At 44.5% G+C, this 144,179-nt stretch overlaps 2 protein-coding genes across 2 annotated transcripts; both read right to left on the bottom strand.

The window, feature by feature from the left end:
* Window positions 1–11,671: 11,671 nt before the first annotated feature.
* On the bottom strand, window positions 11,672–12,277 carry LOC138265185 (snake venom metalloprotease inhibitor 02A10-like). Its single transcript, XM_069212728.1, has one exon. It carries the CDS (start codon window positions 12,275–12,277, stop codon window positions 11,672–11,674), a length of 606 nt encoding a protein of 201 aa, XP_069068829.1.
* A 19,588-nt stretch (window positions 12,278–31,865) lies between these two features.
* LOC138265353 (catechol O-methyltransferase-like) lies at window positions 31,866–115,812 on the bottom strand. Its single transcript, XM_069212989.1, has 4 exons — window positions 115,549–115,812; window positions 98,254–98,447; window positions 97,046–97,177; window positions 31,866–32,373 (listed from the first exon to the last, which is right to left on the bottom strand). The coding sequence occupies exons 1-4, from the start codon at window positions 115,685–115,687 to the stop codon at window positions 32,353–32,355; spliced, it is 486 nt and encodes a 161-aa protein (XP_069069090.1). The 5' UTR covers window positions 115,688–115,812; the 3' UTR covers window positions 31,866–32,352.
* Window positions 115,813–144,179: the final 28,367 nt, after the last annotated feature.

The following is a 144,179-nucleotide window of genomic DNA, read 5'->3' as shown; positions in this document are numbered from 1 at the left end:
GTACGGTCTTCTGGCAGCTCCCGCCGCCCGCCAAGATTAGAATGACCCCCATAATCTCCACTTCAGAGAAGCAAATAAGGAAACCCTACTCAGTCACATCTAGAAAAGCACCAACCACTCTAAGGAACTCTTCAAAATCATCAGAGTTCTCCTGCCCAGCAGCCACCAAAAACACAATCCAACCCTCCCAGCCCCTATGCAACAAACTAGGAGACTACTTCGATGACAAACTCACAGCCATCTGCAACAACTTCCACCCCCAACCCACCAGCATCGACCACCTTCTGACCGCATCAGACAACATCCCCAGCCACCTGATCTCGACCTGGAAGCCGCTATTGATTCAGGAAACAATATACTTCATGAGTTTGACCCTCTACGGTTCACCCAATGACCCATGCCACCATTACATCTTCAACCGGGGTCAGAGGGAGATCAGCAGCATCCTCGCACCCATCCTCAATGCCTCCATCACGACTGCCACCATCCCAAAGCATGGAAGCAAGCACCCTCGCATGCAAAGCCCTCTACTACATTGGCTCTCCTTCCACCGGCCCACCAAAGAACTCCGTTCAACCTACCTCGCATATGTCCCACGTGTTTGCCGCTGCAGAGGTCACTCCTCCTACCTCACCGCCAAAGCCTGAAGCAACCTGCCCCTCCAACTGTGCACCACTTACACCCTTCTCGAGTTCAGGAGGGAACTAAAAACCTGGCTTTTCGATGAGAGGCGACCAGCACCAGCATCAACCCTCAGAGCCTGGATACCCCCCGGGGACTGATTTTCTCCCAAGGATGGTTCCGGAGCCCAGGGTGATGCCTCCTGGATGGTTGCAGGATCCAGAGAATTATATCTCAGGATAGATGCGGGGTTCATATTGTTCCCTTGCACGATGAATGCAAGCCCCAGTGAGTGTTATTCCACATGGATGGGGCCTACAGAGTGTCATCACCCAGAAAGGATGCGGGCACCAAGGTGTTCTCTCTCCTGGGTGATGCGGGATCAGGATGCCCTCTCCCAAAATGGGTGCGGGTCTCAGGGTGTTCTCTCGCATGAAGGATACGGGACCAGGGCGCCCTCTCTCACCATGGATGCAGGGTCCAGGATGGATAGAAGGTACAAGATGTTCTTTCTCACGATAGATGCAGGCACTAGATTGTTGATGCAGGGTCGAGGGCAGGGGAGTTGCCAGAAAAAATACCCCCACACATACTTTGAATCACTTCCCGAATAGCTGTGAGCGAGTGAGTTTGAACCTTGCTGTGTGGGTTCTAGGAGTAGGGATTCTCCCCCACCACACACCACCCCGGGAATGTATTGAATTGGGCCACAGTGCATTTAACAATATAATCTTCAAAGAATTTAGCCCAAAAGCTACATCTTTCCAAGCATTTTCAAAGGGGCACTAGGCCTATGCTCCTTTTGGAATTAGCCACCAAAGAAATTATCTAAAAACTGTGATAGTAAAACTGATATATACTGGTCACAAACCAAGAGCATTTTAAGATACCCTGATGCACATATCTGTGAATCTAGCAAACCTCAGGGTTTGATACTGGCAAGATAGGTGAATGGATTAATGCCCTTGCTGCAGAGATCTGTGTATCATCTTGTCAATGGTTTAAATCATGATAAACTAGCTCAGACAGTTGATGGGCCTTCTACAGATCATTAATGTGTATTCTGCTTGCATCATGTTTGTGTTCCAATAAGATAACTTAGTGAGTTAATGCACTTGTTGCAGAGATTCATGTGTGAGGTGCATACCACTCTATTAAACTATATATGAATGAAGATGGTATATGGCTAATTATTTTGATTTCCTTACAGGTGTTCATAGATTTTATTAAAATTAAAAGCACTGATTTACAATGACATAAAGACGTTTGGCCACATACTCAATTTTGCCTGGTGTGTTAGCTGGGATTTCAGAACAGGTTTATGGCCACAGTCTGCAATTCAGCCATAGGCTTTACCTCTGCTCTAGGAATGATGAGTGTGACCTAATGCTGTAATTAAAGAGATATTTCATTTGTCTGTGTGTTATATTATGGTTAATATGATATTGATCCCATTATGCACAACAGTAGGTGAAATGATTGAGTGTGCTTGAATATTAGATGCTAGGATTATTAACCAGCTTAATGGTACACCCATCAGGGAGTTCTCTGGGCTGGTGTAAAACACACAAGAGGGTCTATTGTGGAAGATTTAACAGGGCTTGATTGGCATACGGTTCCGCAGATCAGAATTAGAAAGCACTGACTGGGGTGGGTATCTGCAAGGACTCAGTTTTGGAAATCTGGCAACACTTTGATGGATATGAGTATTAAAGTCCCTTTGATTATCATATTGAGGACTGAGGTGCCTAGGTGAAGCCATGTGTGGCCTCATTGTTGCCACAGGAGATGTTTGTGCCAGTGAAATTGAGGTTCGCTGGGCAGGTGTAGAGAATCCTCAGCCCTAGAAAGGCAGACATTCTACAGTTTCTTTTTAATGTGAATTTGCAGAGCTCTTTGAGGTTTCACTGGGGGTTCTATGATTTGTTGGAGTTATATGGGGCCAAGTGTTTAAATATCAACTTTGTGGAATTCCGTGGAGTTACATAGGAAATCCACGAGATTCCACGGAGTCCCTCAAGCAGGCTGAATTGGGCATGTCGCGCTGCTTGTGCTGCTTTTAGTGCTGGAAGCTTTTCTGCGCTGTAAAATCAGTGCGTACATCATCATGCGTCGTGCCGGATGGTACTGCTGCTTTCTGCCATTCTAGCAGATTTTCTATTCGAGCGGCAGTTTTATCTAAGCAAGTGGTTGCAACCTGCCGCGGCCGCCCCTGTTGAGAAATCTCGCTGCGAAGTGTTCTAGCGCTGAAAAGTTGCACTACGGGATGTAAATTCTTGCTCACACTCCCCAATTTAACATTGGCGAGCCACGCATGAGAACAAATTCAGCCACGCAGCAGTTGGTGGAGTGGCAATCATGTATAACTAGGGGAGAACTGAGGTGCTTTGGCAGAGCTTTTCACTGGGGCCTGCTTTACACTGTCACTGGGTGATCTGGCTTGTGAGGGCCTTTGGCTGAGCTCTGCATAAGTGTATGACCTAGCGCACGTGGCACCAGATTGTTGGACTGCCAAGTGAAAACAGCATTTCCTCTTCCTCTTCAATGATACCTTTCAAGTCTCCACACCACCCCTCCCCTCCCCTGGTCACGTTTCAAATTTCATAGCCCGAGTTGTTTTAAGACTTAACAACTGGATGGGGATAAAAAACATCTGGACGGCTCCGTTATTCTGATGAATAAAGCTGTTTTACTGATTATTTCTATTCAGGCACAAGCCAAAGATGTCTGAATACACAGTGAGAATGCCTGGAGGCAGTGGCAGCTCTCGGCTGTGGTGTGAGGTTGTGGACAGGTAGCAGTGAGCTCCTGCCCCACCGTGTGGTTCTCTGACCGCTGCTCTGCCCTTAGAAACTCACCTGGGCCCCCTCTAAGGTTTCAGCTGTTTGGGGGCACGCTTCCAACACTGTTACTGCTGCACCTCACAGCTAGTCTGTGACAAACGCTGTACAATTCACTGCTCTGTTCAGAAGTTGACACAGGGCCAAATGGGGCCCAGCAGCAGCGGGGGTTCATGACGCCACTGGTCCAGGGTCTTATCTCTCCCCAGCATCAGTCAACTCCCCTCAGGAGGCGCCACAATGCAGGCAGACAGTGCACAGATGAAAGAGATGGCCCATCAATCTTTGGCGGCCTTGAAGCTTCCATGCTGAAAGTGCAGCGCCTGCAATGCAAACACATGAGGTCAACGCACAGGCAGTTGGTGTCTCACAATGACAATATGGGAGTACTGCACAAGCAGTTGTATGCACTCAATTGTACATGGGATCTATGCACAAGCAGTTGTATGCACTCAATCAAAACATGGGACCCATGCACAAGCAGTTGAAGTCTCTGAACGAGGGACAGCAAACAGCAGCAGAAAACACAAAGAAGTTGACAAACGCCACTAGGGACCTCTGCACCGAGATTCAGCAGGAGCGTGTCAGCCACCGTAGGCGCCATCACCAATTCATGGGAAGGTTTGATGGGTTCTGCAGATCGGTCAATCGGCTCGTCAGCTCAACTGCCTTGATATCACGACGTGCTGTGGGCACACAGGTGGAGATGGCACATTACAGTCGGGCGTTGCACAGGGATTGCTGCAGATAACCAATGTTCTGGATGCACTGCAGACAGCATGCAGTGCTACAAATAGCGAACTTGGTGGTGGGGATAGTGAGGAGCTCTCTAGCCTCAGAAGTCTTACAGCTCCTGCGATGGATCCAAGGCATTGCAGTACCAGACACAGTACTGTGTTTGAACCCGCTACAAGAGGTGCCACTGAGGCCACTGAACACTCAAGTGGAGTGCGTGGACATAGGAAGTAATGTTGAGGGCTACAGGGGACTAGCTTAACATGCAGCAATACAGTTATACTATGATGCTCATAGTGTGACACTGTTACTCACACATGTTTTCCTATAGTGCATAGCTATGTCCTATTGACACATATGTTACCTGAAGTCAAGGTAAGAAAGGTGCTCACTACAGAAATACATAAAATTGGAGTGGTGTTGTCATTACTTATATCAGAAATGGTTGTGCGTGATGTCCGCACGTCTTAGCCTGCCCTCTGCTGCACTGGTCCTGTCTGCTTGTAGAAGGGGTGGTAAGGGTTCATCATCCTCATCTGAGTCCGGCTCCGTGAGTTCCACTGGTATGCCCCTTGCAATGTTGTGCAAGATGGCACATGTAGCCACAATTTTGCAGGTCGTCTCTGGGCTGTACTGTAGTGCACCTCCACTCCTATGGATGCACCTGAAGGGGCTCGTCAGCAGTCCGAAGGCCCTGTCCACCACACTGCGGGTTGCCCTGTGTGCAGCATTGTACCTCCTCTCGGCTGCATTGCAGGGCTCAGGTAGGGCATCAGTATAGAGGTCCGCACTGCGTAGGGACTGTCTCCTGCAATGAAAAGACAGTAAAATGAGTACTTGTGATATCTGATGTCACATTTACATTAATGCAACATTTTAAACTATCAATTTACCCAGTAGATATCCTTTGCCAAACTCCCCAGCTAGCAGTCTTGTGTGAATCACGCTGTTGCAAAAGATGTACGAGTCATGTGTGCTACCTGGGTATCTGGCCACAAGATCGGTGATGATGTTAGAGGCATTGCTAATCACTTGTATGTTCATTGTATGATGGTTCTTACGGTTCTGATAAACATACTCGGTGGCCGATGGTGGACAGATTGCTACATGTGTCCCATCAATGGCACCCAGTACATGTGGGAACTGAGCAATCTGGTAGAAATCGAATTTTGTCTGTAGTAATTCCTGTGGGGTGTTGGGGAATCTTATGTGCTGTTGAATTTTGCTCAGCATGGCATTTGGAAATGCTTTGAAGAATCGTGAGAGAGCACTCTGTGAGACCCCTCCAGCTGCTGCTATAACCCCTTGGTAGCTTCTGGAGGCTAATAGGTGCAGGGAGCATAATACCTGTACATGGGTGGGTATACTATTAGCCCTGTGTGTTGTGCGCTGCAGCATGGGTTGTAGATAAGCTATCAGGTCAAGTATCATGGCTGAGCTTAACCTGTGCTTCTCATATATCTCCTCCTCTGTCTGGTCAAAAAGGGTTATGCGCAATCTGAAAATGCGCTCCTGCCTCCTCCTCCCTCTCCTCAAACCTGCCAAGATCCTCATCCTCCTCGCCATCACGTAGAGTGTAGCCATTGAAAAGAGGCTGAGTCATTCTGGGGTTCTTTTTATAGTTTGCACCTGGTTACCACCTGATTTCAATTTGTGGTAAATTGCATATTCAAAAAGCCATTCTGCGAATGTTCGGTACTTGCGAATTTTTGATGCATCGCATTGCGAAATGGAATTTGCGTGTCGCAACCAGTGTATAGCAAATAGCATCATGATTTTGCGAATCGCTATCTGCGATTCGCACATCTAGGTCGCAATTTGCGTAACGCTGATAGCTATTCACGAAATCATGTCACTATTTGCGACACACAGATTACAACACACAAAATCATGTCGCAGTCACAAGGAATCGCTATTTTAGCGATTCCTTATTTTCGTACTGCGAATGTCTTTCATACATCGTATTTGCCATTTTTGCATTCGCAAACAGACGATTTTTGCCATTCGCACCATTTGCGAATGCAAAAAATGTTTATACCTGTGGCCCTTAGAGCCCACCGTTGCTGAGCCAGTCCCTTTCACTGTCCCCAACTGCGAATGCTATGAGACGGGTGTCCAGCTGACCAAGAAGTCTGTGCTTACTGATCCCATAAAGGAGAGGTAAATCTGAAACTGAAATGTACTTGCTATAGATTTTTGTTCCTTCTTTTCTAGGTACCAACCGCTATATTTTTGCTTAGAGCCATAGCTAGATGTTTTCCAAATTAACTTTGTCTGTGCTTTCTTTTGCATGAAAGCCCAATCATGCCATTCGAATTAGAGGTTAATTAGAAAGTCCTTTTCCCACAAATGTTGTTAACAAAGGATTGATTTTGTTCATCTGTGAATGTCTAAATGTATGCTGTATCTTTAATTCAGTTACTGCTGATATCAGTCTGTTTGATTATTCTTGAATGATTAGTATTAGATGCATTAGTTAAGTTGAGGTTTTTCCGTCCTTTCGGTCAGCCTGTGTTATTCATCTATGTTTATCATTTTTTTTTTTTTTAGATTTCTTTACATGACCTTAGCATTGTTAATCTAGGTAAATAAACATTTTAACTTTCACAAAAGTTGTGTTTATTCATAGTCACATGGGCCATGGTGCTGAAGGTTACTGACTTGAATTTGACAAATGTTTTATTGAATAGTTTGTAGTATTGCTATGCGGGTTATGTGCAGGTATTGTGATCCTGATAGATCACTCTTAACTGAGCCCAAAGGTCCATCAAACCACTAATGCGTCCCCTTATAAATAAAAATAAATAAAAGACAAATAAGGTCAGATGCGAATGCACGTACCATACATACATTATACGTGGCGCAGGTACAATGCGATGCAGGGCTTTACAAATGGACGCATTGGGCACAACCTGCCAGTTTGCAGATACGGAACAGTGTAGTGCACTGCTAGCGCGAGGGGCTTGTAAACGAGGCCCTCATTTTTGTGATCTGCATAGTACACGTTCTTTGCAACAGGCACATGACCCCTTGGAACTACTTTAGGATGAGTCAAAACTGCCACTAGAAACCAGCAGTAAGATTAATCACCAAAGTTATCTGGACATTTGTACTGCAGCCTGAAACACAAGGAACCTCACGTTTTTTATTAACCCATAAGTTATTTTTAAACACAGCGCCCCCTACCTCAGTCAGCGGCAGGTCCCGCAGCGCCTGCCCCGCGGCCCTAACGCCGGCCCTACATACCAGTACTGAAGTACCTGAGAGTACCCAGGTCAGCACTGAACTGCTGCTGCCGAGTAAGAGGGATTCCCCTGATGCAGCAAGTTGGGGTACTTAGGTCCTGGCGGAGACGCAGCAACAGAGCTGTGCTGCACCCCAGAAGCCTCAGCTCGGGCCTGGCAGGGTGGGGGGGCTCTCTGAAGAGCCGTGCCCGGGCCATCCTGTGCCACCCAGGGGAGAACCGAGGTGCTTTGGCGGAGCCTTCCGGGGCCTGCTTTACACTGTCACTGGGTGACCTGGTTGTGAGGGCCTCTGGCTGAGCTCTGCATGAGTGTACAACCTGGGGCACGAGGCACTAGATTGTTGGACTGCCAAGTGAAAACAGCATTTCCTCTTCCTCTCCAACGATACCTTTCAAATCTTCATCACCTCTCCCCCCCCCCTCAATTCACATGTTTCGAATTTCGTAGCCCGAGTTATTTTAAGACTTAACAACTGGATGTGGATTAAAAACATCTGGACTGCTCCGTTATTCCGATGAATAAAGCTGTTTTACTGATTATTTCTATTCGGCCACAAGCCAAAGAAGTCCGACTACACACTGAGACAGCTCTCGGCTGTGGTGTGAGGTGGTGGACAGGTAGCAGTGAGCTCCTGCCCCACTGTGTGGTTCTCTGCCCGCTGCTCTGCCCTTATAGATTAACCTTCACCTCCCCACCTCCCCCCAACGTTTCAGCTGTTTTGGGGCACCCGTCCAACACTGTTACTGCTGCACTTCACAGCTAGTCTGTGACAAACGCTGTACAATTCACTGCTCTGTTCAGAAGTTGACACAGGGCCAAGTGGGGCCCAGCAGCAGCGGGGGTTCATGACGCCACTGGTCCAGGGTCTTCGCTCTCACGATGGATGCAGGGTCCAGGGTGTTCTGTCTCACGGTGGATGTAGGATCTAGTGTGTTTTGTCTCACGATGGATGCAGGGTCCAGGGTGTACTCTCTCACGATGGATAGAGGATCCAGGGTGTTATCTTCCAAGATGGATGCAGGGTCCAGGGTGTTCTCTCTCACGATGGATGCAGGGTCCACGGTGTTCTCCCTCAAGATGGATGCAGGGTCCAGGGTGTTCTCTCTCACGATGGATGCAGGGTCCAGGGTGTTCTGTCTCACGATGGATGTAGGGTCTAGTGTGTTTTGTCTCACGATGGATGCATGGTCCAGGGTGTTCTGTCTCACGATGGATGCAGGGTCCAGGATGTACTCTTTCACGATGGATAGAGGATCCAGGGTGTTCTCCCTCATGATAGATGCAGGCTCCAGGGTGTTCTCCCTCACGATGGATGCAGGGTCCAGGGTGTTCTGTCTCATGATGGATGCAGGGTCCAGGGTGTTCTGTCTCACGGTGGATGCAGGGTCCAGGGTTTTCTGTCTCACGATGGATGCAGGGCCCAGGGTGTTCTGTCTCACGATGGATGCAGAGTCCAGGGTATATGTCTTGTGATGGATGCAGAGTCCAGGGTATCCTCTCTCACGATGGATGCATGGTCCAGGTCTTTTGTCTCAAGATGGATACAGGCTCCAGGGTGTTCTCCCTCACATTGGATGCAGGGTCCAGGGTGTTCTCCCTCACGATGGATGCCGGGTCCAGGGTGTTCTCTCTCACAATGGATGTAGGGTCCAGGGTGTTCTGTCTCACGACGGATGCAGGGCCCAGGGTGTTCTGTCTCATGATGGATGCAGGGTCCAGTATGTTCGCTCTCACGGTGGGTGCGGGGTCCAGGGTGTTCTGTCTCATTATGGATACAGAGTCCAGGGTGTTCTCTTTTACTATGGATACAGGTCCAGGGAGTTCGATCTCACCATGGATGCAGGGTCCAGGGTGTTCTCTCTCACGATGGAGACAGGGTCTTTTTTCATTTGTACTTTATTGAGCAGAAATTACATACGTTATACAATGCAGAACAAGATCCAATACCCTACACACTAAAGCAGCTTCTTCCCTGTCTTCTATCCACACTGTTACACTGATGTGATCAACAAGGTGCACAATCAAAATAACACCAACACAATATACACTTCACATCAGTTTCATAATGTACAGTACCTAAGTGCCACAGAGATCAGACAAAGTGATCCTGTCATAAAGTGCATGTGTGCAAAAAAAAGTGAACATATGCTAAAGTGCGGGATCTAAAGTGCAGACATGCTAGAAACCCCTATCAACAAGGCAAAAACCTTCTATAAGCGTCCACTATCTAAACAAGCATTTGCAATGCAAGGGGTGTCGCATTTCTCCAAGTTAGAGCTATTAGCAGTTGTAAGAATGGAAAAAAAACATCGCGATCGCGCTGCTACAGTTCACTCGTAATGAAACCTATCTGCAAAAGTGCAATTATCTGTGTAACCGGCAAAAGTGCAATTAACTATGTAACAGGGTCGATGTTATGCAAAGCGCTCGACTTCTGGCAAGCGAGACCGCGCTGCGAACAAAAGATAAAAAGTAGTCCACAAACCGGACGGGAAACAGCAGCCTCGCATGTTTTCAGTACTTGGTCGCTGCGCTCAAGGAGGGCTAGCCACCGGAAAAGGCATGGCGTATGCATGCCTTCCACTAATGAAAGCAAGCCGATTTTAACAGGCAATCCCACGAACCAATGGAAGACACTGACGTGACATGGACAGGGCTCCGAGCCCTTTTCTAACTCCTAAAGCGTCTCGCAAGCGAAACGCATGCACAAGCGCATGCGATGCAGGCTCGACCCTAAAAATAGGTCTCCTGGTTGATACTACAAACCGGAGTTACATACTTCGGTACAGGGACCATCAATACCACCATTATGAAATAAAGTACACTACATTAAACACTGAAGCAACTTCTACCCTGTATTGTATTGCTACTAATGCAGTAATGAAGTCGAAAAGATACCCACTTAGATTGCCAGACAGAAAATATAGACCTCACATCAATTACGTAATGTACGGTACCTAAAGAGCCTCAGAGATCAAATAAAGTGAACATGTGATAAAAGTGCACCTCTGCTGAAGTGCAAAATGTAAAGTGCAAACATGCTAAAAACGCCTATAAACGTCCCCTACCTTGAAAAAAACAAGTCTCCTGGTTGATGCTACATACCAGAGTAATTTACTCCGATACAGGGACTGTCAATACCTTGCGCCGAACTAATAAGATGAACTTAGGATAAAATAAAAACAAGAGTGGAAGCATAGAATAACACCAACATCCCAAACGTAGATATAGCTAATGTGCTGCTTCCCTGCATATTATTAGTGGGACAAGCCCACCCCATGTTGAATTAAATAAAATTTGCCATGAGGCCAGGAATTTCTTTAGGCTCCCCACCCTTTGGGCATAGGCTTCCTCCCCTAGTTCTAGACATTTTTACGAGCCAGTCTTCCTATGATGGGACCCTTTCTGTATGCCAGAATTGTAAAATCAGTGAACAAGTTATAGAAAGTGCAATTGACAAAAACATTTGTGCTGATTTGTTCAATACACCCTGAGCCAGTCTAGCAAAACCAAAAAGAATGAGTGATGGTTCCCGTTCTACACGAGCTCCAGGAGCCTGGCTCAGAACAGAGGAAAGATGGTGCCAGAAACACCTCAGTTTCAATCACAAACAGAAAATGTGAAGCCACGCCTCGGATTTCTACCGAGGGAAACATTCCATGAAGGCCACCCACCGGCCATCCATCGCGAAAGAAACAACATCCTTTTAAAAACAGCCACTCTCAAGGTCGTGTGGCCTAAAAGTGATAACCTTAACCAATCATCCTCAGGGTGTGATTAGCTGAAAAATAATCCAGTGCTTGCGCTAAAAACATGTGTTTGCTGCAATCAGCCAACCAGCCACAAAACCCATCTGTTCCTTATGGATCAAAACTTGAGCAAAAGGAGTATAGCCCACATTTTCATTAATGGCTTATAGGCCACCTTGAGTAAACTAATGGGCCGGTATGAACTTACGTCCCTGGGGATTTTGCATTTAAAAAAAAATAGCTCTGGTAGCTTCCTTCGATGAACCAGCTAACTCACTCCCCTCTTAAATTGAGTTGAACAAACCAGTCAAAAAAGGTACAACATCCTTAGCAAAAGTTTTGTAAAATTCAACTTTAAATCCATCATATCTACAAGAGCGTCACGTACCTCCCGAATGGAGATAGTGAAAAAAAGCTTTTCAGCCGGGAACTCGACAATTGCGGGAAGCAAACTGATTGAAAATAGTCCGATAAATAGGACTTAGTGGATGTGGTAACCAGGGTCCAGGGTGTTCTCTCTCATGATAGATGCAGGGTCCAGGGTGTTCTCTCTCATGATAGATGCAGGGTCCTGGGTGTTCTCTCTCATGATAGATGCAGGGTCCAGGGTGTTCTCTCTCAAGATGGATGCAGGGTCCAGGGTGTTCTCTCTCATGATAGATGCAGGGTCCAGGGTGTTCTGTCTCAAGATGGATGCAGGGTCCAGGGTGTTCTCTCTCATGATAGATGCAGGGTCGAGGGTGTTCTCTCTCAAGATGGATGCAGGGTCCAGGGTGTTCTCTCTCATGATAGATGCAGGGTCCAGGGTGTTCTCTCTCATGATAGATGCAGGGTCCAGGGTGTTCTGTCTCAAGATGGATGCAGGGTCCAGGGTGTTCTCTCTCATGATAGATGCAGGGTCGAGGGTGTTCTCTCTCAAGATGGATGCAGGGTCCAGGGTGTTCTCTCTCATGATAGATGCAGGGTCCAGGGTGTTCTCTCTCATGATAGATGCAGGGTCCAGGGTGTTCTGTCTCACGATGGATGTTGGGTCTAGTGTTTTCTGTCTCTCAATGGATACAGGGTCCAGGAGGTTTGCTGTCACCATGGATGCAGGGTCCAATGTGTTCTATCTCATGATGGTTGCAGGGTCCAGGGTTCTGTCTCTCTCCATGGATGCAGGTTCCATGGTGTTCTGTCACACGACGGATGCAGGGTCCAGGCTGTTCTCTCTAATGATGGATGCATGGTCAGGGGTGCCCTCTCAGGATGGATGCAGGGTCCAGAGTGTTCTGTCACACGATGGATGAAGGGTCCAGAGTATTCTCTCTCATGATGGATGTATGGTCCAGGGTGTTCTCTCTCATGATTGATGCAGGGTCCAGGGTGTTCTGTCTAACGATGGATGCAGGGTCTAGTGTGTTCTGTCTCTCCATGGATACAGGGTCCAGGAGGTTTGCTGTCACCATGGATGCAGGGTCCAATGTGTTCTATCTCATGATGGATGCAGGGTCCAGGGTGCTCTCTCTTTCTCCATGGATGCAGGGTCCATGGTGTTCTGTCACACGACGGATGCAGGGTCCAGGCTGTTCTCTCTAATGATGGATGCAGGGTCGGGGTGCCCTATCCAGGATGGATGCAGGGTCCAGAGTGTTCTGTCACACGATGGATGCAGGGTCCAGGGTATTCTCTCTCATGATGGATGTATGGTCCAGGGTGTTCTGTCTAATGATGGATGTAGGGTCTAGTGTGTTCTGTCTCTCAATGGATACAGGGTCCAGGAGGTTTGCTGTCACCATGGATGCAGGGTCCAATGTGTTCTATCTCATGATGGATGCAGGGTCCAGGGTGCTCTCTCTCTCTCCATGGATGCAGGGTCCATGGTGTTCTGTCACGTGACGGATGCAGGGTCCAGGCTGTTCTGTCTCACGATGGATGTAGGGTCTAGTGTGTTCTCTCTCTCAATGGATACAGGGTCCAGGAGGTTTGCTGTCCCCTTAGATGCAGGGTCCAATGTGTTCTATCTCATGATGGATGCAGGGACCAAGGTGCTCTCTCTCTCCATGGATGCAGGGTCCATGGTGTTCTGTCACACGACGGATGCAGGGTCCAGGCTGTTTTCTCTAATGATGGATGCAGGGTCGGTGTGCCCTCTCCATGATGGATGCATGGTCCAGAGTGTTCTGTCACACGATGGATGCAGGGTCCAGGGTATTCTCTCTCATGATGGGTGCACGGTCTGGGTGTCCTCTCCCAGGACGGATATGGGCCCCAGAGTGTGGTCTCCCACAATGGATGCGGGTCTATGGCAGCAGTTTCAGAGATGGGCACCTTGGGCCTTTAGGCATGTGACCCGCAGGTCAAGCGTACAGACAGTGCTTAGTTTGTAAAGAATGCTGCAGTTAACCGTGAGGCAGTGTTATCCTAAAGCCAGCTCGGGTCTCGTCATTCCATTTACAGCCACTCCATGCCCCTTCATCTCACTCTTGCAGCTTTCTGCTTTTCCCCTTTGTGACGCTTTTTCGTTGTTCTCTACCCCCGTCTTTCCCATATGTGTTTATTGCTTGTAGTAAATGCTTGAGGCAGAAACACCGCACTGGAAACAACAAGCGCAAATTAAGCACTGCGTACAGATCGCTGTTGCTTCAGCTAAACCCACTGACTTACCTTGCCAGCTTTGAGTTCGAGCGGCCTAGCAGGTGGCTGGACACATGTAAGATTAGATAAACACACACTCTAGCAGTGCTGGTGCGAGCAGAAGTCTCTCTTCACCTGTCACTCATCATCAAGTGCTTCACGCCAGGAAAGGTCTCTCCGGGTGTCCAAGGATGTAAGGATGACGTTGAAAGTTTCCCAAAGAATTTCCCCTTCAATGGGAATGGATAGTTCGAATCTTATGGAAAGAAACAAACGATTTGAATGAAAGTCCAAGTAAACATGGGGTTCGGGGTGCCCAATGGATGGTACGGATAAGCCCAGACGGAGTTCGCAAAGTTGCACTTCGCGGAACTCCGCGGAACTCCGCGAAGTGACAAAATAACTTTGCTTCGTTATGTGAGCAGCTGAGTTTCTTGCCATGCCCGTTCACGTGACGTTTTCCATCAATGGCAACGTGAAGTGCGTTCTCGTGCTGGAAATATCGCACAAACGGCACCACGCGGTCTCATGGGCGCGGCCATCTTTGCTCTGTTGGTGCTGGGGCCTACTTTGAAGACGGCTCCTAAGCTACAGGGATGAGAATACTTTTTGCAGACCCTCTCTTCCATGAGGCTTTCCTACAAAAAAGGATGTCCCCCCTCACCTACTCCCAGTAGCATGCTTTGTCATTGGATACCGCTTCACTACTATTATCCTCTAAATATATAGTGGGCTCTTCCTAAAGTGCGTTATTAAGTTCACAGTAATGCTCATGCTTGGAGTCAGTCGACGACTCAGGAACGAGGCTAACTGTGCACATAATAACGCACATTGTGAGTGACCATCTTATACGGTGGCAAAAACTACTCTACGACTCGTCAAGCGACCAGTTCCACCCTGATCATTCCGATGCATTAATTCTCTGCCCTCCTCCCCCTTTGGTTGGTCATGTCACAATACTGCTTAGTGTAAGACCGACACAGATTGTAGGAGGGACGGAGAGCAGTCCTGATGAAGGCCCATGGCCATGTCTATAGCTCCAAACAGGGCAGAAACATGTCAGCCATACTAAAGGCTTGCACTGCACAATCCGCTCAGGACATTACATTTACCCATGATGAAGAGGCCAATAATAAAGAAATCATCTTTGGATCCTCTTTTGTGTCTTTTTAACAAACAAGGTCCCACTACAATAACACCAGTATTAGTAATTAGAGTTTTTTGTGTGTGAAATTCACATAATTTGCTTTTGCATAATCACTTAAAAGTTCAGCAAACTTATGAAAAAATATGCAGAATTATGCAAAATTCAAATCTGTCACTTCTCACTGTATCTTAGCGTGAAATGTATCCTCTCATCAATTTTTGTCTCCAAGATGCATTCAAACAAAGCACCATGAACAACAGCTGCTCGTGTTCTGTTGTATGCATGTGTTCATGGTAAATTTCACACGAATTCCCACAAATGGCACAAATTTACACAAAGTGGCACAATGGCATAATTTCAGGAATATCGCAAAACATGCATAACGGGAAATCAAGAAATAACATTAAATAATCCACTGTAATTTAAATTTAATTTGAACTTGCAGTTGCAGCCCAAGTGGAGCATCTATTGTGATTCCCGCTTCTTGGGACCAAGTGGCAGGTACCCTGTACTTGGAAAAGGGCCCGTCCTCGGGTCTTCGCACCTACTTGGCTAGTTGCATATCTTTCGCCGTTTGTATAAACTCATAGAAACCCAAACAGGTTCCCTAGCTGAGTAATTTTACCTCTTCATCGCACATGGTGTGCCGTACACGAGGTGTGTACTAGATTATTTTCTGACTGTAGCGAAGGCTACTTAATAAGGATGTCTTGTTATCAATTGGTCCTGATGAAAGCCGCTATTCATGACAGGGTCGAAACGTTGTGAACAGGATACATACAAACAAACCTATTAAAGCATAATTTAGGAACAGGCTTGGGTGTATTTAAACCCTTGGACTGGCTTCTTTTACGTGATTGCTCGTAGTTAAAAGAGCACCCTTTCTTTCCTTGGTATTGTAGAAAACTGTTACTTCTGTTGTTATAGGTTGGGTGTTCCTTTACATAGGACACTGTGCACTTCATCGTTCTATTTTGATATGTATCTTGCAGAAAATGCCATAAAATATCACTAAACATATGATTTTAAGAGGTGGCCTTATCAGTCAGAGAGTACATTACTTGTTTACTTGTTTACAGCAATTGTTGCTATTTAAATTAAAATTATCCTATGATACCACGATGCCAATGTGAACCTCCACTGGGCACCTGATACCAATGTTTGCTTACACTTGTATGGAGGGTGGAGAGTCTCCCCACATTAAAAGGGTCTTCTATTCCCTTTCATTGTATTCAGAATTATAAAGTGACCCACCAGGCAGTGATGCTGCCAGGGCATTTCTTATTTGAACGCTGAGAATACCCATAATCAATGCACTGACAACTGAAAACATGAATTTCAACATTATTTGAAAACATCAGACTCAATTTTACCGTGCAATCGATTTATATCAGCGGCCACCATCTTCGGAGTTCACAGTGCAAAGTGGGAGATATTCATTTCACCAACACACACGTTGCTCATTTGTATAAACCACCAGTGATGTATGTTCAAATAGTACCAAAAACACACAGCAACAGTGAGTCTGGCCAAAGATGCGAGTAATTAACTAACAAGGCTAATGAACATGGGCGAGGATGCCACATGTGTCATTTGTGGATCTATTATTGAAAATAATGAGATTTCTGCATTTCATCTAATCCGGCTCTGAAATTTCGTAAGGAAGTAAATCAATCAAAATGTACTCATTAAAAAATCCCAAAAGATTAGATTTTCATGAACTGTACTAATTGCAGAGCACACTGCATGAAAGCAGATTATCGATACTGTTTCAAGCAACCATTGCTCACTTTGGAGTTGAACATTCTAATCTTAAAACCTTTGAAGTTTAAGAGCTGGAATTTCAACACATCTATTGCAAAGGAGATCACCCAAGAGTGAATTGGCTGGTAGAGAGGCCATAACCAAGCACTTTTAAGATTGCTTATAACTGACCTTGCAATAGCACATATCTGGTCTAATTTAGAAGGATGAAAGGCTGAATCAACTTTACTGGGGTTCAAACCTTCTACCTGCAAATTACACACACCGACAGGTCATCTGAGGCGTGCACATGAACCCACTGAGCTATACTACGCTGGGCAACAAAAGAAAAAAAGAGGGAGCTGTCAGTCATCCATTTAGAGACTACATCAACAAATGACTCATAATAATATCCAGGTCTGATCCCTTGGTGTCCTTGTCTAACAAACTCCAGGGATTGCTTTTATTTGAGATGGTGGGAAGGGTTTAATATGTTCCACACAGGCTCTAGTTCTACCACTTTCAGATGACTGTATGGAAGGATATTAAACGTGGGTTAGGGTTCACATATGGTTAGGTTTAACAATAGTGAGGAGTTTTTAGGGTTCAGGAATGGGTTGTGAATACTGTTATTAAGGTATTTTGGCACTCACATTCCAGAGATGGGTAGTGAATGCCAGTAGTATGAAATTTTTAGGGTTCAGGAACGGGTACTGTATAGGGGCAGTAAAGAGTTTATAGGGTTCAGGGATAGTAGTGCTAAGGTACAGTAAAGAGTTTTTAGGCCTCAGGGATAATATGAATTCCGGGGTAGTAAAAAGTGCTTAGTGTTTAGTCATAGGTGTCTATAGGTGTAGTACAAAGCTTTTAGTACAGGGTGAAATTCACATAATTTGCTTTTGTGTAATTATGCAAAATTGCAGAACAATTACGAACAATTACTCGCTACAACGCAGAGAGCAAAACTGGCATTTGCCACTATACTTTAGCGCAAAATACATCCTCTCACCCAATTTATATGTGAGGGCATATTTAAGAAGAAAAATGCAAAAAAAACACACAAATGACATCTGCCTGCATTCTGTTGTTTGTGCTGTTTCTATGTTTTTACAGTGAATTGTTACCACAAACAGCACATTATTACGCCATCTGGTGTAATGGTGTAATTTTGTGAATTGTGCATAAGACAAGTAACACAAAATTACTGAGATTTCACTAGATTTGACGGGCGTAATGAAAATTGTGCCCGGGTCTAGCTTTTAGACCTCAGCTGCTTTATTCTGTAGATGCAGGTAGTAGGGGTGGTAAGGGTGTTTAACTGCTCAGGGATGGGTGGTGTATAGGGTTTCAGGTTCCATGGTTGGGTACCGTAGAGAGGTAGTGAGAGAATTAGAATTTATAGTTATCTATGTTTTAAATTAATATAAGCAAATTAAAAATTGAATTTCACTGATTAAAGCTTAGAGTGCTGTTATAATTAGGTGATGAATTGAGATAAGAACTAAAGTTTAAAATCGTAAAACAAAACCTGAAATTTGCCAGTTCTAGTTTAGTGTACTAACTATAACTTGTGCCCTAGTCATGCACTGCTTATGGCCTCCCATATTAGTTCACTTATGACATGTTCAATGTTATCATTGATGACATCACTGATGACATCTCAGATGGCATAATCTCTGAAACTGCTATTTACATTGCTCCATAAAAAGACTCTTAGTAAAGGGCCCATGATCTAGGCCCACAGGAAATTGAAATGACACTAAAGTAATTTGTGTAATTTTGCGTAATGATTGTTACGTGAGATTCCCTGAATTACACCATTACGTCACTTCGTGTAATTACGTGCAATTCACTGTAATAATTTCCCACTAACTCTCCATTTGCTGTAAAAACTTTCTGCAAATGCATGGGAACAACAGAATCCGAGCGGTTATTATGTGCAATTTTTTGGATTTTGTGCACTTTTTTAGCATGAAATGTTTCCTTGCGTCTATAATTGATGCAAGATCATATTTCACACTAAAATATAGCGCTAAATGATAGATTTGCATTTTGCGTAGTTATGCATAATTTCACGTAAATTTGCAAATCTACTACAGTATGGATTTACTGAGTATTCCCCGATGGTTGCATAGAATGGAAATAGCATAAGCCGTAGGGGCGAGTGTGGCTGTGCATGCTGAAATATATGATGCGTTATTTACAAACCAGCAGCGATTGGGGTGCAAGTAGTACTCCACGTTAAACAAAATAAAGACTGAGCGCACCTGATGTGGGTTGTAGTGGCATATTTCAAATTAGGTTCTGACCTAAAGCCAAAGCCTGTTGCAGAACATCTGCTTGTATGGCAAATGGTCATGTTAAATAGTTTTAATTAAATGGAATAGACAAATTGTGTCTAGCAAGAACAATTATAAGGTAAGGATACTTATTTCCAGAACTTCTCTGAAAATTTTGAGGGCAATGGAGATTGTTGAATATTTAGAATGTAGGGTGACTCACTTAGTAGTTCCAAGGTTATGTGTAGGGGTGGGCGTAGCTCACATAATTCTGTGTCGTGTAATCACTCTGAATTACCTGAGAATTTCACAGTGTTACATGGAGTTACATGAGAAAAGTAATTCTGCATGTTGCTCTGCTTGTGAACACGAATGGATGCAAGAAAGTATTTTTGTGCTAAGAAATAGCGCTAAATGCAGCAGAACGTGATTGGCAAGCATGAGCGGCCACTCACTAAATTTGCTCTTGCTGTAGGATTTTTCCCTCCAAATTACGTGAGCAGGAGTAATCGCATAATTACGCGTGATTCCGTTTCAAAGAATAACGTGGAGTTATTAAAAAAACACTCTGATTACTCTAGCGTAATTGCAGTTCCACGCAGGCCTAGTTGTATGCTGTTGTTCTCATCTCAGGAATGTGTGTAGTGTGTTTTAGCAAACCACAGAGGATTGTCCACATGGCCTTGCAGAGGGTGTCTTATCAATGGCAATTGCATCCCTGTCAATCTCTTGACTTAAAATTGAAGATCATGTGAAGTCTTTAGGTGATCCTTTAAAGTGAAAGGAATATGTACTCTTTTTTGAAGGGAATTCAAAGTTTAAAAGTGGTGTGACCAAATTAAAGTCTATGGGGACATTTTTTTGTTAGGAGGGCGAATACCAGTAAAAAGATATCCAAATAAGGATGTTGGATATGCTACGTGTCCAGCAAGTGGTCAAGTGCTATGTCCATTATTACTTGACTGTGACAGAAAATTGGGCACAGCTGTAACTTGTTGAATTAAAAACCACAAACTCTCTGGGAGATTGTTGCAATGTCTGTATGATGCCTCCAGGCACTTTGGGAGAGGAGTGGAATTACTGCCCGGGATGCCAATTTTGGAACTGGGAAGCCAGGTTGGAGTACCAGCATCGGCTCAATATCCTGTGATTCAGGGCAAATCACTTAGGGCCTTATTACGACCTTGACAGAGGGGTTTCCTCCATCACAAATGTGACGGATATCCCGTCCGCTGTATTACGATCCCATTATATTCAATGGGGATCCTAATACTGCAGACGGGATATCCGTCACATTTGTGGTGGAGGCAACCCCTCCGTCAAGGTCGGACTAAGGCCCTTAATCTTCCTGTGCCTTAAAAATATAATAATAATGAATATGACCTTGTGTATGTAACTGGTGCTCATGTAAAGTGCTCTGATGCTCCTGGGCAGAGTTTGCGCTATAAAAGACTGCAAAAATAGATTAATGTCATGAGTGATACCATTAACAATGTCATTAGAGATGCCATCAATGATGTAATCTAGCATGTCATGAGTTATGTAATATGGAGGTCATATACAGCGCATAGCAGGGGTGTAAATTATATTTAGTTCATTAACTATAACATGAATTTCAGTTTTCTTTTAGTTTTTAAACATTAGTTCATATCTCATTTAAACACCTAGCTATAACATCTCTTTCACTTTTGTTTCAATCATTGTATTTCTGTGTTTTTTTAAAATCATATTCTAAATTGAGCATACGCCCAACCCCTCAGGCAACCAGCACCCAACCCCTGGGAAGTGACCGACCTCTGCTGCTTCTTGCGGGGGAGCGCAACCCTCGCATACATCACACCTGGCGCAGGTATATTGTGGCACAAGGGTTTACAAATGGTCCCACTGTGCCAGTTTGTAAATGCTGCGCTGTGTGGGGGACTGTTTGCACCGCCGTAACATAAAAAACATAACACTACAGCGGTGCAAAGAGGTTTGCAAATGAGCCCCTGAATGTGCTGGCCCATAGGAATGAGCCAACGCACATATTAGAATAATCTTGTGTTTGTTCTTGGAATGCATGGGAGAGCTACGGTCATTAAATACTCTTTCTTTTACAACTGAGAAATCCCTTCGTGAGGAGCGCTTGTTCCGCAGCCTTTTGAAGCACATCTTGGTTAAACAGCCGGGGGCTTGCGAATCAAGCATTCTTTCACATCTGCACGCGCCAGCCCCTGATCAATGCCGGCTCAATCAGGAGGCCTCTGACGAGAGAGGCGTCGACTGATGTGCTTTTATCCCTTTGGCAGGCTGGATCCAAAATGGCTGCAAAGTACAAGGAGATGCAATCCCCCCTCTGGACTCAGTCAGGAGCTCTCATGCCAGGGTAATGTGCTGAGGAGACCCCTGAAGATCGGGGGCCCTCCACACCACGGGAGCTGCAAGGGCCCATGTTACGCCACTGTTTGACGCAGTCAGTGCTTAATTTATAAATAAAGAGGTGCCGGTGCTCAAAGCCCTTCTCTTAAACACGAGGCTGCTGTAATTAAATCTGCCAGCATTGAATACTGAGGCAGCGTAATCCTAAAGCCATCTCTGGCCTCTTCAATCCATTTACGGCCACCCCTGCCCCTTCAGCTCATCCTGCAACTTTCTACTTTCTCCCTTTATGACGCTTTTGAGTTTTTCCTTCTTCCGTCTTTCTCATTTGTGTCTTTTGCTCGCAGCAAATGCTTGCGGCAGAAGAATAAACTCCGGCCCTCACAAATAAGTGCCGGTGCTCAGCACCGGAAACAACAAGCACAAATTAAGCACTGGACTCTGTGCTATAATTTGTGTTATACAATGTATCAATGCTGCTGAAAATGGAAAATAGGGCTCTGTGAATCAGCCGATGGCTTGCTGTTAAAAGTAATATTTTAACACACTCTAGGCCTGATTTAGAAATTGGCGGACGGGTTACACTGTCTCAAAGGTGACAGATATCCCAAACACTGAATTCTAAATCCTATAGGGCATAAAGGAATTTTGATTTTGGAAGATGGGATATCCGTCACCATTGTGATGGAGCGTCCTCCGAGTTCTAAATCAGTCCCTCTTCCTCTGAAATAATGACAAGGAAAAATTCTATTATTGAGTGAATTTGGCCAGCTTCATTGTACAAATAGACCATGTTAAGACAGCTTTGAGGTTTAGGCACATGTTGCTGATATCTCTGTGTGTCCGGCAAGTCTCAGGGTTTCATATTAGTTAGATAGATGAGGTGTTATATTGGTGGCATACCAAGTGTGCACCAAAGTTAGAGGCATTCTTTAACCCGTCCAGATCAGGATGCTGCCAGCACCCTGCACAAAATGAAACTCAGAAGTCTGTTTTCCACAGATGCATAGATGCACTCCCTTATCAATTGTTTTAAAGCAGAACATCTGCATCACCTGGCAAGGAGCAGATTCCTAGGGAGATGATGTGGGTTAGTGGCTTGAGCTCCCCACTTCAGAGTTGGAGAACCCAGTTAGAGTCCCAGCATCGACTGTGATTCTGAGCAAACCACTTAATGTCCAGTGCCCAATAAAACTCAGTGCCTTGAGACCTCCATGGGTGATTTGCTGAGCTTTACAAATCCTTGATTGAATTCCAGTTTATTCCTGCCACCAAGACGCCTCTTTCATGGAGGCCTTTGTCTTAAATGCCAGATAGGTTGTAAAGAAGAGAGAACGGATAGCTGACTCGATTGACTGTCAGTCCCTTCACATTATGAGGCTAACCTAAGCTTGATTTAAGATGACTCCTCTACCGTCAAGTCTCAACTGGTTTTGGGTGGGTTTAGGTTGCAGCTTTAGGACTGTCTAAGTTTAAATTGACCTGGAGAGGGTGTAAGTGAGATTGCTTAGAGAGCACAGAATATGCTCCTGGAATGGATTGCACATCCCTTGCACAGAGTGTGTAACATTTTAAAATCTTTGGATTGACCACTCATCTCACTGAGTTTTCACTGTACGTCAGGGACCGTAGTCATCTGGATGGAGGGGATCGGAATTGGTGTTCCCTTCCACATCTGCAGTTCTAGGTGCTTTATCTGATGGTGGTTGAGGCAGAAGGTTTACAGAGTCATATCCCTGCTGCCTTGCAAAAGTTGAACACAGACCTTCTGACTAGAAGAAGTAGTGGGAGATAATTTACTAAGCATAACTGAGGCTGTCCTAGAGAAACAGTTTGCCTGACTTGGCGCTACCTTTGTCTCATCGAGCAACCAAGCTTCCAACACTTGTCTTCTCCTGCGCTTTCCAAGTGTACCTTTTCGCCCGTGCTGTGTATCATTGTTCAAATTTGCCAGTATCTTGATGGAGAATCTGATCAACTTTCAGCTGGTTCTCACTTAGCTTCAGCTGGTAGTAGAATAAGGGGGTTTAGGCGTCTGGCTTCAATCTCAACCCAGAGCAGCTCTGACCATTGACGAAGATGCAGCATTTTCAAAGTTGACATGAGTTATCTGTTGACTCTCTCATAGAGCAGGACAGCTGCTTGGTTTAGTTTTCTTCAATTATTAGAATCTTGCACTGGATGGCTCCTTCCTTCTGGTTTGGTCTGATCACTGTGGGATCCATTTCAACTAAACATCTGAGGCAACATAGCCCTCCCATCGACAACTGGACAGTAGAGGAAACTTTCTGATTGTGACTCTTGGAAGACTGTCTTCCTGTGTTTCTGGAACAGGCTTGTGTGTCTAAAGACGCCGAAGAACCAACCTCCTGGCAGAGATCTCTGAAGGATGCTGTTGGACGAGCCCGGGGTAATATTATCCATGTGCAAATTGAAGGAAAATATTCATTTTCAATGGATAAAAATGATAGTTCTTGAGTCTCAGGGCAGAAACTCATAAACCCAAGAGATTCTGGAAAAAGGGTGACTTATTAAAGATGAAAGTTGTCAATATTGGAAAACTTTCTAACCACCATATTGCCACTAAGAAAACCTTTCACTGGCCACTTATCAAGGTGACAAATTGCTCTAAAAATTATTTAAGTGCATTACAAATCTAAACAGACCTCTTGCTTCACAATCCATGTTTAGGTTGAGGGCGCAAGCACTTTGACCTGTTGTAATATGAATGGGGCTTTTACCACGCCCACCGCATGCCCATCACTATCACTTGTTCACGGACTTGCCTTTCAAAAATTCTTTGTTATCATTGTTAAATGCTTTAGGTTTGTCCCGCCTTGGGGCGATTTTGTTACCGCCTTGGCCATGGACCCTGTTACATGGATAATTGCACGTTTGCCAATACATTTGACTGCGAGCGAACTTCTTTTTCCTTTTATGTCTCTCCTCTACGCTCATGCTCATGGCGGCCGTGGCGCTTTGAATCGGCTCGCTTATGTCAACTGTTTTACTTTTCATTTTGAATTTATGTTGCAAGAAAAGTCCATTTAGGAATTGACAACGCTAATAGCTCTAACGCAAGCAAAAGCGAGACCCACTGCATTGCAAATGCTTGTTTAACTCAAGTGATGTTCTAGCTGCCTTTGTTCTCAATCAAGTTGCTAAGATCCTACTGAATGCAGCACAGGAAGTGGTTTTCTGCCCAGATGATGTCTCCAATCTGCCTACCCTGTATCCAGTGTCATCCAGGGCCAATTTAAGCCAAGTACAGAGCTGTATCTTTTAGCCCCTGTTCATAGCCACCAACCCGCCCCTCCAATAATTCCCTATCCTGCCTGGTGTGTGAAGCAAGTTGCCAATTCTTGGTAAACATATCATTTAATTACCTGGCACCATAGCTCTTTCAAGACCAGGGTGTCCCGCAGGGTTGGAATTCTGCTCTTGCGATTTCTTTCCTGTGGATGCCCTCTTTAAATAATTGTCTCCGAGTCTCCCACTTACGTTATGTGGCCAAATTGTTTGAGAATGTCGTGGTCTCTGACCTTGAGCAGTTTGAGTAGCCAAAAGGTTTGCTGGGTTCCTTTAGGACTATTTTATTTCCACCTAGACTCAAACACCATATTGGGTGTTTTCCCTCTTTGGTATTATGGTATCTATGCTGCGAACCTCTCGCTGGCTGCCTGTGAAAAAAGGAATTTTATTAGTCACTCATAAAGCTATTTTCCAACATTCACCTAGGTGCGTGGCTGACAAGTTTAATGGAAATATGCCTTCATGAACAGTAAATTCAACCAGACTTAGGGGCATATTTACAAGCGTCTCCTTGCCCCACATTAGCGCCATTTTTTTAAGCGAATGTGGCGTTAAGGAGCCATTTTTGCCAAGCCATATTTACAAAGTGGGGCAATGGATGCCTTGCGCCACTATTTAACCCCTTGCACCACATTATGCCTGTTCCAGGCATAATGTATGCAAAGGGGGCGTTCCGGAGTCACGAGGCCCACAAAAATAGCGCAGTAAAATGTACAAAAATTTAACTACACCATATTGGGCATCATTTTTAATAAAAAAGACGGACCCATAGTAGGCACCGGTAGGGGGTACAAGAAAAGTGGCACATGATCTATGATATGCCACTTTCTTGTAAATATCCCGCTTAACCCGCTGATGGTACCTGCCAAAAAGAAGGGTGGAAGGGTTTCATTGGCTGTTGCTGCGAAGCTATGGTACTCCCTCTGACTCCTATTCTGCGCTGAACTGCATCTGTTGGGATTCCGAAAGCATCCCAAGGTCTGGCATCACATTTATCAATTCCCTGCGGAAACAAAATGTTAGTTGTAGTGCGGGTCATCCATCTCTGCTCCAGTGAACTTCAGCAGTTGCCCAGTTTACAAGCAGCTGGTTTAACATAATGCAGCACCCATACCCCAGTATATTGCTAGTCCCACATAAAGGAGAGTAAGTTCAGTGCTGGTCGCAGGATAATGGTGGTAATTCCTGATGTACTTCGGACATCCACGGCAAGGGGGTGCCCATTCGTTTTATAATGCTGCCCATCAACTTATAGTGGTAATTTGTGTTACCTGGCATGAGCTGGCGATACACAGGAAAATCTATTCACACGTGGCAGCAGTACATGTGAATACCTGACAAAAATGAGAAACTGATATTTGGCTACTAGCTATCAATTTACCAGAATGGAAAAGTATTTTAATGAAATTTATAACGCTTAGGTTTTCTGCAATTGAGTTTGTTTTCCCAAAGTAAAACAAGCATTAGCAATGCAATGGGTCGCGCGTTTTCCCGAGTTAGAGCTATTAGCGTTGTAAATGCCTAACTGGACTTTTCTTGCCACCTAAATTGAAAATGAAAAGTAAATCAGTTGACATAAGCAAGACGATTCAAAGCTCCATGGCTGCCAAGAGCATGAGCGTAGAGGAGAGACACACAAAGAAAAAGAAGTTCGCTCGCAGTCAAATATATCAACACTCGTGCAATCATTCATGTAAAGGGGGCAGTCTGCAAGGCGGTAACAAAACCGCCACAAGGAGGGACAAACGTTACGCATTTACCAATGATACCAAAGGATTTTTGAAAGGCAAGCCCAGGAGCGAGTGAAAGTGATGGGTGTGCGGTGGGCGTGGTTGAAAGCTGAGAATACTTACAACGGGTCAAAGTTCTTGCGCACTCGACCTAAAAAGGCTGTTAAGAATAGTAAATTATTTGTATTTATAGAAACTGACAAGCTGATGCTTGAGGACGAAATGTTTGTATTTCCAAATGGAGATGTGAACATGATATGTGAGTGATAGCCAGTGCTGCTGTCTGAAACAGAAGCATGCAGGATTGGTGTAAACCTGTAAGGCTATAGCCTTTCTCACTATTGCTAGAGATTGAGAGATATCATTGTTTTTGTTTCCTTTTCCACCTGGTTCCTCCCTATCACATTGTCAGTGATAGCAAAAGTGTTGGAGCATTTCCTTTGAGGGGAAAGATACAAAAACTGAATCAAAATGTAAAACTGAAGAAAGATGCTGTGCAAAAAAACTGGCATTGTCAAACATGTCACCTAGACTACCCCTATTGCCTATGGATATTAGAAATGTTTAGGGGAATTGCAAAATTCAGCAGCATTTTTTCAATAATTTCTTGGGGCATGGGACGTCCTAAAACGTTTGGGGAGGGCCAGCCTTGCTTGGCACCATATCAAGGTATTAGAAAGGTTCATAAATGCTCACCTGGGGCCTGATTAGGAGTATGATGGAGTTTTCTTACGCTAGCACATACCCAGTAGGTGTGAGTTTAAGGCACCCAGTAATAATCGTTGTGATAAAGATTTCACTCATCATTAAGTATTGGCAGTTCAAACCTGCTGGAATTTAACAGTGGAAAAGAGTATGGTATTTACAATAACATGCAATTTTGGTGTAGTAAGTGCCAAAATCTGCATGATATTTCCCTAAAACTCTGAGAGATGCATGTCAGTGACTGCCCAATTGCCGCGAGAATGAGTTCTCAATACGTCCCTCTTCTCCCCTGCAGGACAAATACCATCCCTTTAAGGGAAGTTTACATTCTAGAGGATAACTTCTGGGTACTGACCCTGTTGTCAAGAAGACAAGAGGAGGTCAGACTTGGAGACAGCGTCTTCGCAGGTCGACTGGAGTTGAAGAAGACAGTGGGAACTGCCCCCTTCGCTGTGACCCAGAGCAGGAGACGACAAAGGGAAGCAACCCGAAGCAGACCAGGAGACTGCCCAGGAGGCCGTTTGCCACGGAGCTGCATCTTCCCGCCATGCTTCTGGAGGATCCTGGCTCTGTCAGGTGTGTGGCCAGGTACTGGGACTGGGAAAGATGTTTGCGGCTATCCGACTGTCCCAGTAGTTCTAACAAAGAGAAATCACGTGGTGGGTGGGGGGCTCTGTCTTGCATGTCGGGGAAGGGGCTGAGTATAAGCCTTGCTACCCTATTGGGGCAATGTATACGTTTGTTTATATTCTTCTTTTTCCTTCCATACCTAAAAGGGAAAGAAACCTTTCTCTCCCCACCCCCCCATTCCACCTCCTTGAGTTTTCAGTGCGCCGTCATGGTGTTCATGGTGATGGTATCAAACTAAGAAGGAGAATCAAATACTCATTATTACTTACTGTGCTTCCCTCGAGGGAACAGCGGACAGACCTCCTCCTTGGAACCTAGAAGAGAGAAGAAACAGAGGAAGCATTAATCTTCATCTGATGCTTATGTTGAAATATCTTGAGACGAATAAATATAAAAAGTGCAATCCCTAATTAGAGTACAACTAATTCCTAAGACGCGCTGCCAAAACATCACAGTGCAATTTATTGCACCTGATTAACTTAGCACCTCAGGGAGTCAGATTTTATTGGGTGTGATAAACAGTATGTACCCACTCTGGGGCACTCATAATCAGGGTATTACAAGCTATGGCTCTTTGGAAAATGCATGTGAAAACAGTGATGTAAAATGCACTATTTGACCCAATGTTTTGAACATTTTCTATGCAGAATAACTCCAGTGAAACTCACTGGAATAAGCCAGAATTGCTTGCTTCGCTCAGTGCACTGAACTGCTGGTAGTTACACTTCAGCACTCACCAAGGTCACAAGCCATCACTGCTTCCGTTAATTCTCGGGCCTTGGAGTGTATAAGATACTGAGGTGTCAAATGGTCAACAGATATCGCTGCCAGTGCTTAATTTGAGGCGGTGGTCACTGGTGGATGCCACAAGCACTGATTTTTAGGCATTGGCACTCAACATTTACTGAGAGCAAAAGTGGGGAAAATGCTCAAAGGAGAAAGGGAGTCACAAAGGGAGAAAGCAGAAACCTACAAAGGTGAGATAAAGGGGACTTCATGTAGTGGATTAAAGATTCATGAGATAGATTGAAAATGACGCAGCCTTGGTATTCAGTTTGCTGATATTTAAGAACACCATCCGCAGGCTTCTTGCAGAGCTTTGGGCACTGGCACTTATTCTTTTACAAATTAAGCACCGGTCACTGTGCTTCTTCGGGAGTTCCTGGGGGGAGCAATAAGCAAAACAAGCATTTGCAATGCAACGGGCCTCACGTTTGCTCATGTTAGAGCTGATCACGTTGGAAACTCCTAACCCGACTTTTCATCTATCAACAAAAGTGCTTTTATGTACGTAAAAAAGTGAAATTAACTGTGTAAGCGCTCAACTTCTGCCAAGCGAAATCGCGCCATGAAAATAGAGAAAAAGTAGTCCACGATCCGACAGAAAACAGCGGGCCTCGCATGTTTTCTGTACTTGGTCGCTGCGCTTGAGGAGGGCTAACCACCAGAAAAGGCATGACGTATGCGTGCCTTCGACTAATGAAAGCAAGCAGATTTTACTAGGCAAGCCCACGAACCAATCAAACACACTGACGTGATGTCGACAGGGCTCCAAGCCCTTTTCTAATAACTAAAGCGTCTCGCTGCGATACGCATGCGCGAGCGCATGCAACGCAAGCTCGACCCTAAAAAGGGACAGTGCGACGTAGGAGGCAGAGAGCACAGGGTTCTGCTCCTGTGATATTTATGGTTTAGAACAGTGGTTCCCAACCTGTGGTCCGGGACCCCTGGGGGTCCGCGACTGCTTAGAAAACTAAATGATATTAATAGATTAGGTCCCCTGCTTTCAGGGTTGACTTAGTGGGGGGTCCCCGGATTCCAATAACGATTCAGTGGGGGTCCCCGGGTTCTAATAATAATAAAGTAGGGGTCCACAGAAGTTAAAAGGTTGGGAACCACTAGTTTAGAATGTCGTGGCTTATTAGACTTAGCAGATTTATACAGCATTAGCCATGGCTTATGGGAATTCTATAGATTTTCTATTTCTATTTCTGGGATTTACAGAGCCCATGGATACCCAGTTAGGGTTTCCCAGCATTAAAAGAACCTGCAGAAATAGTACTTTGGGGTCTCACCGAAAGCAACATATTAAGATAAAAGTCATGTTTTGCTTCACCAAAAGTAAACACCTTTTTTTTTTTTTTTTAGCTGTTTCTGAAATCCAGCCACAGAGGGGAGAACTGAAACTGAGGATTAAGAGAATTCCACATTTTTATGGCAAGAAACTTAAACAAACGTCCACCAGCCATGGCTCAAACTGAAAGAAATGAAGGCTTTTGTCAGGACAATGTGGAGAAATAGGGCAGCAAAGATAAACTGAACCACCGCCGTCAGGGTTCTTTAAACAGAGCAGAGAGTTTTAAACTGGATATGTTTGTCTACAGGGAGCCAAAGAAGATCAATAACCATGAGTTTACTTGGGCAAATGTCCCAGTAGGTAAGCGGTCGCGTTCTGGATGTTCTGTAGATGTTGAAGATGGACTTTATTTATCCCAGATATAAAACATTTCCATAATCCAAATAAGATAAAATTACAGGCTGGATGACAGTTTTCTGGGTCTTAGCAGGCAGAGACCACAGAAACCTCTTCAGACCAAAGCAAGAGGTTGTCACAGTATTGATTTGCTGATCCAACTTAAGGTAGTTACCCAGCCATACGCCCAGATTTTTTACCATTGATGTGGGCACGTGAACCGGGCCTAATTCAGTATGTCACCAATGCGGCCCCCTGAAAAGCGGGCTGAAATCCTATCAACATGATTTCCGTTTTACTGCCATTCAGCGTTAAGCCGTTAACGTTCATCCATTCTGCCACAAGTGTAGGCAGTACTGAAACTGGGATGAGCCCTCATCCTCATTGGATGTCCATCTAATGATCGTCTGTGTGTCATCTGTCTAAGAGATTATACAGATGCCAAAAGCTTTGCTATGTCTGCTAGGGGGCGTGTACATAAGTTGAAAAGCATGGGGCTCAAGGATGAGTTTTGAGGAACCCCATATCGAACCTGCCTCATCGATGAAGTGAAGGTTTAGATGACCGTGAAAACACAATATCAAAAGCCGCACTCAGGTCAACATATCAGGCGTGGCCTTAAACTCTTCAACACCAACAAAAGGGCAGAATCAGTATTGTAGCCTTGGCGAAAGCCTGATTGATAGCTCTAAAGATACTGATGTTGCTCTACATAGTCTGAGAATTGTGAATTAATATGTTTTTCCAAAATTTTTACTATAAAAGGAAGTAACGAGATAGAACTTGAACTCTCAGTTTAGATGGATCTAGGGTAGGTTTCTTCACCAGAGGAAGAACCATTGCATGCTTTCAAGGGCATGAGACTGTCACTGTCACTATCAATGCATTCAGTAGCTCAAGAAACGCAGGAAACAAAACAGAGATAGTCTGCTTTAATACCCATGGGGTGCCAGATAAAGTGGGGAGCCCAGTTTCACAGATGGAGCCAAAGCATTTAATTTTATTCTTTCAAGCAGCGTAGAAATTTAACAGCGATGTCCCTCACTAGACTGCTCACTTGCATCTGCTTATAAGAATCATCTCAAGTAATACCTGTGCTGCAACGCCAAGAAATCCTAGCTATTACTTCAAACTAAATAGTGGATTTTGTGCCTTAGGCCAACGGATCGACGCAACATTGGCTTGAGGGGATGTCAATAATGGAGGTCATAGTAATTAACAATAACCAAGATATTCAATAATCTAAAACAATATACAATAACCACACCAGTTTATTAAGAAAGATTATGAATTTATTTCCCTATATTAACAATGCTAATGTCACGAAAATAACTCTCAAACATAAATGACAAGCATATAGACTCAATGAAGGCTGATTAGAACGTCTTATACATCTGAGTTTAATCAAAGTAAGCAAGCAAATTATCTCAAGTATCATAACACTGATTAACAACACCAATATTTGCAACAGCGATATATTATACATTGGGGCAAAAGTTCAAAGAATGTCAATATAAATCATGAGCATGTAAAGACAAATTCCCTCACTAACCACAAATTAGCATTAACATGTTGGACTTCATGTAAAATGAATTTAGAAACACAAATTTAGAAAATCATACTAACTCGGGTTATTATTAAAAAATTGTTGTCATTATGCAGCAATTAATCTATAAGTTGCAGCTGGTACCCGTAAAGCAAGAGACACATATAACAATACAATTTCATACATTACCCATAAAATAACAACATGCAGTCTACTTCAGCAAGGGGACACCATCAGGTAAGTTTTCATAGGGTCTGGTCTACATCGACAACTAGCCCCACATCGCTAATATGACTCGAACCTCAACTAAGAACTCTCTCAGTCCGAAAACTCCGACAGAAGTACTCAGAATGAGATAATGGGAAGATCGCGAACGAGAACAAGACAAGACTCCCGAAGAATAGGTGACAGATCATTATATCATTTTGTAAAAAGCTCATGATTGGTCAGTACATGGGATGTTATACAATTCAGCCAATAAACTACAATTAGATAACCAAAAGTTTGCTGACGACATTATTAGCTAAATACAATTATAACAATTTCTTCTCCTCTTCCGTCTCGTCTGTGGCTCCATTGTTCCATCTCATCAAAACTTCTCTTCTCAGGAAGAAGCGTCTTCCTTAGTATCTTCTACTTCCATCCTTGAGGAAGAAACCACACGTTAGTGACAATTTGAAACAATAGAACAGTTAAACTTGTGTAATGACCTAATAAATCTGACCTTGTAAAACCTAACGCAGCAACCCACTAGGGGTAGCTGTTTACACATCTATGAGCTATTAATCACACTCTTTTAGGTAAGCATTGAGCAACGGAAAATAAATGCGATTTTAACTGAAGTTTTGCTTAAACAGAGAAAAAAATCAATTATGGTGACCATTTAGAAAAGTCACCCTTTTCCTCATGTTAGTTTCATCAATGATCAGTACATTATTGATTAAAAAGAAATCATAAAAAATTTCCACTCCTGCACCCGCGAAAGATACATAAATATCAGATATTTTTTTTGCAGAGAATTTCTCCTCCGGGGAGAGAAGGGCTCAGAGAAAAACCCACCTTATCCATCAAAGGTTTTACAATAAGAAAGATACCTTTGCTAGTCTGATGGAAGCTGTCAATTTTCTCAGCATAGTAACTGAGTCTTGTTGATCTAATAGATTTATGATACTCCCTAATAGCCTTTTTATAACTCAGTCTAGCACCCAATCCATAGGATCTGCACCAAATATGTTCCAGGATCTTGTAATTTTCCTTAAGCTCTAATAGATGTTGATTAAACCAGGGGCATGGGGAAATAATGTAGGTCTTTGCATATTAAACAGAGGTAAAGGCTTGTCCAGGGTGCATTGAATAGAAAAATTCATCTTCATATTACGTCCCTCTGTTGAATCTTTGGGTTCCATAAGCAAAGGATGCAGTGCCTTATCAGCGACCAGGAGAGCCTCCAGACTTTGAACCAGATACACCACTGAAGAACCTTTGGGAACATCAAAATAGAGATTAAAATCACCCACTATTATGAAATTGGCATATTCAAATTTCACTGCATCTAGAGAGATGTGGTACACCAACTGAGCACAGGAAAATAAAGTCCGAGCCAGGTGGGCAATAAATCAGCGCCCCTGAAACAGAGGAGGAGCCTGAAAGATATGCTAAAAACATAATACCTTTGCATCCCAGAACATCAAGGGGACTTAAGGTACAGGTGTAATGAGACATATATAATAGCAAAGACTCGCCTGTTAAGCCGGTCCTGTCTAACTATGGAGAAGTTAGCTGGAAGGGCCAATGCTATATCGGTTGTTGGGTCAGGGTTGAGCCGGATCTTGCTTAAAAGAAGCATATCCGGTTTAAGATCTAACATCAAATAAAAGATTTCCAACTTATGTTTAGGTAAAGAGTGACAATTTAAGCTAATGGAAACTATCAAAACCAAAGATTGTTAGGGGTTTACCTAGCCCCCATTCGCTTTCACAGGAGGAATAAACTGAAATTCACACACGGTGCAGACCTGAGAAGCATCCACAGATGTACAACTGTGGGGCTCATTGCTTCCTTAGTCAAGAGGCAGGATATAAGTTGCTCTTTACTGTACTGAAGATACTGGGCATTAAAAGGAATAGCGTTCCTAGCCCCTCGTCCCGTTTGGGCATGGACGGGCGCAGGCAGGTTGCCCTTTGGCGCACCAGCGACATGCCTGCTGGACGTGTCAACACCTGAGGTGTTTTTTTACAGCCAGTTGGGCAAGCGGGAACTGACATCCATCCAATCACTGTACCAAGCCCAAGAATCCCAACCCAAAATGGAGGATGAGCAGAATTAAACACTACTCCCTCCGGAAAAAGTTTGGTGGACCTAGGAGTAGGCACATATAGGAAGCAGACAGAAATTAAATCAAGTCCAGAAAGAAGTAGAAAATAGCCCCTTCAGGTAAGCGACTCAAAGGGTAAAAAACTGTGAGCCACCGACCAGGTAACACCTAACGAACACACTTAAAAACAATAGTGCCTGCTGTAAATTCAAATGCTAAAAAAACACAACCAAAGTAAATTGATTTAAGGTCACTAAACAGTAAAAACACTAAAAAACAACAGGCAATGATAAAAGTAATGCTGAAACGGTGAAACAAGGGGCCTCACCAAAAGACAAATATATAATTGTTGACAGCTTCCTGTTAGAAAAGATCATTATGACTGGGGCAGTCCACTGGGAGGGAGAAGAGAGAGAGAGAAAACATTTCAATGAGAATATGAAAGAATGGTGAAGGGAAAGTGACACAAAGAACTAGGGGTCATATTTTCAAGAAAGTAGAGCATCAGCTATGAGGCACCACTTTTCTTGTGCCCCCTAACGTCACCATGGTAGCACCGTATTTACAATATGACGCACCATGACGCACGTTAGCACAATAGCATCAAAAGTTTTGATGCTATTGCGCTTCATTGGTCGACTAGCACCAAAAATGATGACGCTAGTCCAGCCATGCGTGGGGAGGCCCATTGGAAAAAATGGGAGTGTCACTTTAATGCCTCCCTTGGGCAGGCGTTAAAAATTACAGGTGAATGGCATAGTGAAATCTCGTAAATTTCACTGTGCCATTTTTCTGGGCCTCCTGACAGGTGAATGCCCCCGTTGCATACATAATGGGCATAATGTGGCACAAGGGGTTACAAAGTGGTGCAATGCTTTCATTGCGCCATTTTGTTAATCTGGCACAGGGAAAAGGCCTCCATGGCGCTGCCGTAGCATAAAAATATGATGTTAGGGAGGAGCAAGAAAGTGCTTGGGGCTTGTAAATATGCCCCTGGATGTCATGCAGAAGGTGAGGGTGGAAAGATGGTGATGAAGAGCTGATATGTGGGATCAGCAGATGGAGGATTTCAGAAAACTGTGGATAGGAGTGAAGGGAATAAGTGTCCGACTGACTGATAGATTGTAGAGAAAAGTGAAACGAAAGGGGGAACAAGAGTGACTGTGATATGCAGAAGACTATCCTTTTCACAGATCTTTGTAGTGTTTAATCCACAGTAACTTAAATTCAGAAATGATGTATTTTCAATTATCATTATTCACAAAAAAAATCATTGTTGTTGCTCATTGATCTGAACCTGCTAAGAGGCCTGGCAAAGCCAATACTTCTGGCTTATTTCTTTCTTTCTATTCATTGATCTTTAATACTTCCAGATGCAGTGAAAGAAAACTCACAGAGGCACTCCGATACGCGTCAGATGTACTCTGCAGCACTGCCTAGTCCCCTAGGCTCATGCATGATGTGCTGCACTAGGCCAGGTTTTTGTTTCAATTCTGGCACTTGTAGTCTTGTTTATTCCATTATAAAACCCAACTACAATTCCCAGGATTCAAGGAAAGAAAACCTGCACTGGAGCAGCACATCACACATGGACCTTGGAAACTTGGCAACCATGACTCTGTGTCAAGCACTTGATTCTAGTGTACATGCCATAAACTATACCCTGTATTACAAAGGTTACACCTCTGAAAAATAATTACTAGTTGCACCTATTTGGCTGCGCCCCTTTTAGAGTTCCTCCACATTTATTTTATCTGCACTGCTCTGCAGGGTTGCCTGGGCCTACTCCTTCCATATAAGCCACCGTCCTCTGGGTGTACTTCCTGCTTGGGCTGCTGGATGAGAATAGATGCACTTCCTTGATAAACCACTACAGTGCATGACGCATATTATACGAATGAGTTGCACGCTCAATTTTGAAGCGTTTGTTTAGCGCCTTCATCTGTATCATTTGCACAAGCACCGCTGCATGCATGATGCACCATCAACCAAGCCAATTACATCCTTTAGAGACCCATGCAGCCTGCATAGGACGTTAAGACATGGAGGTACAGGTGTGACCTGCTGCTGGTGAGGTAACAAGCAGCTCAGGTGTTCAAGCATGCATTTCTCAAGGTGCAGTATGCACAGATGGGACCCTGCAGGAGCTCTAGCATGCAGGTGTATAGGTACAACTTACTATTCGGATGGACTGGTGCGGAAGAGATATGCAGTAATAAAGGCATGGCCTGCTGCAGGGTGAGTAGAGTGCAGTAGGTGGTGAAGGCTGCATGCCGACAGGGTCTGGTGCAAGAGGCAGAGCATGCAGGTGTGACCTGCTGCAGAAACAGGAGGCAGAGTCGTCAGGTGTAAGGTGAAACCCACTGCAAGAGGTACAGCATGAAGAACAAGTATTTGCAATGCAATGGGCCTTGCATATTTTGAATAAAATTAATTGTTATCTTTTGACAACAACGCCCAAAAGCAAAAACAAAAAAAAAGAACGAGTGGAAACTGAGAAAAAACGACATAAAATAAAATAAAGTTAGCTTAAAAAAATTGAAACTTTGCAATTTTGTTTGTCCTTCTGGGCACGTGTTTGCCAGTCACAAGCCCTCTGTTTGCGGGGCACTGGAAGTTAGAACAAAATAGTACCTCAATCACGTCGGGAGCAACGGACGGGCACTAATTAAGTTGAAATCAATTAGTGCTTGGTCCCTGCTCCACAAAGAGGAACATAAATTATGCCAGATATGCCTTGATGACTTACGAGGCTGTAAAGAAGAGCACCACGCAAGCCAACAAATGGTGATTGACAGGCGGGCTCCAAGCCCTTTACTGAACACAACAGTGTCTAACATGCGAGGTGCATGCGCTAGCTCATGCACTTGCAGGCTCGACCCTAAAAAGGAGGTATTACCTGCTGCTGGAGAAGTATTCTCCAGGCTCACAAGTGTGGTTTGCTGCAGGGGGCACAGCTTGCAGGCCTGCAGACATCAGCATCTGATTGGCCACCTGGGCAATTGGGTAACCCACCAGCCAGAGAAACAGACTAGGCATGTGCCTTTTTTGTTTCCTAACCAAGATCTTTAATTTGATCACTCAGCACCACATTCATGGATTAGGTAGTCACACTTTCCTGCCTGGGCTGCTCTGCACTTCACACATGTTAATAAGCCTTTGGGGAGGCATGAAATTAAATTAAAATATGATTGATAAAGCACACTGTCACCCCAGTGGAGCTTGTTGGTGCTAAGTTGTGACTGTCCCTAGAGGAAACTCGGGGAGAAAGATTAGGTCTGGAAGAGCCATGCTTTGAGTTACCACAGACCACAAGGAAAGAGTTCCAGAATTTGGGGAAAGAAGGAAGAATGACCTTCCTCCCATCCTCACCTTTCTAAATCTGGGAATGGCCAGTAGCTTACGGTTTGCATATCTCCCGTTCCGGACAGGAACATAGGGTTGCCTCCCGGAACCTAAGCATGTGGGTCCAATATTATTGATTAATCCGAAAATAATGCTCCCAGCTCTGAACAGGCATCTTTTCCGCACTAGATGGCAGTGCAGATGCCAGAGTTCAGTAGATAGGAATTTCCAGGGAGTGAGTTTCAGAACCAGGGGCATCCAAGAAGCCACCTCAGACAGACAGGTTTGGAGAGAGGTGAGTGTGGCACCAACATCGTCAAAGATGGAAATGATATATTGTGTATCAAGTGCATATGAGATGATTTGGCAGCCCAGGGACTTAACCAGGGATACCAAAGGTGTTATATACATATACATATACATATATATATCTATCTATATCTATCTATATATTCATATATAGATAGATATAGATATATATAAAATAATGTGGGTTTAGTGATGAGTTTGCTGATCCTCCCTGATAAAGGCTTTTGGGAGTCCAATTAAATGAAACGAGAGAGACTGACTTCATTCAATTTTCTATGCGGTATTGGGATGCGGTGTACTAGCGGGCGGTTGTTGGGGCATTAGACTTCGCGAGCAGTTGAGGCGTTGGACTTCGCGAGCAGTCTTTTAATGAATGCCCACTTGCACATGCTGTAATCAGGGATGACAATCAAGCCTCAGCAATGCTAGAGATTTTAAAAGAAGTGGCACGCATGCTGTAAACGGACCTGTACACGCGGTGTAGCAGCTTTGCATGGGCTGTAATTGGTGGCGACAGTAGAGCCTCAGCAGTGGTGGAGTTTGGAAAATAAGCAGCTCGTGTGCTGTAAACTCTGCACTGATCTGCAAACACAAGGTAGTGCCGTACTCAATAAAGTCTCAGAAGGCCTAAAGGAAGTGCACGCCCTTGTATTGTTAGCTGCTGGTCACGCTGGAATTGACGTAATAGTCTCAGCTCATCGTGTCATAAGAGAGTTGTGATTTGCTATCATGTTCCTGTGCCATTAGCTTCAACATGTAGGTTCAGGGATCTACATGAAGAGATCATAAGACATCAATTCATAAACAGGACCAGCAATACAAACATTCAAGAGAGATTGTTAAAGTTAAAGGACCCCTCTTTACAAAGAACTTAAACACAGCAAGAAAGATATAAAACACAATGAGATGTGTCAAGGAACCCAATGAGGAACAAATTTAAGGAAAAAGATGAACATGACCAAGTAAGTGTGGTACAAAAAGGGAAAAAAGGTTTTACAGGAATTAATAAGGCACCCGCACCAAAGAAGATGTGGATACATGCCCGGCTATTAAGGCAAAATGTTTCAAATGTAACAAAAACTGACATTTCTCACAGGTGTGCAAATCTGATAACCGCAGTGTAAACAAACGAGTTGTAAATGGAAGCATTGACGACTATTCAGAAGATGAGGGGAACAACAAGGTAGAAGTGTTAGTAATATGTGAAGGCTTGGACGGAGAGATCGAGGAAGGACATCATTCTCCAAAATGCATTCTGAAGATTAATGAAAACAGTGTCAAGGTGTGGGCTGATTCGTGTTCTCTATATACTATGATTTGCAAGGATGTTTGGGTGAGTATTAACTATTTCCGCTTGACATTGAACCCGAAGGCTATTGTGGTGTGAAGTTACCATTGATGGGTTACTTCAATTGCGAATTGTTTTATAAGGATAGACGTGTGAATGGAAGAGTATATGTAGTGAAGAAGGAAAAGCTCTATTAGGGTGGAAAGACCAAAAAGCATTAGGAATCGTTCTAGATCTCAATCATCCCAACCAAGTTTTACTTACGGAGGAGACACAGAAGGCTAATTGGCGATCAAAATATCCCAATTTGTTTGTTGACAAATTGGGGTATTTAGAAAAATGTGAACTTCGCATTGTATTGAAATCGGGAAGCACACCTAAGGTGCATAAAGTGAGAAATGTTCCTTTAGCCTTGAGAACATAACTTAAGGAGGAATTGGATCATCTGTGTGTCGCTGGTGTGATTGAGCACGTAGAATCAATCATCTGACTGGCTTAGTCCCATAGTGTTAGCACAGAAAGCAAATGGGAATTTTTGCATGTGCGTTGAATTAAGGGATTTCAATCAAGGCATATGGGTTCACTGTCATCCCCTGCCACACACAAATTAGATGATTTTCAGCATCAAGGGTGCAAGGTATTTTCTATCCATTAATTTGTCCAGTGCCTATCACCATATCCGTCTGTATCCTGAGTCGAAACATCCCACATCCTTCATAACACTGAAGGGTGCATTTCGATTCATACGCATGCTGTTCAGATTAGTGTCAGCATCGGATCACATGTAGCATCTTCAAAGGTATTCCAAATGTTCTGGTTTTCCAACATGATATTTTAGTTTGGGGTATGAATGTTGAGAATCATGATTTCACTGTGAATAAGGTTTTGGACAAATTACAAAAGGCAGGGTTAACTCTCAGTGAAGGGATATGTAAATTTGATGTATTGCAAGTAGATTATCTAAGACGTACATTGTCAAAGGAGAGAGTCAAACCTAAGGCAAAATTACTTGAGGTCATTGAATGTACACTTTCACCAGCTGACATAATTTCTCGGTCTGGCCAAATACTATTCGAAAATTGCACATAATTTTGCTGACAAGTCACATGTTTTGAGAAAGCTAATGATTAAGGGAGTAAAATTTTAGTGGACACGCAAGTGTCAGCTAGCATTCGAGATAATCAAAAATGAAATCATGAAGGCAGTTGCCTTAAAACCTTTTGATTCAATGGTCAAGACAATAGTTGTGGTTGACGCTAATCCTGCATATCGATTAGGTGCTGTATTGATGCAAAAGAAGACGGACAGGAGCGTGTGGTAGCGTTTGTTTCTCGAACATTAAAGGGTGCTGAAGCAACATACTCAGTAATCAAGAGGGAGACGTTAGCCTGCTGGTGGGGTATAAACTATTTCAAAACATATGTTTGGGGAATAGCCTTTGAGTTGCGCACCGACCACAAAGCCCTGGTCGAGATACTCACCACTAAAGGGGCTGGGAGGGCCACCCCAAGAACTGCCAAGTGGCTATACCATTCGCAAGAGTATGATTTTGAACTGAAATATTATTCAGGTAATAGGAACAAAAATGCAGATTGCTTGTCTTGTTTGCTGTTGCAATAGAAGGGTGAGGATAGAAAAGAGGACAAAAGTGAGAAGTGGTTGATATCCAGTGTGACCAAATCATGTGTAGGTGCGATGAATGAGGAAGAGTGGAAACAAGCAATTGAGGAAGATGATGTATTGAAACAACTCACAAGTGACCTGATTGTCCAGTAATTCTGGTCAAGTAGATAATATAAGGAAAGAATATGGGGACTATAGGATGATACGGTCAGAATTGTCCTCAATGGATGGCATTTTGAGAAAGAATGGAAGGCTAGTAGTGCCCTCGGGATTGAGGACCAGACTTTTAGAATTACTACATAGAGGCCACAGTGGCATGTCAGGTATGAAAAGAAGAGCCCACATTGATTTTTGGTGGCTAGGCATAGATAGAGAGATGGAAAGGTTTGTGCGTCATTGTGAAGCATGTGTGTGCAGTGACAAGTCCCACAAGTCAGAAGAGTCTTCCATCTCACCCAACAAATTTCCAGAGAAGCCATGGCTGGAGCTAGCCATGGACATATGTGATCCGTGCAGCAGTAGAGGTATAGAAGGGAAATATGTCCTAGTGTTGGTGGAATTTTTCTCCAAATGGCCCGAAGTCACCTTTGTGAGAGAAATAGCAGCATCCAGTATTATAGATTTTTGCGAAGAAGTGTTCAGAAGAGAGGAATACCCTGAGTGCATAGTCACTGACAACGAGCCACGATTTATTGTAGATGAATTTCAGCGTTATCTTGAAGAAAAAGGGAATATCACACCACAAAACAGCTGTGTATCACCCAAGAGAAAATGGTCTCGTCGAGAGATTTAACTGTGTGATAAAGGAGTGTGGAGCAAATTGTAAGAAGGCTGTTGAAGAAATGTTGTAGAGTAATCGTAACAGACTGCATTCGGCCACAAAGGAGACCTCTTTTCATTTATTAAAGGGTAGACAAGCATGTACCAAGGTGACACCAGCGTGAATGAATAAGTTGACCAAGAAGAACGTTAATAAAAAAAGAACTGGAACAGAGCATTAACATGTATCAGGAAAAATATGTGACAGGTTGAAAAACAGATCTTGGGAATGTGTAGAAGGTAATTCGTTGGAGGTCAAAAGTCAGGACTTTCAAAGTGGTCTAGACTAAAGGAAGTGAAGAGGGTGGTTGGAAATAGTGTGTGGTTAGACGACACCAAGAGATGGAATATCAGGAAGGTTACCCTGTGCAATGATCTCGAATGCAATAAATGGAGAGAAGCAGATGGCAAGGAAAATATGTCTAAATCTGAGATGGTTCCCCATGTTAGTAACAATGAGAGGAGTCGGATCAGGAGGAAGACAAGTTGGCATAGAGGCTATGTATGTGCTTGAAGGTTATTTTTTTACCACAATGTATGCACATAATTGTGTTTATGTTACTGTTAGTTATTTTATATTATATTTATATTTTTCTGTTGTTTATAAAGAAGGAAGATGTGTAGTATCTTAGCAACTGGATGCAGATTCCAGGGGTAGAAAGCAGGCAGTTGCTGAGAAAACAGGACATGTACTGGGGGTTGTTGTGCTGGCATAATTAAACTCTTCTACATTCATCCTCCGTGTCCTGGCGTCTTAAAAATGCCCACAGAAAGGAGGAGCAGTAGGATGGAGGAGGATTGGATGGTTTTCCTTTGATGGCTCAGGAATGTCCTACTTCTTGTTCCTGTATGTCATATCCTGTTTCATCACTGTAGACAGAGGAGTCTATCTCTATCACGGAAATCTCTTATTTTGCTATGGAATTCTTTGCCTAGAGGTAGACCATTTTGCTACAAAGAAAGATTATGTATCTAGTAAGAGAAAATTAAAGGGAAAACATATCTGGGGTTATTAAAGTCTCCCAAGTCGCACTTGAAATACAATGAGATGGTCTGGATTTAATACGATATAGAAGTAAATGCATGTGATTAGGAAGATTTGTAGAAATATTCATTTATGTTATATTTTAATGCCCGTGCACTATACACATGTGCTCATCTGGTGAAGGCTATTACAACATACTATGTGGGTGAATAAGTAAGTGATGCATATTATATTATGACTTACAAGTTTGGATGTGAGATTATGGTAGCGACAAAGTAAGTGATGTCTCGGGATATATTTGGATGGTGATGTAGTTCACCAGTCATCACTGACTGGTCACTTTCTAACAACTGTGATGCAGCAACCAAGCTAGCTCCTCTGATGAAAAGATAGACCACTAGTCAGTCATGTACTTGTTGACCATAACTTTTCTTTTGTGTCCCCCGGGAACCTGGGTGGGGCGATAGTTCATTAAAAATGTTACCTGTAAACCCAGTCACATGGTGATGTTGTGCAAAATGCAATAGACCAGTGGTTCCCAACCTTTTGACTTCTGTGGACCCCCACTTTATTATTACTGGAACCCGCCTCCCCCCAATGAATCATTATTGGAATCTGGGGACCCCCACTGACTCATTACTGAAAGTTGGGGATCTAATCTGTTAATATTATTTAATTTTCTAAGCAGTTGCGGACCCCCTGATGGGGCTTCACAGACCCCCAGGGGTCCCCGGACCACAGGTTGGGGACCACTGCAATAGGCTGCCTTGCACACTACCTCTAAAGAGTACTGGAGCAGCCTCCTTGTATATGTTCAAGACATCTGAAATTCACTTGAAGATACCAAAAGTGTGCTCAGTGATGTCTCACAAAAGCATCTTTGCCTGTGGTACCTCTTTTAATTCTGTAAGGGTGGACGTCGGAAGGGATGAAGAGATATGGAGAGAGCAGAGTCAGTTTTCCCTTAGGGGCTCCAGGGCTGTGCCCTCTTTGTTTTCTGACCTGTTTTTATTATACCAAGAGTGAAATATAGTCTATTAATCACTCTTGGAGTAATACAAATAATGCCGACCTACTTTGGGCCCAGCAGCAGCCTGAGGCAGCCACCGACACTGCCTGATGGAGGAGCAGGTGCTTGAAGGCACCATCCATCAGAGTGATTTCCAGGGCAGCCATCAGAGTGATTTCCAGGGCAGCCATCAGAGAGATTTGGAGGCTGGTGAAAACACCCAGCCTTGGTCTGAGGGCCCTGGCATGCCTCAGTGCCTCCCCCATCTCTGACCTGCTAAAGCATCACTGCAGAAGGTCGTCATGGGCTCTGCAGGCTTAGGCGGTGAGGTGCCCGGGGCTACACACCAATCAGTCCATCATTTCTCAACACATCACAGAGTTGGGAAAGGGAGGGGGGGAAGAGCTGAGACAGAGCCCTGGTACCTGGACTGTACAGGTCTGAGGTTGCAGTTTCATGTGCCAGTGCTGGAAGGAACAACTAGCTGCGTGGCTGCCAGGAGTCCCAACGGGACCTGCACAGTCAGCAAGGTAAGTAATACAAACGTTTTTAAATGGTCTGTGTCTGTGGGTGAGAGTGTGTGTGGGATTGAAAGTGAGAGAGAGTCAGCAAAGGACTGAGCCAATGTGAATGAGAATGAGTGATATGAAGAGTTGGTATCAGTGAGAATGAATCAGATTGAGGGAATATGGCAGTGAGTACCCAAGTGCTACTGTGTGTGAGACTGAATCCGAATGAGACTGAGTCATCATCTGAGTGAGACTAAGGCCCATACTTATACTTTTTTAGCGCCGCATTTGCACCATTTTTTGACGCAAAAGCGGCGCAAACTTACAACATATAACTGTATTTTGTACGCTTACGCCGCTTTTGCGTCAAAAAGTGACGCAAATGCGGCACAAAAAAAAGCATAAATATAGGCTAAGTAAGTCAGAGTGACTCACAGTAGGATTTTTGAGTGGGACTGAGTAAGTCAGCGTGAGTTGGAATGAGATTGGGTGAGACTGAATGGTTCACAGTCAGTCTGAGTGAGTGCGCCACAATGATTGGGAATGAGAAAGACTGAGTGAGAATGAGTGAGACTAAGTCTGAGTGAGTCAGTGTGAGATTGAGTGACTCAGAATGAACGAGTGGAACTGAGTGAGAGACTAAGTGAGCATAAGTGGGTCACAATGAGAATGAGTAAGACTGTGTGAATCAATTAAACTGAATAAAAATGAGTGAATCATAGTGCGCAAAAGTGATTTCAAATGTGAATGAGAGTAAATGAAAGTGAGTGAATGAGACTGAGTGAAAATGTTAAGAAAGTAAGACTGACTGTAAGTGTGTGTGAGTGAACTCCTTGAACCCTCGGAGAAGAAGTCAGCATTGCTCACTGGAATTTGAGCCAAGGATTACACTCCACCACTTTTAAAGGTCCTCCTCACCAGCTGCCAGTAGATGTTACTACCCAAGCAATGTAGCATGAAAATGTGTGATTCACAAATGTGCAGCGCTTTATTTTGTGTGCCAGGGGCTATGATGTGCCATGACAGCTGATGCTGGAGACACAGAGTATATGTAGACCTGTTGAAGGGGCAGAGCATGTAAGCATGATCATTGCTGAATACTTGGGTTCGACTATAGTCTCTTCAAACTCCCACTAGTTTTACTAAATAGATTATGATTTGAGTAAAATCATGCATTGAAAAATGGAAATGGCAGACTGTGAAGGCAGGCCTGGATATGAGAGAGAGTGACCGATTTTAGACCCTGCACGGTCATAAACCCAAATACCAGTGCCGCCAGTGACAGCATGTTTGATCTTGGGCAAAAAAAGCGTCTTTCTACCTTTCTAAACTGAGAGAAATATAATCCTGTTATGTTCTGCTCTCTTCCATAATTTAACCGATTTACTGACTTTTCTCCAGTTCTACCTCTCAAAGGGGTTTTCTGGCTACTCAGTACATGAGCAGTAGTTTAGAATATGTGTAATAAACATTTTTCCTTCCAGGAATAGACAAAGACAACTTTTGGCCTTATCATTTGGTGGACAGGGTACTTCACCAAAAGTGCCAGACTCATTTGTCCCCTCCTCTATGCAGAGGAGGGAAAATTACCGTATTTCCAAAGGAGGAGCGCACACTGGCTCTGCTAGCAGGAACCTTTGACTGACAGTCCGACTGACATTAGCCTGTCAGTCAAAGTACCTCAGACCTTCCACGCTTTGAAGGCTGATGTTGCTATGTAATTAGTTCTTGTTCAGGACCTCTTGGGATATTTTGTCAGTGGCCAATAAAGTTTTTAAAAAATGACCCCCACACGCTGGGAGAAAACTTTTAGGGCCATATTTAACAAAAGTGGCGTTGCACCCAGAGCTGTGCCACTTTTATTGTGCCCCTTAGCGCCCCCCTAACGCCACCATGTGTGTGCTGTATCTAAGATATGGCGCACCATGGCGGTAGTTAGGGAACTAGCGTCTACATTTTTTAAGCTAGTTTGGAGCTTTGCAGGATTAGCGTTAACAATTTTCACGCTAATCCAGCAAAGCCCATTGAGGCCCATTGCAAACAATGGTGTGCCTCCTTTTTACGGCTGCTCTGAGCCGAAGTGCTGAAAAATGACACAAAGAAATCTCCTAGATTTCTTTGCGCCATTTTTTCGCCCCCCACTAACGGAGGAACCTTGCGCAGGCATAATGTAGCGCAAAGGGTTACAAAGTGGCGCAATGCATGCATCGCACCACTTTGTAAATTTGGCGCAGCAATTTTGGCCTCATTGGGCCACATTATCTTAAAAACAAAATTACGCTAATGTGGCGCAAGGAGGAAGTAGGGGCTCCTAAATCCGCCCCCTGGCGTCTCAGGGTCATTTGCTTTTTGTTTTCCACAAATAAAGCACCGCTTTGGGAGTTTGTTTTTTAAAATAAATAACTGTGCCATGCAGGTTTTTGAATATGACTCTCGCACAGCAACGCTTTAGTGCCTGGTCCTGGTTTTGAAAGGAAACAGCAAAGCACAGAATCCTGTTCCAAGCAAACATGTCTCTGGGATACTCCTTTTTGCTGAAGACAGTAGCAGCATTTTGATAAATGTTTATCCAAATGTGGAAGAACTGAGAAGAAATAGGGCCAAAAAAAAGGGCTGCTACGAAGCATATGTTCTCTTCTGGCAAGAGGACAAGGATGTACAGTACACTAGTCAAATCTAGGGAAATGCAGAATTTGCATCATTTGTTTTTTTGCAATTACGAGAAATTTGAGCATAATGAATCACAAGCAATTATGCAAAATGCAAATCTGTCATTTCACGCTATATCTTGGTGCAAAATGCATCCTTGTGTCAATTTTTTGGTACAAAAATGCATTTATACCGAAGCAGTGTGAAAAACAGCCACACGTTTCGTTGTTCCCATACATTTGAGATAAAAAAGGGGCATTTGCTGTGCGTTTTTTAAACAAATGGCGTGTAATTATGCAAAGTTGTGTAATAGCGTAATAACAAGCATAATGGAAAATTTCCAAAATTACATGAATTAGGCTGTAACGTAAACTTCTCCCAGGCCTAGTCAAGTCCTTTGACAACCATGCATAGACCTATTACCATGCTCATTCTTCCAATGTCAATCTTTGAATTACTTCAGCAGTCAATTTGGGCATTCCATGAGCAAATAAAATTATCCTAAAGTCTCCTATATATTATTCCAAGGACATTTTAATGATATTCTTGTTCAATTAAGAAATCAATCACTGCACCCATAATTGTGCTTCCTAGCCCATGTTCTGCAAGTATCACTCGCTTCATCCGAGCAAAACAATGTATTTCTCGATCTCTTTCAGTTCACTCAGGGGTGTAACAGATGCTCTTGCAGCCCCTGTGGAGCGCGGGTGGGGGTCAGAGGGGTTCCCTGTTTTGGAGGGGGGCAGCTCACCCTCTAAGACTTGCCCTTGCATGACTTGCAAATGGTGAGCAATGGCATGGAATACAAAATAGTTGAGCCAATCTGCTTTCCCGGGCAGGCCCCCCCAGTGTAAGGAGTTGGGGGAACCTTTCAGGGGGCCCCGATTGAGCCCAAGACCAATGAATATCTGTGCAATCTAGGAAATTCTGGGGTCCCTCATCACATTCTGCAGGGGGCCCATCATTTTGCATCACTCCACTGAGTTCACGCCCTATTTCCTGCATCATAGTATAATCAAGTTTAGCACATAACAAGGGGTTAAGAGACTCATTTTCTTTCATGTTTTATTAAAGGTACGCACCGTTGCCCCTGTAGAGGTAGTTCCCGGGACATGCTTACCCTATTCACTAGCAGCCTCTACCAAGAACCGCCTCTACTGAGGCAGCCACTTGTATCTTTAACGAATCATGGAAGACAATGACTCACTTATTTCATGTTATATGGAGTCCTGGAACACATCAGAGGTCCTGCAGAAGTCCACCAGACACAGGATCTCTGAGGAAGGACTCCAAGGATGCAGCATGCAGATTCTCAACTCTAGGACAATGACCACCTGGAGGAAAACCAGACCTTGGTGCAGAATTCCCTGCATCCATCACGGTCCATCATTAGTCCTGCACCATCTCTACCAGGGGAAACATCGTTTACAATAATGCATTTACCACAAAATGCATTTACAACAATGCTATTACCACGAATATACCTTTACCACACATGCCTTTACCTTGCATGCCTTTACTACGAATATACCTTTACCACACATGCCTTTACAACACATTTCATTCTAAGGCCATGAATGGTTACATATATATATATATATATATATATATATATATATATATATATATATATATATATATATATATATATAAAGGGTTTTTGGTTTTAGGGTAGGTATGGGTTTTGGGGTGGTAAGGGCATTTTTAGGTTTTAGGTTGGATATGGGTTTGGGGTGAGAAGGGCGTTTTTTTAGGTTTTACGGTGGGTATGGGATTTAGGGTGGTAAGGTTATGTTTAGGTTTTAGGGTGGGTATGGGTTTTGGAGTGGTAAGGACATTTGTATGTTTTAGGGTGGGTACTGGATTACAGTGGTAAGGGCATTTTTAGGGTTTAGGTTGGTATGGGTTTTGGGGTAGTAAGGGCATTTTTGGTTCTTAGGGTGGGTATGGGATTTAGGGTGGTAAGGGTATGTTTAGGTTTTAGAAATATAGGGGTTATACTTACCATTTTATTTTCTACCACGCATATGCCTTTACCACAAACATTTAGTGGTAAAGCCACGCGTGGTAAAGGCATTTTCGTGGTAAAAAACTTTTGTTGTAAGTGCATTTGTTGTAATGATGGGTGCGTTGTAATTATCACGTTGTAAAAACAATCGTGGTAATTGCACTCGTGGTTCCGTCATACAACCCTATACCAGCAATGCAACAAATATAGACCATGTCCCCCTCACACATATACACACACACACGCACAGATAGTTACACAGATGCACACACACAGGAACATTATTAGGGCGGCTGATGAAATTTACAGGCTAGTGCCCGTGGTCACCTTCTTGCCAGCTGGTAGGGTTGACAGATCCCTGCCCTTTTACTTTTCGCAAAACAAGATTTTGTCTGAAAAATCTTTTGCATGCATAATTTTGCAAAGTTTACTGGAGATTGCAAAAATCAACAAATGCTGTGTTTATAAACTACGTAAAAACGCAGGAGAAATTTAAATCCTATCAACATTTGTAACAACTGTTTTAATTGGACTCCCATCAATGAATCCTAAAGCTTTACAAGCATACAACTTGTTGTACAATCTTCCCTGAATCATGTAGTTTGTGCTCCATCACAGCAGCTCCATGGTACTAAGTTGAAGACTTAGGGCTACCTTGAGGTTGGTAGGCAGGGTACTCCACAACAAACGTGATGAAGGAGTACCCTGTCCATCAAACCCTTGGTCTGCCTGCTGTATTAAGAGTTGGGCGGTCTGTCATCTTTCCAACGGCGGTGCCCCTGCTGGCTCCACTGGAAGATACCTTAATCCAACCGCCAAATCAGGTAGGGTCCCTTGGAATAAAGACATCAGACTGCCTGTCCAATTTAGGGATAACAATCTGAAGTTTTTTAATGTCCATCACCACCAGGAACAACATGTCAGTCTTCCACAGAAAAAAGAAAAATAACGTCCACACACTGGGAGAAAACTCCTAGGGTGTGGGATCATTAGTTTTTTGTTTGTTTTTCATTAATCAAGTCCTGCTTTGGTTTGGATTTGAAGAATAAAAATATTTGGTGCACCGCCATTTGAAAGACGATCACAGCTGGGCCGGCAGTGATGATTAGTTGTGATGTTTTTACCTCAACCACCCTGACAGATAGCCACCTGCCAAACAATAAATCAGGACTTTTGGCAACATATTTATGTTTTCTAATGAGTGCACCTCAGGCTCACCAATCTTTATCTGTCCTACCTTTTGTTAATTTTTGCTTTTAAGGTGAAATTACTTTGAGATAGAATTGTGCCCTTAGGGAAGCATGTGTAATATGTTTTAATAGAGATGCCACACTACACATTTAATGCAGCATAGTTATACAGTAATGCCTGGTTCTAAATGCCCATCAATGCTTGCATTCCAATGTAAATTTGCAACATGTTGGCTTGGAATAACAGCAATCTTGTGAAAGGTTTCTAAGGATCTGTGCTTCAGTTAAACTCCAGCATGTATCAGCCATTTGTTTGACATGAGTAGTTAATTTGGTAGGTGTTTTATGCATATTTTAAAATCAAGTACCTAAGAAACTGTAAATGTGGCATATGTCACTTTATGCCCCAAAAAAGGAGTGGCTAGATACAGATTTAATAGTTTTAGAGCAGTGGTTCCCAACCTTTTGACTTCTTTGGACCCCCACTTTAGCAAGACTGTAACCCAGGGACCCCCTCTGAATCATTATTGGAATGAGGGGACCCCACACTGAGTCTTTAGTCAAGCTGGGGACCTAATCTGTTAAAATTATTAAAGCTTCTAAGTAGTCGCGGACCCCCTGAGGAGGCTTTGCGGACCCCCAGGGGTTCCCGGACCATAGGTTGGGAACCATTGTTTTAGTGGAAGCTTTATCATCTATGCACAGCACACAGAGAGTGGGCCAATGGGTCAACCACCACGGCCACTGATTGTTGTAAGTGTTATAAATATTTTTATCAGCCCACATTCATCAGCCATTAGTGGTTGTGACAGCTGATCATGATATATGGAGCACTCAATTCAGCTGCAAAGATTCAGTAGTAATAGTGTGCCAGAGACCTTTTTTACTATCAAAATATTTGGGTTGTGGTAGAAGCATCACATTGATAGCTCCTGAGGCCATCAGAGTAATCTAAACCCACTCTATCTTAAATAAGGGGCCTGGTTCACAAAGGTAAATTTAGACCAAAAGTCTAAACTTAGACCAAAAGTCTAACTTTACTCGAAGTAAAGTTACACTTTTGGCCTAAGATTAGACTTTTGTCTAACTTTACTCGTAGTAAAGTTACAGCTTTGGTCTTACTTTAGACTTTTGGTCTACACTTAGACCAAAAGTTTAAACTTAGAATAAAAGTCTAACTTTACTCATAGTAAACTTTGACTTTTGGTCTGTATAGACTTGTGATCTAAACTTAGACTTTTGGTCTAAGTTTACCTTTGTGAATTGGGCCCGATGTTCACAGGCGGAATGTTTGAATCACAAAAGATTGCAAAACATTTCACAGGACATTGAACTGATAACAAATGGAATCTCCCACTGATTCAGGACAGGCATCTTACTAAGAAGAGGGCAAGGAGTAGCCTTAGAATACAATCTTTCAAAGGCACCAAATCAGGAGCGAATCATGGCGCGTGGCGTGGGTGGAGTGGCACAGGGGGAGGAGGGAAGATTTTTTTTTTTTATACGAACCCGAATCCACCGCCGCTACCACCGCACAGCTCCTATTTCCTTTGTCGCAGGCACAGGCCCCCAGCCTGCGCGGCGGCTAATCTGAACGCTGCTGTCATGCTGCTGGCATGACAACAGCGTTCGGATTGGTCAGAGCACCCAGTCAGGGCTCTCTCCAACCCGGCACTGTGTTGTCGGGTTGGACAGAGCTTAGTGAACATGTACGTTTGGCCGGCCTGAGACGGCAAGCCAAACATACATGCACACTGAGAGGGAGTGCTAAGCACTCCCCCTCTGTGCTCGTCACAGCCCGTGGCCTCACCCCTTCTACAATAAAACAATAATAAACACAGTTTATTATCATTTTAATGTAAAAGTTTGGCGGCTGCTGCTGCTAGTGGGGGCGGGGGGGTGGCGACGCTCCTCTGCCCTAACGGAGGAGCCGCCCCTGCACAAAATAACATTGAAAGACCTAAAAATGATTTTTTGTGGCCTCAGCTTCCTCTACTGCGGCAGTGGCCAGCTGTTTCTGGGTCCCACAGGATTAGGCAGGTGTGAGTCAGGAATATCGAAGTCAAAATTCTGTGACCAGAATATTGAGAGACAAAATATTAAAAGGTAAGTCTGTAGAGACTTTCTATGCTGCGCTCCACATACACGTAGCACAGTAATTAATATATCTTCAAGGTAAATAGATGTGTAGTTAAAAATAGTCAGTCCTTCACCCCCTCTGTGTGCTTAACTCTTTGATATTTTGTCCCTCACTATTCTGGTCATGATAATATGACCCTTCAGTATCTGGCCTTTCATAATGCCTATCGCAATCATCGTTACCACTGGTGATCATCCTTCATCAGCTAGCCACTCATGATGCTCTCTGATAGTGACTCAACCTTCAACACCCTTTTCCGTGATAATTCTCCTCTCCCTCCAGAGCAGAAGACAAGGGTGCCACAGCTGTTGCCTTTTACAGTCTACCCTTGAGCCTTGCTTTCACCTACTCTTCTTTGGTGTCTTATCTTTGTAGAGACCTCTGCCTCAATGGGAGGAAGACTTGTACCTGCACCTTGATGGGCATCCTGTGTATGGTCTATGCCATGCAGGCGTCTGGCTCTGGTACCAAGTCATTCCTGAGGAAGCAAGCACCACCCTGTTTCCCCTGAACTCTGAATTGCTGCCATTGGCTTACACCTTTACCCTAGCTTAGAGATAGCTGTGATTACTTTGCCAGGCAACAGGATCAAATGGTGTATACTCTGGTAAGTTTTCTACTAGAAGCAAAGCTTGCTCTCTGGCAGGTGCCTCCCTACTCTTGATGACTGTTCTGCTCATAATAACCATAGAATCCAAGGGGCTGTGTTTCAGTGCATCTGGCTGTCTATCTCATATGTCCCTTACCACTCGTTTCAGCAACACTAGACCCTCACTATGCCTTCCCCCACTGGTAACATGCTGACAAGCAGAAGAGACTCATTCTAGGAAATTTGCTGCAACCATTTTTGGTATGTTCTTCTCAGTGGCGTCTAAAACTGGTGACTTCTTTGGTGGTGGAGGAAACCTCCTCCGTACTATTCCCTTTGTGGTGATGATAAGAGGCCTCATTCCTCCTTGGGACAGTACTCAAATTCATGGGACCATCCTGGTTCTTCTTTCCTAGGGCCAAGTTGATGGGAATTCATCTACTTTTTTGGCTTTGACCTCAAAAGCTCCAGTCACTAGTTCACTCAGTTGTCCAAAATCTTGCAAGATTGTATTCCTTCAAATCAGACAAGTACTGTCTTTTTTAAGTCTTAAATAGATTTTATTCAAAGAAAAAACAAGTTATCACAAGAGCATCCGTACATATATAAAATTAATATAAAATGATGACCAAACAAGTACTGTCTGAGTATGGTGGAGCACACCTCCTAGCATCATTCTGCCACCATAAGCTGACAGTAAGATCTGTAACCCTTTGCTTGCCCCCCCTTTCATATACTCATCTCCATCAAGCTGGACACGATGCGCCCATGTCTTGTAGGGGACTCTGTGTGCTCTCTCTGAAACTGTGCCAGTACTGGACTGCTGCCAACTCGAACCACCTATCAAAGTTTCTTTCATACATGCATAGTTCAAGTGGTCACCTGCAGGCCTCTTGTTCATGGCTTCAGTCCCTGGGACAAAAGTTGACTCAGTAGAATCACTGTCTTAAGTTCATCTGGCACACTTTGAGCCTTGCATGCCAATTCAAAACTTGTAAACCATCACTGGACATTTGTGCCAAGCATATATTCCTGGAGACCTTGATGGAAGGCTCGTTGGATTTAGTATTTTTACTTGAAAGGACAACATAATTTAACCTAAACATTCATAGCTTAATACTATCTATAAAATGTGATGACGAAATTGACACAAAACAAACCCAGATACCTCTAGCCTTCTTTGCCTCCCTCACTCCTTCCAGCCAAAGATTTTCCATTAATGATACTTAAAGCTGTTCTCACCTGCTATGTATACAAGCACTTGTACTCACAGCATGTCTGGTGCACAAGATGGTCACAGTCATGAGTAGGACTGGTGTACCTCTCTGCATGAGCCTGTCATTGCACCCTACGTTTGAGAGGGAATATTCCTTAGACTATGGGCTTATGGCCCAAATACAATTTATGGACAGAAGGGTCCTCTCTCCCTGCAAGGCTGCAGCGGTCAAAGTTTAGGTGGCCAGGAGCAACTGTGCTCAGTACTTGGGAGTCCATGTTTGGAATAAAGTTTTATCAAGGGTGGCACTGGGGTTACCTTGGGTGAAAGTTCACAGACACAATGACTTCAACAACTATTGATTGTGCTGTTGTTACTTTGACACCAGAGTTGACACAGACACACAAAAATTAAAGTGCTGTTCGCATTTGACTTTTTCCTGAGCTGGCCCACACCTATGAGGGTGATCCCCAGATCAATCCTGGATCGAGGCCTAAGTTAACATGTTCGAGCATCCTCACCTATTTTTGCAGGAGGGGGGTCCCTCTCCTTATACCACCCTTTCCCTGCGCCTCTCCCACAGTCCTGTTTATTATTTTTTTCCCAGACAGTTCTGTGTCATCTGATGCCTAGTAAGAGCAATGCCCGGTGTAATGATTGCTTCCTTGGACCCAAGAGTTTTGTGTCAGGCAGGGATATTATTTCACGCAGGTTCATATGGGGCATTGCTATTTTTATGTTGAGTAAAAAGCCTTTTTCCATATTAACATTCATTAAACAACGACACAGTAGCAGTACACGTTTTCCATACTCTGTTTTTGCCTTGGTTCTGGGTTGCATCAAGTCTGGAGGGGATGAGGGTACAGATCTGAGTGGAGAAACATGTGCCACAGTGCGAGGGCAGTGAAGCTTTCCTCATGTAACTGCCTGTCACATCTTCAAATGTCATTAAGTATTTGCTCCCTCGGCTTGCATTCTTTTCAAAACATGTTAAGCGCACCGCACCGCTGATTCACAAATGAACTGATTTTCTTGTAGCACACAATTGAAAGTAAATCGCCTCTAGGCGCTTCTATTTGCTGTCAGAGAGCCCCTGATGTAGAGCTGCAAAAGAAGCTTTATTTCCCAATGTACCAATAACTGATTCTCGCATCCCTCAGTTGTTGTGAATTTGCTGCAAATGGCGCGGCTGCAGCTAAGAGGCAAAACATTTCCCCAACATTGGAAATCTGGAGTATTTTGAAAACTCTCAGATCCACGTTCGGCCTCGTGAAAAGAGTGATTGGCGGTGCTGGAACAACTTTCATGGTGGTGGTTTTGGCAAGCAGCACCAGCTCTCGAGAATGAAAGAGCTGTTATCGCGCAAGCGAGTGTAATATAAAAGTGGGTCCTTTGATACATAAAGAAATACATATTTTATATGTACGTAGCTATTGTGTGTCCTACATGTGGTGTAGCATTGCGTAGCCATTTAAAGTGAGCACAGTGTCTACTGACAATAAATTACCATAGACAACCTCACTATGGGGGGATATTTGTGTAGCTTTCAAGCATCACAGCGTAGGGCAGCAGGGCACCTATCTGCGCTGTGTGACACTGAGAGGGCAGGAATGCACCATATTTAACATAATACAACATATTACTGTCCTTTCCATGTTCCTACGCCGGGGCTGCTTTCTCCATTTGTTCAGAGATGTGATCGTAACAATTGTAACTCTAAACAAATCGATGCATTTAAGTCTGTCCCAGGCTGCCTGGCCCACCTCGCCTTGAAGCAGGAGGCAGAAGTCAGGCAGTAATTCAGTTTTCTACACTGTGAGGCAAGAAGCAGGGCTGACAGCTGTAAAGCCCTTCATTTCCATTGTGGTCTATGGCAGGCGCCACTATAGGCCAGTGATGCTTTTGGCATCATGATTTGGGTTATCAGAGTCTTCATCCCTGTGTGAGGGCAGCCGTCTTTCATTCACAGGCATAAATCCCACCCTTTCCCCACTCATCACCAGTAGGAGTGGATGCAAGCACGTGTTATTTAGTGCCTTGACTTCAGTAAAGGTAAGTGTTATAATGCTAATATTGTGCTATTTTATTGTACTGAGCCCCCTTGTCATGCTAAAGTCCTCCATTGTGACACTCCAGGCCCTGGCTGCAGATCACTTTAGAAGCTGAGCTGCTGTATTTGTTCTCTCACAAAATTGATCCAAACCACCAGCAGGGTTCTTGCTCCCTTGCGAAATTGATCCAGATATGGGACTCAAGCACAAGGGGAGAAATACCTGCTTACAGTAAAGGCGGTTATCTGCTGTATAGGATGAAAACTGGCCCAATCTCCATGCCCTTGACATTAATGCCCAAAAATGGATTGATATGCAAACTATGAATGTTAAAACGTGTGTAATGTGTGTCAGCCATTTAGTTCCTCTTATTTCACATGTTATACTTAATGTTTTTTTCCCCAGGAGAGTTAGCTGTTTCATCAAGCTCTGTTTCTGTGCACTGTGCTGCTCTTGCATAGTGCATACCTTGACTCCTGTCAGGTGTTTATGAGGGGCTTTCAGAGCTCTGACGCTGAGGCTGAAGCAAAGTGCCTGTCAGTGTGTTGGAGCTTCTGCACAGCACACAGAACAATGGTCATGTATTCCAGCTACAATTGTAATTCAGTGTAAGTGTGTGTGAAGGGGTGCACAGAGCTCAAAATATTTGGAGGGCAAAAGCAAATGTTTAAATGTGAATGAGTGCAATGTATGTTTGGGGTGGTAAACTGAGGAAGATGTGAGGGAGTGCATTCAGGAGAGGTAAAAAGAGGGTGATGAAGAGGAAGGAGAGGACGTTGAAAATGTGCAGATGGATGAGATGTGTAGAGAAAAAGGGCAAACATATTTAACATGAAGCAGACCTAAAGGAAGGCCCTACTTCTTCCACAGGCCTCAATAATATTTAATTCACAGTCTCACAATTTTGTTAAATATTTATAACTAATTGTTGTTGTTATTCATTTATCTTAAAGAGCTAACAACCATTGACAAAGCCAACAGTACTGACAGGTTTTAGGTGTATGTCAGTTGTTGTGTTATATTTCTCAATGCAATAACATCTCAGAGAGAAACCAAAATACAGGCTGGGTGGCACAATATAGAAATCACAAAAAATGTATTTTACATGTCCCTTTTACAGAGCCTACAATTTTTCATCCCACTTAAAGACCTGTCTGCACAAATCTCTGAATGACTGATTGCAGTCAGCATCTGTGGGTGCTTCCTGATGCCTGGTTGGAGCATCTTCTTCTAAAGTTGATGTTGCATGAAGTGCAAGACACTGGGCAAGCACGCACTTTAAAGGGCCTGAAGTTGTCCCGCTGTACAATTTGCACATTAAAGTAACTGTTGAACGTATTAACGCAGTACGATATGGGGCTGTTTTTAAGTTGTTTAGTATTTCAAGACTATGGGGGTCATTCTGACTTTGACGGGCGGTGGAGGCCGCCTGCCAAAGTCCCGCCGGCAGAATACCGCTACGCGGTCAGAAGACCGCCGCGGTAATTCTGAGTTTCCCGCTGGGCTGGCGGGCGACCGCCAGAAGGCCGCCCGCCAGCCCAGCGGGAAACCCCCTTCCATGAGGATGCCGGCTCCGAATGGAGCCGGCGGAGTGGAAGGGGTGCGACGGGTGCTGTTGCACCCGTCGCGATTTTCAGTGTCTGCTTGGCAGACACTGAAAATCTTGTTAGGGCCCTGTTAGGGGGCCCCTTCAGTGCCCATGCCATTGGCATGGGCACTGCAGGGGCCCCCAGGGGCCCCACGACACCCGTTACCGCCAGCCAGGTTCTGGCGGTCAAAACCGCCAGAACCAGGCTGGCGGTAAGGGGGTCGGAATCCCCATGGCGGTGCTGCTTGCAGCGCCGCCATGGAGGATTCCCCTGGGCAGCGGGAAACTGGCGTGACACCGCCGGTTTCCCGTATCTGACCGCGGCGGTCAGAATGCCCATGGGAGCACGGCCAGCCTGTTGGCGGTGCTCCCGCGGTCGTTGGCCCTGGCGGTAGTCTACCGCCAGGGTCAGAATGACCCCCTATATGTTCCCACCGCTTTATAAACCTTGCTTTCTCTCTAAATTTATTTCATTTCAAATGCACCATTTGTTAATCTTTTCTTATTTTTTTCTTGGGAGGAGAGCCCACCCTGGACCCTAGGTTTGTCCATTGAGCTTGCTTGCTTCACTCGCTAGATAAAAGTCATATCCAGACTTTTACGCCCCACTACTTTCAAATGTCACCAGCCGCCACGCCCTTTTGGCTGCCTAGACATGATTGGTTCTGTGCAGGAAGGGGCAGCTTCCTGCACAAAAACAATCCACAGAGACAGTTTCCTCTTGCTATGTGCGCTGCAGCATGCATGCAGCGCACATAAAAAATAGGAAACAAACGTGGAGAAATAAAGGTATTTCTTCTCGTTACGCCTCACCAGGGGTGGCCTAGCATTTTACACATTCCCGGATTTATAAATGTTGGTAATTCTAGGAATGCGCCAAAATCAATCAGTGGATGCTAGAGAACACCCACTCTCCATCCATGGAACGCCTCCCTGGGGCAGAGTAACACAACGCAGCAATTTGCACCGTGTTGCGTTACTCTGGATTTATCAAGCCATGCAGGGCCATGCAAGCTGGCGTGGCGTGGCTTGGTAAATCTGACGTAGGTTTTGCATCACTCTCATGCCCTTTTGCGTGTTTCAAGGATGATGCAAAACCTACATAAATATGCCCCATAAGCTTTATCCTTGGGGCAACCATCTCTTAAATGCAACAACTTACAATGGTCTGTGTTAGATGTCTATCCCAGAGGGACTTTATGAATTCATCCAATAGTCACAATTTTCAACAGTGCCTTAAATAAATGACTCCACTGCTGCTCAAAGCAAATACATATTCAAAAGCATGTGTTTCAAGATGGAAGTACAAAAACACAGCAGACCAACACCATTCTAAATATATGGTCGGAGAAACACTTGGTTTTGGTTAGAAAATGGCAAACACCACTAAGGACAGAATACACCGAATAAGATGGGTAGTGTGACATCTTATAACAGTACTATGAGGCCTTGGTATTAGAAATATATTTTAAGTATTGGTCAGATTATGTTGGTTGATGCCTACTGAACAAACCGCAAAACTTAAATTTTTATGATTTTTAACCGACTATTTATTTTTTGTATACTTTTATGGTTTTTGATAAGCTGAATAAAGTTATTTTGACTACGCTGACAGTACTATGAGGTTGGGGAAATCTGCCACACACTGCTGGAGATCAGTGCTCCTCAAGGTGTGGGTTAAAGAGAATTCCCATAGACAAATGTCCTAAATAAACTGACCTTGGAATATGGGGGGGAAGAAAAAAGTCCTTATCATAGTTTTCTGCAAAAATCGATCCTTAACTCTTACACACAACTATGAGAGTAATAAAAAAGAATGGCAAAACTTGACAAAGTGTATTGATTACGTAATAGGATGGCCTGGATGGCCTCATTATGAGCAGAAGCTCCCATTGACATAGGAGTCAAGCATGCAACCATTTCAGGCAAAATTATGATATCTGCAGCACATGTGCTTACGTGTTACCTCTGAAACGCGGAATATGCAGTAAAGACTGCAGAGAGATATAGACTGATAGTGGTTGCGCCCTGCCTCCTTGCTGTGCAGCTTGCAGAGAAAGCACAGCGTTGGCACAGTAAGGCATTTGCTACAAACAGGGCTATTTCATTATAAAATGGATTCCACCCCTTTCACCTGTGTCCGCGTACTCTTGTGCGTACGTCGATGACACTGCCCCAGCAATGCATTCATAATTAGCATCTGAATGCCAAAAATGTTACAGTGTACAGTAGAGGAGGGCCAAACTCGTGGAGTTTCACTCCAAGGAACTCCATGCAGTTAAATAAAAACCCCATGAGATTCCGTGGAGCTCCGTGAACGGGCGGGATCGGGCACATTGCGCTGCTTGCACTAACTTTTAGTGCCGTGAGCTTCTTCCATGTTGTAAAATCAGCTCAAATGGCACCACGTGACACGCTGGAGGGGGCTACTTCTTTCTGCTGTTGTAGATTTTGTACTCGAGTGGCAGCTTCCTCAGCATGAATGGTCGTGACCTGCTGTATCCACCCACGTTAGGAAATCCCACCTGGAGGCATTTTAGCGCCTGAAAATCATGAGAGGGGATGCAAATTCTCGCTCACCAACTTGATGTTAGGGAGCAGTGCATGAGGAAAAAACCCACCACTTGGCGGCTGGCGGAGTTTTGCCAGAACTCTGCGCTCTGAGCGTGGAAGCGGAGTGGGCGAAACACCACAAACTCCGCCTGCAGAGCAGAACTTTTCGCCCCCTGTTGGCAGAAAGATGTTCAATCCAGATTACCAGTTTTTTGCCATTTGCTTTCTCATGTTCCATAACAGACAATGCCTTCTCCTAAATTGCCCTATTGAACAGGTTCATCGCTGAGGAATTTTAGACTAACTGAAAGATCGCTAGAACACAGTCTTCTTTGTAAGAAACAGGATCTTTAATATAAGATATCGTTATACAAGAAACACCTCAGCCTACAGCTAATCCTTCCTTCGTTCTCCTTCTGCCTCTCCTCTCCTCCCACTGTCGCTGTCTCCAAGGAGACTCCAGCATTCTGTGTCAATACATTCTAGGCCTAGAATACCACACATCTTCCCCTTATTAACCAAAACTAAACATTTATATATTTTTGTTAACACAATACAATAAGAAATAAATAACTAATACAACTATACCATTCACACACATTGTTACACCATTACTCACATTGTTACATAGATTTATACAAAGTCCACTAACGATTTAGGACGTCTAATGATCCTAGAGCTCTTTCTCATTTTGACATTGTCATCTCTTTGTTCACTCTTTTTCCCATAACTTTTCACAGATACATCTTCCCCCACCCCAGTGATTTTTACCACTCTCCCAACATTCCATATCCTATGATCTTCAGTTTTTACAGCATTCTTCATGACTTTTATCACTTTGAGGGGAGAAGAGAATTTAGAATGACTATTAGACAGACCAAAACGAGGATTTCTTACTTTGACAATATCACCTACAGAAATCTCAATTTTCTTTACTGCCTTCCTTCTGTCAAAATTGGCCTTTCTCTCAAAAGCTTTTCTAACCTCTCTGTCCATTTTACTTTCTTTTTTAAGCCCAAAGTCTGGTTCTAAAGCTACTTTGTCATTCACCCAAGATGGACACATCTGTGTGTTAGGTTTTCTGCGCCTGAACAACTCAAACGGTGTGAGACCTGTGCTTGTATGAGGAGTCAATCTGTAATTCCTGATTTTATGCAAAATCTCCTCCTTCCAACACTTGTTATTAACAAGAGCCATTTGTATAGTTTATTTTAGTACCCTATTTAATCTCTCCACCATACCATTAGTCTCGGGATGATAAAGAGAGGCCCTCTTATGTGTAATTCCCTTGTCACTAAGAAATCTCTCCATGTCTCGAGAGACAAGCTGTACACCATTGTCCGTGAGGATGGAAAATGGGAACCCTTCTCTATCAAAGATTTGATTAAGGAAGTCTATGACAACTTGCGTTTCTAACGAAGATGTGATCCCAATTTCAGGCCATCTCGAATACATGTCTATTAAAACTAAGACATACTTGTCAGTGCTGGAATACCTAATAGGTCCTAAGATGTCCAATGAAACATCCTGCCACGGTTCCCTAGGCAGTTCCCTCACCTCCATAGGTTGGACTCTGCACATCAAGGTCTTATCAGCTCTAGAACACTCCAAACACTCCCTAACTCTCCGCTCAATTTGTACATCCATTCCCGGCCACCAATATGAGAGTCTCAATCTTTCCTTAGTTTTAGAGATACCAGGATGACTCTCATGCGCTATAGAAATTAGTTCTTCCCTTAGTTGCACTGGAGGAACAAGTTTGGTCCCCCTCAATAATAGATCCCCTTGAGAGGACAATTCATCCCTGACCCTCCAGAAACCACAAAAGCATTCATCTTGTTTCTCGGTGCCATCCCATCCATATTTGACTTTTTTTAGAACATCTTGTACCACTTTATCATTACTAAGACCAGTCATCCACTCATCCTCTTTGATTATACCTTCCCTAATCATGCATACATCAAAATCATCAAGACTCTCAGTAAGTTGATCTTCAAGGTCAGAAACTTCATTCACAAGTCTGGAAAAACAATCCGCAACAAGATTCTGAGCCCCAGGTACATAATGCACATCAAAACAAAATTCCTGTAAGGTTACTACCCATTTTCTAATCCTTCCTGAAATCGAATCCAACCCCTTTTTTTCAAAAACCTCTTTCAGTGGTTTGTGGTCAGTTCTCACACCGAACTTACTACCCCAAACAAATTTTCTTAGTTTGTTTATCGCCCAAAATACAGCTAGTGCCTCCCTCTTGATGACAGAATAATTTAATTCTGCTCCCTTTAAACACCTCGAGATGAAAAGTATAGTCTTTTCCACCCCGTTGTGAACTTGAAGTAGAACAGCACCAAGACCTTTGGCACTAGCATCAGCCATAATGATAGATTGTTGACTTGGATCAAAGCTTTGCAAGCACGGAGCACATTTCAGGTCATGTTTTATCTTCTCAAATTCATCTTCACAAGCTTTGTCCCATCGAAATGTAACTCCCTTTCTAACCAACCCTCTAATGGCTTTGGTTTTCTCCGCAAAGTTGACTACATATTTACTATAAAATTCTGCCATCCCTAAAAACTTCATCACTTCTTCCTTTGAAGTTGGGCTCGCAAGATTATCAATCGCACTCACTAGATTTCTTTTTGGCTCGATACCATGAGAGGAGATCCTATGCCCCAAATAATCAATTTCACTAAGATTGAACTTGCATTTTTCTGCTTTCAACGTTAGGCCACTTTCCCTTAGTCTCTGGAGAACTTGCCGTACCCTTGTATTATGTTCGGATGCATCTTTGCCATGCACTAGAATATCATCTTGGTATATCTTGATGCCATGAATCCCCACAAGGACCCTCTCTATGGCACGTTGAAATACAGCAGCCGCTGAGACCAAACCAAAAGGCATACAGACAAACCTGTAAGTACCAAAGGGCGTTATGAAAGCTGTCAAGTCCTGAGAATTTTTGTGAAGCTTAACCTGGTGGTATGCAGAGGTCAAGTCAATAGATGAAAAACATTTAGCATCACTGAGAAGCGCTAACATTTCATTAATGTTGGGCAATGGATAGTGATCCACTATCACACATCTATTAAGCTCTCTCAAGTCCACACATAATCTCGGATCGCCATTAGATTTTACCACCATCACCACTGGAGCCAACCACTCAGTGGCTTCAACTTTCTCAATTATTTCATCCCGTTCCAGCCTCTCTAATTCTGTTCTCATTTTCTCCTTCACCATCAAAGGAACCCCTCTAACTTTACTGACTACAGGTGTAACACCTTTTCTTAACCTGATCTCATGAACATAGCCCTTCAAACATCCAAGTTCAGCCTGAAAAAGATCAGAAAATTCCTGCTCATAGGAGGGTCTACCATTATCTACCGTATTAACACAGTCTAAACTCTTCAGCCTAACAGACGGGGACTTGTTAGGATCAAGGTAAACCCTTAAATCTTTCTGATGAGACCAACTGATGAGCAATCACCTCTAATAGAGACATATACCTTGCCAGCTGTGAGTCTATCCACATATTGAATGGAACCTATAAAATACCCCAACAGCTTAATAGGTTCACCGCCATATCCTTTAGGAGAAATATCTGGTTTGAATAATTTTACAGAGGATTTCAAATGCTTATCAAATATTCCCATAGGAATTAATGTGATCTTTGCTCCTGAATCAAACATCATAGGGACACATACACCTTCAATACGTACAACCTCCACTGGGCCACTTATTCCATTTTTTATTTGTAACACAAATTCTTTTGGGGAATCTTCATCCTCCAATGTTATTTCTTGGACCCCTTTCTTTTGTGAACTAGAATTTTTGCAGCATGAAGTGACATGTCCCTTCTTACCACAATTTTTACAAAAAACCTTCCAACCTATGCAACCTTTGAAATTAGCATAGTGGCCAAACTCACCACATCTGTAACATCTTCCCTGTACCCCCTTCTTAACTTTGGAGCTATTGAAATTATCTTTCACTGATTTCTGAGGATTTGTCTTATCTTGTACATACCCTCCTTGACTGACAAGATGAACTTCATCCCCCTTTCCCTGTGAACTTGTCTTCCTGATCACATCAAGACAAGCTGAGCTATGTTCATGTGTTTTAGCAATAGATATCACCTCATAAAGTGACGGATTGTCTTTAATCCAAAAAGATTCTTTCGCTTTATCAACGTTGCAGCCCAACATGAATTGATCTCTCAATCTTTCATCTTTACTGCTACCAAAACCACATGTGGAAGCTAGTTTCCCAAGTACAGTAATGTATTCCTCTACAGATTCTCCAGATCTTTGAAATCTTTTTCCAAAATGATACCTCTCCAAGACTGTGGAAATTTTCGGTAAGTAATGTAAGTCTAGTTTTTTAATACAGATTTCAAAGTCATTGAGATCTCCTGCATCTTCAACCGTAAGTTCAGGTAGATTTTCAAAGACTTCCTGTCCTTCAGAACCTAAACAATGCATCAGAAGAGACATTTTCCTTTCCGCATTTAGAGAGGTGCCACAAACTCGAGCATAGTGCGCAAAAACACTTTTCCATTTTTTCCACGGAATTAGTGGTTCACCAGGAGAAGGCAAAAAAAATGGTGGACAAGTAACATTCTGCATATTGTAAATTTCTGACAGTATCTTGTGCCTGTGTTATATTAAAAAAAAAAACTTACAATTAAATACACAATACAAATTAAGATGGCCGCCAGGAACTTCGACTCATATGATTCTTAATGTGCAAGATGGCAACCAAGATGTGAGAATGAGTCTTGACACACAGAAACACGAAGTAACTTAAAATGGCTACCAGAAATTTCAACTCAAATGCCTCTTGATGTAGTAAGATGGCCGCCAAAACGTGAGAACGAGGCTTGACACGCTCAACAATGAGCGTATGTGGATGACGCGACCAGGAGAGAAGAAAGCTGTTCCGGTTCGCTGTAATTACATTACTGTAAGTTAACGCTGTGCCGGTTTTGCCGTATTGATAGTCTCTTGAGTGAGCACGTGTCCGAGATAGTCGAGCTGTTGCTGTAAGTTAGCGCTGTGCCGGTTTCGCCATGTTGATACTCTCTTGAGTGAGCGCGTGTCTGAGATAGGCGAGCTGCGCGTGGCAAGGCAGCGCGTGGTTAACAATTAGCGCGAGCCTAAGCACCCGCTGAGCGTAGCGCGAGCAACAGTGTGTATAAGTCTGGCCAGTCGACAATATACACTAGACACACAGCACAGCCCCTCCCAAAAAAATAACAGACTGCTCCAGAGAACAGCCTGGCCACAAAAAAAAAACTTGAGATCGCACAATTACCAGGATAGGTAGTTGAGGTGTTCCGACTTCATAAGGGGTTTCAGCATCCCATCCTCGTCGCCAGTGAAAGATCGCTAGAACACAGTCTTCTTTGTAAGAAACAGGATCTTTAATATAAGATATCGTTATACAAGAAACACCTCAGCCTACAGCTAATCCTTCCTTCGTTCTCCTTCTGCCTCTCCTCTCCTCCAACTGTCGCTGTCTCCAAGGAGACTCCAGCTTTCTGTGTCAATACATTCTAGGCCTAGAATACCACACTAACCCATAATACTAACTAGTGCACAGATTCAAAGATACCTCAAACTGATTGTAAAACAACTGTGAAATTCTACAGCTAAAACACTGAACAAAATAACACAATATATTGTAGCCTAGTGTGGCATAAAACAACATAGGCTGCAAAGCGTCTGGAAGTGCTAAGATCAAAAATGCAAATGATACACAAATGATGCACGTGCAGTGATTGACACAATACGCTACTATTATGTCAAGTTTAACTCAAAAGAAATACTTCAGAACAGATCAACAGTGTTTGTGCGTAGCATTAGAAGTGTGTAATTCGATTTCCTGAATTTCGTAAAAGCAATGTTCCCAGGGCAGTACGAGGTCATAGGTGCCTCTTTTCGTGTTTGTAAACTAAATTAAAGGGAACATGTTACTTTACTTTTATGTGCTACAGCATCCTTCACAGGCCATCTCTCTTCACTCTCCAGGGCCACAATAAAAGTGCCTCTAAAGTTCACAAGACGAAAATGTCATGGTTATGCCTATAGAAAAGTGTCAACAAAGACATAAGTAAGACAGCGCCTTGAGACCCTATGGGTGAGTAGTGCGCTCTAGAAAAGATTGATTGATTGATTGATGTAATAAAAAAAAAGATTTCTCTCCAATGTTTGTCTTTACAAAGACAACAAATGCTGTAAAGCCAGAGCACTTAAAATGGCTCTTTATTTTCCATTTGGCACCTTAACTCCTTCTTGTCGTCTGGGGCGGCGGTTCCCGACCTTTTCATTTCTGTGGACCCCCACTTTGTCATTACTGGAACCCGGGGACCCCCACTGAATCTTTATTGGACTCCAAGGACCCCCTCTACTGGGTCATTACATAAACATGGGGACCTAATCTGTTAAGATTATTTAATTTTATAAGCAGTCGCGGACCCCCTGGGGAGGCTTCACGGACCCCAGGGGTCCCCGGACCACAGGTTGGGAACCACTGGTCTGGGGTATTGCAGCACCTGCTGAATCCCTAGTTACATAATACAAAAACATCTGCCATGCGCTGATCTGGCCGCACATCCCTCTGTTACAAATGTGGTCCAGGGAGCTGGGGATAGGAAGAATTGTGCCATCTTCTATGGCTATTTATAATGGGAGCCAATCCAATTTCTATTCTTTCAGCAATGTGATTGGCCTCACTTTCAACCAATCAGAATGGTGCTCTTTGTTAAGAGCTGTCAAGAATAGATGTAGTGTAACTGCCTGAAACTCATGTGCACTTGGCAATCTCACAACATGGATTTTACCTGTTTGTGTGTGTGTGTGTTTTCCTGGTCAGTGGTTCACATGAACAAAAAATTGCGGCTTTGACCTTGGGTTCTCTTTCGCTTAATTGGGACTGAAAATAAATATCTCACCCCTAGTTGCCTTCTGTCCCTTGCCCAGTAGCACCTTCAAATTCCATCCATCTCACTGACATAACACAAAACAACCACTGGCAAAGCCAATAGGTCTCTCCTATACAAAAGTGATTGGCTTTGGCAATGTGTATTTGCCATGATGTACACCAATGTTACTGCAGGTCAGCGTGGTTAAAAGGTAGTGGCATGGAGTGTTGTAGAGTGGAGTGGGGGGGTAGAGTGTCATAGAGTGGATTTGTTGGAATAGGGTGTCATAGAGTGGAGTATTAGGAGATGAGCGTTGTAGAGATGAGTACAGTTGAGTAGAGTTCAGTGGTTCAGTGGCAGAGAATGTAATTGAGTGCAGTGTCATTGAGTGCTGTGTCGTAGAGTGCAGTGTCAAAAAGTGGAGTGGCCTAGAGTGTGGTGGAATGTGGTGTAATAGGGTGGAGCGGGCTGGAGTGGATTGAGGTAGTGGGGGTGGATTGTATTGGAGTGGAGTGGGGTGAATTGGAGTGGGTGGACTGGATGGTGTTAGATGGATTGAAATGGGGTGAGGTGGATTGAATTGAGGTGAAGTGGATTTGTGTAGTGTAGATTAGAGTGGGTTGGATTAGATTGTATAGGGGTGGGTAGATTGTATTGGAGTGGGTAAACTGGATTGAAGTGATTTGACTAGGGTGGGGTGGACTAGATTGGGGTACAGTGGATTGGAATGGAGTGGTTTGAAGTGGGGTGGTTTGGTGTGGGGTGACGTTGTGAAAAGTGGGGCAGATTAGATTGGATTGGAGTGGGGAAGATTGTCGTGGATTGGATTCAAGTGGGGTGGGTTGGTTTGGAGTGGGGTGGATTGGATTGTGGTGAGTTGGATTGGGTCGGGTGGATTTGAGTGGGGTGGATTAGATTGGGGTGGGTAGATTGATTGCAGTGGGTGGACTGGATTAGAGTAATAGAATTGTGGTGGAGGTGGATTGGTTTGGGGTGGGATGGATTGTGTTGAGGTGGATTGGATTGGAGTGGGGTGGATTGAATTGGAGTGGGGTGGTTTGGAGTTGGTGAACTGGAGTGGATGGAGGTGTGTTGGGTGGGGTGGATTAGATTGGGTTGGCGTTGATTGGAGGGGGTGGATTGGATTGGGGTAGAGTGAATTGGAGTGGGTTGGGTTGGATTGGAGTAGGGTAGATTGGATTGGGCTGCACCGAGGGGGGAATGGGGGAGTGGAGTGGAGTGGGGTGGATTGTGGTGGATTGGCGTGGTGTGGATTGGGATGGAGTGGGGGTGGATTGGATTGGGAAGGAGTGGGATGGATTGGATTGGAGTGATGTGGACTGGATTGGATTGGGCTGGATTGGAGTGGATAGGATTCAGTGGCGGCTGGTGACCTTTAAAAGTGGTGGGGCGTACTCCTTGGCTCGAATTCCAAAGAGCTTTTTCTTGAAGGGTTCTCTCACACTTTCTTGAACTAAGTTTACTGTCTCACTCATTCTACTCTGGTCCACTTTGTCTCACTCAGTCCCACTCATTCTTACTCATTATTACTCATTCCGAATTATTCAGTCTTACTGTGACTCAGTCTCACACACAGTAACACTCACTGTCATTCTCCATCCCTCACTCACTCTCACATTCATTCTCACACATACTTATTACTCTCACTCACTCTCACTCCTTCACTGCCTGTCTCTCACTTTAACTCACGCACATAGTCACGCAGACATGCTCACAGTGCTGGGATGTCACAAGCTCTGAACAGCATCTCTGATGACTGACGCGGGCACCTTCATGCACCTGTGTCAGTAACAAACAATGTCACTAGCTGCCTCTGTTTGTTGCTGGACCAGAAGCGGGTCTGCATTTTATTTTTATTATATCAAGAATGAATAATTATTTACTCTTGATACAATAAAAATGGACCACAAAACAAGGAGGGTGCAGTGTATCTGTTGGGCCAATAAAGGAGAGCGCCTCTGGTCCAGGAACACTCATCCATCAAACCAATCCATCCAATCAATCATCCATCCTTTAACTTATCCATCCCACTTTAATTCATCCATTCTTTAAATCATCCATTCTTTCACTTATCCATCCACCCTTTTGCTCCATCTATCCATCCGTTCACTCCATTCATCATTCTCCCTTTGGGTCATCCATCTATCCACCCTTTCACTCAGCCATACATCCTTTCACTCATCCATCCATAAATTGACCCTTTCACCCATCCTTTCATCCAGACATCCATCTACCCTGCATTTCACTCATCCATCCATTGTTTTACTCATGCATCTTTACATACATCCTTTCACTCATCCAACCTTTCGCTCATCCGTCCATACTTTCACCCCATCACTCCATCCATCCATTTATCCTTCACTCATCCATCCTTTCACTCATTCTACCATCCATCCATCCTTTCTCTCTCTCATCATCCCATCCTTTCACTCACTCCATCCATCCATCCTCCATTTCACTCATACACCCTCTCTCCCTTTCCTTCTCGCATTCTTAAGTCCACCCTTTCACTCATTCATCCATGCATCTATCCATCCACCATTTCATCCATCCACCCATCTTTCCTTTCAGTCACTTAACCTACCAAGTTAATAATGAACCTTTGTCTGCCGAGATGCAGACAGAAGAGGCCGATCAAGGACCCCACCCTGCTGTAGCTGCTAAAGCGGGTGGGGTGTTGACTATGCCCCTGAAACAGAAGGTTAACTGCATGCCTACCTTTTAGTCCACTAGTGCAATTGTTGTTCGATACTGGTTCCTTCCTTCTCTTGGGCCTCTATGAGGAGCACTCTGTGTGCTCAGCTCCATAATGTTTTTTTTCAAAGGGAAAGCAAATGCAGTACTAAACATGTGTTACTGCACGGAGAGCAGCCCCCTCACCCCCTCCTACAGCTTGCCCCTCTGCGATGATTGTTGCCACCCACTCCCCCCTTGTCTTCATAGGCATGCCCCACCCCCAGCCATTGAAGTGAATGGAGTTTTGTAACTCCTCCCGGGGCCACTGTTTATGCGCCCCAAAAGCAACCAGTTTCATGGCATCCTAAATCAACACTCCATCTCCTATGATGTCACTGCTGACGCTTGTGCCTGCAGGTAGAAGAAAACCTTGCCCAGCTGGCACTTACGCAGTAGGACATCTACAAAGTTCACTGGAGTTCACCCAGGAGATTCAGCACACTGTCCTGGAGCAGTAATTTCTTTTCAGCTGCTCTGTGTTTATTTCCCTGTTCTTGCCTCTCCCCCCGAGGGTGGCAGGGCAACACCCCTTTTGCCCATTACCACCAGTCACCCCTGCTGAGGATAGGGAAGTTCCCCTGGTTGAAATTTGCAGAGCAGCCACCTGGGCTTCTTCCAACACCTTTATCCACCTGTTAGAAATGGGGTTTTTGGTTGGCAGTCAGGTTGCCCTCTGTCCAAGCAAGAACCCTCACTCTAGTCAGGGTAAGTCACACACAATCCAAAATCAGCCTGTGCCCACTCTCTGGTAGCTTGGCACGAGCAGTCAGGCTTAACTTAGAAGGCAATGTGTAAAGCATTTGTGAAATAACTCACACAACACCATAATATGACACCACAAAAATACACCACACAGTGTTTAGAAAAATATATAATATTTATCTGGGTATTTGCAGGTCAAAACGATCAAAGATGCAATATGTATTTGTAAAGATATCACTGAAAAGTGATTTAAAGTGTCTTATGTCTTTAAAAAGCAAACAAAGTCTCTTTCAAGCACAAAGTACCTGGTTTCTGGTGGAAAATCTCCGCAGAGGGCCGCAGAAGAAGAGATACGTGGGAAAATGGTGTGTGCGTCGATTTTTCCCCAGCACACACGGACTTGCGTCGTTATTTTTCACGTGGGGAAGTCGTGCGTCGTTTTCCGGCGCGCGGACAGTCTCTTTCTGTGGATCGCGGGGATTACCAGATGTCCCGGGTCTGTGCGTTTATTCTCCTGCTTGTTTTCCAGCTGCGCGTCGTTTTCCGCGGGGCTGTGCGTCGAAATTTCACTCTCACGGCAGGCGTTGCGTCGATTTCTCCTTGGAAGTCGGGCGGCGCTGTCCTTGCGAGGCCGTGCGTCGAAGTTCCGGTCGTCCCGAAGGCGTCGCGTTGATCAGCGTCGGTGTGTGGCGTTTTTCTCGCCGCGGAACAAGCTGTGCGTCGAAAATTTCAGCGCACGAAGCGTCCAAGTGAAAAAGAGAAGCCTTTTTGGTCCTGAGACTTCAGGGAACAGGAGGCACGCTCTATCCAAGCCCTTGGAGAGCACTTTTACAGCCAGACAAGATTTCAGCAAGGCAGCAGGCCAACAGCAAGGCAGCAGTCCTTCTTAGAAAAGCAGACAGGTGAGTCCTTTAAGCAGCCAGGCAGTTCAGCAAGGCAGCAGGCCAACAGCAATGCAGCAGTCCTTTGTAGAAAAGCAGACAGGTGAGTCCTTTGAACAGCCAGGCAGTTCTTCTTGGCAGGATGTAGTTTCTGGTTCAGGTTTCTTCTCCAGCAAGTGTCTGATGAGGTAGGGCAGTGGCCCTGTTTTAAACTAAGTTGTGCCTTTGAAGTCGGGGCGACTTCAAAGAGTGTCTAAGAAATGCACCAAGCCCCCTTTCAGTTCAATCCTGTCTGCCAGAGTCCCAGTAGGGGGTGTGGCAGTCCTTTGTGTGAGGGCAGGCCCTCCAACCTCCCAGCCCAGGAAGACCCATTCAAAATGCAGATGTATGCAAGTGAGGCTGAGTACCCTGTGTTTGGGGTGTGTCTGAGTGAATGCACAAGGAGCTGTCAACTAAACCTAGCCAGACGTGGATTGAAGGGCACAGAAAGATTTAAGTGCAAAGAAATGCTCACTTTCTAAAAGTGGCATTTCTAGAATAGTAATATTAAATCCGACTTCCCCAGTCAGCAGGATTTTATATTACCATTCTGGCCATACTAAATATGACCCTCCTGCTCCTTTCAGATCAGCAGCTGCCACTTCAACAATGTATGAGGGCAGCCCCAATGTTAGCCTATGAAGGGAGCAGGCCTCACAGTAGTGTAAAAACGAATTTAGGAGTTTTACACTACCAGGACATATAACTACACAGGTACATGTCCTGCCTTTTACCCACACAGCACCCTGCCCTAGGGGTTACCTAGGGCACACATTAGGGGTGACTTATATGTAGAAAAAGGGGAGTTCTAGGCTTGGCAAGTACTTTTAAATGCCAAGTCGAAGTGGCAGTGAAACTGCACACACAGGCCTTGCAATGGCAGGCCTGAGACAAGGTTAAGGGGCTACTGAAGTGGGTGGCACAACCAGTGCTGCAGGCCCACTAGTAGCATTTAATCTACAGGCCCTAGGCAGATATAGTGCACTCTACTAGGGACTTATAAGTAAATTAAATAGCCAAACATGGATAAACCAATCAATAGTACAATTTACACAGAGAGCATATGCACTTTAGCACTGCTTAGCAGTGGTAAAGTGCCCAGGGGTCAAAAGCCAACAACAACAGGTCAGAAAAAATAGGAGGAAGGAGGCAAAAAGTTTGGGGATGTCCCCGTCAAAAAGCCAGGTCCAACACCACCATTATAGAGTTCGGCCAGATTTATGAAGGGTTTGTGGCATTCTTGAACCATGCACGTGGTACATGCGTGGCTCAGACCCCCATCATATTTTAGAAGTCATGCAAAGTCACTTTGTGAGGCTTTCAATGGCTTCAAAAATATGGAGTAAGGCAATGCAGCGCAAATCGCTGTGCTGCGTTGTGTTGCTGTGTGTAAGGGAAGTGTTCCATAGAAATTGCATGTATGTTCCCATGCAACTCCTGTGTTTTTTTACGCATTCCCAGATTTACCACCCCTAGTAAACCTGGGAATGTGCCAAAATCCTATGCCTCCCCAGGTGAGGCGTAACAAAGAGAAATATAGTTATTTTGCCTTGTTTGTTCCTCTTTCTATGTGTGCTGCAGAATGCAGCACACTTAAAAAGAGGAAAAAGACTCTCAGGATTGTTTTTTGTGCAGGAACGTGTCCCTTCCTGCAGAGAAACAATCTTGCATGCAACGCAAACACCCTTGCACCACGGTGCAAGGGTGCCTGCGTTGGCGCTAGGCAGCCAAAAGGGCACCCGTGCATGGGGAAAGGACAGGAATGTACCGTATTGGATAAATATGACACATTCCAGCCCTTTCCCTGCGATGCAAGGCAGCGCTGCAAAGTGACTCCCTGCACTGCCTTGCGCCATAAAGCCACTAAATATGGGCCTTGGTGAATGATCGGAAGACTCTTAATGTTAGTATTCTAAATTCCATCCTATCAAGAATTATTTCTTTGATCTGTTAGATCAATAAAGTTGAGGTATTGAATTAATTACCTTGCTCCAAAGTAAGGTAAGTCTCAAGCTGATTTTTGATGGGTTGCAAAAGTCAGAGCAATAATTAAAGTTGTCTTTAAATTCTGTGTTTAAATTGTCACATTTGCCGATGAGTCACAGACCGAGGACAATTGTCAGGCTGCTTCATTCTTGTAACATGGGGATTGGTGTTTACATTTCTTTCTCTGAGTGCAAAGTGAGAGGAGTTTCTAAAGTGTTTTGAATGGCAATACAGGATAGTGTTTTTGCAATACACAATGAAATGTAAACACCTGTAAGTTAACTGCATGCATCCAGCAGTTAGGAAAGCAAAAACGAAGCACTTTTTAAAAATTATGGGGTGTGCTGGATTGTAATAGTATCAAGACAAATCAAGACACCTACATGGTGATGCACAAATAATATCAACAGAAACCCAATTTCCACACATTAGCGCTTGTATGCTATATCGTTTTATCAGTAAAAATGTATGTGCAATTTTAGTGGTCATTTCAATAGAAAATATGCTGCCTGTAAATGACAGTGCACTACAACAAAATGCTTAAGTTACATTAAAAAATCCCATGCCTCATGTCCATTACAAGTAGGTAGGCTGCAAAAGTTTGTTGTTTTAAAAAGTGGGTCGGTGTTCTATGTTACATGTATCTTATGTGTAAAAAATAAATAAACACTTGTCTATACATTAAAAGTACCATACATCTTCCTTTTCCTTCTCCAAAGTAGCTCAATAGAAACTTGCGAAAGTACTTTGATGTCATCTCCAAAGCAGCTCATTTGAAACTTAAGACAGGATTTTGATGACACCTCTAAAGCAACTCAATACAAACTTGAGGCAACATTTTGATGGCAAATGCATCATTTTAAAAATGTAAACTGCAGATTAAAAACCCACTGCCACTATTCTGAAAAATAGGGTTTCCTTTCCACTTTCTTTCTGAATATGTAGACCTTAAACATGCCGGACCCCCTGAGGAGCCAAAGGGATACAATTGTGGACTAGACTGAAATTGACCCATATTTACTAACTGGCTTTTTCTTGATGTAATAAGGAAGAACCCCACATTAAGATGGTACTCCTGATTCCTGCTAGATCTTTTAAGCAGTGATTCAGAAATCGTGGACTGCCACGTAGAGGCCCGCAGAGATGTCGAGAAGGACCACAAAGCCAACACTGTCTTCACCAAACGTTTGAAACAGGTTTGCAATCGTGCCTACCAGTACAGTTTCTGTCCCATGCCTTGGCCGTAAACCTTATTCAAGGAGGAATAGATAATGGTGTGTTTTACGCTTGCTGGTGGCCATCTTTTCTGGTGTCTTACTAATGGATGAAGACCAGCAATAAGTCAGTAGTTGTAGGAGTACAACAAGTATGGGTTGAGGTTTTACAATAGCACAACACCTTATGCTTTTTTTTCTGCTTCCAGTCTAGGTGCCTTAACAATGATATAGGTAAAAATTGAGACAAAACCATAAACAAGGTGTAAGAACCAGCCTGAGCCAAATCATGTTATAGGGTAATACCCTTAGACCTCCCAGAAAGGCACAAAAGTCTTCCTTCATAATTATGTGGAATATGAATAGATAGGGTTTGCGCGATTTGAGAGCTTTGAACTGGAAGCCCCGGCAGTAGGGGGACAGGTCTGTGATTGTGCCACATTTGAGGGAGCAGTTCGTTCATCAGTTTCCTTGATGTCTCCTCTTAGTTGTTGGAAAAAAAAATGAAGTAATTGTGTTATAGAAATATTGATAAGATGTTGCATGAGCTCATTAAATGAGTGCTGAAAAGTGTTCTATTTAAAGGAGCTATAAAGTTTCTTGCTGTAATTGTGCATAGTATTATCTTAGTATTAGTATCTGCAGTATTTGTGACTGCATTGTTTTAAGACAGAGACAGGTATTTAAAGGCTCACGGCCCTATTATGAGTTTGGGGGACGGGAAACCGTCTGCCAAACTCCTGACAGGGTGGCCCCCCCCACGTGGCGTCCTCCCTGCGAGTTATTATGAGTTTTCCACTAGGTCGGCATTTGAAAACCTGAGTTTCTGACCACCAGCCTAACGGGAAACAGTCTACGGCATTGTCTCTGGCTTGATATTGAGCCGTCGGCAATGCTGTAGCCAGCAGGGTGCACCTGCACCCCCGCAATATTCACGGTCTGCAAAGCAGAAAGTGAATATTGCTAGTGTGCTTGTCAGAGGGGCCTCTGCACTGCTCATGCCAAGTACATGGGCAGTGCAAGGGCCCCCCTGTGGTCCCCTGCACCTGTTCTACAACAGCCGCTGGCGGAGAACGAGGTCATAATTTGCAGGGAAACGTTGCATGCAGCACTGCTCTGAGGGATTACGATCTCCACCACCGCCGCCAGGCTGCCGGGATCATGGATGCTGGAGGAGCTGGCGGTCAGACCACCAGGGTTGTAATGTGGCGGTCGGGCCACCATGAGTGTAGCGGTCTTAAAACCGCCAGCCTCGTAATGGCCCTCAGTGTCTTTAGCCTAAGAGAGAACAAAGACCACATAATCTTCAGGGAAAATTGGGTCCAGCTGCACTTTCCACCTTTTTGCATTTTTTTTTATTTCTTGTTTTATCCATGTATGTTTTTGTGTAGTGCAACCCACATTATCTGATGTCATAGCAGTTAACATTGGAATGAGGCTGGATAATGTTTGTCACGGAGAATAGTTGTGCATTTAAGGTAGCAAGATTTCTATACAACTGTTAACAGTAATCAGTGTTGAGATAGGAGTTTTGTATTTTTCTGTTGAACACTGTGCACTAAGGGGACTTCTTCAGTTTTGAAGGAATGTTATTCCAGCTCGTGGTTGCTGCCCCAGAGAATGGATGTTGCAAAGTTTTTTTGCTTTATGACTTTTGAAATTTCTAGTACCAGTTCATATTAGTTTCTGGAATTTATGTTTCCCCTTAATATATAGTTTTTGCATTAAGTACCTTGGGTTGTTCAATGTTAGAATTATTTTCTAAAAGTGTATAGGCGCTGGTAAGATGTGCTCGGTTTTGTGTTAATGATTAACCCCACTGCAGAATTAAGCGGGAAAAAAAATTAAGCAGCAGTCTTGCTTTAGGAAGGCCTTTGAGTAAGGCTGTTCCATGGTCCAGTTTCGGGAAAATTAATAATTGGACTATCACTAGCAGTTCCTGTTCAGAGATTAAAATACTTGAAAGTTGCAAATGGTGCACAGTTGTCAGTGAATATTTTTTGCAATGTTTTTGACATGACCTTTTTTGAGAGTTTGTTGTCAAGTATGAAACCCAAGGACTTGACTTTTTTTTTTAACTAACATTTATCTAGGGGCTCTTTGTGAACAGGGCGGGAAACCCCGCCATATTCATGCTGGCGGTCTTTCCATAGACCCCCAGCCCCCTTGAGACCTCGTCGGCCGCATTATGAACATTCTGCTGGGCCGGCGGATGGAAACAATGTTTCTGCCAGCCGACCCAGCAGAATGCAGGGCCGGGACATTGCCGGTGGCTCCACATGGAGCCGCCGTCAATGTTGGTGTGCAGCGGGTGTAGCAGCACCCCTCGCGCAGATCGCTTCCCGTAAATCGGGCAGTGACCTGCGCGACGGGGCACTGCACAGGGCCCCTGCACTGCCCATGCCAAGTGCATGGGCAGTTCAGGGGCCTCCAGGGGGGGGCCAAATCACCCCAAGACACCCATTCCACCAGTCTTTCCCTGGCGGTGTAAACCATCAGGAAAAGGCTGGCGGAATGGGTATCATTATCCGGAGGGCAGCGGAGGGTTACCACTGGCGGTGGTGGTGTTTTTCGGCCGTGGGGTTTAGGCTGCATCATTATATGGTGGCCAGACCACCATATTCATAAGGACCCCCTTAGTTCTTAAAGGGTTCACATTTAGTATCCATTCTTGTGCAGGTTTCAGTTTGCCGTTGTCACATTGAGGAGGAACTCCACAAAAAGCTGCTCAAACATTTCAATAATTACAATTGAAGCAGTAAGCCTTAGAGGTTAAGATACCTTAATATAAATTGTGTAGACCTGCTACAGACTCTCCATAGGTATTGAGTTATTCACTTAGAAAATTCTAGTACTCCAGCAAATATTAAAGTAAGAAAAATGATTTGTCATAGCCCGAGTGCACTTTAGCCAAAATGGTGTAATAGTGATCCTTGCAAATACTTATCTTTTCCACACTTCCTCACATGCCTTTCCCAAATATAGGAAATATAGCTTTCATCCTAATTGACCTAGGAGGTCTAGAATAATCTTAAGAGCAACCTCTGAGTACAGACAGGCCATTTAAAGATTGCTTGGCCAGCCTCCATACATTCAGAGGCATCCTACTTTCTAAAAATCTCAAGAATTGTACAGAACAGCCCATTTTATTAATTTAAATTTCCAGCATACTGTTTGGGAAAACAGTATTTGAAGAAAGCTCTGTTTTGAGGAATCCCTTGTAGCTTAGACAACAGATAGGCCCCAGATTTAAGAAGCTCTAGCGTCACATTAGCATAATTTGTTGGCACTAATGTGGCGTTAGGCTTCAAAAATCACTGGGCCATATTTACAAAGTGGCACAATGCATGTATTGCGCCACTTTGTAAACCTTTGCGCCACATTATGCATGCGCCATGCATAATGTATGCAAAGGGGGCGTTCCCCCGTTAGGGGGACCGCAAAAATGGCGCAGTGTAATCTAAGAGATTATACTGTGTCATTTTTGGCAGCTACTTTTAATGCCTGCTCAGAGCGGGCGTTAAAAGGGGGCACACCATTGTTTTCAATGGGCCCCTATGTACTGCTTCAGGGTTAGCGCCAAAATTTTGGCGCTAACCCTGAACAGTAAATCAATAGCGTCAAAAATGTTCACGCTGTGGCCCCTACCCTGCGCCATGGTGCACCATATTTGAAATACGGCGCACACATGGTGGCGGTAGGGGGGGCGCTAAGGGGATCAAGAAAAGTGGCGTTGCACAGGGTGCAGCCCCACTTTTCTTAAATCTGCCCCACAGTCTTTTACAATCTTAGAGAGGCCATATGCCACAGCCACCAGTTTATGTACCTCCTTAGGAAGAAACTGTAGCGTTTTCCTCGAACTTTTAAGACTGTTATAGGTGGAGGCCTTAAGTAGATGGCCTGCTGTTTCAGGAGTATTCCAAGAGATTTTACATAGCTGGGACTGGGGGAAAAGCCCATGCACTCTGCCCAAAGCTGTATAGCCAGTGACTCAGATGTTTGTCTATGTGGAGGACTTCTTTATTCATTTGCATTCCGCCTCAGGTGGTAAAGGCTCATCGATTTTACATAGGGCCATGGGTTGGATAATTATTAGAGAAATTAAACAATGCCTCCTAGGCCTCGTTCCCACCAGAAAAAAGAACAAGCATTTACAATGCAACGGGTCTCGCGTTTGCTCATGTTAGAGCTCATCTCGTTGTAAACTCCTAACCCGACTTTTCACCTATCGGGCAAAAGTGCATTTATGTACCTAACCCGAAAAAGTTAAATTAACTATGTAAAGCGCTCGACTTCTGCCAAGCGAGATCGCGCTCGTAAATTAGAGAAAAAGAAGTCCACGAGCCCGATGGAAAACAGCGAGCCTCGCATGTTTTCTGTACTTGGTCGCTGCGCTCGAGGAGGGCTAGTCACCGGAAAAGGCATGACGTATGCGTGCCTTCCACTAATGAAAGCAAGCAGATTTTATTAGGCAAGCCCACGAACCAATAAAAAACACTGACGTGAAGTTGACAGGGCTCCGAGCCCTTTTCTAAATACTAAAGCGTCTCGCTGCGATACGCATGCGCGAGCGCATGCAATGCAGGCTCGATCCTAAAAAACTGAGTAGACAATTAGTCATACTTGGGCTGATGCTAGCCAAATAACATATTGCCATTAGGTGGATGAACCCTAGACCCCTGCAGATGATTGAAGGGCTCAGGGGTGTAACCGAATGGGCTTGAGTAGAGGGACCCCGTATAAAAAAGCGTGAAAGATCGGCAGATGACTTACTTGCCTGGGGAGTCATGGTTCAGGGCCTGAATGCCAACACTGCAAGAACCTCCTATGATACCTGGGACCCATCGGACACTGAGACGGCTAAAACTATTGCCACTCTGTCGTGTTAGGGGGCACGTGGCACCTATGGGGGGGTTGATGCTGTATGAAATGACTACCACCGGACTGTGATGCTGTGGATCAACGGAAGGGCACTAAGCAGAGCACATGAGGGGTGATAGAGCGTTCCGTGCTAATAATTTACCTGTATTTGGACGCTCTTTAGGCCGATGAATCTTTTGGCTAAGTGGGACCCTCTCTACCCTTAGTCAGTCAATTTAATCTAATCAATAATCAATAACGAACATAAGCAATGCCCTGATCAACATAACACTTGACAATTAATCCAGAATACATTTCGGCGAACCCTGACCTTTCAGCCAGGAATAACCACACCAGTTTATTCAAAGTTAGTGAATTTATTTCCCTATATTAACAAAGCTAGCACAATATAGATGTGTCTCAACACCAAATGATAGACATATATGAACATTAATAGCTGTCCATAACGGCGAAACAGGTGCAATCTATGCAGCATTTGAATAACAAGGCATTCGATAATAGCAATGCAAATCACTAAAACTATAATCTGTAATGAACTAATTGCATACATTTAGTCAGCATAACAAGGTCTCAAATTGCATCGTGCAACAAAAGGAATCCTCATCTAACCTCAAATTAGCATCGGCATGTGGGACTTCATGCAAAACAATTTAGCAACATTAATTTAGAAAAACTCCTAACTAGGGATCTTACCAAAATCAGCAGTTGGTTACCTAAAAGAAACACAATGCAATTGTACAGTTTCCTTTCATATTTACCAATTACGATCAGCATTCAAGGAAGTCTTCGTCTCACAGGTACCGTTTCTCGATCAGCATGGGACGGGGCAAAGGGGCAAGGTGGACGGGGCAATTTGCCTCACGGCGGCAAGAAAAAACTACTACTTCATGCAAAGGGACAAATCAAAGTTAAAGTCTCTAGGGTAAGAATCATTTAAAGTCTCTTTCTCTCGATTAGAGAAAGCATCAAAGTCTCTCAAAATGGCGTCGCAGCAAGGTGGGCCATAATAGCTGCAATGTCCTGCAAAATGGCGGGATGTCCAATAATGGCTGTAATGTCCGGGTAATGGCTACTTTCTTCTCGTGCACCTGGTTTAAATAGACAACAGTTCAAATCCAGTAGGGTCTTCCATTGGAGGGTTCATAGGTTAGCTTCAAATTGTCCAATCAAAAACAACAGTTCTCAAGCTTTTACTTAAGCATACATTATCCTTGGAGACGGGTACGCAAGTTGCAACATTTTATACCAATTAACTCACTTTCAGAGCTTCCATTGTCCGCACCTGCAGATTGACCTTGGAGCAAAGAGAAAAATGCCGGGCTGGCACGAAACCTTAAGATAAGCATGTGAACGATCTCAGTGGAAAAGTACAGCTTCAAGCAAAAAATACACGTTTAATAGCACATTGGAAAAATACGAGCATCTAAACCGTGAGACCAGGCAACTAGGCCGAAGCCTGCACTAAAGTTATGCTAAGCTAAAACATTGCAAACAAGCAAATCATAGCACACGTTTACGATTATGTCGGATTAGTGCAATTCTAATACATCACGTTATATAAAGCACGCTTATAAATGTTGGCAAACTACTCTGAGGGCACATTTTGTCCCCGTACAATCTTTATTAGTTCGGTTAAAGTCACACATGATTATTTCACACTACGTTTATACGTCAAATAAATGTAAAACCTTCATTTCAGCTTCATCAATCCCTCCTCTGATGACTATTTGTCATCACACCAAATCATGCCCACAAATTTTATTCCATTAAAATTCTGTCAGTTCTCTTTTCCTTTTAATTCCCCTATTTTTCGCTTTGTATTCTTCTGCCATTCTTTTCATCATTTTCTCTTCCTTCCGTCTTTTAATTCTTTCCATCATCATTATTATTCCCCTTTTTATTCCCCAAATTCCAAATATGCAAATTAGTACTATTAGTATTCCCTGTATTATTTTTAGTAATATCCCATTCCAAATTCCCCCAATCCAATTTCCCACTGAAGCAAGTCCTTTTCCAACCTTCTCCCACACTCCTGGTTCTTTCAATTCCTTCAAGTCTGCACTCTCTTTTGTTAGATTAGCAAGCATAGTTTTAATTTTCACACTGTTATCTGGAATATACGTGCAACAGTGTTGTGCACCAAGCATTTTGCAAACGCCGCCATCCTTTGCTAAAAGAATGTCTAAAGCAAGCCTATTTTGAAGAGTCATAGCTCTTTCCGCTGCAAGTTCAGCATCTATCAGGATTATAGCACCTGAAAACTTTGTCAACATGTTATCCACTATAGTAGACAACTTTCTTATTTTGATGGAGTTCAACACAACTCCCAATGAAGGAATCATGGCTCCAAATATATCTCCTACCACAGCAGCTGCGGTCTCTCTTTTCTGGATACGATGGGATCCAGATGTCTTTTGAATCATCGATAGGTCATCCAGTTGATAAACCTTTTTGAACACTATACCCAAATAACATCTCCCCCACCATCCCTTTGGAAGACGATAATAGGCATTATACCCACAAATGTAATATACACCTGGAATGACAGGGTCAAGTCCGTTCATCATGAATGTCCATTTGGCCTTAAAGATAAACGTATGTTTACACTCACTCGCTCCTACGAAAATGTTATCATAATAAGATTCACCTCGATATATACAAAATTTCCCTACATGCCAAGAATCTAAAGCTATTCTCCCTTGTGTTTTTATTGCAGCAAAATCATAATTATCTACTGAAGTCCTCTTATGCAGCTCTTTTTCTAATTTTGCATTCATTTGTGCCCTTCTATCATCTGTGCGATCTAAAAAGCTTATTTCTACTGCAGAGAGCGAGCAGGTAAGGTTTTCCCTATGAGCGTGAGCCGTTTCAAAAGGTTGCATTGGCTCGAAAAATTCTCTCATTATTTTAGCATCCCAATCCTTAGCAATCTGGCTTAGCTGCGCTATTATAGGAACATATGCAAAGGTAACATCATAATTCGAGTAAAAATACTGTATGTTAGTTTGACCGTAAAACCTAGACATTACTATACTACATGTAATCCCGTATGTAAGAGGCATGTGGTGATAAGTCACCCCTTCCTTTACCGATGTCGGTATCTGTGTACACACATAACAATCCTTCGCATCCATAGTCTCAACATATTCTGTTAGCAAGCGATAGAAAACATTATACGAAAGTTCTTTCTTATCATGCAAGAGTCTCTCATCTAATTCTAGCCTTTTTAATGCAGTTAGTTCAGTGACAGTAACAGGAGCAAAAGTAGAAGCGTCAATTTTCTCATTCTCACCCTTTCCATGCATTCCAAGCACAATTGCCATTATTATTAGTACACATGCAATTACCAAGCCTATACACACATATTTACAATATTTCTTTCTACTGTTTTGCGTCATGATCTGTATACAATCAGAGAGCTAGAAGCACCTGTAAAAGAAACTATTTAGCAATTCAGTTACAAAGCTGAACGAGCGCAATGTTCACACAGTCTTCTTCAAGAGGCCAGTCACTTATCGGTTAGCAGCATTTGTCTCAATTCGGCAATAACTCAGTCTTTTATCAGTTCAGCAAGTGTCTCATCCGGTTTAGCAATGTCTCAGCTGGTTGTTTGTATCACGTTAGATTGTAGCAAGCAATGTCATTTATCACCCTTTCAATCAACAGAGTCCATAAAACTTTTCTTTTCTATTGGTATCTCTTCTTCTTCGTTCTCGAGGCTTAGAGATACAAATTCGTCAGTCCAATCGTCATTGACTACATGTGCCCATTCTGGACCGGAATATCTCCTGTTTGGTATCCTTTTCCTTTTCAATTTTGCCTCTCTTTTCGATTCTGCCTCACTGGTACTTTCCTCTTTGGCCAAGTCTTTTCCTTCACTTGAGGATGGTACCACGACAGTCACTTCCTTTCTTTTCTCTTTCACTTTTGGCCTTTCTCCGTCGTTTAAACTTTCCTTAGTCCTTTCTTTTATGGGTGATATACTTAGTCTTCTCTTTGCACCGTGTCCATTTGATGGACCTGCGATCTTTTCTGTGGAAGCTTGAACTTTTTCGTTCTGTTCTGCCTTGTCCCCTCCTTCTGGGGAATCAATCACGTTCTCTTTTTCTTTTTCTGTATCGTTTGTTTCTGGGAAAGCCCTCCTCTGATCAGGCTCTCCTGCTTTTTCGCCTTTTTCGAGCCCTTCGTCACTGTTACTTTCGTCAGGCTCTTTATCACTTTCAGCTGCTTCAGGTTCTTTGTCACCTTCAGCTGCTTCAGGCTCTTTGCTACCCTCAGCTGCTTCAGGTTCTTTGTCACCTTCAGCTGCTTCGTCGCTGTCTGAGCATTCTCCTTGGTCTTCCCCAAGTGAGTCTGTTGCTTCGTCCTCAGAGAATGTTTCCCTCTCTTCTGTTCCTGCCTGTTCGCTTTCAGTTCGGTTTTGCTCTGTCTCAGCACTCAGCACTGTTTTATCAGGCACTGGCAGTTTCAGCGCTTCAACTTCCTCATCTGTGGGACACAACACTTTCTTTGTGTGACTGGCGTGAATCCAGTTGGGAACTCCCGCACACTTCACAGCGGTAGTGGTCGTCAGGATCACTTGGAAAGGGCCTTTCCAACGGGGTTCCAGACACGACTTTCTCACGTGCTTCTTTACCACGACCCAGTCACCTGCTTTCAGTGTGTGTCCTGGACCTTGGATCGGTGGCAAGGTGGTTGCTTCCACCTGGTGAGAGAAAGAGCGAACCACGTCAGCCAGACCTTTGCAGTAGTCTAACACCATATCATCTGTAATATTCAAAAGCGCGTTTGCGGGAACTGCAGGAAGTCTCATGGCCCTGCCCATAAGAATTTCGTGCGGAGACAATCCAGTCTTTCTATCAGGGGTGTTTCTCATTGACATTAGCACCAAGGGCAATGCGTCAGGCCATTTCAAATTTGTCGATGCACATATTTTCGCCATTCTTGATTTCAGTGTACCATTCATTTGCTCCACCAGTCCTGATGCTTCAGGGCGATAGCTACAATGCAGTTTTTGCTCAATGTTCAGCGCTTCGCAAAGTAACTCTATCACCTCGTTATTGAAGTGACTTCCCCTATCTGATTCTAAAGAGATCGGGAATCCGAACCGTGGTATCAACTCTCTCAACAATAGCTTTGCAACTGTAAGGCTGTCATTTCTACGTGTGGGGTATGCCTCAATCCAGTGACTAAAAATGCACACAATCACCAACACATACTTTAGACCTCCATGCACAGGCATCTCAATGAAGTCCATCTGCATTCTACTAAATGGGCCACTGGCCCTGCCAATGTGGCTCGCGTTCACAACTGTTCCCTTTCCTGGGTTCATCTGCTGGCAAGTGACACATCAATGGCAAACTGCTTCTGCAGCTTGACGGAATCTGGGGTTAAACCAATCAGTTTTGAACAATCTTATCATGGCATCTCTCCCTAGGTGAGCCTGCCCATGATAGAACCGCGCAAGCTGTGATAAGAGACTATTTGGCAAAACAAATTTTCCCTCATTTGAAACCCATAACTCATCTGGTCTCTTTATACATTGTGATTTAATCCAGGACTCTCTTTCATCCTCCCTGACGTTATTCTGTAATGCTTTAAATTCATCTATTGTATCTACAACCTTCAAGGCAAATGCTTCAGCTGGTTCGAGTTCTGGTTCACTTATCGAATTCCATTCATCTCTGAGTAATATACAGTTCAAGGCACAAAATCTTGCAACTTGATCCGCATATGCATTTCCCAGAGAAACATAGTCCTGTCCTTTTGTATGAGCACTACACTTTACCACTGCAACTTCGGCTGGCATTTGAATGGCGTGTAACAATTCCCTTATTCTCTCCCCGTTTTTCACTGGGGATCCTGAAGAAGTCAGGAAACCTCTCTGTGACCATAGTTGTCCAAAGTCGTGCACAATCCCAAACCCGTACTGACTATCAGTGTAAATGGTGACTTTCATCAATGCAGACAGTTGACATGCTCTTGTAAGGGCTACAAGTTCTGCTACTTGTGCAGAATAGACTCCTTGAAGCCAGGCCGCTTCCAAGACACCTGTTACAGTACATACAGCATATCCTGCTTTCAAAATTCCCATCCCATCTCTTAGACATGAACCATCAACGAAAACAATTTGGTCATTTTCATCAAGCTTAGTATCCTTAATGTCAGGTCGAGGTTTTGTGCAAAATTCAGTCACCTGAAGGCAGTCATGCTCGATGTCTTCAGCGTTCTCAATTTCAGCGTTTTCACCAGGAAGCAAGGTTGCTGGATTCAACGTAGTGCACCTTTTCAGCTGCACGTTCGGTGAGCCCAGAATTATCGTTTCATACCTTGTGAGTCTTGCTCCAGTCATGTGTTGCGTTCGGGAGCGGGTCAAAAGTATCTCAACTGAGTGAGGGACCATGACTATTACTGGGTGTCCCATCACTATTCCTTCACTCTGAGTGAGGCTGATACCAACTGCTGCTACGGCGCGCAAACACCCTGGGAGTGCTGCTGCGACCGGATCCAAAGTAGCTGAAAAATACGCTACTGGTCTGTTTATGCCACCGTGGGCTTGAGTCAAGACAGACAAAGAACATGCATCACGTTCATGACAAAACAATGTGAAAGGCTTTGTGTAATCAGGCATACCTAAAGCTGGAGCCCTACACATGCATTCTTTCAATTCAATAAAAGCATCCATCTCATCTCCTTTCAGCTCAATTTGATCCAAGGCATCCTTCTGGGTCAGCTTCAGTAAAGGCTTTGCTAGAGTTGAGAAGTTGGGAATCCACTGACGACAGTAGCCCACCATTCCCAAAAACTTCCTCACTTCCCTCCTTGTCTTTGGTGGACTCATTTGAAGTACACTCGTTATTCTTTCCTTCATTATTCTCCATGACCCTTTCTCTATCTGATGGCCCAAGTATTTCACTTTCTTCTGACAGAACTGCAATTTGGAAGGAGACACCTTGTGTCCATTCCTTCCCAAATGGTTCAACAGAGCAATGGTATCAGCTGTGCAGCCACATTCTGTCTTTGATGCAATCAGTAAGTCATCGATGTACTGTACTAGGGTTGACTCGAATGGCAATTCTAATGCTTCCAAGTCTTTCTTTAGAATCTGATTAAATATTGACGGTGATTCAGAAAACCCTTGAGGAATTCGACACCAACTGTACACTCTGTCTAAGAATTTGAAACAAAAGAGAAATTGGCTGTCCTCATGAAGAGGCACCGAAAAGAATGCTTGTGACAAATCGATGACTGAGAACCACTCGGCATCGCAAGGGACTTGAAACATTATCACAGCTGGATTTGGTACTACAGGGCAGCATTTGACTATGATGTCATTTATTTTCCTCAAGTCCTGCACTAGTCGGACCTTTCCACTTGGCTTTATTAGTCCCATGATTGGTGAATTACATGGACTGCTTAACACTTCTTTCAGTACTCCCTGCTTCACAAATTCGTCAATGAGTTGGGCAACTTTCATGAGGGTGTCTTGTGCCATGTGGTATTGTGGGGTCTGGGGAAAGGTTGCATTGGGCTTTACAGTCACTTTCACCGGTTCCATTCCTTTCATCAATCCCACCTCTTTCCCTGTCATGTCCCACACTTCCTTTCCGACTGTTTCCCGTAATTCAGCTGGAATATCTTCTTCAGTTATCATCGGGAAGAGACAAATCAGAGGATACTCTTCATCGACAGTTTCCATCTCATCCCCCTCTGCACTGTCCTCTTCCTCCCCATCACTGCTCGTCTGTATTTTTATTCCCTCGTTCGAACACATAATCGAACAACCCAATTTGCACAATAGGTCTCTCACTAGCAGTGCTATCGGGCTTGAGTCACATACCACAAATTGGTGTAACCCTTGATAGTTACCAATGCTGACTGGTACCGGGTCTGTAATTGGGTTTGTCAGGTGCCTGTTTGCTACTCCCACCACTTGAACTGTCCTTCCTGAGAGTGGCAAATTTGGTACTTCAATGCTCTTAACAGTTGAACGTGTGGCTCCTGTGTCAACCAAGAATGAGACACGATGACCCATTACTCTTCCCTCCACGTACGGACCCTTTTGATCAACTTCCAAGGATGCTGCAAGCACACAATCTCCTTCCTCCCCTGAACTTTCACTCTCCCATACATTGTTTATTCCACTCTCACTGTGTAATGGGAACTGTTGTACGGTGCCATTTGTATTCATTACCTGACCCGAGACCTGTGGAGGAACCATCACTTGCTGCTGACTCATTGGTGCCAAAGGTATTTGCATTTGCTGATTAGGTACCATGGGTAACTGCTGTTGCATTGGCTGCACTTGCGTCATCTGCATACGGGGCATCTGCATCTGCTGCGGCTGCATAGGTTGTAATCCCTGCAACTGATTTACGGTTTGAAAATTTGGGTTTGGACCTCTCATTTTCGGTCCCCTCATTGTCTGAAATGCATTGACATCATTGTTTTGCTGACCAACACCTGCACCTTCCTGCACCACCATCGGGCACTCGCGTTTCCAATGACCGACGATTCCGAACACGTGACACGGCATCACCTTCTTCATTGCCTGCACACCATTCACAACAGTGTTCAAATCCGGACCATTATTCACAAAACCTCCTCTGCCTCTGCCTCTTGCCTGTGGCTGAAACGCCATATTCCCCTGCAACTGCGGCTGCGGTTGCCGTACCTGCTGTTGGAACCCTTGCAACCCTTGCAGACCTTGCAAACCTGTCTGAGCTGCCTTAAGCTGCATCATCATCACTTTCTCTTTCAACCTTTTCTGTTTCACTTCAATTTCGTCGCTACAGTATTTCGCATAATTCAATACTTCATCAATAGGTTTCGACTGCCAACAAATCAAATGCGACTTTATCATCTGACTTATCTCTGGTCTCAGCCCTTCCACAAATCTAAACACAAAATGAAGCATGTCCTTCGCCTCTATTGTCTCCGTGCCACTGTAATTCTTGAACGCCTTCAACAACCTCTCATAGTAACTATGAATCGACTCTTTAGCCTCTTGGGCAGTTCGATCGATCTTCTGCCAATCCACATTTTTCGCAGGAACCTTCGTCTTCAAATGCTCAATCACCTTATAGTACAAGCTCATCACCATAGGTGATGGTGCACCCGTATCCCTGTCCCTCTCTGGTTCACTTGTCGGCCAACCTACAGCTCTTTTGCAATCCTCCCACAAATCTGCCGGAACTACAATCTCAAAGAGAGTGTTCAGGTCTTCCCAGAGACATTTTGCAAGCTTCACAAACCTGTCAGTCTGTTGATACCATTCAATCGGTTTCTCTCTCAGTTTGGGAAAATCATCCGTAAAAGACTGAATTTCGCTTCTATGCCATGGTACATGTATTAACTTTCCCCCTGCTGTCTCCCTCATTGGTAACATGGTTACTGCATCACTACTCTGTGGTCTTTTCTCGTTGAGCTCTGGGACACTGTCTTTCCTCTTTTCCTTTCTCTTTACCCATCTGCTTTCCCATTTGTCTAAGCACCTCCACACTTGTGCACTCTGCAACAATTCTCCAAGGTGCGCCTTCATGCCTGCTGACCTCATGTGTTCAAAGTCTGTAGTCCCAAAATCCAACCTGTAGCTCCTGCTCAAGTATTTTGTCTTATGTATGTCAACCCCGTTTTTGTCAGCTATTTCCTGCAAGCTTTTATGTACCTTGTTCACTTCTCTCGTAATCCTGGGACATAGATACCTCAACTCTTCTTCCGAGTAGGACTCTAACCTATTCACACCCATAGTCCCTTCCACCAATTCTTGTGCTTCCATGTTCAACCTCATCCTATTCATATAATCTTCTCCCTTCCCACTGTCTGAGCTTTGTGTGGAATTCAGACTGTTGAACCACTGTGTCAGCTGTTGTGCATTCAACCCCATCAGTGTAGCATTCACATCGACTGCCATTGATGGTTGCGGCAACTTTTCAGTGTTCGATGTTAGAGGTATTATCAGTGGGGGGCTCGACCTCACCACTGTCGACTGAGCACATATGGGACTAAACTCCATCAAGGACCCAGATCCAGTTGGCTGAGCCACTATCGGAGTTATCCCTGGAGTGTTTTCTATGCACCTCCTTTCTGTCCCACTCTGCAGCATTGATCCCTGACCGCTCATTCCTAAGTTAGGCTGACTGTACAAAGGTACCGGTGGACCTACAGTAATGGGTAGCGATATCGCGTCTGGGTTTTGTCCATTTCCCATGTTCTGAGACATGTTCATTCCCACACTATGGGTCATCATTGCCGGCATGCCCATCTGACTCCCCGTCATCTGAGCATGTGCTGTCCCCCCCTGCATCTGCTTTTGAGGCATCAAAAACTGGGTTGATTCAGCTTGTGCCATTGTTAGGTTGGGACCATTCTGTCCTCCCATTGCGGTTGGATCTAGAATCATTCCCGTACTATTGTCACTGCTGTAGTACCTTGGGGCCTGCGGCTGATAATTTTCTGCCGGTTTCAACATGGGCACATCTGGATATATTCTCCTAACCTGCGGTATCTGCGGGGTGAACAGTAAACTCGGGTCCTTAGATCCCGATGATGCTCCCGAACTCTGACTTTCACTGTTCTGTACCGATGCCAGAGGGGCAGAACTGGTACTTGGACCTTGTCCACTCTCTGCGTAAGGTGGTGGACGGTCGTTCAGCAATTGCATTATTAACTCCTCATCCTCTAATTCCTCTTCTCTTCTCAACTTTTCCTCATCCTCTCTATCCTTGGAACACCTCCTGTTTGTCTTACAGGTAGCTTTCTTACCTGTCTCCTCTTCTTCCTTAGTAATTGCGGGAAACAATTTTATCCCCTGCAATACATCTGACCTCCACACCTTCTGTGCATTATCCCACCTAGCGTCCGCTAGTGTCTTTTCTACCTTTCTTATCCTGGTCTCGAACTTATTTTGCTGTTGCTGTCTAGCCATCAGTTCCCAAATTGCTAGAGCCTCAAACTGTGCTGGCCTTGGAGGTACCTTCATGTCGTACATCGCGAATCTCAAATTCTCTAGGATCCTTATATTGAATGTCCCATGGATCGGGAACGCTACGCTCCCATGTTTCTCTGTCAGCTTGTGCCATTGCTTTAGCCAAAGGCACGGAGCTACCCCTTTTTCCTCCATTACAATGTAAGCTGGTGTACCTTCGGGCGGCGTCTCCTCTCCTACGCTCGCTTTAATGTAAGACGCTCCCTTCATCGCACTCCTTAATGCTTTAAAAAATTTCATTTTTCTCGTCTTTTGTTTTCACAGAATTTGTAATTAACAGGTGACTTTATTCCCGGAATACTCTTCACTTGCCTTTCCCCTTCCAATCGAGCCCCACGGACTGCGTCCAATCCGTGCGCGACCCTTCTCTACAACCAACCTATCCCAGCGCGGCTCCTAGTGACGTCACACACACTGCGGCTGACAAAGCCTCGCGGCTAGTTCTCCTTCACTCAGCTCTTCTCGTAACAACTTCTTGCATGTATCGCGAGCTACCAAAAATATAAAACAGATCTGTCGGTTTACTACAGGAGGGGTAACACAATCGCTTCAGGACCTTAGGGATTTTTCACTAGCCTCGGCAGTTATTCCATCTTTCTCGGTCCCCACGTTCGCAAGCAAATCTGACCCGCAGACTGCTCTCAACTTGTCAGTGATCTATTCTAGTGCACTTAGAATTTTGTCAAAGTCCGAAGTCGAAGTTTCTTTCACTCCCTTAACACACGTACCGACTCGTTGACCACGCCTGATCAACCTACTAAACCGACCAGACCACAACATAAAACAACATACTCCGGAGTCTCTTGACCTCGCAGGGCCCGTCTCAACAACAACAACCACGTGGACCTTTTTATGCACAAAGCGCCACACACACATGAAGTTCGACGACTTCCCTACTCTCACACTCGGAGTCGCACCTCCGCTATTTCTATGAAGTTCGACGACTTCCCTACTTCTACACTCGGAGTCGCACCTCCGCTATTCTCTAAAATCCTCGCAGCCTTTTCACACACTCTGCGGCAATAAGCTGTGCAAGCGCAAAACCCTAACTTCACTCATACCATCACCAGTACCGCCAACGCTGATCTCACACCTCCATTCTCTTCATTCGCAAGCTCCGAGATCCCGGGAAAGTCGCGGTGGACCTAGCCCATCATCATTTTCCCAATCAGTTTTATCCAAGAAAATCTAATTCAACTTCTCGAGTGGGGTCTCAGAGGGCGTAACCGTTAATTCAACACCATGTACTTTAAGAGTACGGGGTCCCAAAAGGTGAAACCGTCCTCTGCTACCATCTACTGATAGAGCGTTCCGTGCTAATAATTTACCTGTATTTGGACGCTCTTTAGGCCGATGAATCTTTTGGCTAAGTGGGACCCTCTCTACCCTTAGTCAGTCAATTTAATCTAATCAATAATCAATAACGAACATAAGCAATGCCCTGATCAACATAACACTTGACAATTAATCCAGAATACATTTCGGCGAACCCTGACCTTTCAGCCAGGAATAACCACACCAGTTTATTCAAAGTTAGTGAATTTATTTCCCTATATTAACAAAGCTAGCACAATATAGATGTGTCTCAACACCAAATGATAGACATATATGAACATTAATAGCTGTCCATAACGGCGAAACAGGTGCAATCTATGCAGCATTTGAATAACAAGGCATTCGATAATAGCAATGCAAATCACTAAAACTATAATCTGTAATGAACTAATTGCATACATTTAGTCAGCATAACAAGGTCTCAAATTGCATCGTGCAACAAAAGGAATCCTCATCTAACCTCAAATTAGCATCGGCATGTGGGACTTCATGCAAAACAATTTAGCAACATTAATTTAGAAAAACTCCTAACTAGGGATCTTACCAAAATCAGCAGTTGGTTACCTAAAAGAAACCCAATGCAATTGTACAGTTTCCTTTCATATTTACCAATTACGATCAGCATTCAAGGAAGTCTTCGTCTCACAGGTACCGTTTCTCGATCAGCATGGGACGGGGCAAAGGGGCAAGGTGGACGGGGCAATTTGCCTCACGGCGGCAAGATAAACTACTACTTCATGCAAAGGGACAAATCAAAGTTAAAGTCTCTAGGGTAAGAATCATTTAAAGTCTCTTTCTCTCGATTAGAGAAAGCATCAAAGTCTCTCAAAATGGCGTCGCAGCAAGGTGGGCCATAATAGCTGCAATGTCCTGCAAAATGGCGGGATGTCCAATAATGGCTGTAATGTCCGGGTAATGGCTACTTTCTTCTTGTGCACCTGGTTTAAATAGACAACAGTTCAAATCCAGTAGGGTCTTCCATTGGAGGGTTCATAGGTTAGCTTCAAATTGTCCAATCAAAAACAACAGTTCTCAAGCTTTTACTTAAGCATACATTATCCTTGGAGACGGGTACGCAAGTTGCAACATTTTATACCAATTAACTCACTTTCAGAGCTTCCATTGTCCGCACCTGCAGATTGACCTTGGAGCAAAGAGAAAAATGCCGGGCTGGCACGAAACCTTAAGATAAGCATGTGAACGATCTCAGTGGAAAAGTACAGCTTCAAGCAAAAAATACACGTTTAATAGCACATTGGAAAAATACGAGCATCTAAACCGTGAGACCAGGCAACTAGGCCGAAGCCTGCACTAAAGTTATGCTAAGCTAAAACATTGCAAACAAGCAAATCATAGCACACGTTTACGATTATGTCGGATTAGTGCAATTCTAATACATCACGTTATATAAAGCACGCTTATAAATGTTGGCAAACTACTCTGAGGGCACATTTTGTCCCCGTACAATCTTTATTAGTTCGGTTAAAGTCACACATGATTATTTCACACTACGTTTATACGTCAAATAAATGTAAAACCTTCATTTCAGCTTCATCAGGGGGAAGAGGGTATGTTTCTCTTTAACTGAGAAAAATGAATTTTGTGTATTTGTTGAGTACGTTATTGAGTTTTACTGGCATTCACATTACGGTTATCGCCCTGTGGGGCCACAAATGTGATGTTTGCTTAATTTAGATTTTTACTTTTGTTGAATTAGTGTGCCCACCGGAAAAACTTCAGTTCCAGTCTGCAGCGCAAACCCAAAGATCACATGCACCAGGGGCTGATGCAGGGAACTTATGGCAGTGGTATGTGAGAAAAAATCCTAAACCTTCACTGAAAAAACACAAAGGTCGACGTTAAGTCAGAGTCAGCTTTGTATGCTTTGCAATGTAGGTTTGTAAAACGCAGAAAATCACTTAAAAAAAGTTAAAGTGCAGTTTGTAATGAAGTAAAACGAAAAAAAAGATAAAAATGTCCAAGTTATGGTTAGAAGCGCAATCCATAACTTGCACAACAGCCATACAACCCATAACTCACACAACAAATGTAATACTTACAAGCTTATGATATTTATACCAGGAAATAACAACACCTACAAGTGAAATGTTACAACATGTAAGCAAAACAGTTACTGAGACTACATTCATAGTTGTCTTGGTCATTTGACATGTAATCTTCTCTGTAAGGTTATCTACCACATTTGTGTTTGCGTCGTCTCTTTAAAGGAGAGGTCAGGAGCATTGCATTTGGTGTGTAAGATGCTTTGCATGGCTGTTGTACGAATTATGGATTGTGCTCCTACCCATAACTTCTGAAATATTTTTTTATTTTTTTATTTGCACAGTGGTGGTTGCCACTCCATAGTTATTAATCAGCTATGCTTTCCATTGAAAGGACATTTTTTGATTTGCCTATAGCTTTTGACTCCATGGTTGGATTTGACAGTCAACTGGTGTAGTCAGCTAAGCTTTGGCTTGTCAAGTTTTCCAAAGATACGTATGTAGGAAAAAAAGTTAAGGACCATAAAAAGAGATGTGTTAGCCCCCACAGGAAACTTTGCTCATGCCTACAGCCCGAACCAATGGACAGGTTTACACCAAATTTGACACAAAGTCGAACATTCATCAGAAAAGGATGCTTTTGTTTGTTTCGTGTAAATCCATTGAGACAAGTGTTTAGAAAAATTGTCAAGCTGGCTTTAAATGGTTAACAGTGTTAGATATATCTACTGTTTAAAATGACGAGCCATGACTCCTGTCAATCAGATTTCGAATTTTTTTAGAAATGTGATTGGCTGAAGAAGCGTTTGGAAATGTTTTTGCTGCCATCCTGAAACTGGCTAAATGATTCTTATTTTTCGCTCTGTAGAAAACAATTTTCCACAGTCGTGGAGGAATATCTTCTGTTGTCCATCCAAAGGGGAGTGCAGGATGGAGCTCAGAGGTGTAGAAAGCACCCAGCAAAAAAACCAGCAAAAAACCCAGAAAAAAGCGCGCGACTCGCAAGTCAAAACAAGAATGCAAACATACATGCAGCCAGTTTAAGTAATTGATTGGTCTGTTAATTTGTGAAATTGTGAGCCACATTCGACTCACAGGTGTAACAAAAGATACAAAAAGAAAGAAAGGCCTTGTTTAATGCAAAGTCAGGCATGAGCACAGTGGGGGATGACCACCCAGAGCGGGCTGTGCACACTGGACCTGTGCCCAACACTTGGGCTCTCATTTTGACTTTGGTGGGCGGAGTCCCGCGTCAGGATGACCGTATATGTGACCGTCCCTCCACGATACCTATTAAGAGTTTCCTTTTGGGCCGGTGGGCAGAAACAGCATTTCCACCTGCCGGCCCAGCGGGAAACACACCACAACGTTGATGACGGCTTGCAATCGAGCTGGCGGCAATGTTGAGGAGCGTCAAAACCAGTCACGCTTTTCACTTCCCGTAAATCGGTCAGTAAAAAGTGCAACGGGGCTGCCCATGCTGGCCCGTGGCACCCCCTTTCTGCCAGCCTTTGCATGGTGGTGGGACCGCCATGCAAAAGCTGGCATAAAGGAGATTTATAATCCGGAAGATATCACTGCTTGCAGCGCTGCCCTGGCGGATTGAGATCGCCGGCACTGCCGAGCTGTCGACTGGCGGCAACCCTACAGTGCCAGTGGCAGACCGTGGCAGCCCAGCCATGGTCATAATGTGGAGGCTGGACAGCTCCTTTGGCGGCGGTCCAACCTCCACCGCGGCCCTGGCAGTCTCATGACCGCCAGGGTCATAATGAGGGCCTTGGTGCGTATAACCAAAATTTATGTTGTAGAGATTGGCTGATGGCAGGGCAGTGGGAGGAGGGCGTGGCAGCAACGTGGGACATTTTTCTAATCCCACTGCTTCAGGGGTTGGGCACCCGTGGAGGGTTGGTTGAAGGGCCTGGGCACAGGAAAAGGCCAGGCACATAACCGCCATTTTGCAGAGCTGAAAGCAGTGAGCTGCAGGAACTGGCCACCTGCAAGAGCTTGACTGTGGCCCCAGACCAGACTCTATGGCCAAACTCCTGTGCACAGACAACTGCTGTGTGCTTCAGGGTTTAACTGATAGCAGGGGGTTTGGTGCAATGCATGTCCAGAGGTCAGGCCCTGCACCCAGTTCCTGCTGTGCATGGCCAAAAGATGTGCTCTGTACTGATAGAAATTAAGGACAACAAGAAAAAAAACACAATGAAATTGACTGCAATAGAAAAGTTAAAACCGAGTTATAGTTCTGGCTGAATCGTAACAAACCACTGAAAGTCACCATTGTGGCTACAAGTGCACAGAACACGTCATGATACGGCTGCCTGCCATGTTGTTCTATTGATAGCAGTTTTTGTGTTTCCTTGCCGTTGACTGATTGGTATTTTGAGCCTAGCGGGCATGTTTGTTGTACTGCTAACCATAACTGGCAAATGTCAGTGGTTTGTTGAGTTTGAGCCGGAATTGTTCCTCAGTTTGTAACTGTATATTTTTGAGTGAATACAATTATTTTATGTGGATGTTATTATAAATGGTTTATGTATTAAATTATTATATAAAGTGCCCTCCTACCCCTGTGGCTAGGATCACGCTCTATAAATAAATATTACGCACCTCTCCTTGGTGTTAGTTGATGGCCTGAAGGTGCCAAAGACAAAAGGTCAACAAGAGAATGAGTCTTTCTGACTCTTATTTCATATCTTTTCATATATCCTAATCCCTTGACTTTCTTGCCATGAACCTCCAACCTCACACTGTTGAGGAGCCCAAATCTCCGCACACTGAGCCAGGTTAAGAGTCGCGTGGTGTAGGGGTGACAACATTATCAGAGCCAGAATTACTGATTTAGGCAGGTAACTGAACCCCTGCGATTATGAGTTTCAGGCCCTGGATGGATGAGTAATACCAATGAGTACCTGGAATTACTGAGCCATTTTTATGTAGTTATCCTGGATATGGGGACATTAATGCTCCCATGTACCAATCAGCAGTAAATGGGAGTTGAACAGGTAGCCAATGGGGTTTTACAGATGTAAGGGCAAGAGATGGTCAGATGGGATTTTATGGGGTCCATTTTCCTATTTTTGGTAAAAATTGGGCACGGAGTTCAAGCACTCCGTAAACACGTGGGAAGGAACTTGGACCAACTGGATTGGTACCCCACTCCAGCCAATTTTTAATCTGTCCCACTGTCACTCCAGGGGCCAGAGGCTTGTCTCACAATCTGTCCACATGAAAGCAAGAAAAACTAAACACATCACACTGCCTTTTTGACTCCAAAGCCATGAATTTCTTGTTTTTTTTTAATCCTTCCCAATCAGGACACAGGAAACCTCAAATGACGCAGAATCTGAAAACCAGAACATGTTCAACTTTGTTTATCACATGTGAAACACCATTTCTTCAGGATATTTAAAATGGCCCTTACTTCCAGCAGTTTTGTGTCTGGTGTATACGCATCCTTAATGTGTTTAAGAAACACAAAATGAAAAGTGTCCACTTCATACTTCTTCTTGAGTTGTGGGATCACCTCATTTGATGGACCTTCAACAAACTGGACCTGAGAAGATGGAAGATCTCCGATTAGAAGGCTTGTATTTCACCTCACAAGTACCAGCCTCCTACACGCGCACCCCACAGCTCTCGTGAAAGGTACCTTTAGGGGTATGAACCGAAGGGGTGAATTAGCGACTGGTGCAAGTGGACATATTGTAACTAACCTCAAGGTGTTCATGGTGAAAGAGGGACCCATGTCTTCTAGTCTCTGGCCTCTAAGGCGATTTCCTTCAATTAGTTCATAGGGCAGGAGGGTGGCGTCTGAGACAGGAGGCCCATTGTGGGGCCACAACCATCCATGAGGAGGAGTTCAAATTTCAGAGAGGTGGCAATAACTTGTCATGCATTGTAAGGAGAGCTTTTCCTGGTTGCATCGTGTAAACGCCTTATCTAACAAGTCAGTGGTGAGGAAATGATGTTACATCATTTGTACCTTCCATCGTTGCCCTCAGACTTGGACTGTAGGCTAACTACAGAGGCCCTGGTGCCACCAAGCTGGGAGAGGAATTATTACAATAGATCTTCACTTCTCTCAGTCCATCAAGTCGGCTGTTGCCTGCAGGTGAGGACTGTGGGCTAACTACCACAGAACCCCTGGTGTCCCCGGGCTTGGGCAGGGCTCATGCTCCAGATTGGCACTTTGTGTGGAAGGCTGTATCCACGAGACCCACTGTTACCCACAGACTAGGACAAGGGGCTACTGGCTCATTCCCTTGAGTGCCCTTTCGCATTGAGACACCCACTGTTGACACATTCCACCAGGCCGCCCCAGCTGACCTCAGACTTAGACAGAGGGGCATAGACTCATTCCACCCAGTCCCCTTTTCTCTGCAGGCTGGCACAGAGCACACCTTTCACCAGGTTAACTGTTGCCTCCCTCGAGTGACACAGCGCATGGTGGGCTCATCCCACCAAGCGCCTCTTTGCCTCAAGGATGGGCCCATGCACAGTGGGTTGAATAAATCAGCCCCACCTTCGCCCCCAACATGGAGCTCCCCCCTCCCTCGGCCTGTACATGATGTCACTCCATCCTATCCCCTCTTGCACCCCCCCCGAACAGAATTAACTGAAATACTGTACCTTATTCTGCAGTCCAGAATGTTCAACCATCTGCTTGGCTATCGCGAGATTCGCAGGATTTTTTTCGATGCTGAGAAGTCGCGACCCTGGTTTTAGCAGCCGGGCCATCCTCACAGCCGAATACCCGCAGTAGGCACCCACCTCGAGGCACATTGAGGGGTTTGTGTCCAACACGATCTTATCCAAGATGGAGCCTAGAAAGCAAAGGAGAGCGACAGTAATTTTGTGGTATTTCTGAGCGTTCAGGAGGTGTAAAGGGGACCGTATTACAATGAAGTGCTTTTTAGAATGGACCTGCCCTCTGCAAGACCACAGAGGGGACCATTTCACACGTGGCTTCATGCTACTGCTCTGAGCTAAACGTTCAGGACAAAAAAACAGAGGAGCAGATTCATCCAAACATTGCACCACTGTAAAGCGGCAAAAGTCTTGGAAGGATATTTACTTTTCAGCGCAAAACTTTAGCTGAAATGTAAAAATGCCCTTTTCTCAGCACAAATAGGGCCTGATTACAACTTTGGCGGATGGGGTTAATCCGTCCCAAATGTGAGGGATATCCCGCCCACCATATTACGAGTTCCATAGGATATAATGGGCTCGTAATACGGCGGGTGGGATATCCATCACATTTGGAACGGATTAACCCCCTCCGCCAAAGTTGAAATCAGGCCCAAAGTGTTTTGCACTACTCCGAGTTAAGGGGGAGATGCAAGGGTGGTATTTGGGTGTACAACAGCCAGCACCCATGTTTTTGTCTACTAAAACTGTACGAAAAGGTTTGAATCAAAATATAATACCTCCTTGAGGCAGATGCAAGGAACAGATCGCACACTGCATGTTTGCTGCATTGTACAGTACACATCCAATGTGTGGAAAGTTTACAAATTCTCCAGGCATAGAGGTTTGCACTGGATTGATATACGTCCAGTAGACAACCTGCTCTAGACATCACACCATGGTGTAAAGGTGTGTGCTTGGTGCAAGGTGGCCTGCTTGGGCACCAGTGAATCCTAGTGACCTCTGGGCTCTTCCCAGACTCTGTTTCCCTGCTATGTGACTACATCAGGGATGATACCAGCAGGTGCTGAGATGCTTTTGTAATGGATTGGGCTGGACCCGTTAGTTGCAGGCGGCCCCCACCCGCACTCCTTTGAGGGAACCAACTCTTACTTTTCCTCAAAAACTTTGAACCAGAGCACAAGAGAGGAAAACTCAAAGGGGGGAAGGAGCAGGAAGAGATCTATAAAACAGAACAGTTCACAAAGGGAGAAAGCAGGGATAATAAAGAAGCTGCAAGAGTGAGATAAGAGGCAAGGAGTGGCTGGTGGTGGACCAAAGAGGCTTGGGGGGGGGGGGGGGGAATCAAGACTAAGCAGCCTTGGGATTCAGGACCCCAACCTTGGATCAGCCGTAGGCTTCTGAACAAAACGTGGACCCCTGGCACTTATTCTTTTACAAATTAAGCACTACCATGACTGCTTGTCGAGCGGTGGAGCTGGGACGCGATGTGAGGTCCAACTAAAGATATTGTGGTACGGCTGATTTCACCGACTTGCTATTCAAGGAGGTCTACTCTGCCTAAAGTTGCTGAAGTTGGGGACACAATTGGGAGTGTTAGACTACAGAGTGAATTAACTAGTTTAGGATTGGGGAGAGTACTAGGGTGACCACCTGGCACTGAGGCAAATTCTGGACAGGACTTTAAAAAATTCAGGACAAAGGGTCAAAATTCAGGACAAAAATTCAGGACAAAGGGTCAAAATTCAGGACAAAAATTCAAGAACAAACGTCAGTTTTACAGACACGCGCAAGAGAGGCCATGCCTCACTATGTTGTCAGTGCATTTATTTACTCTTTTTTAACATAGCACTATTTATTCACTGTGGACCTTTTGTGATTGCCTCCTGGTGTGCTACATTCAGGTGTCACATTACGTCCTTGTTCAGTAGTAAATTAATGCCCTTCACAGCAAGGCCATCACCCCTACCCAAATCTACCTGATCTTTCCTGAAGAGAAAGTAACAGCAAAATTTTGATTATGTTTCTGAACATTTCAAAACCCCTGGCAAACAGTTTGGGAAACATTAAGGTAATTAACCTTATGCTAGTTTAAACAAATTGAACAAAAACATCTGGCTTACCCCAACCGCCCATGGACTTTCAACCTAATTTTTTTTAAAGAGGCAGGGCAGATGGTGTGGGTGACAGTCTTGCAGCTAATGACAGGATGTGATGTACCCATAACTTGTCTGTAGTCTCACTGCACTAGAGTGTATGTTTGGGATTCTACATTTATCTCAGAAATGGGAGCCCGGACTACCAAGCAAAGATAATAAAAGAGTAGGATGAAATTGAGATCAAATGGGAGATCCACGGCAAGTAATTCAAAGGGTTGTTGCCAACAACTGGATAAATAAAGAAGAGAAGAACAAGGTGGGACAATTCCTAAAATCAGACAAGATGGGTCCACCAAGACTATTTGAAGGTTTTGGGTACCTGGGGAGTTGTCTGCACACAGGAGCGAAACAGAAGGGGCACTGTCAAGTGGTTGAACAATCAACACCTATCCACCTTGGCAAACTCTTCTGGTGCAATGGTTCGCTGTTAGTGCTTGTGAAGGGTGAGCAGGGGCCAGACCCCTTGCAAGGTTGTGCAAGGCAATTGCCCGCTTTGTCCATGTCTTTATATGGTTTTGAAATTGAGCAAAAGCCAAACTAGAGATCTGGGTTATCCCTAAGTGTCAAGTACACATAGAATCTTCAAAATATTTGGGATGTAAATTGCACAAACAAAATGTACAAATTTTAAAATGTAATTAGTGTTTCTTTAACATATGGCACTGTTTTAGCCTTCATACACAATTAGATCTCAGATTGAACTGGGAACCAGTTACCTTTTGATACCTCGTGATTAATATCTACCATTCTTACACTGATTTCCAGGATGAAAATCTCGGCAGAGCGAATGGTCCCTCCAAGCCCAGTTTGCTTTTTGGTCTTCTCTTCTCTGTAGAGGCCATGTGGCACTAGCGAAGATGGTGTGCTACCCCAATGATAGTATTATTTTGCAAACCTTCCCCTGCTCGTCCTTCATTCCTTTTTCAGACAGGCCACACATCTGATTTGTCGCTGCGCCGCCATCGGGAGCTCTTTCCACTCTAAAGCTAACTGTGACTGCGGGTGGATTAGATCTTCTGGACTTAGAATGCTTTTATTCAGCTGCAGATGTCCAATGGGTGTCTCACTGTCTTTCTGCCCACCTCCCTGCATGAGATGGGGTTTACCAGTAAAGACTTTTAAGGAAGGCTTAATGCACTGCTCATCGTTTCCTACTGACCATTCTATGGATCACCATCCGGGGTTATCATGCATGGCTTTCTCTTGCCTTGCCAGAACCTGTAAACTCACTGACACGAAGAAACCTTATGCTCCTGCACTACCTTTGCTAAGCCTTCCCACTCGCACAAGATGGCTTTGCTCAGAGCAACTCCATCAGTGGCATGTTGCAGGTGTCTTAAAATTGGGGACTTTGTTTCTGAACAGTGAGCTACTAAATTTCCAAACCCTTGTGGCAGACTACCATCTTCACCCCGGTCAACTCCTTACTTACAACCACCTTAAATAATCATTAAATGCCCTATTTCATGTCTGCTACCTAGCACTAACCCTACAAGAGGTGTTCCAGAAGCTCTGTACCATAGGAAATGGTGGCAAACTGATGGAATAGGTGTACAGACCTATCCTGCAACATGGAAACCACTCCAGGTCTTCTTGTCATACTACCTGGGTGATTGATATAGCCAAACCTCTGCAAGATATGGACTAAAATACTGGACTTTCCCCACAATGTATCCCACAGCAGTCACTTTAAGTAAATTCATAGTGCTTCCTTGTGAATGCATTCTGCCCGTTGCTTGCCATTGGCCTTGTGGTTTGTAACTCACAATTTGTTGCTTTCAATTTGCTGGCTTTATTTGTTTTAGGCTATGCAGCTTGAATTCGTCCCTTCCCTTGCCAAAACCTTATTTACAGTATCCTGCCGAGTGCTCCCTTTCTGTAAACAGGCCTGTAAATCTTGTTCCTATCATATTTGCTGTGCATTCAAAGAACAAAGTCAAATGTCAGGCTCTGTCTTCGGTGGGAACTTGGGGCCAGATGTAGCAACCGTTTTGCATGTCGCAAACTGTGAAAAACGCAGTTTGCGACATGCAAAACGGCCATCGCAATGCAGAGTCACAAATGTGATTCCGACTCGCAAATAGGAAGGGGTGTTCCCTTCCTATTTGCGACCGCATCGCGATGCTGAGTTGCTTTTTGACCGCGAAAGTGGTCGCAAACCAACTCGCAGTTACCATCCACTTGAAGTGGGTGGTGACGCATTCGCAAACGGGAAGGGGTCCCCATGGGACCCCTTCCCCTTTGTGAATGTCGCTGAAAATATTTTTTCAGAGCAGGCAGTGGTCCAATGGACCACTGCCTACTCTGAAAAAATGAAACCAAATGGTTTCATTATTTTTTTTGAATTGCAACTCGTTTTCCTTTAAGGAAAACGGGCTGCAATTCAACAAAAAAAAAACTGCTTTATTAAAAAAAGCAGTCACAGACATGGAGGTCTGCTGTCTCTAGCAGGCCACCATCCCTGTGAGTGCATGGACTCGCTATGGGGTCGCAATTTGCGACCCACCTCATTAATATTCATGACGTGGGTCTTTGCGACCCCATAGCGAGTCGCAGAAGGTGTCTGAGACACCTTTCTGCATACTATTTTGCGAGTTGCAATTTGCGAGTCGGAATGACTCGCAGTTTGCAATTCTCAAAATATTTTCTTGCTACATCTGGCCCTTAGTGTTTACTTTCCTTTCTCTGACTTCAAAATGAGAGGATTTATGCGACAATCTTGCTGGATACTGGGGTTAGGAAAGAGTTTTTTCTATCACAGGATAACATTTAAATAGACTTCAGAATATATCAGAATTAGAACTACAAATCAAGCACATTTTTGTTAATTCTGAACTGTGCTGGAAACAAATACCTTTACATGATTAAAACAAATCATTGCATTAGGTGATGCAATTTCCACACAAAATAGTTTGATTTGAAAAACTGTATATCTGTGCAAATTTAATGGTCATTTCGTTGTCTGTAATGGCAGTGTGTTACCACACCATGCATGCTCCACTCTACACCACACCACACCACACCACTGCACCCTGCTCTGTATCACTCCACTTTACGCCACTCCATGCCACTGCACTCTTCTCCATTCTGAACCACTCCACATTATGCCACTGCTCTCCATGCTACTTCACTCTATGCCTCTATACTCTACTCTGTACTACTCTACTCCAAGCCACTGCACTTTACGCTTCTCTACACCACTGCGCTCTGCTCGTCTGCACGCCATAGCACTCCAGTCTAGGCAACACCAATCTAATCCGCACAACTCCACTCTCTGCCACTCTGCAACGCTGCACTGTATGCCACTGCACTCTAAGCTAATACACTCTATGCTAATGCACTTTACTCTGTAACACTCAACTCTATGCCCTGCACTCTACATCAATACACTGTACATCATTCTAATCTACTCTGCACCTCTGCACTCTATGGCACGGCACTCTACACTACTTTACTCTATGCCATCACACTCTATGCCACTTTATGCAACTCCACTCTAACCAGCACTTCTCCACTCTAAGCCAACTCACTCTACTGTGAAATAATCTACTTTATGCCACTGCATTCTGTGCCACTGCATTCTATGCCACTGCACTCTACCCTGCACCTCTCCACTCTATGCAACTGCACTCTACTCTGAAACAATCTATTCTACGCCACTGTACTCTATACCACTCTGACCACTGCACTCTTGTTCAATGCACTCTACACCACTGCAAGCTGACACACTGCTCTGGCCGCCACTATACTCTACACCACTCTGCTCTGTACTACTGCATTTTGCACCAATATACTCTATTCCACTGCATTCTATGCCACTCTACTCTGACCAATGCCACTCTATGCAACTGCACTCTACACCAGGGCACTCTAAACAACTGCACTGCCCTTTACTCTGCACTACTGTACTCTATGCCACTGTTCTCTGTACCACTCTACACCACTGCACTGACACTCTACTCTGCAACTCAGCACTCTACACCACTCTACTCTATGCCACTGCACTCTAGGCACTATACTCTACTCTACACCACTCTACAATACTCCACTATGCACCACTCTACACCACTACACTCTATGCCACATGAGTCTACTCTGCACTCTATGACACTGCACCACTCTGCATTACTGCACTCTCTGCTACTCTATTGTATGCCACTCTACTCCACTGCACTCTATGTAACTCTACCCAGTGCCACTCTATGCCACTGCACTCTACGCTAACGCACTCTAAACAACTGCACTGTACCCCACCGCACTGTACTTTGCACCACTGGGCTCTACGCCACTGCTGCTATGCCACTCTACTCCACTCCACACAACTATGCCACTAGCTTTAAGCCATGCTGAACAGCAGCTACTCTGGTGTATAACCTGGCTAATGGCTAAAACACATTGTCAAAGCCAATAACTCTTTCGTAGATGAGACCTATTGCTTTGCCAATGTTTGTTAGTACTATGAGGTACCGAAGTACCTGAAAGAACTGTAAAAAATACAATTACATCATAATAAAGGCTGCTACAAAATGCACAAATACATTTCGGTTAAATAAAAAAAAAGTGCTTCTCAAATACAGATTTGAATAATATACAGTTTATACCTAGTGCTAAAAAATGTATAACACTACATTAAAACCACACACTCCACAGCTCACCTTGGAACACCATTACAATACCTCTCTGAAAGAAATATCTTTGCCACCAGAAAACTTCAAGTGACTCATTTTAGTAAAGTCAATGCAGGTTTTCAAGCCCCTTTGTATTTGCAGATTTACCAGTTGCCCACATTTGCATGTCTTTAGGGAAGGAGACCCCCTGGCAAGAAGGCCTTTTCTTATCTGTCTGCCCCTCCCTCAGAGCACAGGAGACCCCCTGCCTTCCAGCCCAGCTGGGAAAACTCCTCTGCCCATAATTTCGCCCTGCCTCCGTTTCCCTTTAGGTGAAAGGCTAAAATTACGGACAAATGCCGTCCGTTAAAGCTTTACGGACGGGTGGTCACCCTAGAGTACCCTTCATGACCCAATGTTCAGCCTACTAGTCCTTTAGAAAAAGTCCGGAAGGCAGATATCTTTAAGAAAAAAGTGGAAATGTTGGGACACTCCTGTGGGGGGCAGCAAAAATACCTTTGGTACCATTGCCTGTGCCATCTTCTCCACAAGTCATCTGATGGAGTACTGGGGAGACTTGCCGGCGTTGCGCCAAGTTGTTGGAAGCCCTCTCTGCAATATTTTTGTAGAAGTGACTGGGATCACTCAAACAAGATGCATGCACAAAATGTTACTAGAAAACAAATCTTACGCATGCACAATCACCACAAAGAAGCAGTGTCCATACAACAAGGTAACTGACTTCCTCCTAGCCTATCGCTGCATGTGAGGACTGATCGCAGATAATGACTATTCGTGGTGCACTGCCTCCTTACCATGAAGATCTTCGAACCTGTTGCTTTTCACACTTTTCTAGTATCACAATATGACTATATTCTTCCACTTTTCATTCCCTCTGTATTTCATTTTCGTGAAATCTTGCTCATTGGAATAGTATCTTTTTAAATTATATAATACTCTAACTGTATTATTGTTTGGTAGTTTTTTAACACACAACTGCCCCCCCCCCGCCCCACATATTTTCTGTAAAGAGGGCCTCTCTGCTCCGGCCTGGCTCCCAGAGGTAAGCCAAGAATGAGCCCTGGTGAAACCTCTTTAGTCCTGTCAAGGTTGTGACCCATCTTCCCTACAGCCTGTTAGTTAGTTGTATTATCTCAAAGTTCCTTGAAACAGTTCAAGGACATTATATTGGTGCTACACAAAAGATGTAAAATGCTTATAGAAAGGAAGTGATGAGGCTCAGATCTGTTTTATGTTCTCTCCCAGGTGCCCCGTCCACAGCACCTATGAAAAGGCATGCCATGTCACATTCTATATCATATAGGGTGTATACCTCCATCTTCCATCCTGGATGTGCCGTCACTATAATGTTTACCATGTATGGGTTATAGCAATGACCGGCTCACAAACCTAGAAACCCTCAGTCCGAGGAGGTGTTTCTTACAGGGACTACAACTATGATGCACTCTAAGACAGATTCCAAAAACACACTCACTGGATGTGCATTTCAAGAAGTGCATTTGTTCTAGTGCAACACACTCACAACAGGGCCACTAAATGAATACAGTGGACTTTTAATCCACTTCCATTTAAATCACCGACGCTCCACAAAGCCAACGTGCCACCTCAGTAGGACTATATAAGCAAAAGGATAAACTACCGGGATCATGAGGCGTACACCTTCATGAGCGAACAACCTAGCTATATTCCCCTGTTTAAGTTCTCAAGTTGTTTGGTGTGAGAAAGAACAAGTATGCCCGGTGTTTCCTTGCTACATTTCTTTCTTTCATGAGCTGATCAGTGCTTAATTTGTAAATAAAGAGGTGCCGTGCTCAAAGCCCTTCTCTTAAACACGAGGCTGCTGTAATTAAATCTGCCAGCACTGAATACTGAGGCAGCGTAATCCTGAAGCCATCTCGGGCCTCTTCAATCCATTTACAGCCACTCCCTGCCCCTTCACTCATCCTGCAACTTTCTACTTTCTCCCTTTATGACGCTTTTTAGTTTTTCCTTCTTCCGTCTTTCCCATATGTGTCTTTTGCTCGCAGCAAATGCTTGAGGCATAAGAATAAGCCCCGGCCCTCACGAATAAGTGCCGGTGCTCAGCACCGGAAACAACAAGCACAAATTAAGCACTGGAGCTGATACAATAAATAAATGTAATATTAAGCAGCCTCTGCCCTAATGTTTAAATACAGAACTCTGGGAAACCACATAAGCACACCGGGCCAGATGTAGAAAGGCTTTAACGCGTCGCAAACAGCGAAAATCGCTGTTTGCGAGGCGCAACACCCACATGGCGATGCCCATTCCCATTTGGCAAGTCGGTAACCTGGTTACGGACTCGCAAAACGGGACTGCGAGTCGCAATTAGGAAGGGGTGTTCCCCTTCCTATTTGCGAGTCACAGCGCGATCTAGGATTGCTTTGTGACCGCGAACGCGGTCGCAGAGCAATCGCAGTTACCCCAGTGTCACACTGGGGTAACCCATTCGCAGAAGGGATGGGGTCCCCAGGGGGCCCCTTCCACTTTGTGGATGGCCTTGAAAAACATTTTTTCATTTTGTAATGCATCTCGTTTTCCTTTAAGGAAAACGGGCTGCGTTACAAAAAAAAACTGCTTTATTTAAAAGCAGTCACAGACATGGAGGTCTGCTGTCTCCAGCAGGCCACCATCCCTGTGAGTGCTGCGACTCGCTAGGGGGTCGCGAATTGCGACCCACCTCATTAATATTAATGAGGTGGGCCTTTGCGTCCCCCTTACGACTCTCAGATGGTGTCAGGGACACCATCCTGCATCCGGCATTGCGAGTCGCAAATTGCGAGTCGCTCAGACTCGCAATTTGCGAGTCGCAATGCTGGATTTTCCTACATCTGGCCCACCGAGTGCTATCCTAGCAGGATGCTGTAAATGCTATGTATGAAATGCTATGGAAGAAAATAATGTTATTTTACACATATGGTCCCACTCACTGCAGGTGCCCTGGCCTAGGAATTATGGGCCAGATGTACAATGCTTTTTCCTGGTCGCAAACGGCCTGATTTGCAGAATCAGGCTGCTTGCGACCAGAAAAAAATATTTCTGGATGTACAGACCCCATTTTGCAATTCGGTAATACATTACCAAATCGCAAAATGTTTTTGCGTGTCGCTATTAGGAAGGCGTGTGCCAAGGGCTTCCCTTCCTAATAGTGACTCGCAGGGATATGTAAGATTGTTTTGCGACCTTGAATGCAGTTGCAAAACAATTGCGGTTACCACCAAAAACAAGTTGGTTGCAACCCATTCGCAGACGGAAAGGGGTCCCCATGTGAATGGTAGCGAAAATATTCTTTAAGAGCAGGTAGTGGTCCCCCGGACCACTGCCTACTCTGAAAAAATGTACAGAAAAGATTTAATTTTTTTGTTTGAAATGCATCCCATTTTCCTTTAGAGAAAAAGGGCTGCATTTAAAAAAAAAAAAAAAAAAAGCAGTCACAGACATGGTCTGCTGTCCCCAGCAGGCCTTTATCACTGTGAGTGTGGCCATTCCCAATGGGGTCGCAAATTGCAGCCTACCTCATGAATATTAATGAGGTATGTAATTTGCAACCCCATTGGGACATTTCATTTTGCGAGTCTGTAATTGTGATTCGCAGTGAATCGCAATGAGAGACTCGGAAAATGAAACGGTCGTACATCTGCCCCTTGGAAACCTTGTAACTGTACTTTGCAAAAACCTGCTTGAAAAAGGTAATTGCAATTAAGGTGCACACATTCTCCCACAAGTTAGGATATATTACTGCCTCAATTACTTTTACAATCGTATTAACATAATAACTGTAGATGTGAGATCTATATCTTTTAATATGCACTACACATACCTTATTAAATTTTTAAGCAATGAGACGCGTCCTTTTAGGCATGATTTTTGCAGCTTTTATTAACAGCAGTGTAAGGACCCACCAGGCATATGGTAATTGAAGATCCAAGTTTATTCTGTCCATTAAGTTAACTCCGGCACACAGCTTTCCAATCCACTCTCACTTCAATCCACCAGAAAATACCCTTTCCCCACATTCTAAATTATCTATCACATAGCTAAAGTTCTACCAACTTCACACATCTCCCCTCTTATATATACAAATGACAATTGTCAAGAAGAAGAGAAAAGAGAACTTATACTCTCACAACATAAATGCAATACTTAAATAGGCACCACAAAGAAATGTATGTACATAAGGAATATGTTCATAAAACATCATACATGACTTGCAAACATATGTACAAATGCGTGCACTTAGTAAATTGCCCATAGGGTACTAGGAAAAATGCATAAGAATTTATACAATGACACTTCGCACCATTATTCTTTATTGTACATCTCTCTTTTTAAGGCACTTGCACACACTCCCCAAACTCCACACGGAACCATCCGCCAGGACCACCACACAATTCACCTCTTTCACCCCGACAAGTTCAGAAAACGTGCTTTCTACTTTCCTGACAATTCCACCTTTTCTCACTGCCACCCAATCACCCCTCCTCATGTCCATTCTTTTGACGCCTTATTCATGTCATAATATTTCTTCAATTTTTATTGTTTCTCCATCACATTCTCTTTTACAGCATTACAGTAAACCCACACACATTCTTTATTTTTTAACCACGCTGGAATTTCCTTCCTACCTGGTTCCCTTCCTCTAATAGAGATGAAAGGGAATACACCTGTCATTGAGTGAGACATAACCTTGTATGCCTAAATCAATTTCCTTAACTCCTCTTTCCATGATAACCCATTGGCCAATAACAGTTGAATGTTCCCCATATTCAAGCAATGGACTCACTCAACTAGACCATTGGCCTGGGTTCGGAAAACTCAATCATGGTTTTGGAAATAAACTGTACTCTTATCTGACACTAACATCTTGGGAATACCCTCATCCATGAATAGACCTTCCATGAATCTAAGGAAACTTTCAGTATCAATACGATCAGTAAGGTTTGTTACAAACCACTTTCAGCATCAATACGATCAGTAGATTTAGTTACAAACCATTTTGTGTGATAAACAATCAGAACAATCGTATATCTGTCTCTCATGCGCAACATGTCCACACGACCCAAAAGAATCAGTTACCAACCTTTCCTAAGGTCTATGGGATGATACTTTCAATGGCATCATCCATTTTGGGACATATGGAAGTTAACTCTCAAGACTGAATACCATCTGGACCAATCGGCGTGAGAGAGTCATCAAGGAAATTGTTATTAACTGTTTCTGCCATGAAAGTATAATGTCATTTCCTTGCTTTGGAGAAGGATAAAATCAACAAATTGTTTTCAAGGCTGGCCAGCAGGGGGCAGTGCTAGCTCAGTTTTCCTTCAGCTGACATGTTTTTAGAAATTAACTTTATGCGCCTCAAGCGTTCGGCACATGAGAGCAATGTTGATAGTAGCTGGCATTGTTTGAAAAGCCACCAAAAGGATTGACGCACACGCCTCTTAGTCTTATTATGATGCAGGTGTCCCCAATGCCAAACAACCAGTTATGCTGGCCGAAATACAAAGTATGATGACAGAAATGGAGACTGATGATTATCACATAAAATTGTACTGAAGAAAGGTGCCACTCCGGTTGTCCACAAATTGAGGAATATCCCACACCAACTGAGAGAGCCCTTGCAAAGAGACCTAAATACGTTATTGGAGCAAAAGATAATAGAGCCAATCGAATCTTCAGAGTGGCTAGCACCCATTGTGGTAGCCCCGAAAGAAAGGGAAAGATTCATCTGTGCATCAACTTGCATGACCTCTATAGACACATCTGGGTAGGCAGACAACCCCTTCCAAATATTTCAGAGATGCCGACAACGATGGGAGATAGTGATGTTTTTAGTCTCATTGACATGTCTGCTGCATGTCATCAAATTGATGTTCATGAAGATTCCAGACATTTTACATCGTTATTACACCTATGGGGACCTATAATTATAGCAGGATGCCTTTTGGTCTTGCGTCACCCTCAGCAGTGTTCCTTGATGACTCCTGCCGATCGGACGGATGGCACTCAGTCTTGAAAATTAACTCCCATAAGTAACAGTCGTTTACACATGGTACACAGCACTTTTAACTGATTCCAGTCACTGACTTTACAGTTTAGCAAGGCTATCAAAGATATCTGGCCACTATTCGCATCCACATCCAGCCTAAATGCTTACTGAATATGTGCTGGTTACTCACATGAAAATAGGCCATACAGTTGATATGTATTTGTAATTCAGGGGTGAAGGTACATAAATGTCTGTCCCCTGCACAGACTTCACCTCATCACAAGTTATGTAAGGCTCCACCAGGTATATGGTAATTGAATATCTAAGTTTATTCTGTCCATTAAGTTACCTCCAGCACACAGTTTTCCAATCCACTCCTACTTCAATCCTCCAGAGAATACCATTTCCCCCACTGTCTAAATTCTCTATTACACAGTTCTACCCACTCTACAGGCAGGTATCGCACCTACATCAAAGGACACATTTCGTAAGTAAATATATGCACTAGATTGGGGGCTTAATCCGTGATCCAGCATCTATGCTACATTTATCCACAACTAAGCTTTCACTGTCTAGAGCTGCTGATGGTGTTTATGAATATTTCCATTTAAAAATGGTTCCTTATATTTAGTGCACCCACTTTAAATAAATAGGACCGTGGTCACCCTGGGGATGATCCCCATTAGGACATAGACCGAAACACAGCTAGACCTATTTCTCAAAATTCAGAAATTAGCTCAAATTAATTGTTTGCTGCCAGGCCAGTAGGCTATACAAACCAAAGCGCATAACAAATATGGATTTAGTTTCTGTTATATAAACCGCCTATGCCTTAGTATGCAATGAATGGCAAGATACAACTAACATTACACCAGTGTATTCTTTTAAAAACAGAGGGGGTTATTACAACTTTGGAGGAGGTGTTAATCTGTCCCAAATGTGACGGATATACCACCAGCCGTATTACGAGTTCCATAGGATATAATGGACTCGTAATACGGCTGGTGGTATATCCGCCACTTTACCGTCACTTTTGGGACGGATTAACACCTTCTCCAAAGTTGTAATAACCCCAAGAATGTATTCCAAAATTCCTTTTTGTCTTATCAGCACAGTTAAAACCTTATCTGTGTAACTTACACAATAACTGAATCCTCAACACTTTCTCTGGTTATTTTTCTCCTTTTCTTCCTCTTTTATCAAACTTGTTTTCAATCTATGATTTATGATTTGAAAATCTGACATTTCTATGTTAAAAAAAGGAGACCTTGAGTAAAATGTTCATGTAATACAGAATCTGGTGCATAAATGTTACTTTCAGAAAATGCAGATTAAATGTAATATTACTAAAGCATAACTACTAAATGCACCAGCTGACAATGGTGCTCGAAATCTGCCCACTGTTCTGATTAATTTAGCTCAAATTAGGGTTAGTCCTATTTCTTGCACAATAATTACCCATGCTCCACAGGGGGTGTCCACCACTTTTACAAAATCTATTGTGGCCGCTGAATGGTACACAGTCCATAAATGTGTGTGGCCCAATGGCACGTGTGACTCTTTCAGCCACTCTTAGGCTTTCATCCAGAAGCACTGTAGGCTCATGTAGGCTAAACCCCGTAGTAGAAAAGGGGAGATAAAGAAATCCCAGAATGCAGAGTGTAGTTATCCAGAAAGCCACAACTGGCTAAAGGTGTCACACATGCCACTGCTCCACTATTTAGTATTAACAGTCTGGTTTACCCTGAGTAAAGAACTAGGTAGTTCAATAGTTACATCCAAACTGATGCACCAGCATTAAGCAAAATAAAGACAATATAGGGTGTTCCAAAATCACAGCTTTTGTAGCCTACTAAAAGGATTTTGCTCCTTACACAGCACTGTAACAGTGACTCAGCAGTTTATCAAAGGCGCCCTACAGGTCCCTGATAAAGGGCGATCCTTTGTACTTTAGTTGCCTCTTGGTACGCTTTGAGGTTCGCTAACTATGTTCTTAATTGGTTCACCACTTTCCAAACAAAATCACACCAATATGTTCCAAAATGTATTGTCCTCCTAGTCAAATCTGGGGTCCCCTAAGGAACCACTAATCTAAGCACCAATGGTGTCCAAATGATGAATTTCCTTGACATCCTTTGGCAGAACCAGACATCGCTTTTGTTGATGACAAACAGCTTTAATTTAACTAATCTTCAGTAACCAAAGTTCACGGCTTATGAGACGGCCTGGTCATAATGTGATCCTGGATGTCTTTAAGTTGAATTTAGCCAAAAAGGAGAGTCTCAAAGTTTGAGGCATGCGTCAACCCAATACCATGGATTGACTCAACACAAGGAAATTCAATAGTGTCTCAGCCACCTGTGCCCCTATTACCAAGAGCCTTGGCTTCTTCCTCGACCAATCCCTCCCCTACAAGGATTACATAAAGAAAAGCTTCCAGGACCTATGACATCTGATCCGCCTCCTGCCAGATCTAACCATTCCTCTTGAACCACACTTCCACTCAGCTGTTCTGGCTCTTATACATTTTCGGGGCAACATTGCTGCTTTTTAGGTGCAATGCTCACCTTGCACAAGCTGCATTCATAGCACTGATCACTAGTCAATGCAACTACAACCACACCGCCCCGCCACTCTCTCTCATAACCTGCAACAAATTCAGTGATTCGAGTATCTTATGCGAAACCATGCATATCCAAACAAGCATTTGCAATGCAACGTGTCTCGCATTTCGCTGAGTTAGAGCTATTAGCGTTGTAAACTTCTAACCGGACTTTTCTTGCCACATTAAATGGAGAAAAAAAAACGAGCCCGATCACGCTGCTAAATAAAGCACACCCACTCTGAACTTTACTTTGACCTGGAATCAGTGTTGTGTAGCCATTTTAGTTATAGCTTCATGTGCACTTTAACCTAGATATATTATAATCAGCTTTGTATTATTATTCTTACAATAGCCACTTCTGGGGTCTTGTTTTATTTCTCTCTATCTAGCTGTTTTTGCCTAGGCCAGCACTACGTTCTCAACCAAGATATTCTTGTTCACTCTGTGCTTCTTTCAAGGCTGCAGTTAGATAGGTTGCTGGTGAACGTTGTACAAGTTTTGTCTCTGACATTCATAGAAAAATACACATCCTTACGTAGGGACATTTTCTCAGAATATCAGCTGTTTTATCATACAAACACTTCCCTGTCCCTTACATGTTAGAGGATGATTCCAGCCAGAGAACCATGACTGTATGCTGATTGCTGAATGCTTCGCTACAGCTGCTTATGCAGGCTTCAGGCCTTTGCTCAGTTATGGGGGATGATGTCTTCCCAGGGGAACCTGAAGGGCAGAATTAGAGCTTAACATGCTGTGCTCTATTATAGACTAAGTGGGAATTAGTCTATTGACTCCAGTGACAATATGGTAGCGTTATTCCTATGCTTCACTCTCCTCGTCACAATTTTAATCTTGTCATGCTGTATCGTCCTGGTTATTGCAGCACATGCTTTGCTATCTAAGATGCAGTGGCTTCTTTAAAATCTTATTGAAACATATACTGCCTCTGTTTGTCATTGTGTATGTGAGACTAATGTAACTGAGAGAAACGGATGGGACCTGAGTGACCACGATTTCCCTGAGAAAATCAATTATGTCATGTTCTCGGCTGCCCAGTCATCCCGCCCTTGGGTAGGGATGAGGCACTGCTAGTTAGCCAGAGCAAAGCCCGGATTGGGGTGACAGGTGTCACCTGTAGTGGGTTAGACTCAGTCTCCCACACCGCAGGCGATTCTGCCGCTCAAAATCCAGTAGTCTAATTAGAATAATGAGAGCCTACGTGACAACAGTAAAGATATCTTTCATTGGTTCCAACCATCATGACACGGTATCTCTCTATAATCCGCTGCTGGTTCATACAATATTGTGCTTATGAACGCATTCATACAATCTTGTGCTTATGAACGCAATCTTGTTGCTCGTCTTGAAAGTGCAAGTTGTGACACACAACGTCCGGTCCTATGTGAAGATCTTCGCACCCGTCCAAAGAAAGGTCAGGGACATATAAAAATGAAATGTGATTAAAAAAAGAAGGAAATATAAAGTTGGGAGACTACATTAACCTGTGAGGAATAATTTAAAAATTTATAAATATGTTTCCATCACTTCTTTGAGGGGGTTTAAGGAGCAGGAGAAGTGTGGAAGTTTCTGGGAGTGGGGGTTTCAGACATGATGTGTGAGTAGGGCGTGGGGCATAAGCAGGGGCAGAGATTCAGACTAATTACAGGATTTTGGGTTTCCACTCATGTTCCAGGAGTTGGGGCTTCCTGAAAGCCTCCAGGAGGTGGAGAGGGATTTCAATGGGGGGGGTTGGTGGTAGTTCAGAGTGGTTCCAGAAGTCACTGGTCCTAGACAAACTGGGGCATTGCAAAAAGGCTGTAGGAGCCTGGTAGGTGAGCCTGTGTTCTGCTAAGCGCATCTTAGGTGTGTGTTTACCTTTCTCGTCCCCTACATTCATGGCCCACTCCTTCTCATAGCAATACTTGTCGATGTTGTCTACGACGCTCTGCGGATCACCCTTGACCGCATTCTGCAGCACATAGTTCAGAATCCGCTGCTCCTTGGTGTTATCCATGAAGAAGTCGGTAATTCTTTCCAGCACCAGCAGGTTCCACAGGATCGCTGCAAATCCATTGTTTCGGATTAAGACGAAGAGAAGTAGACCAGCCGCAAGAAGAACCCCAAAAACAGAGAAGACAACTTTAGAGGCATCCACCATCTGAATGGGACAAAATACAGGTTGGTTGTTCTATAAAGGCCAGATAAAACTTATATAAAACAATGTAAATTAATGATTGATTTGAATCAGTTCACTGGAAAAAAGGTGTAGGAATGACAAAGTTGACATCATCAGACGATTTGAAGGATTGGAATTATCGCCCCAACAGTTTTTTGAACTTTTATCTAGATTTCAAAGGAATATTAATATTGCAAAAAGAAACTGTTAAACGTTTCATTACCAAAAGCAAATTAAGAGGAACGAGGTGTACTCAAACAACTGCAAATTATTTGACTTAGAAAGAAATCCAGCTGTTAACTGTGCAACAGAGTAAGGGAATTATGAACACTGGTACAGGTAAATGTAAAAGTAAAAATTAAAAAAAATGAATATGGAAGGGCAGGAAAGTTTTACAAATGGATTAAAACTCCAAGTCCTGTTAATTGAGACTTATGAAAAAGGCTCGTTTTAATGAACTGATTTAATGTAGTATTGAAAAGGAATGGCAACAAAATTTTACTTCAAAGACTGGAATTATTTAAAGAGTAATCCTAGAGGATAGCTGGGCTGTGTCTACTTCTTAATATTTCACCATCCTTCTGAGATCTACCACCATCTTTCCAAACATCTTACATTAGCTGGGATCTTGAAGGACCAGAGCTGCTTAACACAGAAAGAATCAGTGAAGCCGAAACCAAACAGAAACTTCCTATAGTTTTCCAGAAACGACATATGATAATTCCCTACTTAAAAATGTTTCCTTAGGACATGATGGACCAGTAACCGGGGACCCATTTCCATCTCGATACACAAGGCAAATTTACTGATCTTTCTCAGCACAAACCTTTGACTGAATGTAAAACTCTTCTCAGGGCATAAGACAGTCCATTTTTATCTCAGTATTTTATAACCTAAGGATGAAAGTTGCCAGTGGCTCTGCTGGAGTAGTCCTGCCTCTTGACCACTCTGTGGGCTTCGTTAGTGATCATTACATCTTAATACGACACTTGTCGGAGTGCAGCATTGATAGCCTGGCCCTTTCACAGTACAAGTCCTTTTTTGACAAGACGTATCTGCCATTTTGATTCCTCAATTTTTTTTAAATCCATTTAGCTCATTTTGCCCTGCAGCATAAATCATTCTTTTATTTTGACTAGAGGTGGGCAGAATTGGCCGGATTTGGAGACTCTGCGTTACTAATAGGATGCAGAGTTCTGTCCAAATTTCACAAATCACTGCATGGTGGAATATTTCCTGCAAGGCTCCAGAAATGCGAGCGTGAGGGAGATTTGGTGTCCCCTAGATCCATTTTCTAATGCAGGCGGTCGCGATGAGAGAGCAACAAAATTAACTTGAATGGCCATGCACTCTTGCACAACGCAAGGAGCCATTTGACCTGATTTTTTAGCGCTGCTGAATTGCAGCGCAACATGCACATTTCTGTCCGTTGGCAGAACTCTGCAGAAATTCGCTGAGTTTTAATGTAACTCCATGGAATTCCGTGGAGTAAAACGCCGTGAGTTCCGCCCACCTCTAATATTGACTACAGCAAATTTTGTTAACACTATTTACTCTTTCAGAAACAGTCCAACCGAACAAATCTGATCAGCCCTCTCTTTCCTCAGTTCTGTGACTTTGCTTCTGGTTTGGTTGTGAGACCCTTTGTGATTTTGTACACTAAGGGTCTCTTTAAGTGCATTCTCCAATCTTTGAGTGAAAGGTCCAGCCCTATCAATTTTTAAAAACTGGGGGGTACATTCCCCGTAGGGGACCTGGACATAAGACATCAGATCCAACAACATAAACTCTCTGGGCTAGTAATTAGTAGGTACTCTGCTCCACTGTACCATACCTGGCATCATTTTCATGTTTCGGGTGCCTATGTTTAGGAGGTTGCTCCATTTTAGAAAGAGGTGAGACATTGCAAAACTTGCCCCCTAATAACAGGGAAAGATTTCCAAAGGGCTATCATGAGAACTGAGGTCATGGACGTTCCAGAAAGCCACAGGAAACTTTGAATACAACATCTTGTCAAGCCATGTTGTCAGCCTGTCACTGTGTGATTCTGGGCAAACGTGTCAAAAAATGGAAATCTGTGAAGTCCAATCATAGTAAGTGAAAGGTCATTGTGTCATTCAAAGATATGAATTCCCCTCTTGATGTATGTAGTCCTGCATTCTTTCCTGGTAGCTGCTGTAATGTAAAGCACTCTGCTGATCCCAGTTAGGTTTGTGATACATTAAAAAATAGTTGTGTCAATACCAGTACCATTCCCATGCTCTTTTATGAACTTCAAGGCACATCAGTGCTAAAGGTGCACCCAAGAAATAAAAATTCCCTAAATTGATATATCATATCATACAATGTCCAAATGCACGGAACACATGCAGGAGCAGCTCGCGGTGCTTTCTAGGGGCGGGGCGGCACACGGGGGCAGAGGGTGGAAACAAATGAAAAAAAAAACACTCACCTGGATCATCGTCGCCGCCACCGCGCCGCTCCTCTGGCTCCTCTGCTGCAGGCACAGGCTCCCAGCCTGCCCTGTGGCCAATCCTGATGCTGCTCAGAGAAGCGTTAGGATTGGCTGGGAGTGCCCAGCGAGGGAGCTCCCAGGCAGACTGGAAGCCTGTGCCTGCTCTCTTCAGCACGGCAGCACAGTGCTGGGCTGGAGACAGCCTGGTGCGCATGTGTGTTTGGCCAGCCTGAGACGGCCGGCCAAACATATATGCACATTGAGGGGGAGTGAACAGGGCACTCCCCTCTGTTCATCACAGCCTGTGGCCCGCCCGTTTTTCAACGTAACAATAATAATCAGTTAATTATTGTTTTGTCGTAAAAGGTTTGCAGCTGCTGGCGGGGAGGGAACATATAGATTACACTAGACAGAAAGCTCACTTCTTGGCAAGGAGCACTTTTACGTGTTTTAATTATTTTGCTCATTTATATTTCCCACATAAAATAGAAAAGACAATGAATGAATGGAACTATTTTTCTATTGACTGGCGGCTTATTTTCTAATCGACGTTTTGTGGTTTGTTGATTACACTTTGTCCAATGCATTACGTTTCTTGTACTTATAAACCGTGTGTGACCACTGATGTCGTTTACAGCTCACAACTGATGGCCCGGAACTGGGTGATCGGGAGCCCAACAAACCACTTAAGTGAGGCCACTTAATTGTGGTGTACCCCACAATCTGCAATGCACCACCAACAATCCATCAGCACTGAGGTTTATTAACAGGCCATTCCATAGCAATGTCTCTCTAAACCTTGGCCATATGCTTTTTTTAAATGCACCCAACTAGAGCACAGCAATTCACGAATATGATCAGTCCCAAACTTTAAAAGAAGTTGATTCAAAGACAAAAATGACCCCAGGCGTGGAGTTTCTCCTTATGCATGCAAGACCTCCGTATGATGGAAACGCAACAGACCACTTTCATTTCCAACATGCATTTTGAAAAGTATCCTTGAAAGTCGGTGAAGAGGCGCAGCCAATACAGATGCAACGTCACACTAGATATCATCTTAAACATCAATGTTCCCAAAACGATTGTGCAAATTTACCCCCACGGGCACATCAACCTGATGCGTGTATTGCTGTGTTCTCTGGGAGAGTGGAGTCCTGTTTGAGTTGCAGTACGGCCTGTACCCGCTGATTTATAGATTGAGCATTTGATTCTCATTTACTACCTCGAGTTATTTACACAATAAATACCACTCTTAATACCTCTAGTTATTTACACCACGATTTTACAGTAAACATTAGGTCCACCTTTTTGGCACGTGCCTCATTTCCACAACGCATGCATTTGTTTAGGATACAGTCGCCACAGGGGGCTATAGGTTATGTAACAGATATTTACCGATACCCACCTGTACTCATTATATTGTGCTTAGGGGAATGAAAGACTGACTAGATCCACTGTGAGCTGATCCTGTGACCAAGGGGTCAAAAACAGATCCCTACGGTGGATACATGGATCCAGTGAACCATCAGGCCCTGTCACCAGAGCATAGCGAGCTGAAACAGTCTGGGGCTTACGGGCTAACCAAGGAAGATGTGCAGGGAGTCTGGGTCAGACTTCTTAGACCAGTGGTTCCCAACCTTTTGATTTCTGTGGACTCCCACTTTAACATTAATGGAACCCAGGGACCCCCACTGAATCATCATGGGAATCCAGGGACCCCCGCCTGAGTCATTACTGGGAGCTGGGGACCTGATTTGTCAATATTTGTTAATATTGTTTAATTTTCTAGGCTCTCGCGGACCCCCAGGGGTCCTCGGACCACAGGTTTGGAACCACTGTCTTAGACCTTATCTGCATGTACCCCAAGGTTAAGGGGGTGCCCACTACAGATTTTTCACCCATGAGGGCACGGGGACATTGCAGGAAGCAGCAGTGATGCAAGGCAAAATTATGTGGTCCTCCAGCAGGATGTCATGAGGCCCACACCTCAAAGATGTTTATATTGGCTGAATGGAGACCCTTGTATAGTGAGGGCCCCCCCTACGCTGCGGGGGCCACAGGGGCTTATGTTACACTCCTGGGGACCAAGCTATAGTTTCTCTCCAAAGAGCCTGTCCAAGTTTGGACTACTTTGGAAAGAAGCTGAGTGGCCACGTCTGGACACAATGGCTTCTCTTTGGAAGTGCCCATGATGAAAATCCACATATTACCTAACAAAATAATCACACTGAACAGCATTGACCATTAAAGAAAGAGCATCTCGCGGAGCTTACAACTCAGAAAGGGCCAGCAAAATTTCAAGTCTAAGGCCCTCCTTATGCGCGGCCTGGTAATTAGTAGGAGATCTACCGCACGTGATGAAATGTGACTCTGCGGAGACTGAATGTATCAGTTACGATAAACAGTCCAATCACAAGTTCCAGAACAATACTGAGCATTTTTTCCACAATAAGTATCGGCAGGTGAAGTCTTTGTCACAAAACTCATAATTGTGATGTGTGTAGTAACAGGAGTTACTGGATACATCAGAAATGTCTGGTTCGCTCGTAATGAGAGCCCAACGTTATCCAGGTGCCACATCAATGAACATGGGAAATGAATCCCTTCCCAAGCATGGGTTAGAAGAACTCTCCAGCAAGAGTAAACTCACAGCTAGTGTGCACCAATATATTGAATGAAGTGGGTCTCCTGATAGGTGGTCACACATTCGGCTGGCCTATATGGAAACCAAAGGTGTCTCGTTTACGTGTACACAAGACGCGGATATGAAATCATTCAAATCTGTACAGTGAGAATTTCTAATTCACAATGATGACAAACTAAAGTGCCTGCAGATGTTGCAAGGCGTGCCTGCCAAATGATTGCTCCTAGAGATGTTACGATGCAAAATGTGTTGATTCTCTTCTACTTAAAACATGGGAAGGACACAGAGGATGGGTTTCAGGCTTACATGATACCATAATCAGAGAATGCCAGTCCAAACCAACTGAAAAGGTACTCACTTGCTGTGGGAAGTCACATGGAAAACCTCATTCTCTGAAGAGGTCTCTCACTATACAATAGGAACTGGAAAGAGCACTGCCCAAAACTCAGGCCCTTTTTGGTGCAAAACTGCACCAACACAGTTTTGCACCAAAAAGTTTAGCACTGGCTTGCACCATTTCTGAGCACCAGCCAGGCACTATATTTATGGAATGGTGCAAGCCGGTGCAAAGGGTAGGCTAGCGTTAAAAAAAAATTACATTAGCCGGGTGGCGCTGGCGGTATGGAAGAAGGGAGTTTTGCTCCCAAAAAAAACGTTAGGCAGGTTAGAGTAAAGAAACAATGACTCTAAGCAGATAGCGTCACTTTCTGATGCAAAAACCATCAATACCACATGACCCCTGTCTTAGAAAAGACAGGAGTCATGCCCACCACCCCAATGGACAGCACAGGGCATGGCCATTGCACCCAGTGCCATGTAGGGGGGCCCACTTCAGGGCCTCCAATGGCACTTCAAAAAAATAAAAATACTTACCTGTACTGACCTATACTTACCTGGGATGGGGTCCCCCATCCTCCACTGTCCCTCTGGTGTGGGTGGGGTGTCCCTGAGGGTGGGCACCTGTGGGCTTATTCCATGATGTTCCACCATGAAATAGGCCCACAGGTCCCTTAGCGCTTGCCCTGACCTAGGCATTAAATAATGGTGCAAAGCAAGTTTTGCACCATTATTTGACCCCTCCTCCCCCCTGTGCATGATTTTAGCACGGGGGATAAATATGGCGCTAAGGCCATAGAGTCATTTTTTGCACAGGAACGCCTATTCTGGATCTCATTGACGCAAAGTGACTTAAACTCCATTAATTTGGCGCTAAACGGGTCTAGCTCCAAAGTATATTTACGGAGTAAGTTTTGCACCGAATTTGCGTTTAAAATAAATGAAGCAAATTTGGCGCAAAACAAGTATAAATATGCCCCTCAATTTCTTCAAAGTTCTCCGGAATTGGCAACGGTTGACTCACTGTTTTTCCAAGACACATCTGAGCCCAAGTCCTTTATGCTGGAGATGCCAATTTCCAGATCATGCCATCGGAACATGGGTACCAAAACAGGATCTGTGATTTCTTTAAGGATTCCCGCATACTGAGCATTGTACCTCGTGCTCTCTTGGCCCTGCTCCACAACATGTCAGAGCTTCAAGGACTTAGGGCCTCATTCCGACCCTGGCGGTACAAGACCAACAGGCTGGCGGTGCTTCATTGCCCATTCTGACCGCGGCGTTAAAGCCGCGGTCAGAAAAGGGAATCCGGCGGTTTCCCGCCGGATTTCCCCTGCTTGGGCAGAACCTCCATGGCGCCATGGAGATTCCGACCCCCTTCCTGCCATCCTGTTCCTGGCGGTTGTTACTGCCAGGAACAGGATGGCGGGAACGGGTGTCGTGGGGCCCCTGGCATGGGCAGTGCAGGGGCCCCCTAACAGGGCCCCAGGGAGATTTTCACTGTCTGCATTGCAGACAGTGAAAATCGCGACGGGTGCAACTGCACCCGTCGCACCCCTGCAACACCGCCGGCTCCATTCGGAGCCGGCCTCTGTGTTGCGGGCCTTTCCCGCTGGGCCGGCGGGCGCTCCCTTGGCGGGCACCCACCGGCCCAGCGGGAAAGTCAGAATGGCCTCTGCGGTCTTCTGACCGCGGAGCGGCCATTTGGCGGTTCCCGCCAGGCGGGCAGCGTCCGCCACCCGCCTGGGTCAAAATGACCCTCTTAGTCATAAAAGAAGGTGGCTTTGCCTATCACTGGCTGATGCAAAACTGTGCTCGCAAATGGAAATCTCAAAACACCATAACATTTGAAGAATTGCTGTTAGAAATCACCAAAAAGATTACAGCATCAGCTTACTGAACAGGTTAAAAAAAATTAGAATATCTGAGATCTTTCAAAACATAAAATTTTAACCAGTAGCTTGTGAGCAGAATTTCTCCAAAGTCCACATTAGCATCCAGTTATATCTCCCTGTGTAACCAAATCTCCACACAATATGGACTTGCCTAATAGTGATTACACAAATACTTCAGATATCCTAGTTCCCATTATGGACCTTCAATAGGTTTGTTAAAGGGTCCAAAGGGTCTGTGACATGGTTTAGCTTATTCATATCAGTGCCTATACATATGGAATGGTATTGCTTATTTGTTAAAAAGTTTTTTGATGCTGAGTATCACTTAGGGCCATGCATATGATACTTGTTTGACACGTTTGTGACGGAGTAACCCGTCTGCCAACCTCTAAATAAAGCCCATAGTTCCTTAGGTTTACCATACGTTTTAGTTTCGAATTCCATTTTCTAATGAGTGCCCTCATTGTTTTTCTTTTCCTTCTCTATTCATCCATTAATCTGCCTAGGAGAATAGTTCATCCATTAATCTGCCTAGGAGAATAGTTTGCTCCAAGGATCCACAGTAAGTGGTACACCCAGAGGTGCCACGCTACTGGCTGCTAACCTGCAAACAGCCCGTCCTAAAACCCCTAATGATACTGAACATTATGCCAGTGTGGTTTCTCACTCGTACACAAAACAAACTCCCTGCTCCATCATCTTCTTACTCATTGCAGGCACACCCCACCTTCTGGGCTAATTCCTGCATCAGACATCTATAAAAACACACTGCTAAGGTGGTGATTATGTGGTGATAAAAATGAGAATGAACACCGATGATCAGTTCAATGAAGTTGGATCTTTATTGACCACAGCCATCGACCGCTCTCTACAACTGTCCCCTCTGGAATGCCCCTGGAGGATCTCTCATTCCACATTCCATGTATAGCATGGAATGTAGAATGTACGAGATCAACACGCTTTACTTATTCTATTCCTCCTTTTCATTTTGTTGTTATTCTTTTGTATTTGGCTCTTAGAATGCTTTGCTTTCCTGAATCCAACAGGAAGAACTTGGTTATATTTCACTATATTGGACTATGGAACATGTTGTTTCACCTGAACTCTCAATGCAACATTCAATACTTTGGAAACTAAACAGGAATTATTGCAAATAAATAAAAATAAAAGAAATGCAGGATTGTTTATATAAAGACGAGACACTATCAATGGAGGAACTACACCATATTGACTGACAGCTATGTTCCTGTTTAAGGACTTGTGTCCTGAAGAAGGTTAACTATAACAATTAACAACCGAAACATTGTACGCTTTCCAATGCTATACTTGTGGATGTTAAAAAATTGATACCACAGAAGGCAAAATAACTCAGCAATGCCATCTAGAAAGCCAACTATGTATCTGTCCCAAGTTGTTTTGTGAAATATGTATGCCGACAATGCTGTTATCTCCGTTTTTGTACTGCTGTGTATGTGTCCTCCGGAACAATATTTTTTTATGTGCATTCTCTTTACTTTTCCTTTCATTAAGTAATGTTCTGGTGTTAAATGTCTTACCATTTAAGACAAATAAAATTTGTGCTGCATTTCTGATGTTGTTTGTACAGTCGCTACATTTCACTGTGGTGACTTATTTGCAATTGATATTGAAAGAATTATTTTTTTTTAAAGTATTTTTCTAGTAGCAGCTGATTAAAAAAAACTACTAACTCAACATTCTCTTGCCACTAACAGTATCTGGGTTTCTTTAAAGACTTCTTCCAAGTCTCCAGGTTGCAATGGCATACGAAGGGTGATGTGGCAGAGCTACGGAGCGGGTGCATTATTCATTCAGTACTTTCAGTCCTCACCAGTGTTTCTTTGCGCAGTTAGATCCCTCCTTCACTGTCCTACTTACAGACTTTCATGTACAAGGTTCTTCCAGTGTGCTGCCTCTCAGCACTTTATCAAGCCAACGTTTGCTCTTTACCCCATCAATGCCTGTGCACAAAGCACAGAATGTCCCAGTCCAGCCTCAAGGTCATTGGCCAGTCCTGTTTAAGGTGGGCTGGCAATGTACAAGGCTTTGTTTGCATTTCTGGTCATTTAAGTGTATGTACTCAGTATTATGGTTCACTTATTAGCTTCTGTCCATCACCTATCAGAACAGCCACCGCACGTCTGCCCCAGCTGTGCTGCTCCTGAGCGAAGCGCATAGAGAAAGCTCAGAGGGACGACAAGCAAAGGCAATATTGAGGTGAGAAGACTCCAGAGTTTGTGTCCCACTTTCATAAATAGGGAGAGTCACTCTTATGAGCAGGTAAGTTGTATACATAAGTCTTGCAGAACTTCGTGCCAGAAGCGTCAACATAAAGTCACCCGCCTGTGCTTCTGCTATCTCTACATAACCCAGATCAAGAGTTCGGTATAGTCCCAAATAAAATAATTTATAAATCTACCTTCCGGTAAGGACAGGTGGCAGGACAGTGGGCCTCTACATGTGTATCCATTTGTAAGAGTAGAAGGCAGACCTCAAAGCTCATTTCTTCTCCTCTCTCCATCACTCGGTGACACAGTTGGGATCTGCAGCCCTGACAAGTTTTCCCGGTCCATGGGTTATGTGCTGCTCCAGTCTACCTTTTTCTTTTGAATTCTAGGACTTGTAGTTGTATTTATTCCATTCTAACACAGGACTACAAGTCCCAGAATTCAAAGGAAAAAAACGTGGACTGGAGTAGCACATCATGCATGGTCCTGGGAAAGTTGACAGCTATGTCCCTGTTAGTGAAGGATGAGGCGACCCCACGTGCTGTCTCTAGTATTAGTCAATAGTAATGTGGCTAGCAATGGCTCTTCCTGTACAGGGGCTCTTTAAGACACCAACCTCTGTAGCAGATCTCTGTGGCCTCCTGCTTCTAGGCGCTGGCACCACTGTACCAGGAGGGAGATTTAACAAAGCAGGAGGCACGACACAACACACGTGACACACACTGGCGAGGTTGTGTTCAGAGTCAGTGGCTTCTGCTTGTAATAACGGGTTGAGGGGTCACACGGGAAGGGGGTGGGAATAATAATAACATTTTTTTTTTTTAACTTACCTGCTGCATGGTGCCTTTGTGGTCATCGCTGCCTCAGTGTTTCTCTGTTTGTTCCTCGCCCCACTCAATTCAGACGCTTCTTTCATGCGGTTACCCAGCATGACAGAATCGACTGGATTGGTCTGAGCCGCCTGAAATGCCGCTCAGCTGGGGACTGGGAGCCTACACTGGTTCTTCACCCGGGCTGTGCAACACAGCCCGGGTGGAGAGTTCTGCATGAGCAATATGTCTATGTCCATTCTTAGACATTGTAAGTACAGTGTGGCCATATTAGGTATATGGTCTGGGAGTTTGTAAAAACGAACTCCACAGCTCCATAATGGCTACACTGAATACTGGGAAGTTTGGTATCAAACTTCTCAGAATAATAAACCCACAGTGATGCCAGTGTTGGATTTATTACAAAAATGCACACAGAGGGTATCTTAGAGATGCCCTCTGTATTTTACCCAATCCTTCAGTGCAGGACTGACTGGCCTGTGCCAGCCTGCCACTGAGATGAGTCTTTGACCCCATGGGGTGAGGGCCTTTGTGCTCTCCGAGGTCAGAAACAAAGCCTGCACTGGGTGGAGGTGCTTCACACCTCCCCCCCTGCAGGAACTGTAACACCTAGCAGTGAACCTCAAAGGCTCAGGCTTCGTGTTACAATGCCCCAGGGCACTCCAGTGAGTGGAGATGCCCGCACCCCGGACACAGCCTCCACTTTTGGCTGCAAGTCCAGAGGAGATAATGAGAAAAACAAGGAGGAGTCACCCACCAGTCAGGACAGCCCCTAAGGTGTCCTGAGCTGAGGTGACCCCTGCCTTAGAAAACTCCTCCATCTTGCTTTGGAGGATTTCCCCCAATAGGATTAGGGATGTGGCCCCCTCCCCACAGGGAGAAGGCACTAAGAGGGTGTAGCCACCCTCAAGGACAGTAGCCATTGGCTACTGCCCCCTAGACCTAAACACACCCCTAAATTCAGTATTTAGTGGCGACCCTGAACCCAGGAAATCAGATTCCTTCAACCTACAAGAAGAAGAAGGACTGCTGACCTGAAAGCCCCGCAGAGACGAGGGAGACACCAACTGATTTGGCCCCAGACCCACCCGCCTGTCTCCAGACTCAAAGAACCTGCACAGCGACGCATCCAGCTGGACCAGCAATCTCTGAGGACTCAGAGGACTGACCTGCACCTGAAGGACCAAGAACCCCCCGAGGACAGCAACTCTGTCCAGAAACAGCAACAAAATTGCAACAAAGAAGCAACTTTGAAGAGACTCTCACTTCCCGCCAGAATCGTGAGTCTTCACACTCTGCACCCGACGCCCCCGGCTCGAGTCCAGGACAACAAACACCGCAGAGAGGACTCTCAGGCAACTCCAACGACGTCGACCTCCCTGTACCTCCAAGGCGACGCCTGCATAGAGGATCCAGAGGCTCCCCCTGACCGCGACTGCCTGGTAACAAAGGAACCTGACGCCTGGACCAAGCACTGCACCCGCAGCCCCCAGGACCAAGAAGAACCACCTACCAGTGCAGGAGTGACCAGCAGGCGGCCCTCATCCTAGCCCAGTCAGTGGCTGGCCCGAGAAGCCCCCCCTGTGCGCTGCCTGCATCGCCAGAGTGACCCCCGGGTCCCTCCATTGCTTTCAATAACAAACCCGATGCCTACTTTGCACACTGCACCCAGCCGCCCCTGTGCCACTGCGGGTGTGTTTTGTGTGCTTGTGTCCCCCCCCCCCCCCCAGTGCTCTACAACACCCCCCTGGTCTGCTCCCCGAGGACGCAGGTACTTACCTGCTAGCAGACTGGAACAGGAACACCACTGTTCTTCATAGGCACCCATGTGTTTTGGGCCCTCCTTTTGACCTCTGCACCTGACCAGCCCTGTGTTGCTCGTGCAGTGACTTTGAGGTTGCCTTGGACCCCCAACGGTGGGCTGCCTAAGCCCAGGAGACTGACTGTTTAAGTGCTTTACTTACCTGAGAAAACTAACCAAACTTGCCTCCCCCAGGAACCGTTGATTTTTGCACAGTGTCCACTTTTAAAATAGCTATTTGCCATTTTAACCAAAACTGTGCGTACTACTGTTTTAAATAAAAGTTCTATACTTACCTGTGTGAAGTACCTTGCATTTTATGTACTTACCTCAAATCTTGAAACTTGTGGTTCTAAAATAAATTAAGAAAATATATTTTTCTATTTAAAAACCTATTGACCTGGAGTTAAGTCTTTGAGAGTGTGTTCCTCATTTATTGCCTGTGTGTGTACAACAAATGCTTAACACTACCCTCTGATAAGCCTACTTCTCGACCACACTACCACAAAATAGAGCATTAGTATTATCTAATTTTGCCACTATGAACCTCTAAGGGGAATCCTTGGACTCTGTGCACACTATCTCTCACTTTGAGATAGTATATACAGAGCCAACTTCCTACACCAGGCCTTCCCTTTCCGTTCAGATGTCTCGCACATCAGGCTGGAGCTCATGCTCCCATGCTTCCAAGCACTAAGATCAAGCCCCTCTTACAGGACTCATTATAAGCCTGCAGATCATTGCCCCTACTGCAAAGTTCCTCAAAAGCCCTGAGATCAAACCCCTACTCCACAGCTCAGTCCAGAAGTGACAAGCCCAAATATCAAGCCCCAACTCCAGGGCTCATTAAAAGTCTGAAGTCCAACCCCCTACTACACAGTTCCGGTCTGGTACTTACAAGCCCTAAGATTAAGGGGCCAGGGTTGGCGGGAGCACCGCCAACAGGCTGGCGGTGCCCCGCAGGGCATTCTGACCGCGGCGGTTTCGCCGCGGTCAGATGCGGAAAACCGGCGGTCTCCCGCCGGTTTTCCGCTGCCCATTAGAATCCTCCATGGTGGCGCAGCTCGCTGCGCCGCCATGGGGATTCTGACAGCCCATACCGCCATCCTGTTCCTGGCGGTTCTCCCGCCAGGAACAGGATGGCGGTATGGGTTGTCGTGGGGCCCCTGGGGGCCCCTGCAGTGCCCATGCCAAGGGCATGGGCACTGCAGGGGCCCCCGTAAGAGGGCCCCACTTTGTATTTCAGTGTCTGCTTTGCAGACACTGAAATACGCGACGGGTGCCACTGCACCCGTCACACCTTCCCACTCCGCCGGCTCAATTCTGAGCCGGCGTCCTCGTGGGAAGGGTCTTTTACACTGGGCTGGCGGGCGGCCTTTTGGCGGTCGCCCGCCAGCCCAGTGCAAAAGCCAAAATACCCTCAGCGGTCTTTCGACCGCGGAGCGGTATTTTGGAGGGGGGAACTCTGGCGGGCGGCCTCCGCCGCCCGCCAGGGTGAGAATCACCACCTAAGACCCTACTCCAGGGCGTATTACAAGTCTCAAGGAAAAGCCCCAATGGCCAGCTCAGTTCTGGTACTTACAAGCCCTGATATCAAAGCCCTACTCTGCAGGTCAATTCAGGTACTTACAAGCCAAGAGATCAAAGCCCCTACTCAGCACCTCAGTTTGGGTACTTACAAGCCCTAAAACCAAGCCCCTACTTTGCAGCTCAGTTCAGGTACTTACAAGTCCCTACTGGGCAGCTCAGTTCAGGTACTTACAAGCCCCAAGATAAATCCCCTACTAGGTCGCTCATGTTAGGTACTTACAAGCCCTAAATCACGCCCCTAGTGGGTAGCTCAGTTCAGGTACTTACAAGCCCCAAGATCAAGTGCCTGCTCAGCAGCTCAGTTCAGGTACTTACAAGCCATAAGGTCACACCCATACTCTGCACCTCAGTTTGAGTACTTACAAACCCTAAGGTTAAGCCCCTACTTGGCACCTCTGTTTGGGTGCTTACAAACCCAAAGGTTAAACATGTACAACGCAGCTCCCTTCTAGTACTTACAAGACCTAAGATCAAGCCCCTACTCTGCAGCTCAGTTCAGGCACTTACAAGCTCTCGGATCAAGCCCCTACTCGGCAGCTCAGTTCGGGTGCTTATAAGCCCTAAGATCAAGCTCCTGCTCAGCAGCTCAGTTCAGGTACTTACAAGCTCTAAGATCAAGCCCCTGCTCGGCAGCTCAGTTCGGGTGCTTATAAGCCCTAAGATCAAGCCCCTGCTCAGCAGCTCAGTTCAGGTACTTACAAGCTCTAAGATTAAGCCGTTGCTCTGCAGCTCAGTTTGGGTACTTTCAGGCTCTAGGATGAAGCCTTTGCTCTGCAGCTCAGTTCAGGTAGTTACATGCTCCAAGATGGAGACTCTACTCTGCAGCTCAGTTTGGGTACTTGGAATCCATAAGGTCAAACCTGTACACTGCAGCCCACTTCCAGTACTTACAAGCCCTAAGATCAATCCCCCACCTGGTAGCTCAGTTCAGGTACTTACAAGAACTAAGATCAAACCCCTACTCTGGAGTTTTGTTCCAGTACTTTCAAACCCTAGGATCAAACCTGTACTCCACAGCTCATTTCAGGAACGTACACGACCCAAGATCAAACTCCTACTCCACAGCTCACTTCCAGTACCTACAAGCCTGCAGATTCTGTTGCAAGTACTGGTGGACTCTGAACTACTGTCAGCCAGAAGGGTTTCCACTGTTATACCATCTTGTTGATTCTTTCCAGGGGAACTTTCAGCAAACCATGCTTGGGTTGGATCGACAGTGTGGGCTTTGTTAGGAGTCACTCTAATTTTCAGAAGGGTGAGTATCAACTCCCTTGCATCTGGCACTTGGCAGCATTGCCGATGGACTGATTATAGTTCAATCCTACTTAACCACTGAAGAGAAGAGAAGTGCTGTGAAGCCACACCACTGAACACATCTTTATCCAGTCACTCATCCCACATTGGCAGAGAGTAATCAAATGATCAGCCCACCCTTCAGTCAAGAGCGTGGCAGACATGTTCACTTGCTTGTTACAGACCAGTAAGGAATACACCACAACCTGTCACAGTTTCGGGCGGGTCTGATCAGGACTCTGGTTGGGACACCCCTAGAGGTCACTGAATATCCTAAAGAGGTAGTGTACTGGGGCAGAAGAGCAGCTAAAGGCATACACGGAAAGGACAGCTATGGACAGACACAGGAAACAGGAAAGTAAAAGCAGCGCAACCCTTGTGTGAACAAATAGGAAGCGGATTACTAGTGGACAAACACGCTGGGGTTGTACACAGAGTAAGGCGCAGAACCTCCCACAGTGACAGGGAATCTCAATGCCTCTGTGCAGTTTGCTCTTACAGATAGTCACCCTGCCAGCCACATAGAAAGGAGGCAGCAGAAGTGATTCTGTCTCTGGACCCTAGAGCACAAACAAGGATAGTACTTACATACACAGGACACACTCTTGTGGGTCCAGCTGGAAACACAGTGGCGATTCCTGAGAAAACAGCAATAGCACACTGTCACTGTTAGGCACAAAAGACAACGTATAACACTGGACAAGGATGGGGGCTGGAATTGCCTCCTGGAAACCAGGAGCCAACCCCAGTACACAGGAGGACACGTATACACTGGTGAAGACTGATAGAACACTTACCAGACACAAAGAACCAAGAAGAAACAGAAACAGAAGGGAACAAACTAAGAGGCAGAGGCAAGAACTAGGAACAGGCTCAGGCTGAAGCAAAGGCGGGACTAGGACTTGAAAACAGGGCGCAAACTTCTGGCTGGGACAGACAGAGACAGGACTGGGAAACTGAGAACAGGCTCTGGCTGGAACAGGCAAGGACAGGACTGGAGTACAGGGGGTAGGAAATGAGCAGTAAACAGGACTGGGAAACAGAGAGAAGGTTCAGACTGAAACAAGGCAGGAGCAGGGCAGAGAAACAGGGAGCAGGCTCTGGAAGAAACAAACAGGTACAAGGCTAAGAGATAGGGAGCAGACTCTGGCTGGAACAATCAGGAGCAGGGCAGAGAAACAGGAAACAGGATCAAGTTGGAACAGAACAGGAACAAAACTGGAACACCATCCGACAAAGGGTCTATAACACAAAGGAATCAAAGTCCAATGCACGACAGGGATCTTGAGGAAATGGCTGCTTATAAGCAGTTCCAAGCTGGGCTGCACAGGAGAGGTCTCAGGTGTGCGTAATTTCAGACAGTTGCAAGTCCTGGAGCAGAGGATCCAGGGAAAAGGAGCAACTGGACTTCTCCCATAGAAAACAATGGGAAACAGAATCCAGGTTTTCCTGACTACCAGGCTGTGCATTATGGGAGTTGCAGTCCCAGGAAGCAACTGTAGTACTACACAAGTATACCATGGCCAAAAGAGAAACAAACAGGAGTCAGCAAGGGACTCTAGATAAGTGTTCAAGGTGATTCCCAAGCTTCTGACAGTCCCCTTACAGTGCCGCCTAGAAATGGGACGACAGAGTCGTAACACAACCCCTATGCCATACCCAGGACTGGGTAGACCATGCAAGAAAGAGCTGGTGGTTTCCAGGAATGTCTGGGCCAGGTCATTGATCTTGCTACGAACATGAACTCTGAGCGCTACCTGGAACCGCAGATGAACGTCAAGGATAAAGGCACACTCTGAACTATACACTATAAAACAAGAGCTATCCCAACATCCAGTGCTTAATTTGTAAATAAAAACGTGTCAGTGCCCAAAGCTCTCTTCTGAAACACACAGCTACTGCAATTAAATCTGTGAGCACAGAATACTGTGGCAGCTAATCCTGAGGCCACCTCGAGCCTCTTTAATCCATTTACAGCCACTCCATGCCCCTTCATCTCACTCTTGCAGCTTTCTGCTTTCTCCCTTTGTGACACTTTTTCCTTTTTTTGTGCCTCCATTTTTCTCATATGTGCATTTTGTTTGGCGTAAGTGCTTGAGGCACAAAAATAAGTGCTGGTACTCAAAAATAAGTGCCAGTGTCCCGTACTGGAAACCACTGGCTTAAATTGAGCACTGCTAATATCACATTTTTGCTGAGAGGCCAGATGGGCAGGGTCACTCATGTCAGGCAGTGTTGCCTAGAGTATACACCTATTCAAATAATCGTCCATGAAACATTATATTTCCACTCAAGGCAGGGATGTTAACAATTAACCACAACACACCGCTGGAGCTTCCGACTTTGTAACTGGGGAGCCAGCTTCGAGTCTTGGCGTCAACTCAACATCCCGTGATTCTGGGCAACTCACTTAAGGGTATGTTCATGATGGGGTTTGCGTCGCAGTTACACCACGCAACATGGTACATGTGTGACACAACCCCAAATGAGAGTTACAAAGCCACGCAAGCCCGATTTGCATTGCCCTGAGTGGCTTCATAAATCTGGAGTACAGGAACGCAGATCAGTGCATTGCCTTACTCTGCCCTGGGAAGGCATTCCATGGGCATTCCGTGGGGGTTTCCGCGCAACTCCCATACATTTTTACACATTCCTAGATTTACCAGAACTGGTAAACCTGGGAATGCACCAAAATGCTACGCCTTACCAGGGGAGGTATAGCAAGGAGTATCCCCGTTACTTTCTCTATGTGTGTTGCATTCTGCTGCACACAGAGGAATATGCTTCAGGGGATTGGTTTTGTACAGAAAGGTGCATTTTCCTGCCCAAAAACAATCCTGCGTGCAACCGAGGCACCCTCAAGCGTACCTTCGTTGGCACTAGGCAGCCCAAACGGCAGCTGTGCACTGGAAAAGGCTGGAATGCGCTGTACTAACTTAAATACAGCAAATTTTTTCTGTTTTTCTGTCGCGCAGCAGGGTGACTTGCTGCGCACCTTTTTCTTAAATATGTGCCCCAGAAATCACTTAGCCTAAAAAAATAAGAAAACTGACTCTATTGTCCTGCTGGACCTGGGGAAATATATAGAATGTATACATGGGAAAGGAATCACAGTGAAAATAAGGAATATTTCACGTTTCCAGCATGTACAACACTTGTTTTAATTCATTACCATTTTTTGTGTCTCTAAGAAGACACACTTCTTTAGGGATGCACAATTTCCCATGTTATAATTGCTACTTTCTTTTAATACAATGTTATCTTTCTGTTTCCTAAAAACTAAATGTGAATCTTTACCTGTAGTGCCTTGTGCACATAACACTTTTGTTTACAAGCAATGCAATCCAAGAGAAAATACACAAAGAAAATGTGATTTAAAAAAGGTATTAAGTCCAATTTTAATATTTCAACATGAACACCAATAAGTATTGTTTAGTTTTGGGATGCATATTAGTCTGTTGGTAATGTAGGTGTATAAAAGTCTAGGGGCCTGATTTATATTTCGTCTGGGGGGTTACTGCATCACAATCGTGACGGATATCCCATCCGCCGAAACCTAAATCCCATAAGAAACAATGCAATTTAGATTTCGTGGGCCGGATATCCGTCACCGCTGTGATGGAGTAACCCCTCCGCCATAATCTAAATCGGGACATAAGTATTTTATCTAATAGCAAAAATATTTTTGGCGCTATAAATGTCTTCATTTGCACCATAATTGTCAATGTGTTTCGGTCTGTTTGGGCCCATCCTTGTGTCTTCTTCAGGAATGAATATGGACAGCAACAATACTGAAAGATGTTGAATGCTCTGCTTGCCAGCCATTTCACAGTAAGTGTAAAATTGTACAATAAAATAAAACAATGACAAAAAGGAAAAGTTGAGCATACTTTAGAACGCGGCAGCCGGGTAAGTGGGGATGGGGCGGGTGGGAGAATTTTTAAGGGCTTGGTGGGGTAGGTTCTAGAGTTCGGAGCGGGGATGAGGGGTTTGGGGTAGTTTTTAGGACAGGGTGGGGTAGGTTTTAGGGTGGGGATCAGAGGAGTTTTTAGGACAGGGTGGGGTAGTTGTTAGGACAGCGTAGTTTTTGGGGTTTAGAGTGGGTTGGGGTAGTTTTTAGGACAGGGCGAGGTAGGTTTTAGGGTTCAGGGTGAGGGGTGGGGTAGTTTTTAGGAAAGGGCAGGGTAGGTTTTAGGATTCAGAGCGGGGTGGGGTGGTTTAGGACAGGGTGGTGTAGTTTTTAGGACAGGGTAGGTTTTAAGATTCAGGGTGGGTGGTCGGGTAGTTTGTAGGACAGGGCAGTTTTTAGGACAGGGTAGGTTTTAGGGAAGTTTTTAGGACTGGGCAGGGTAGGTTTTAGGGTTCAGGGCAGGGGGGGTTGGGGTAGTTTTTAAGACAGGGTGAGGTAGGTTTTAGGGTTTAGGGCGGGAAGTGGTCTTGGTAGTTTTTAGGACAGGGTAGGTTTTATGGTGGGGATGGGGGTGTTGGGGACAGGGTGGGGTGGTTTTTAGGACTGGGTATGTGCTAGGGTTTAGAGTGGGGATTGAGTTAGTTTTTAGGAAAGGGCGGCGTAGGTTGTAGGACGGGGTAGGTTTTATAGTTTAGGGTGGGGGGCTGGGGTAGTTTTTAGGACAGGGCAGGCTTTAGGGCATGGACAGGGGGGTCAGGGTACTTTTTAGGACAGGGTGGGGTAGTTTTAGGACAGGGTAGGGTTTAGGGTGGGGGCCAGGGTAGTTTTTAGGACAGGGTAGGTTTTGGGTGGGGGGTCAGGGTGGGATATTTTTTAGGACTGGGTAGGTTTTAGTACAGGGTAGGGATAAGGGCTGGATGAGGGTGGGGACAGTTTCTAGGACAGGCCAGGGTAGTTTTTAGCACAAGGGTTTAGGGTCGGGTCGGGGTAGTTTTTAGGCCAGAGTAGATTTTAAGGTTTAGGGCGAGGTGGTTGGGGGGTGTTCTATCACACAACCATGCATGGCATCACGACATGTACCTTTACTAAGCATGCTTTTACAACGAAATTTGTGGTAAAAGCATGCGTGGTAAAGATGCGGTCGTGGTTCCAACCGCGTTGTTAAGCCATGCGTGGTTCTGCCATGCGTGGTTCTGCCATACAACCCAATTTATTATATCAGTGCATTGAGAAGTATTCATTTAAAAGTGATAGTTTTCAAAAATGAATTTGGAAACATTAATTCTTCCCCCTACCCTGATAACAACGCCAACAGTAAATTAAAGAGGCAAATCAGTTGTTATGTACACTTTATGGGTGGCCTAATCTCCTATTATACATGAACATTATAGTTTATTAAATCAAACACAGGAGCAGGTTTTGTACAGTGCCCACCATTAAATCGTGTATATCAAGGTCCTCTTATATGTAATAATGAAGAAAAGGGAGTGAAAGTGAAATTAAACTATTGCCTAAGATCACACACTTTGGTAAAGTGGGGAAGCTGGGATTAATCCCAGGTTTTCTGGTTTCACATTGTTCAATTTAGCCACTAGAGATATATCCTTTGCTTCGCCTACACCTACCTTACCGCCAATCCCCAAAACCCTCTCTCCCGACTGCCACCCCGCTGGCATCAATGCGGCCCTCCGGCACATCAAAACCAAACTTTTTGGCCCCTGGGAAAATGTTTGTGACTACACATGTTCTAGAACTTTATGTTGTGTCTGATTCCCCCTCCTTTGTGAAGATAAATACAGAGCTCTAAAAGTGGTACCTCAGAGTGGATAAATAACCTCACCTTTTTTCCCAGAAACTGGTAATCACTTGGCTTAAGTTGATCAATACTCTTACACTCTTGCCAGTCTATTCATCCCACCAAACATTCGCACAAACTAACATACCACACACACCCTCCCCACTAGCAATGATGTGTAACTCCCTCTATTTCCCCCACAAACAACTTAGGGTAAGTGCATGGATGGCTTTCCTTCGCAACTAAGGCCCTCATTTCGACATCGGCGGTCTTTTCTAAAGACCACCGAGGTACCGCCGTGCTGAAGACCGCCAGTGCAGGTGGTTTTCCGTGTGGCGTATTATGACTGCTGGCAGCCCTCTGTCCTTTTTCGGACGGAGAGCCGCCAGCAGCCATACTGGCGGTCGGCGGGGAAGTGGAGGTTGCTCCACCTCCACCGCCCCGTCATCAGAACATCGCCCACCGATTCACGTCCCATGATTCGGTGTGGCAGTGTTCTGGTGCCGGGGTGCTGGCGGTGGAACAGCCCCCATGGATCCTGTCCCCTCCCGGAGGATCAACGGAAAAGGTAAGTTATTTGTCCGTTAGGGAAGGAGGTGGTGGGGTGTTGTGTGTTGTGTGCGTGCATGGGGGTGTGCGTGTGAGTATGTAGAGGAGGTGTGTGCGTGCATGTATGCATGCAGGGGGTGTGTTGTGTGTATGGGAAATGTGTGCAGTTTGGTCTGTGTGCATGTCTGTTTGTATGTGTGCGTGTATGTGTTGTAGTGTATGTGTGCTTGTGGGGGTGTGCGTATGTGCATGTTGGGGGTGGGGGTGGGGAGGGGGTGTGTGTATGTGCATGTTGGGGGTGGGGAGGGGGTCCTCCCACCTTTGGGGGGGTGGCAGGGGTGTGGGGGGGGTGGAGGGCGTGGGGGGAGGACTCGGGTTGGGGGAGGGGGATGGGGGAGACCCCTATCAGTGCCAGGGAAGGAATTCCCTGGCACTGATAGTGCCTAACGCCATGGATTTCGTGGCGGTTCCAAACCACCTGAAATCCATGGTGGTATGCAGGGTCCTGATACCGCCGGCGGTCTGGTGACGGCCGCCGGGCTGGAGACCGAAGTCTCCAGTCCAGCGGTTGTCACCACCCTGGTGGTCGGAGTGGAGAAGTGGCGGATGACCATGGCGGTAACCGCCATTGTCATAATTCCATTTTTTTTTTCGCCGGCCTGTTGGTGGTATTACCGCCACTTCTCCCCAGTTCGCCAGGGTTGTCATGAGGGCCCTAGACTAATTACCACTAAATTAACCACTCACCTTGGGTTCCGTAGTCGGTTACCACTTTCCAAAAAGCTTTTCAACGCCATATAAATGCAATTACAATACTGTCTACAGGGGTTCAAAACTGTCTAACATCACCACCTGGTGGACACCTTGACTGCTCGGCGCTGCTACTCTTAGAAGCATCTGTATAAGTGCAGGAGCCTGGTTAATCAAAGAGAGTACAAGCACACCTGGCACACTTGGCATAAACTACACCCCTGCCATATACTGCCCCCCTCATCAAAGGGACCACCCACTAACCGCTGACTGTCTCACCATCAAGAAAAAAATGGGCCTCATGAGCTGCCGACCTTTGAGGTGGAGAATCAGGTTTGAGTCTCGGCGTCGGCTCAACAGCATGTGATCCTGGGCAAATCACTTATTCTCGCCGCCTAAAAAACAAAAATAAATAAGAGTCCTCTTGTAAAGTAACTAGTGCTTGTGTAAAGTGCTGCACAATACCTTAGAGTCGAATTCAAGCTAGCTATATGTATATATATATATATATATTTATATATATATATATATATATACACACACACACACATTCATTCATTAAAAAACACGTTCACGTATAACTGCGTGTTTGTTCTTCGGGGTTAGACACCACCCATGCCCCCGCGCATCCTATCAGATGCTCTTCCTGGGATGCCTGCCAAGCCAGCTCGGCCCTCCATTGGTCCACGGTGGCTCGGCCTCCACCGGACTCAGTCGCTCACTGAGGTAACTGTTTAAACTGCTGACTGAGGCCTGCACTCCTGGCCAGAACCCCCGCGTGTGCTGCACCGAGGGCTCAGTTCTGGCCACGCCTGAAGCTGGCAGGGTTTGTCCTCTGATGACCCCGGGAGGTGGGTGTTCAGTCTCTTCCAAGAGTTGATGGAGCAGCTTTTCAAGTTTTCAAAACTTTATTCAGTAACCTAACTATACCTGACACAAGCAGTGAGGTAAGCACCACGCGTCTCTCTCAGGCCAGCAAGTCTGAAATTAAAACCAATTAACGGCCAATCAAGTGGCGCTGAGATCTTTAAAGCGCACACAAAAAAAGCTGATTTTCAGGAGTTTGCGTCATCCGCAAGAGCGGAAACAAACTCTTCGAAGCTCCGAAAAGTCGCGCCGGTCTGCCCTCGGCGCTATTTCCTCCTGTAAAGACTTCGTCTGACTTAAGTATTTGGGTACCATGATCGCTAATTTTGTCGCTCATGTTGCATAATACTTTGATATGGAGCTATTTCATGCAGGGTAAAACTGCAAAGGTCCATCAAACTTTGTATTAGGAAATGTTAACAGTGTCATACGATGGACTGTGTTGTCAGGGATTTCTTGTGTTTTGCACTTGTTATGTCACTGTGGTACCTTTAGGTGACCCAATGAATTTACAACTTGCACAATAAATTACAATTTATCTTTGAGATTATACAATGCTTTTATTAAGTCTTGCCTGAGAAAGTGCATGCGCTGTTGGTTGCGAGATCTTTTGTTACCTAAAAACATCCTAAAAAGGGCTTGGGGCCTGTCCTTTACTTACCATTGGTTGACTTCATTGTCACTCTGTTTCCTGGATCCTGATTGGTTAGCATATGCCAGTTTCACTTTCAGATGATTTTTGGTTCTCCCTCCTATGGAGCATGGACCAAGCACTGATTGCTTGTGTTTGATTAAAAAAGTAATTAAAAAAGTCATTTTCTGTTGTGCATTGTCCCGCTTACCAAGTCCATCTACACCTTATAACGACTAGAATTTCTGCACCAAAGGTCAGCGGGTGCTTGAAATCAAATTGCGAGTTGCAGGCTTTCTGAACTCAAAATAGTTTAGATTTGGTTTTCTGAAGTTCTGTAGATTTAGGTCCATATCGAAACAACATAATGTGTGTTTGGAAAACGGTTCCTCTAGCATAAAACTGCATTATCCGACATGTCCCTCTTGGTATGCAGGAAGCTTGCTTTCGAGTTAAAGGAAGTATGAGTTTGCCATCAACACTGAGTAGGCAGGGAGGAAGGGGTTAATGGTCGACTCAGTACAGAGACGTTGTAAGGCATGGGTAAAGTGGGCTCTGGTCCAGGGCCCAGCCTTTCAGGAGGCCCCTGATAGGGCCAGCTGTGTTCTGCGAGAGTCCTGCCATGATGCCCTTGAATAATTCCTATATTGTTTAAAATATCGTTTTCCTTTCATTCATTGTTAATGTGGGTGATGTGTGAAAATCTATTATAGACGATTTGCAGGAAATGTGTTTTTGTTTCATGCAAAATCCATAAAAAAATATTCACATAAGAGAATTGGGAGAGTGTCTCAGAGATTATTTGCAGTAATATTAGTGGGCTCCTGCTGTGTTGTAGTCCTGAAAACACACGTCACTATCCCTGGATATTAGATGCAACAGCATTAAAATTTGGACCAGTGTCCTGTGCACTGTTGGTCACCTGGCGAAAATGAGCATGAAAGAGCTGAAACTGGGTCAAAATTCAAAGCAGCTCCGAACAGGGGTCCCCAAATTACTTTTGGCCCAGGGCCCCCGTAATCATTAACATGTCCCTGACTTAGTACATGGAATATTGGACTGGGGGTACCCAGCGTGTCCACACTGTAGCCAGTTTGATTTTATGTCTTTCTTTTGTATATTCTGTCTCGGATTTCTCAGACACAGTAAGGATGAATGCCAAGTTCTCTTTTAAATAAAGGCAGTGTAAAGGGAACTTGCATTCCTTCATGGTGCACTGCTTTGCTTTTCTTTTAACAACAAAACACAAAGTCAGAATTAGATTAATTCACATAACTAATGGGATGGTCCCCTGCAGGGAAGGTCAGCTCCAGAAGTGCCCTTTTAACTGGAAAAGGTCGGCTCATCAATACAGAAAGGTTTTATTTAAACAAAAAATAAAGGCTTGCTTGTGTCACGTGCGCTCATAAGGAATGCAGTTGTAAACACTGTATTGTAAAAGAAAAGAGAGAACGCCATTGTTAATGCACCGCCTCAAAATCAGGAATAAGTTCCTGGCACTAGGAGAAGAACACACCAGTCTTTCTTCTTTCTGGCATCCTGCCCGCCCTGTAAACACCCGTATTTCGAGCTGTGCTTGCAATGAATGAATGGAGTTGCTTGTAAGGACTTCCTGTAGCTCAGGGGAAAATAATCAAGGTGATGTGTCCAAGATCACACAGTTTGCGGTGAATGGTGAAGCCCGCAGAAGAGCTCCAGATCGCACACAGAGCACACCTCCTCCCACTTGATTATCTGTCATCCTTTAAACTCATTTTCTTCCACCACTCGGAGTAGGCCCTGCTTAGGACATTTTTTGCTGTGCTGTGGATGCGTCAGCTTTATTAGAGTTGTGTGTTTGATTACGTAAACAAAACCTATTACCTCCTGGAGTGGAGAGGTGTCTTTAGCAAGTTTACCTCCTTAAAGCCCCACCCGGGCGTGAATGAAGTTAGTTAAGTAATTCTAAAGTGTGACTCACGCCTTGAACTTGATTCATGTCTCTAAAATGAATACATTTTACCAAGAATTAATGGTGTAACGAGTTGATGTAATGTTTCCTCAGGGCGCACTGACTGCTGTCCATGACACATAAAAGCATTTCCTTTAACCCAGGCCTTTAAGATGGGCGGGGTGGGGAGGTCTCCAAAAGGGAGTGACCGATACAATTAAGTGTGTGACTTAAACACACACACTAAGGATCTGTGATTTCCATAGTGTGCCACGATTATGTTGGTTCACAACTCAATATATGACGCATACACCTAAAACCAGCCAGAACTATTGGCTTTGTCAATTGCTGTTCACTGTTCAGGATAAATGATTAAGTGCAATGGATTTTGGGTGAATAATTCATATTGAAAATGTCTCAAATTGTGAGACAGAATTGAACATTACTGAGGCCTGTGGAAGGGGTGATCGTCTGCATATGTCTCAATTACTCCTGTTATGTTCACTCTATGTTAGACATGTACCCCTGGTTCTCCCCAAATCACATCTGCACCTGGAATACGTGACCATTGCTCTGCAGAGAGGCCAAGGACTGGATGAGCATGTATTCTGAACAACTTTCTAACCCACTGACAGGTTCCATGACAAGCCAGCACTGTATTCAGCCTCAACTCCAGAGTTCTCCATCGCGGCCCATTATAAACACCCGGGGGCGCTACTGTTCAGAGTATGTACTATACAAGAGTAATATTCTACACTGAAGAAATAAAAAAACACATATAGAAACACAACATCCTGGAAACAGTAACATCCTTAGAGAATGCAAAATTGAGTAATGCATGTGAACTCTAAACAGGAACTAACTCGCTGTCAGGGATTACCTTAACGATTTTTACAGTCATTGTTCAGAAATCGATCAGCGCTTTTGCCATTATAGTTAAGGAGATGAATATAGGGTCTGAGAGGGACCCGTTTCAATGTTTGTTTTTAATTACTACCAGGTCCGAGACTCAAAGGGACCCGGCCCACTTAAACCCTTGTTTAAACTACGCAGCTGTAGACTAGAGAAGTAAAGCTTTACGTGGTTAGTCCATTTTTTTGCTGTTTGCCTCTTCTTTCCAAAGTGAGGATCCAAGTCCAGAAGTCCATCTCCAGACTCGCACAGTGGAATGAGGTCTGTGGAAAACGTAGCAGAGACTCCTTCCTCTGTGCTTCAGTACCAAAAGGCTATGACGGGCTCTGAAACTAACCCAGTTGGTCTGGTGCAGCCAACACCCAGTTGTTTCACCCCTCCAACTGCCCTGGTTCTGTTTGTTTCGGTGAGTGCAGGTTAACAACAGGAACCCTGAAGGAAATCGCCAGCTTCATATGGAGGAAACTACAGGAAATCAGCACATTTTGATTTCAAAATCAGTAACTGAGGACACTACCTTTTGGAGGCTGCAATATTATAAATATCGATGGATGCCACCGAAGGGGAAAAGTAAAAAGTGAACATTATCACTGGGAGGCGGGAAGATAAAGACCTTGGTCACTAATTTGTCTGTCCCTTGCCTATCGCAGTATTTCCGAGTTACCCTTTGCAGGGTCAGTCTATGGGTCAGTGCTTAGCTTTTCTCAGTTTGTCCTTCTCATTTGAGACAAACACAATTGGCAGTTTCCTTTCCAAAATAGTATCCTGCAGGCCAGGTTCCCTTTCCAGAAGCATCACGCCTACTAGACAGCACGTGCACTCTCTGTTCTGAGGCCTATTGTGGCTTACCGAGACCACTGAGGGGCTTGGAGTCCAATCCTTGATTAGTTTCCCTTGCAGCTCTTATCTGCCCGCTCCTTATTGGTGTCCCAGCTTATCAATCTTGTGTTTGTCCCGCTGATGGAGCAGCGGCTCTTTACAGTCTCTCTGATTGGCTGGCATCGCTGCTTCCACTACTTGCTTTTCAAGCACTACTTTTTTCCTTTTGTTTCGAGCACTCCACTAGAGTGTGTTTTCGAGCCGTGTCCCTCATGTACATCTCTCTTTTTCTACACTACGTGTTGCCCTCTGTTTAAGTCTGTTTCTTCCTATAGCTTCCCCGCCCGCGACCTTCCTACTGCTTTTCCCCAACTCTGTGTTGCTTTTACGAATGCCCTCCCTCCCTCGCTCTATTGTTGCTCTCACATCTCCTCCACATCCCCATTGATTTTGAGCCCTCTCCAGGGTTCCTTTGGCATTACACCACCTCTCTCCCCTGTTGCTTCGCTCTTCGCCCCAACCCTCCCCAGTGCTGCTTCACCGTTCATCCCCACCCTTCCCTCCATTGCTTGGCAGCCCCCCCCACTCTCCCCATGTTGCTTGGCCATTCCCCCCTCACCCTCCCCATGTTGCTTGGCCGTTCCCCTCTCACTCTCCCCATGTTGCTTGGCCTTTCCCCCCTCACTCTCCCCATGTTGCTTGGCCGTTCCCCCCTCACTCTCCCTATGTTGCTTGGCCGCCCCCCCCCCACTCTCCCCATGTTGCTTGGCCATTCCCCCCTCACTCTCCCCATGTTGCATGGCCGTTCCCCTCTCACTCTCCCCATGTTGCTTGGCCGTTCCCCCCTCACTCTCCCTATGTTGCTTGGCCGCCCCCCCCCACTCTCCCCATGTTGCTTGGCCGTTCCCCCCTCACCCTCCCCATGTTGCTTTGCCAGTCCCCCCCCCCCCCCACTCTCCCCATGTTGCTTTTGCGCCCCTGCCCGCTGAAACCCCCCCCAAAAACTCTTTTGCGTAGTTAAAAAGAAAAAGTGCCTGTGTCATTTTGTATCTGCGAGCATGCTTGGTGCATGTGCTT

This window comes from Pleurodeles waltl, chromosome 11 (genome assembly GCF_031143425.1).
Source record: "Pleurodeles waltl isolate 20211129_DDA chromosome 11, aPleWal1.hap1.20221129, whole genome shotgun sequence".
NCBI lineage: Eukaryota > Metazoa > Chordata > Amphibia > Caudata > Salamandridae > Pleurodeles > Pleurodeles waltl.
The sequence above is the reverse complement of the archived record's forward strand: the minus strand, read 5'-3'. Positions and strand labels throughout refer to the sequence as shown.

Excerpts from the sequence above, each read along its gene's own strand:
- LOC138265353 (XM_069212989.1), bottom strand. The coding sequence starts at position 115,687 with ATGGATAACACCAAGGAGCAGCGGATTCTGAACTATGTGCTGCAGAAT. Across the intron at positions 97,178-98,253 it reads ATTCTGGACTGCAGAATAAG|GTCCAGTTTGTTGAAGGTCC; the intron begins GTACAGTATTTC and ends CCATCTTCTCAG. Across the intron at positions 32,374-97,045 it reads CAGACACAAAACTGCTGGAA|GATGGAAGTAGAAGATACTA; the intron begins GTAAGGGCCATT and ends TTCTTCCTCAAG.
- LOC138265185 (XM_069212728.1), bottom strand. The coding sequence starts at position 12,277 with ATGGTGACAGCAAACCTCCTGGACCCTGTATCCATTGAGAGACAGAAA.